General features: G+C 41.5%; 1 protein-coding gene across 4 annotated transcripts; it reads right to left on the reverse strand.

The window, feature by feature from the left end:
- Positions 1-36,655: 36,655 nt before the first annotated feature.
- Positions 36,656-116,191, reverse strand: gabrg2 (gamma-aminobutyric acid type A receptor subunit gamma2). 4 transcript variants are annotated; one of them, XM_024013010.3, is made up of 10 exons: positions 115,412-116,191; positions 108,549-108,691; positions 107,604-107,671; positions 95,578-95,798; positions 94,886-94,968; positions 93,009-93,146; positions 53,283-53,435; positions 47,285-47,490; positions 46,000-46,023; positions 36,656-43,348 (listed from the first exon to the last, which is right to left on the reverse strand). In XM_024013010.3, exons 1-10 carry the CDS (start codon positions 115,525-115,527, stop codon positions 43,067-43,069), a joined length of 1,434 nt encoding a protein of 477 aa, XP_023868778.1. In that variant the 5' UTR covers positions 115,528-116,191; the 3' UTR covers positions 36,656-43,066. The 4 variants fall into 4 exon arrangements, with proteins under 4 accessions (XP_023868778.1, XP_023868779.1, XP_023868781.1 ...); XM_024013011.3 differs by having other exon boundaries at positions 36,656-43,345; positions 115,412-116,190; XM_024013013.3 differs by lacking the exon at positions 46,000-46,023 and having other exon boundaries at positions 36,656-43,345; positions 115,412-116,190.
- Positions 116,192-121,896: the final 5,705 nt, after the last annotated feature.

Consider the following 121,896-nt stretch of genomic DNA (forward strand, 5'->3'; position numbering starts at 1 on the left):
TTCAACAAGCATTTTTCTACGGCTGGCCACCTGGCTACCCCTACCCCGGTCAACAGCACTGCACCCCCCACAGCAACTCGCCCAAGCCTTCCCCATTTCTCCTTCTCCCAAATCCAGTCAGCTGATGTTCTGAAAGAGCGGCAAAATCTGGACCCCTACAAATCAGCCGGGCTAGACAATCTGGACCCTTTCTTTCTAAAATGATCTGCCCGAAATTGTTGCAACCCCTATTACTAGCCTGTTCAACCTCTCTTTCGTGTCGTCTGAGATTCCCAAAGATTGGAAYGTAGCTGCAGTCATCCCCCTCTTCAAAGTGGGGGACACTCTTGACCCAAACTGCTATAGACCTATATCTATCCTACCCTGCCTTTCTAAGGTCTTCGAAAGCCAAGTCAACAAACAGATTACCCACCATTTCGAATCCCACCATACCTTCTCCGCTATGCAATCTGGTTTCAGAGCTGGTCATGGGTGCACCTCAGACACGCTCAAGGTCCTAAACGATATCTTAACCGCCATCGATAAGAAACAATACTGTGCAGCCGTATTCATTGACCTGGCCAAGGCTTTTGACTCTGTCAATCACCACATCCTCATCGGCAGACTCGATAGCCTCGGTTTCTCAAATGATTGCCTGGCCTGGTTCACCAACTACTTCTCTGATAGAGTTCAGTGTGTCAAATCGGAGGGCCTGTTGTCCGGTTCTCTGGCAGTCTCTATGGGGGTACCACAGGGTTCAATTCTTGGACCGACTCTCTTCTCTGTATACATCAATGATGTGTCTCTTGCTGCTGGTGAGTCTCTGAACCACCTCTACGCAGACGACACCATTCTGTATACTTCTGGCCCTTCTTTGGACACTGTGTTAACAACCCTCCAGACGGGTTTCAATGCCATACAACTCTCCTTCCGTGGCCTCCAATTGCTCTTAAATACAAGTAAAACTAAATGCATGCTCTTCAACCGATCGCTGCCTGCACTTGCCCGCCCGTCCAACATCACTACTCTGGACGGTTCTGACTTAGAATATGTGGACAACTACAAATACCTAGGTGTCTGGTTAGACTGTAAACTCTCCTTCCAGACTCACATTAAGCATCTCCAATCCAAAGTTAAATCTAGAATTGGCTTCCTATTTCGCAACAAAGCCTCCTTCACTCATGCTGCCAAACATACCCTTGTAAAACTGACTATCCTACCGATCCTCGACTTCGGCGATGTCATTTACAAAATAGCCTCCAATACCCTACTCAATAAATTGGATGCAGTCTATTGACAGTGCCATCCGTTTTGTCACCAAAGCCCCATATACTACCCACCACTGTGACCTGTACGCTCTCGTTGGCTGGCCCTCGTTTCATACTCGTCGCCAAACCCACTGGCTCCAGGTCATCTACAAGACCCTGCTAGGTAAAGTCCCCCTTATCTCAGCTCGCTGGTCACCATAGCAGCACCCACCCGTAGCACGTACTCCAGCAGGTAAATCTCTCTGGTCACCCCCAAAACCAATTCTTCCTTTGGCCGCCTCTCCTTCCAGTTCTTTGCTGCCAATGACTGGAATGAACTACAAAACTCTTTGAAACTGGAAACACTTATCTCCCTCACTAGCTTTAAGCACCAGCTGTCAGAGCAGCTCACAGATTACTGCACCTGTACATAGCCCATGTATAATTTAGCCCAAACAACTACCTCTCCCCCTACTGTATTTATTTATTCATTTATTTATTTTGCTCCTTTGCACCCCATTATTTCTATCTTTACTTTGCACATTCTTCCACTGCAAATCTACCATTCCAGTGTTTTACTTGCTATATTGTATTTACTTTGCCACCATGGCCTTTTTTTTGCCTTTACCTCCCTTATCTCACCTCATTTGCTCACATTGTATATACTTTTTTTTTTCTACTGTATTATTGGCTGTATGTTTGTTTTACTCCATGTGTAACTCTGTGTTGTTGTATGTGTCGAACTGCTTTGCTTTATCTTGGCCAGGTCGCAATTGTAAATGAGAACTTGTTCTCAACTTGCCTACCTGGTTAAATAAAGGTGAAATAAAAAAAATAAACATGGCCACTTGTAGCTCACCAAGCAACAAAAGACTTGTTGTTGTGTTGTCTGAGAGTAGCCTACAGTATAGCCTACTGGGATTCTACATACAGACATTTCATTGTGACATCATAGAATGCACAGCAGCTGTGGTGCAGAAGGAGACAGAAATGTAATGTGAAAGCAACATCTGTGCTGAAAGGTCAGGGTTGTGAACGGTTCACTGCTTAATTTTTGCCTCGGACTTCAATGCACCTCATTTCACTCTGAAAAAGTGCAATAAACTGAATCATGATGATATAATAAACTGAACCATGCTTGCGATATAGTTGACTGCAACAACTGGACATCTTTAATTTCATTATATGGTTAACATTTCCATCTACTGCATAGATAAACTCAAGGTAGAGACATGTCTATATTTATTCATATGTCATCCTATGTATCCATGTATCCATCCAGTTATATACTGTATCTTAAATGTATTTCATGGTCCTAATGAGGAACTTATGAGTTGCAATATAGGATCAGCATCTTTACATTTGTGTCAATAGCCTATCTAATGGAATCTCATCACTCAATGATGAATGCATTAAAGGTCCAATGCAGACATTTTTATCTCAATATCAAATAATTACTTGGTAACAAATATATATATAAAGCACAGGAACATCACTTTTTAGACAGGAACTGTTGACATGTAGAGTGAAGTGAGAATAAATAGCATCAGTCTCTCTGACCTTTACCAGATGTTAAGAGTCCCTGCTCTGATATGACACTCTGACACTCACTCATGCTATGCACGAGTGATTGACCATGACATTTATGGCTGCATGTAAATTATTATGACAGCTTATGATAACCCTCACTCTATGACAATAACTTCAAGCCAAATGGGACCCAGGAGAGGAGAGAGGATACCCATGTGAGAATCCTTGACCTCCTTACTATTCACTCATCCCAAACACACACACACACACACACACACACACACACACACACACACACATAGTCCAGACACAGCACACCCGGGAGCACACTACATTTTTTGCATCTTCCAGGAATTAGCCGTCCTGCAATCTGACTTGACAAAGACAGAAGAGGAGGAAGACATCTGGAGAGCAGGGCTTATATAACAGTCAGATTCAGGGAGGGAGGGATGGATGGATGGAGGACAGGCAGGCCATTCACCCCCTGCCTGCTGTATGAGACGCTGCCTGTCTGCCCAGTCACTTCCATTCCTCTGCACAGAAAAGAGGGTTCCTCAAGGGTTCTTTGGGAAGGGTGAACCATAATGACCCACAGAACCCTTTGAGCTCTTTAATGGTTCTTTGCAGTTCACAAAAGGGTTATTTGCAACTTTAAGCGATAATTAAAATGTATAGGTAGCAGTATATTTTGGGGAGTGGTTTGTACACAGCTCTTTTTGTGCAACCGTGAGGGAGTCTGTCATTCCTGTCATCTAATCCTTTGTGTTATGCCATTACATGTTATAAATGACCACACCAATAATGGTGTCTTGTGAAAGACTAAAGTATGGTCTTCTGAGAACTGTTGTCTAAGTCAGTGGTTCTCAATTATTTCTTTAGGGAACCCAGCTGTTCCAGAGATCGCTCACCTGGAATTTTAACCATATAATATAACCAAAAAAACCTGTATGGTTCTTAAGAAGGATCTACAAAGAACTGCCCTTAAGGAAAAACCACATGATTTCACATGTAAAACTGTCACGTTTTGCACATGATCATTTTATTTCATGTGAAATTCCACATGTGACATCATATGAAATTTCACACGATGATATTTCACATAACCTTTCACATGTGGATTCAAATTTTCACTTGTGAATATTTTTCACAAGACTTCACAGCTGGTGCCCTGCAAACAAAAATGAGTTGTTCAGATACACACACAAACAGTGCCTATAGTGTTTTCAATGTACATATTTGACTGTGTATGTATATTTATAGAGTAATATTCAACTATACTATTCAACATGTCCTCAACCGGGATTTGAACTGACAACCTTGGTTCACAGTATTCCGATATTTCTGCTACACCACCATGTCTGTGTCAATGACTGAATTCACCTGTATGCATACACTTTGGACTTAATTCATGTAAACCTCAGCTTTGTTAAAAATACACTCAAGAAATTCTATCATATTTATCATAGTGATTCAGGGGTAACATTAACATAGAATAATATGCCCACCAACATTAAACAACAATACAGAAAACCCCTCATATTGCTGAAATAAGTAATTTAGATCAATGATGAGAGAATAGTCAGATTAAGTGATAACTAAAATAGAAGTGCAGATGGCAGAGTGCAGAGACATATTATTGGTAATGAATGTGTAGAGGAATGCTGCAGACTTTGCGACGCAGCAGAAAGCTCAGCATACCCCAAATCCAGATGTTGCCATTTCAAATCCCAGGTAGGGTCATGTTATTAAAAAGTCAGTAATAAGCGATCATGTCAAATGTAATCATATTGTCATTTATTAAAGATTTTTTTACACAATTTTAGCTGAACATCATACCACTTACTTTAAAAACCCCCATAGAATTTAATTCCTTTGAAATTCACGTGTCATTTGTAGTTTCACATGTGAACATTGCATTTTTACATGGTAATTGCATTTTCACATGTGAAATACTGCAGCTGTTTGCACATATTGAGCTGAAATTTGTTCATATGTGAAACCATATGTTCACATGTATTACATTTAGAGTTCACATGTTAACACCAACCTTTCACGAGGAGAAAAACATTCACATGTGAAAATTGAATTTGCACTTTTACATGTTAACGTTTTTCACGTGAAAATCGAGCTCTCACATGTGGAATTGCATTTTGACATGTGCATTTTGTCACATTTATTTCACGAGATGAAGTTTTCACATTTGGAGTTTCATGTTATCACATATTTTCACATTCACTTCACATGCAATCACATGTGATCACATCTGAAATTCATATGGTTTATCTGTATGGCCCACACATTTAAGCATACTGTCACGTTCCTGACCTATTTTCTGTTGTTTTGTATGTGTTAGTCGGTCAGGGCGTGAGTGTGGGTGGGCATTTCTATGTTTTGTGTTTCTATGTTTAGGTCTTGTAATCAGCCTTATATGGTTCTCAATCAGAGACAGGTGTTTGACGTTTTCCTCTGATTGAGAACCATATATAGGTTGGCTGTTCACACTGTTTGTTGGTGGGTGATTGTCTCCTGTGTCTTCCGTGTCTGTGTCTTCCGTGTCTGTGTCTTCCGTGTCTGTGTCTTCCGTGTCTGTGTCTTCCGTGTCTGTGTCTGTGCACCACACGGGACTGTTTTCGGTTTGTTCGTTTTTTGTAGTCTGTTCCTGTCCGTGAGTTCTGCGTGTAGTTATGTAAGTTCCATGTTCAGGTTTCGTCTACGTCGTTTTCTTATTTTGTAATTTTCCAAGTGTTTTCGTGTTRGTGTTCGTCTTTCAATAAATTACATTATGTCATCATACCTCGCTGCGTATTGGTCCTCCGATCCTTCTCTCCTCTCCTCGTCTGAGGAGGAGGAAGATCTAGAACGCCGTTACACATACGCAAGATTGAAAAGGTTCTTTATGAAACCATTGTCCATAAAGGTACTGTAAAGAACCATAAAAAGGGTTCTATATAGCCCGAAAAAGGGTTGTAACCATTATGCTATGCAGCGGAACCCTTTTTTTGTGCTGTATAGGACCTATTTTTTTATATATAGGTAGCCTAACAGTGAAGAGTGTTGGGCCAGTAACTGAAAGGTCGCTGGTTTGAATCACCAAGCCAAGGCACTTAAACCTAATCGCTCAGGAAAAGAGCCAGGAAAGTGTTCTTTATAGCACCACACAGGTTCCAATTTGAGCTGTATGAGCATGGTTCTTATGGAATCTTTAAAAAAAAGTTCTATTCAGCACCAAAAAGAGATCCGCTATGGTTGAAAGCCAAATAACCCTTATTTGGCACTATATAGAACCATTCGTTTTTAGTGTGGGACAGACTGGGACAGACTGATCCTGCATGGTGAACCCAAGCTGGGTTTCTTAACTCCACGATATGTACAGCACATTGGAGTTGGGTTGCGACGACTGTGGGCAGAGTGTACCTCTGACAACAATGAGTCGCTGTCAGACGACACAAGGAAACAGTTGGTGATTGTATTTGACAAAAGTTGTATTAAAAAGTATGTATTTCAGCAAACAAAGAAAGGCACGCAGCTACAGAAGACAAACATACAGTAGGTACAAGGCAAGGGTTTAAAACATTTACAAGTATGGACTGACAGGGACTCCATGTGGTAGGAGGTTCAGTCCGCCCACAGTCATCTCCGCTCAACTCCATTGACGTGATGTACATGGTGGAGCTGAGAAAAGTTTGGCTAGGTGAACCCATGCACACTGACAATAACAGCTGTATTTGCCACCCTATTTATCTTCTCATGTCAAATTCTAGGAAACGCATGAAACGATGTACTGTCCAAAATGTGGCTTTGCAAAATGACTTGGGTTCATAACAAAATGTAGACCCTGGTAATGACGACAAGTTTAAAAGAAAAACAAACACTCACAAGCTACACACATGCTGCAAAATATGTATGCTTGACCCACATATACAAAAACTCTAAACCACCTTTACTCCACACACAGAGACGAGTACAAAGCTCTCCTTCACCCTCCATTTGGCAAATCTGACCATAATTCTATCCTCCTGATTCCTGCTTACAAGCTAAAATGAAAGCAGGAAGCACCAGTGACTCGGTCAATAAAAAAGTGGGCAGATGAAGCAGATGCTAAACTACAGGACAGTTTTGCTAGCAAAAACTGGAATATGTTCAGGGATTCTTCCGATGGCATTGATGAGTACACCACATCAGTCACTGGCTTCATCAATAAGTGCATCGACGACGTCGTCCCCACAGTGACTGTACGTACAAACCCCAACCAGAAGCCATGGATTACAGCCAACATCCTCACTGAGCTAAAGGATAGAGCTGCTACTTTCAAGGAGCGGGACTCTAACCCGGAAGCTTATAAGAAATCCCACTATGCCCTCCAACGAACCATCAAACCATCAAAGTGTCAATACAGGACTAAGATCGAATCGTACTACACCGGCTCCGACGCTCATCGGATGTGGCAGGGCTTGCAAACTATTACAGACTACAAAGGGAAGCACAGCCGAGAGCGGCCCGGTTACATTAGCCTACCAGATAAGCTAAATTACTTCTATGCTTGCATCAGCTGTTCCAAACGAGTATGTGATCACGCTCTCCACAGACGATGTGGGTAAGACCTTTAACAGGTCAACATTCACACGGCCACAGGGCCAGATGGTTTACTAGGACGTGTACTTCGAGCATGCGCTGACCAACTGTCAAGTTTCTTCACTGATATGTTCAACCTCTCCCTGTCTGTGTCTGTAATACCAACATGTTTCAAGCAGACGACCATAGTCCATGTGCCCAAGAACAATTAGGTAACCTGCCTAAATGACTACCGACCCGTAGCACTCAGGTCTGTAGCAATGAAGTGCTTTGAAAGGCTGGTCATTACTCACATCAACACCATTATCCCAGAAACCTTAAACCCACTCCAATTTGCATACCACCCCAACAGATCCACAGATGATGCAATCTCTACTGCACTCCACACTGCCCTTTCCCACCTGGGCAAAAGGAACACCCATGTGAGAATGCTATTCATTGACTACAGCTCAGCATTCAACACCATAGTGCCCTCAAAGCTCATCACTAAGCTAAGGACCATGGGACGAAACACCTACCTCTGCAACTAGATCCTGGACTTTCACAATGGGCCACCCCCAGGTGGTAATGGTAGGTAACACCACATCCGCCACGCTGATCCTCAACACTGGGGCCCCTCAGGGGTGCGTGCTCAGTCCCCTCCTGTACTTCCTGTTCACTCATGACTGCACGGCCAGGCACGACTCCAACACCATCATTTAGTTTGCCGATGACACAACAGTGGTAGGCCTGATCACCGACAACGATGAGACAGCCTATAGGGAGGAGGTCAGAGACCTGGCCGTGTGGTGGCAGAACAACAACCTCTCCCTCAACGTGATCAAGACAAAGGAGATGATTGTGGACAACAGGAAAAGGAGGACCGAGCACACCCCCATTCTCATCTACTGGGCTGTAGTGGAGCAGGTTGAGAGCTGTCCACATCACCAACAAACTGGCATGGTCCAAGCACACCAAGAAAGTCGTGAAGAGGGCATGACAAAACCTATTCCTCCTCAGGAGACTGAACAGATTTGGCAATGGTCTTCAGATCGTCAAAAGTTTTTACAGCTGCACCATCGAGAGCATCCTGACCGGTTGCATCACTGCCTGGTATGGCAACTGCTCGGCCTCCGACCGCAAGCCACTACAGAGTGTAGTGCGTACGACCCAGTACATCCCCGGGGCCAAGCTTGCTGCCATCCAGGACCTCTATACCAGGCGGTGTCAGAGGAAGGCCCTAAAAATTGTCAAAGACACTCCAGCCACCCTAGTCATGGACTGTTCTCTCTGCTACCGTGGTACCGGAGCGCCAAGTCTAGGTCCAAGAGGATTCTAAACAGCGTCTACCACCAAGCCATAAGACTCCTGAACATCCAATCAAATGGCTACCCAGACTGTTTGCACTGCCCCCCCCCCCCCCCCTTTTACGCTGCTGCTACTCTCTGTTATTATCTATGCATAGTCACTTAAATAACTCTACCTACATGTACATATTACCTTAATTACCTCGACTAACCGGTGCCCCCGCACATTGACTCTGTACGGGTACCCCCTGTATATAGCCTTGCTATTGTTATTTTACTGGTGCTCTTTAATTATTTGTTACTTTTATTTATTTTTTTAGGTATTTTTCTTACAACTGCATTGTTGGTTAAGGGCATGTAAGTAAGCATTTCACTGTAAGGTCTACACCTTTTGTATTTGGCACACGTGACAAATATAATTCGATTTTATTTGATATTGATGCATACGCAAGTCAAGTAAAAATAACCATAACATGCGCGTGATGCACACATACGCGCGCACACACACACACACACACATACATACATACTCATGCACACAAACACAACACACAATCGACACACAGACACACAAATACAAACACACCTCTCTGGGAGACTATCTGGACCCTATAGAAGTGACTCAGCTGTCAGCTGGGTGACTCAGGGGTCCTGGGGGCGGCAGACGGGCAGTGGAGGAGACATAAAAGCACCCGACCATGGACCCTAGCCTCGGGGGAGAGTTCCAGTCCAGCACAAGCAGACAGAGATGGCGTTGGAGCGACAGAGCCCATGGCCCTCGGCTTAACGTGGTACAAGGAAGCAGCAAGGGCAACATCCACAGTGGCCAATTCTGTGGACGTGCATTTTCAAAGCAGTGGTTTATCCTTAAGGGGACAGTGGGTGGGGATATAGTGTATGTCTCTGGGGGCTTTCCTCTGTCTGTGCAGTTATGGGCTTGAGATAACCAAAGCCAAGACCCCGCGTTGTCCAGAGGCAGCATGATCCTGTGATGAACTGGGTGTGAGCATGCTGTCTGTGGACCAGAAAGCCCACCATCATCAGGCCTGGACCTGTCAGTTCTGTTGACAGATAGTGAGGGGCAGCTGGCGTGGATGGCTTTGTTTGAGGTGGGGGAGTGAATGATAGGAGAGGGAGCCCCTCTAGGCTTTAGAGTCATGGGTCACCTGCACTTAAGATGGCAGTGGTGGAAAAACCACCATATTAACAGTTCTGATGAAACTCAGAGCTCAGACGTAATGTGAACCTGGAGTCCGGACATCATGAGATCGATCCATTTCTGGATTCCTTTTTTTTGCTCATAATCAAATCACAGACACAGATTATCTAAGGATCTCCAATCGAGGAGTATGTCTCTGCTATATGTGAGGTTGTGAGTCATACCCTTTTATGTACGTATGTATGCCTAACAGCCAAAAACTAATGCAAGACACTTGCTGTCACACTGTCAGATATGATTGGGATCACACAGCTTTGATCCTTTTTTCATAATGAATAAAATGAACATCACATTTCATGAAGGTTTTGACACTTCAAGTGAGAAATTATTTGAAGTTTTGGGATGATGACATGGTTTAAAACTTTCATGCATTTCACAACCTTTCAAAAGTAACAAGGCCTTCAAACTACTAGCTGATAACACTCTTCAAAAGAAGGGTTCCAAAGGGTTCTTCAGCTGTCCCCATAGGAGAACCCTTTTTGGTTCCAGGTAGAACCCTTTTTAGTTGCAGGTAGAACTCTTTTGGGTTCCATGTGTAAAGGGAACCAAAAAGTGTTGTTCAAATAATTTTACTATGGGGAAAGAGCTGAAGAATACTTTTAGGTTCTAGATAGCACCTTTTTTTCTAAGAGTGTACAGTGAGAGATGAAAGGGAATAGTAGACGAAAGGGAATGTGAAATACAGTACCTTCGGAAAGTATTCAAACTCCTTGACTTTTGCCACATTTTGTTACGTTAAAGCGTTATTTTAAATGTATTAAATCTTTTTTTTTATCAGCAATAATACACACAATACCCCATAATGACAAAGTGAAAACAGGTTTTTAGACATTTTTTGCAAATGTATTATAAATAAAAAACAGAAATACTGTATTAACATAACTATTCAGAACCGTTGCTATGAGACTCGAAATTGAGTTCAGGTGCATCCTCTTTCCATTGGTCATCCTAGAGATGATTCCAGAACTTCTTTGGAGTCCATCTGTGGTAAATTCAATTAATTGGACATGATTTGGAAAGGCACACAAATGCCTGTTCCTGGGGTGCTTCAATGCTTCAGGATTTTTTTGGTACCCTTCCCCAGATCTGTGCCTCAACACAATCCTGTCTTGGAGCTCTATGGAATTCCTTCATACTCAGGGCTTGGTTTTTGCTCTGACATACACTGTCAACTGTGGGACCTAATATAGGACACAGTGGCCTCCATCATTCTTAAATAGAAGAAGTTTGGAACCACCAAGACTCTACCTAGAGCTGGCCGCCTTGCCAAACTGAGCAATCGGGCGAGAAGGGCCTTGGTCAGGGAGGTGACCAAGAACCTGATGGTCCCTCAGACAGAGTTCCTCTGTGGAGATTAGTGAACCTTCCATAAGAACAACCATCTCTGCAGCACTCTACCAATCAGGCCTATATAGTAGAGTAGCCAGATGGAAGCCACCTCTCAGTAAAAGGCACATGACAGCCTACTTAGAGTTTTCCAAAAGGCACCTAAAGATTGAACTCTTTGGCCTGAATGCCAAGCATCACGTCTGGAGGAAGCCTGTCACCAGCCATACAGTGAGGCATGATGGTAGCAGAATCATGCTGTGGGGATGCTTTTCAGCGGCAAGGACTGGGAGACTAGTCAGGATCGAGGAAAAGATGAACGGAGCAAAATACAAAGAGATCCTTGATGAAAACCTGCTCCAGAGCGCTCCAGAACCTTCGAACAGGACAACGACCCTACTAGGGATTTTCTTTATTTTTGCATTTTTCAACATTGTAGAATAATAGTGAAGACATCAAAACTATGAATGGTAGTAACCAAAAAGTGTTAAACAAATCAAAATATATTTTACATTCGAGATTCTTCAAAGCAGCTACCCTTTGCCTTGATCACAGCTTAGAACACTTGTACTTCTCTCAACCAGCTTCATGAGGTAGTCACCTGGAATGCATTTAAATTAACAAGTGTGCTTGTTAAAAGTTGATTTGTGGAATTTCTTTCCTTCTTAATGCGTTTGAGACAATAAGTTGTGTTGTGGCAAGGTAGGGTTGGTATACAGAAGATAGCCCTATTTGGTAAAATGCCAAGTCTATATTATGGCAAGAACAGCTCAAATAAGCAAAGAGAAACAACAGTCCATCATTAATTTAAGACATGAAGGTCAGTCAATACGGAAAATGTCAAGAACTTTGAAAGTTTCTACAAGAGCAGTCGCAAAATCCATCAAGCGCTATGATGAAACTGGCTCTCATGAGGACCGCCACAGGAAATGAAGACCCAGAGTTACCTCTGCTGCAGAGGATAAGTTCATTAGAGTTACCAGCCTCAGAAATTGCAACCACGGGCGGCGAGGAGACTGAACCCTCGCCAGGCAAGGTGGGCCATGTTTTTCACCCGATTCAGATTTACGATATCGTATAGACCAGGGTCCCAGAANGATTTACGATATCGTATAGACCAGGGTCCCAGAACGCTAAGGCAGARGCACTGTCCCGTCTTTATGATACAGAGGAGCGGTCCATCGATCCCAYKCCCATACMTCCGGCCTCTTGTCTGGTGGCACCGYTMGTATGGGAGYTGGACGCGGACATCGAGCGGGCATCTCGGTCAMAGCCTACTCCWCCTCAGTGTCCAGCTGGACGGAAGTACGTCCCGCTTGGTGTTCGCGACAGGTTGATTCGGTGGGCTCACACGTTACCCTCCTCTGGTCATCCGGGTATCGATAGGACGGTGCGATGCCTTAGGGGGAAGTACTGGTGGGCCACTTTAGCTAAGGACGTGAGGGTTTATGTCACTTCCTGTTCGGTGTGCACTCAGTGCAAGGCTCCTAGGCACCTGCCAAGGGGGAAGTTACAACCCCTCCCCGTTCCACAGCGGCCTTGGTCACACCTGTCGGTGGAATTCCTGACCAATCTTCCTCCGTCTCAGGGATCGTGGTGGATCGGTTTTCAAAGTCCTGTCGTCTCCTCCCTTTGCCCGGTCTCCCTACGGCCCTAGAGACTGCAGAGGCCCTGTTTACACACGTCTGTGTTATAGGTTACAGCTCCCCCTTATTACCGTATTAACCCCTCATTTCATGTGTCTCTCCTCAGGCCAGTGATAGCTGGTCCGCTTCAAGAAGCTGAGGCCCCTCCTGGACATCGAGGGGGCTCCAGCATACGCAGTGCGAGGCATCGGGTGAGGGGCCTGCAGTACCTCATGGATTGGGAGGGGTACGGTCCGGAGGAGAGATGCTGGGTGCCAGTGGAGGACGTCTTGGATCTATCTCTGCTGAGTGAGTTTCACCGCCTCCATCCGGCTCGCCCTGCGCCTCGTCCTCCGGGTCGTCCTCGAGGCCGGCGTCTGCGCGGAGGGGGGTACTGTCACAACTTCCACCGAAGGTGGCTCCTCTCCCTTTTCGGCCGGTGCTCGGCAGTCGTTGTCGCCGGCCTACTAGCTGCCACCGATCCATTTTTCCTTTTCGTTTGTGCCTGTCTGTTTTTGTTATCACCTGTGTCTGATTAGTTAAATTCGGTGGGTTTATTCACCTCCGCTGCCTGCTAGTCTTTGTGCGGAATTATTTTTGCTGTGTTAGCTCTGTTAGGGGTGCGTGTTTGCGCCACAGGGTTTTTTCCCACTCACAGTCGTTGTACCGTTGGTACTGTATTAGGAGTAGAGTTTTTCCTCCGTGTGTTTTGTGATTTTCCCCGCCTGTTGTTGGTGTGTTGGCACTTATAATAAATGACTGTGCCAACTGGAATTCCTTGCTCTCCTGCTCCTGACTCCTGCACCTACCTCTTCTTAGGAGGCACCTAACACCCAGAGTCTGCAACGCCACTAAGCAAGGGGCACCACCAAGCAAGCAACACCATAATGACCAAGGAGCTCTCCAAACAGGTCAGGGTTGGGTTATAAAAAAAGTATCAGAAACTTTGAACATCCCACGGAGCACCATTAAATCCATTATACTTTTTTTTTTAAGAATATGGCACCACAACAAACTTGCCAAAAGAGGGCCGCCCACCAAAACCACGGATCAGGCAAGGCGGGCATTAATCAGAGAGGCAACAAAGTGACCAAAAATAACCCTTAAGGAGCTGCAAAGCTCCACTGCGGAGATTGGAGTATCTGTCCATAGGACCACTTTAAGCCGTACTCTCCACAGAGCTGGGCAATACGGAAGAGTGACCAGAAAAAAGCCATTGCTTAAAGAAAAAAATAAGCAAACACTTTTGGTGTTTGCCAAAAAGCATGTGGGAGACTCCCCAAACATATGGAATAAGGTTCTCTGGTCAGATGAGACTAAAATTGAGCTTTTTGGCCATCAAGGAAAACGCTATGTCTGGTGTAATATCTGAAAATATAGCTAGCTAGACTATCCTACCCGTAAACATTATGGATGGATGCGTCTCCTGTCACGGATGCCATGGTTGCCCTTAGTTTGAAGATGTAATCCGGAGACAGGTGTTTCTCCATCTCCTTAGCTATCATATTCGAATTCCACTGATTTCAAAACTCAGTCCTCTGAAAGTGGAGAGGAATACTTATGCAGTTTTACTACGTGATAAAACATTTTTTCAACGCCTTATACAGGATTACCTACACATACTGAGCAGCTCAAATAGACAGAAGCGTGCTATATGGCAGACCAATTCAAACTCATCTCTCGGCATTTCCAGCCTACTCATTATCTCAGCCAATCATGGCTAGCGGGAAAGTCGCTAACTTTTTCTGTGGGTAAACCAACTTGGCTCGTAACTTAACAATTGTATTCGTATTTGCAGATGGCATACACGTTTGTTTTTAAGGCACATGAAAGTTCATATGTTCTAGACGGCATTTCTGCCAAAAAAACACATTGATTTAAAAAAGGTTTACGTTCAAATGGCCTCGTGTGAAGTAGTGACCCACGACATACGACTACTTTCCTGAAACGGTTCACAAATTAGCAAACATTTATAAAAAATGTATTTTTTTTGGTAATTATGGTGTATTGTTTGTAGATTGATGAGGGGAAAAAACTATTTTATAGATTTTAGAATAAGGCTGTAACAAAATGTGGAAACAGTAAAGGGGTCTGAATACTTCCGAAGGCTTTGTGTGTATTGGAAAGATCTAAGAAAATACAGTAATGAAATATCTATATCTTCATCAAGATGGAAAATGTTATATACAGTACATTATTTTGTTTGTTACACATCAGAATAGTTATTGTGGTGAAATATGAAAATATATTTATTTTGGAGGACATAGTCTAGAAGAACCTTTACCCTTTACTCTGGCTATTGAATGCCAGAATGCCATAAACCTAACAACATGCTGAGAACACAGCCCCAGTTAGGCCTATAAGCCTTTTGTTGGTATGCTAATAAATTGCAATAACTAGAACCTCTGTGACCTCAGGAGAAGCGTTACAGCCCCGTCGCGGACCTCGATGTCTTGCTCCCAGACAAACTAAACAAATTCTTTGCTCGCTTAGAGGACAATACAGTGCCACCGACACGGCCCGCTACCAAAACCTGCGGACTCTCCTTCACCGCAGCCAATGTGAGTAAAACGTTTAAACGTGTTAACCCTCGCAGGGCTGCCGGCCCAGACGGCATCCCTAGCCGCGTCCTCAGAGCATGCGCAGATCAGCTGGCTGGTGTGTTTACGGACATATTTAATCAATCCCTATCCCAGTCTGCTGTTCCCACATGCTTCAAGAGGGCCACCATTGTTCCTGTTCCCAAGAAAGCTAAGGTAACTGAGCTAAATGACAATCGCCCCGTAGCACTCACTTCTGTCATCATGAAGTGCTTTGAGAGACTAGTCAAGGATCATATCACCTCCACCCTACCTGACACCTTAGACCCACTCCAATTTGCTTACCGCACCAATAGGTCCACAGACGACACAAGCGCAATCACACTGCACACTGCCCTAACCCATCTGGACAAGAGAAATACCTATGTTAGAATGATGTTCATCGACTACAACTCGACATTTAACACCATAGTACCCACCAAACTCGTCATTAATCTCGAGACCCTGGGTCTCGACCCCGCTCTGTGCAACTGGGTCCTGGACTTTCTGACGGGCCGCCCCCAGGTGGCGAGGGTAGAAAACATCATCTCCACCCCGCTGATCCTCAACACTGGGGCCCCACAAGGGTGTGTTCTCAGCCCTCTCCTGTACTCCCTGTTCACCCATGACTGCGCATCCCCCTATCCACATCGACGGGACAGTAGTGGAGAAGGCGGAAAGTGTTAAGTTCCTCGGCGTACACATCACGGACAAACTGAAATGGTCCACCCACACAGACAGCGTGAGGAAGAAGGCGCAACAGCCCCTCTTCAACCTCAGGAGGCTGAAGAAATTTGGCGTGTCACCAAAAACACTCACAAACTTTTACAGATGCACAATCGAGAGCATCCTGTCGGGCTGTATCACCGCCTGGTACGGCAACTGCTCCGGCCATAACCGCAAGGCTCTCCAGAGGGTAGTGAGGTCTGCACAACGCATCACCAGGGGGCAAACTACCTGCCCTCCAGGACACCTACAGTACCCGATGTCACAGGAAGGCCAAAAAGATCATCAAGGACAACAACCACCCGAGACACTGCCTGTTCACCCCGCTATCATCCAGAACGCGAGGTCAGTACAGGTGCATCAAAGCTGGGACCGAGAGACTAAAAAACAGCTTTTATCTCAAGGCCATCAGAACGTTAAACAGCCATCACTAACATTGAGTGGCTGCTCCCAACATACTGACTCAAATCTCTAGCCACTTTAATAATTCATAATTGGATGTAATAAATGTATCACTAGTCACTTTAAACAATGCCACTTTATATAATGTTTACATACCCTACATTACTCATCTCATATGTATATAATGTACTCTTTACCATCTACTGCATCTTGCCTATGCCGTTCGGCCATCGCTCCTCCATATATTTATATGTACATATTCTTATTCATTCCTTTACACTTGTGTGTATAAGGTAGTTGTGAAATTGTTAGATTTTGTTAGATTTAGATTTGTTACTTGTTAGATATTACTGCATGGTCGGAACTAGAAGCACAAGCATTTCGCTACACTCGCATTAACATCTGCTAACCATGTGTATGTGAGCAATACAATTTGATTTGACAAAATACGTGTATGAATGCATTAGCGGATCTCCTCAGCCTGTGTGATATGGCTGCTTAGAGGATCCAGACTGCATAGATTAGAACCTACAGTAGGTTAAAACTTCTTGTCAATAGGGGGGCGCTGTTTTCACTTTGGAAAAAAACGTGCCCAAATTAAACTGCCTCGTACTCTATTCTAGATCATACAATATGCATATTAGTATTACTATTGGATAGAAAACACTCTCAAGTTTCTAAAACTGTTTGTATTATATCTGTGAGTAAAACAGAAGTCATTTTGCTGCAAACTTCCTAATAGGAAGTGAAAAATCTGAAAACGATGCTCTGTTCCAGGGCCTGCCTATTCAATTGCCTTATATTTATCGATATGCATGCACTTCATCCGCCTTCCACTAGATGTCAACAGGCAGTGGAAGGTGGAATGGGGTGTCTAGCTTGATCTGAGGCCGAACAAGAGCTTTTGGAGTGACAGGTCTGGAAATTTCTTTGTCTTCTCTGGCGCGCGAAGTACGTCGACATTGTCTTCTGATAAGCGTTCAGTATACATGGCGGATATCTCCGGCTCTGATTTTATTTGATACATGTGATAATAACATCATAAAGTAGTTTTTTTCAACCGAGTTTTATCAGTTTATTCAACGTTTATTGGGACTTTTGGAATTTTCCGTTCTTTGCGTCAAGAGAAGATGGGCATGTTCGCGCCACATGGCTAGCTAAGGTTGCTAATTCGACACGAGAAAAGGACATTCTAAAACCAAACAACGATTTATTCTGGACCAAGGACTCCTTGTACAAGATTCTGATGGAAGCTCAGCAAAAGTAAGAACAATTTATGATGTTATTTCGTATTTCTGTGGAAAATGTTATTTCTATTCTCCGCCGTTTTGGCGGGCGCTGTCTCGCAATAACGCAAGCTGTTTGTTATGGTAAAGTTATTTTTAAAAATCTAACACGGCGGTTGCATTAAGAACCAGTGTATCTTTCATTTGCTGTACAATATGTATTTTTTAGTAAAGTTTATGATGAGTTCTTTGGTCAGATTAGGTGAGTGTCCAAAATAGCTCCTGACATTCTGGGGAAATGTTGCTACATTTTCACAATGTATAACCACGGTTTGCAGCTCTAAATATGCACATTTTCGAACAAAACATAAGTGTATTGTATAACCTGATGTTATAAGACTGTCATCTGATGAAGTGTTCAAGTTAGTGGATTAATTTTATATATTTTGCTGGTTTTTGCGAATGCTATCTATGCGGTGAATAAATGTGTTTGTGTGTTTGGCTATTGTGGTAACCTAATATAATGCTATATTGTGTTTTTGCTGTAAAACACATAAAAAATCGGAAATATTGGCTGGATTCCCAAGATGTTTATCTTTCATTTGCTGTAACACCATGTATTTTTCATAAATGTTTTATGATGAGTATTTAGGTATTTCACGTTGCTTCTTGTAATTATTCTGGCTGCTTTGGTGATATTTTGATGGTAGCTGCAATGTAAAACTATGATTTATACCTCAAATATGCACATTTTCGAACAAAACATAAATTTATTGTATAACATGTTATAAGACTGTCATCTGATGAAGTTGTTTCTTGGTTAGTGACTAATTATATCTCTATTTGGTCGGTTTTGTGATAGCTACCTATGCGGTAAAAACATGGTGAAATATGAGGTTGAGTCTTTGGCTATTGTGGTTAGCTAATAGAAATACATATTGTGTTTTCGCTGTAAAACATTTTAAAAATCGGAAATGATGGCTGGATTCACAAGATGTTTATCTTTCATTTGCTGTATTGGACTTGTGATTTTCAATGAAAATTATATTATATGATATCCCTGTCCCGTTAGGCTAGGCTATGCTAGTCAGCTTTTTTGATGAGGATGCTCCCGGATCCGGGATGGGTATTATTAACAATGCCGGCCTCTCTGATGTCGCTGTGGTGCCAGTAACTAGGGGTTGAATTAAAATCCGTATAGCTGAAGTGTCGCGGAAGATCCACGCTAAAATGTAAAGGTAATTTCCGATTGAGCTGACGTATGCAGCATTTACCATGAATGCAGTCTCCACTACTGCGGGAACATTGCCTTTAATTATCAATCACGCAATAAAGTGGATCTTCAGCACTACGGATTGAATAGAGCCCTATGTTTACTCTCCACTCCCGGGTGCATGGGCAGTAAACACAGGCCTTTGCCGTTTCACTGTGCTGCAGATTTGATTTCCCCTTTGACGTGGAGCCCGGGCGGGTGCTACAGAGGTGTAAAGCGCTCTGTCACTCCTGGCCTCACGCCCCATCAATCCTGCCAAAGCTCATTGCCATAGTTCATCTGGAACCCAAACTGTGAAACGGTTGGTAATGGTGTCTACCTGCCTTATCAAACTTTGATTATCTTTAATAGTCACCCAACGCTGAGCATGAAATGATGTGCAGCCCAGACCAGGTTTGGAGAGTCTTATTTCATTAGTTATAAATAACAATAAGACAGACACAACTGAAAGTGCTTGCTCTCACAGGAAAGAAGACACAAACAGTGCAGTGATCCTCCCATCTGGGTCATATTCACTAGCAACCAACTATATATTTTTTTATCGAAACAAGGAGGAACTATGAACTTGTCCAATAAGAAACTCTAGTTTTCATTGGAAGACGTTTTGGTAGTGTGCAGTAATTAACATTACCCTGACTGTATGTAATGTACTGTAATAACATTACCCCTTTAGCATTGACTGATCCAGAGCTTGTGTTCTGTAACTTCTATCTTCTCCAGGTTCAGTCATAGTGAGGAAGCCACCGCTGGCAGTCTGGCAGATTATGGATTAAAACATTTGCATACCTGGGGCCAGCCCGGCAGGGGGAGCATACTAATAAGCAGCCATAGAGAATGATAGAGACCTCTAGTGTCCTAAAGCCTGTGTTAGCATAGGCAGCGCCATTGAGAGCTTCCACCATTTTTTATGTAGTCACCTGGATGGGACTTCCAACTTCGTTGGCTGATCCCTCCTGGTAACCCTGTTCTAGTCATGTCCAACCAGTTTATCAGGAGGGATCAGCCAATCGTGAAGAAGAAAATGGACTACTTCAAAATGGAGATAACACGGGCAGCGGCATTAAGGCTGTCACGGACGTTATAATGGCACAGATACAAAGATGAGTCTTCTATCTATCTCTATGTAAGCAGCATATCAGAAAAATGGGTGGAACTTCAGGTTCCGGATGATATTATTTATTCCCAGGGATGTAGCTTTCACAAAGTGTCAAAGTGCCAAAGTAAAACCAACGCTCATACCAAAGAACTGTAAAAGTGTGCTGTACCAGAATAGACATGTCATATGTATTTGCCATATGGTTTCATTCATTTATTTTCAACATGTGAACTGAATCTGATGATGTCTGTTCAACACCTTTCATGGCTTGGGGATATAGGTTGCAATGAAGTCAAACACACATCTCACTATTTAAACACTTTTTTCCCCATGTCACATCAAATTCACAGACTGTTATTTTTTTGCATAGTAAAAATAGCAGGTAGACTCCCTTTACAGGTAGATGCTTCTTGCTTAAAGAATAAGATATCCATGCACTGTATGGACAATATTGCATACATCTTTCTATGGGAGTGTTGATGGCATCTGGTCTGTAGTTTTGATCTGGACATGATGAGACGTGGATGTTAGTTATTTGGACGTAGTAGTGTACTTGTCAGTCAGCTGCCACCATAGCAGCCCGATATAAATATACACAAGACCAACCCACCATGAAATCGTATCGAAAGTTTATCACAGCTATTTGCCTTTGAATTATATAATAATTCAAATGTGCATGTTTGGCATCCAAACAGCAAGCCCAATGAGGTAGAAAGTCTGCCTCTCTGCAACTCCCAAGTGTCTCTCCGTGATGAGTGGCAGCTGATGCTTGCTAGGCAGTGTTGTCAGTCCCCTCCATGGTCTCTTTCCATCCTGTTCTTTTTGAGGACACATTTTTCATAAAATATTAAATTGGATAAATTATAAACTTCCCCGAAAGCAAGGTGGAATAACATACGTTTGAGATGCTTACATACAAACAGATGTATATGCCGTTGACAGCTACCCAATTGGGGCGGCAGGTAGCCTAGTGGTTAGAGCGTTGGACTAGTAACTGAAAGATTGCAAGATTGAATCCCCGAGCTGACGTGGTACAAAACAAAATCTGTCATTCTGCCCCTCAACAAGACAGTTAACCCACCATTGAAAGACCATCATTGTAAGTGAAAGACCATCATTGTTCTTAACTGACTTGCCTAGTTAAATAAAGGTTAAAAAAATAGGCCATGAAGTCCATATCACATTTTTCACTCCAAAGTGTAATGGGATCTTATTTTTATTCTGTTGCTCAATGTGACAAACTTTGGATTGGCCAAGTCATTCAGCAGAGGAAAGCAGCATGGACTGTTTCCTGACAATCACCCTGAGCGTAAACATTCAAGTTCAAAACAAAACACCAGCTGATGTCATCAATATTAACTGCATCAGAGATGTTTTTACAAGTTCAGCCAATGTAGTATGGCACCCCTGGAGCTAATTAGGGTTAATGCCTTGCTCAAGGGCACATCGAAAGATTTTTCACCTTGTCAGGTAATCAAACCAGCAAAGTTTCGGTTACTGGCCCAACGCTCAAACCACTAGGCTAACTGCTGCCCTAATCGCAACACATACTGTACAGTATGGTACCAATCATAATCAAATGAACAAATAACAACGAGCAAACACTTTGGAAACTGCAATGAAAGTGGAAAGTTACATAGCTCACGGATCTCAGAGTTAGTTTTGTTCAGTTAAGGTTCATTTAACTTTAAGCCCTTGAGTGCTTTAGGAGACTGGGAAAATTCTGTTCACAGGTGAGAAAGCATCATGCCTGGCTCTCATGGTATATGAGCAGAAGACTCTACCATCTGGATTTGGGTCAGGGGGGTCTATAAATAGAAAAGCACTAACGCTCTCTGCTGTCACATCATATATGCTATGATACGTAGTATCTAAGGTGCTCAAGTGTCTTCACCTACTGTGCACCTACTGTGCACTATGTCTTCTGGGTGAAACGATCTATTATCATGTGTTTATCATAATGTACGATCTCTGCCTATGGCATGGTGGCTAGAGTGGCTGGTGCGTCCTATCTCCTACCATTAAACTGATGTTGTTTTCTTGAACATAATCACCAGAGGTTCAATTAGTATGTAAAAATGAATAACTTTAATAAGCTAAATAACTGGAGAGCGCCACAGGTTTCCTCTTTGAACTTCCCAATGTGTTTGCTTTCAAAAATAGACATTTAGAAGGAAATTAAGGGCATACAGAAAGTATCTTGTGGACTTTGATCTTATACCTAAATGGGTTCTCAGGCAGTTACAAAGTTTCATAATATTTAATTTATTTTTATTTAACCTTTACTTAACAAGGCAAGTCAGTTAACTTCTTATGGCTGCAGGGGCAGTATTGAGTAGCTTGGATGAAAGGTGCCCAGAGTAAACGGCCTGCTCCTCAGTCCCAGTTACTAATATATGCATATTATTATTAGTATTGGATAGAACCACACTCTGAGGTTTCTAAAACTGTTTGAATTATTTCTGTGAGTATAACAGAACTCATATGGCAGGCAAAAACCTGAGAAAAAAATACAAACAGGAAGTGGAAATTCTGAGGCTGGTCGAGTTTCAACCAAGATCCCATTGAAATCACAGCGAGATATGAATGAGTATTCACTTCCTACGGCTTCCACTAGATGTCAACAATCTGTTGAACTTTGTCTGATGACTCTACTGTGAAGGGGGCCGAAGGAGACAGGAATGACACCACTGCCATGAGGTGAACATTCTTTGACCACGCGCGCTCACATGAGAGGCAGCTCCGTTCCACCGCTCATCTGAAGTAAATGTAATTCTTTGTTTGGAACGTTATTCAAGATTTATTTTAACAACATTCTAAGATTGATTCAATACATCGTTTGACATGTTTCTACTGACTGTTACGGAACTTTTGGACATTTCGTCAGGTTTTAATGAACGCGCTTCGTGACTTTGGAATTGTTTACCCTAACGCGCTAACCAAAGTAGCTAATTGGACATAAATAACAGACATTATCGAACAAATCAAGCATTTATTGTGGACCTGGATTCCTGGGAGTGCATTCTGATGAAGATCATCAAAGGTAAGGGAATATTTATCATGTAATTTCTGGTTTCTTTTGAATCCAACATGGCGGCTAATTTGACTATTGTTCTGAGCTCCGTCTCAGATTATTGCATGGTTTGCTTTTTCCGTAAAGTTATTTTGAAATTTGACACAGCGGTTGCATTAAGGAGAGTAATCTATAATTCCATGTGTATAACTTGTATTATCATCTACATTTATGATGAGTATTTCTGTTGAAACGATGGCTATGCACTATCACTGGATGTTTTTGGAACTAGTGAATGTAACGCGCCAATGTAAACTCAGATTTTTTTTATATAAATATGAACTTTATCAAACAAAACATACATGTATTGTGTAACATGAAGTCCTATGAGTGTCATCTGATGAAGATCATCAAAGGTTAGTGATTAATTTTATCTCTATTTGTGCTTTTTGTGACTGCTATCTTTCACTGGAAAAATGGCTGTGCTTATTGTGGTTTGGTGTGACCTAACATAATCGTTTGTAGTGCTTTCGCTGAAAAGCATATTTGAAATCGGACACTTTGGTGATTAACAACAAGATTACCTTTAACCCTTTCACACGTACCATCACACGGGTGTGATCGGTCTACAGTGGTCCCTGAAGCGTACGATCACACCTGTGTGATTAGAACACTCATTAGAACGCTCGTTAGAACGGCCAGTTTCGAATGACGCAACAATCAGCGTTTGAGCTGGCCACAACTTTTTTCAGAAACTATTTACACAAACACAGTCCTTACAAAGTTATGTCCAGAATGTGAGCAGTTAATTTTGGATTCAATGTTCAGATATTCACAGAAAATATATAGCATAACACAATCATCCTAACCGGAAAAATGTAGGCTACATTTGTCCTAGCGCTGAGGAAAGATTGACCCACACAAAGCAGTCATAATTTCTAACTCTCGGCTGACATAAACTACAATATGAATTAGCTAATAGCAATTACTATGTATAAATTAATCACATCAGGTGAGCACACCATTGATCGAAATAATAGTAAAGCAACTTTTAGAAATCGAAAGTAATCCGACGATTAGTTTCAGCGCGCAGCCATGCATTTTTTTTCCTCACAGAAAACCGAAGATAATAAGAGAAGACGAGATGAGTTTGTCTGTTTATAGTATGCATGTTGAAGGGGTGTCGCTCTACCGCGTTCACATCCACCATTCATTTCCGGAAGTCCTCAAAAAACGAGTGAACTCTTACTCACCTCATTTGTTATAACATCTTTGGTCAAAGAGACGATTACGGGGAACCCAGAATGCATTGAACGTCACAAACATGACTACACAGCTGGAATTAGCTTAGCTCATCATAATCAGTACAACCTTCAAAAAAGTATTTTACACACATAATATGTGCCCAGTTACAATCTGCTGCAAGAATCGGAATGCATGATTTTCACCTAGATTTGAAAACATGTGAATAAAACCGTAAATACACAAATAATTGCCACACAAAACATTTTCTGATAGTGATTTATGATACAAGTGGCGCGTGCGGCAGTCAACCACGTACCCTCTCACTCTAAACCATTCAGGTTGTTGTTTATGTATGTAGCTAGTTTGAGATGAGCTGAAGCATTAGCAATGTCTTTCAAAAGGAGACAACAAACAAATGTGGAAATTCTGGAGATTTTTAAAATTCTGACAATGAGTCTGAAAGTCAGGAATTCAGATTTCTGAACAGTGACAATGAGAGCTGCCCCCCAACCTTGTAAGCCCATTGAGAACCCTGAATCTGAATTTCCCTTGTCCACTGACAAAGTCCCAGTCCCTTTTGAAGATGCTGGGGGTGATGGAGCATACCAACAGTGATGAAGTACAGGAGTTCTTGGTAGCTGGAAGGCCACCAGTCATTTCACCCTCCTGCCCTGCTGTTTCACCCCTCCTGGCCCTGCTGTTTACCCCTCCTGGCCTGGTGTTTGTTTGATGAGTCCCAGTCTGGAGTGCAACGCGCCCTTGCCATTTCCCAACTGAGCAGAGTGCTTCAAGTTGTTCTGACAGAGGAGCTGGTGGGAGACATAGTAGAGACCAACGCTATGCCTTGGAGCTACAGGATAAGATGAGCCAGGAGTGGGGGACAACCACAATTAGTGAAATGTAACATTCCTGGTGACAGTAAAGACTGCTTTCTAGTTCTGCTGCTATAGACTGAATTTCATCAAACGCTACTACCATCCTAAATGACCCGAATTAACAAAATAAGAAATGTTAACAGCTGCAGTAAAGTGATGACAAACGAGACGTCCATGTCCTCCCACTGTCCATACAGCAACCATGTCGGCCACAGGAAGGTGGACCACCTGACGGAGAAGAAAACAAACCAGACAGAGAAACAATGAAACCAGACTGCGTCTGACTATTTACTTCAAATATTGGCAGTGGATGATAAACAGCTTTGTGGAATGCACTCAGAAAACGACCAAGGGTATAGATATTTTTCTATTTTTCCAGGGTAGCGTCAAAATACAACATGCCAATACTTCTGACGCATTTAGCATTGTTTACAGAAACTAATAGAATAATGTAAACTAGCTACATAAGCACGATTGAATATAAACACCATAAAAGGTGAGAACGTTACCTCGCGTGTCCGCGTATAAGGAATAATATACAATATATTATGCTCCATTCACACAGTGAGCTATAGTAGAAACGGGTATAACACGACACAATAACGTAATTAGGCACTACTTGATAGAAACGCAGTCTTGATTTGAAGATGGGTGTCTGGAGTGACGCCTCTAGCACTGAGACGCGTGTGCCACTTGGGAGTCATAAGCCAGGTAGCTTCAAAATACAAAACACTGCTAATACTTCCCTGACGCAATTAGCATTGTTTTCCAGAGCTAATAGGAGAATGTAGCTAGCTACCTAAGCATGAGTATAACACCATAAATGTTATGAAATGAGGAACGTTACATCGCGTGGCCGCGGTTATAAGGAATATACACAAAAACATGATGCTACAGTAGAAACGACATAACACGACATGCAGAAACTATTATAACGTAATAAGCACTTGATAGAAACGCACACATTTCCAAAGGTATTATTGGTAACGAAAACAACTTTGATTTCGATGCAGGCGACAGGTGGAATAATATGAACACGTGTATGCAGGACGGCAGATGAGTAAATTCCTGCCACAAACAATTGAGAAGTGTTTGGGAATTTGGTCCCGCGTCAGGAAATGTCAAAAAAATTAATTGGTCCGCAAAAGTAAAAATGACTACTTTTATGTGAATGAATGAGGCGGAACACACCTCATTTCAAACTGTTATTAGAAAATAAAAAACTTGTTAGAAATAATTTAAAATTGACAAATAAAAACAGGCTGCGTGCTTTTGTTTGAGGGCAGCGCGGATGAAATGTACTGTTACATAACAAACACATTCTGGAATGGAGAGAACGTTCTAATATCACGTGCATAAAAAAACTCACGCTGGGGCGACCGTTAGAGATATTTGGAACTCACGCATGAAAGGGTTAAAATGGTATAAGACACATGTATATCTGAGGAATTTTAATTATGAGATTTCTGTTGTTTTGAATTTGGCGCCCAGCACTTTCACTGGCTGTTGTCATATCATCCCATTACCGGGATTGCAGCCATAAGAAGTTTTTAAGAATAAATTATTATTTACAATGACAGCCTACCCCGGCTAATGCTGGGCCAAATGTGCGCCGCCCTATGGGACTGCCATTTTAGAATAAGGCTGTAACTTAACATAATGTGGAAAAAGTCAAAGGGTCTGAATACTTCCCGAATGCACCGTAGGGCAGAGTGGTGTAAGTTGATTCAGCATCACTCCGTCAAGGGAAATATAGTATTATTTCAAACAAAGATACCTACATATTGTGGCAGACGGCAGGGAAAGGTGAGGGGAGTGGTGATTGAAGGAAGATATCTTGCTGCCCGCTGGCGTCACCCCCGAGCCTTATATGGACTTCCTGCCCCATCGAGGCAAGCCGGTTGTTCGTTAAGCCATTGAGTGCTTGGGGATAAAAGAGGAAGCATGCTGCACAAAGAGGGAGAGGACCGAGAGGGAAACAAGTGTTATGGAGAGTGTGAGAAGCGAGAGAATTATCTGTACATTTACCAGTTGTGAGCTTGTTGCTGGATTCCCACCGTGTGCAAATATCCCTAATAAATTATTAATTTGCATTCTAGTTGTGTTCCTTGTGCGTGTTTGGTTATTTGGCTTGGTGATGCGGGAACCCCACACCCTTGTGCCTGCTACAATATATTTCACGATGTTGTGTATCCCTGGAAATAATCAGAATTCATGTAAACAGCAAAATTGTGAAAACATGGCTTTCCCCGGGGTAAATTGAGCCTCGGGACTGAGTAAGTAAAGCAGCCTACACATTTCTGTACTGAATTAAATGTTACCACTACATTTTTAAAAGCAAACACATTTCAACACAATCACATTCACTTTTTTTGTCTTTTAATAATTTTAAGCATCTTTTAACACAAGTTTTACACCTAACAAAACATTGTACTTTTTAAAACAATTTTAACATAGGCCAGGCCCTGTTGCTTCACAGATTTTAAGTAGCAGACACATCTCAACATCAACTGTTCAGAAAAGACTGCGTGAATCAGGCCTTCATGGTCGAAAAGCTGCAAAGAAAGCACTACTAAAGGACAACAATAATAAGAAGAGAGTTGCTTGGGCCAAGTAACACGAGAAATGAACATTAGACCGATGGAAATCTGTCCTTTGGTCTGATGAGACCAAATTAGAGATTTTTAGTTCCAACCTCCGTGTCTTTGTGAGACGCAGAGTAGGTGAACGGATGATCTCCACATGTGTGGTTACCACCATGAAGCATGGAGGAGGAGGTGTGATGGTGGGGGGGTGCTTTGCTGGTGACACTGTCAGTGATTTATTTAGAACTCAAGGCACACTTAACCAGCATGGCTACCACAGCACCCTGCAGCGATATGCCATCCCATTCAGTAGTGGGACTATCATTTGTTTTTCAACAGGACAATGACCCAAAACACCTCCAGGCTGTGTAAGGGCTATTTGACCAAGAAGGAAAGTGATGGAGTGCTGCATCAGATGACCTGGCCTCCACAATCACCCGACCTCAACCCAACTGAGATGGTATGGAATGAGTTGGACCGCAAAGTGAAGGAAAAGTAGCCAACAAGTGCTCAGCATATGTGGGAACTACTTCAAGACTGTTGGAAAAGCATTCCTCATGAAGCTGGTTGAGAGAATGCCAAGAGTGTGCAAAGCTGTCATAAACGGTTGCTACTCGTTACTACGTAATTCCATATGTGTTATTTCACAGTTTTGATGTCTTCACTATTATTCTACAATGTAGATAAAAAAGAAAAAACCCTTGAATGAGTAGGTGTGTTCAAACTTTTGCCTGGTACTATATATATAAGTATTTTTTCCAACAATTGTTTACAGACAGATTATTTCACTTATAATTCACTGTATCACAATTCCAGTGGGTCAGAAGTTTACATACACTAAGTTGACTGTGCCTTGGGCACAGTCAATTCCAGAAAATGATGTCATGGCTTTAGAAGCTTCTGATAGGCTAATTGACATCATTTGAGTCAATTGGAGGTGTACCTGTGGATGTATTTCAAGGCCTACCATCAAACTATTTGGTTAAGGTGTATGTAAACTTCCGACTTCAACTGTATTTATATACTCTACCATTCAAAAGTTTGGGGTGACTTAAAAATATCCTTGTTTTTGAAAGAAAAGCAATTTTTTGTCCATTAAAATAACATCAAATTGATCAGAAATACAGTGTAGACATTCTTAATTTTGGTAAATTACTATTGTAGCAGGAAACAGCAGATTTTTTTCATGGAATATATCCATAGGAGTACAGAGGCCCATTATCAGTGTTCCAATGGCACGTTATGTTTGTTAGCTAATCCAAGTTTATCATTTTAAAAGGATAATTGATCATTAGAAAACCCTTTTGCAATTATGTTAGCACAGCTGAAAACTGTTGTTCTGATTAAAGAAGAAATAAATCTGGCCTTCTTTAACCTAGTTGAGTATCTGCAGCATCAACATTTGTGGGTTCGATTACAGGCTCAAAATGGCCAGAAACAAAAAACTTTCTTCTGAAACTTGTCAGAATATTCTTGTTCTGAGAAATGAAGGCTATTCCATGCGAGAAATTGCCAAGAAACTAAAGATCTCGTACAAGGCTGTGTACTACTCCCTTCACAGAAAAGCGCAAACTGGCTCTAACCAGAATAGAAAGATGAGTGGGAGGCCCCGGGGCACAACTGAGCAAGAGGACAAATACATTAGAGTGTCTAGTTTGAGAAACAGACGCCTCGCAAGTCTTCAACTGACAGCTTCATGAAATAGTACCCGCAAAACACCAGTCTCAATGTCAACAGTGAAGAGGCAACTCCAGATGCTGGCCTTCTAGGCAGAGTTCCTCTGTCCAGTGTCTGTGTTATTTTGGCCGTCCAGTCTGAGATATGGCTTTTTCTTTGCAATTCTGCCTAGGCCAGCATCCCGGAGTCGCCTCTTCAATTTTGACGTTGAGACTGGTGTTTTGCGGGTGCTATTTAATGAAGCTCAGTGCAAGAGGCGTCACTACAGTCCCTGGTTCGATTCCAGGCTGAATCACATTCAGCTGTGATTGGGAGTGCCATAGTGTGGCGCACAATTGTCCCAGGGTAGGCTGTCATTGTGAATAAGAATGTGTTCTTAACTGACGTTGTAGATGTTTTATGACTGCCGGCGCGCATGGTAATTCCAATAGTTTATTAATCTGCGCCTTGCAGTTAATATTCTTTGAGGATGAATAAAAAAATGTTCTTGCTGTGTTACAAACTGTCATATTATTGCAATGTTAATGTGTTGGCTACTCTTGTGCACCATGCACAATAGCTTGTTGATAGTATGGTGTTGGCTATTGAAATTAGTGCATTTTCTCTTCTTGAACGCTGTTGTGTTATGATTTGTTTAGCAATTATTTCTAATGATTGTGTGCTTTGGTGGGAGTTTCAGGTGATAAGTGAGTCCACTTTGCTTGATTTAGTTAGGTGGCACCAGCCCGATTCTGCATGGAGAGCTCACAGCTCTGTTTTTTTTTAGCGGTGTGGTCACGATTTATGCTCTTATCTATTCAGTTGTGGGGGTTTGGAGTCAGACACATGCTCTGCTGTACAATAGACAGTTTAGTTTGAGTTGAGTCTGTCCCCCTCACTCTCTCCATTTTCTCTTCTCTCTTGTGGTGATCTGGAGCAGTGCTCACAATAGTCTCCTACTTCTATTTTCTATTAGTTCTATTACTTCCGTTTTCTAATAACTTTGCAAAAAGGGAATGGGAACAATATTAAATAAGGAGCATGGCATTCTCTCACCCTCGGCTTGCATGCCTGCTCCGGCCCATGTCAAACACGTCTTTCAGACTTGGTTAATTGTTTTATGGCAAATATTTCAATTTAGCAGGCAGGAGTGAGTACACAATCGTTTGATTGTGTTGTTGTATTGGGTGTATCTACCAACGGCCTGTATAAATCCGTAATGATCCGTTGTTTTGTTATTTTTGTTTTACTCTGCCTGCAAACACGCTGGATGATAATGTGCAGTATTTAGTTTTTTTATGTATTATTTCTTACATTGTTAGCCTATAAGCATTTCGCTACACTCACAATAACATCTGCTAGCCATGTGTATGTGACCAATACAATTTGATTTGATGATTCAGAATCCATTGAAGAGCTTGAACGATTCATCGACGAGAGATACTTACGAGCTCAAAGAAACATGTCGCCGGTTTCGGAGAATTCAAGCACCACTAAAGACAACAAATCCAATCAACAAAACAAACCAAAGCCAAGTTGGCCAAGCGGTATCAATGATGGCATCAAACCATCCCCAAGCACGAAAGCACGTGGGGAGAGTTTTACGGGTATGGATGCTGACTTGTTGAAATCCATCAATGAAAAAACTTGCCAAACTTGATATCTAACACTGTTCAAGATTTTATGTCAACTCAACTGAAACTGCTCACAGATGTCATGCGTAATGTCACTTTCTCCAGAGTCCATAGAATGGGTAAGGCATTTGGGCTATTATTGCATGTTTTGAACATTTTAAGCAAAAGGAAGTGGTGAATTTTTTGAACGAATGATCACTTCCCCACGGAGATCAATGAAAGGAGAAAAAAACTGTATCCCATCATGAAAGAAAAGCATTGCCCTGAACCAACGAGTCTCCTTGGTGATGGATAAAATGTACACCAACGGGCAACTGTATCGGGACTCTAGAGCAACTCCCTGGCTATTTTAATCCAACTGTATCGGGACTCTAGAGTCCTCATCCCGCTTATTTTAATCCAACTGTATCGGACTTTCTAGAGTACCTCCCTGGCTATTTTAATCCAACTGTATCGGGACTCTAGAGTACTCCCTGGCTATTTTAATCCAACTGTATCGGACTCTAGAGTAAACTCCCTGGCTATTTTAATCCAACTGTATCGGGACTCTAGAGTAACTCCCTGGCTAATTTAATCCAACTGTATCGGGACTCTAGAGTAAAATCCCTGGCTATTTTAATCCAACTGTTATCGGGACTCTAGAGTAACTCCCTGGCTATTTTTAATCCCAACTGTATCGGGACTCTAGAGTAACTCCCTGGCTATTTTAATCCAACTGTATCGGGACTCTAGAGTAACTCCCTGGCTATTTTAACTCAATCTGTACACTACGGGACTCTAGAGAACTCCTGGCTATTTTAATCCAACTGTATCGGGACTCAGAGTAACTCCCTGGCTATTTTAATCCAACCTGTATCGGGACTCTAGAGTAACCCCTGGCTATTTTAATCCAACTGTATCGGGACTCTAGAGTAACTCCCTGGCTTATTTTAATCCAACTGTATCGGGACTCTAGAGTCAACTCCCTGGCTATTTTAATCCAACTGTATCGGGACTAGAGTAAACCCCTGGCTATTTTAATCCAACTGTATCGGGGCACCCTAATGAGTAAATCCCTGGCTATTTTAATCCAACTGTATCGGGACTCTAGAGTAACTCCCTGGCTATTTTAATCCAACTGTATCGGGACTCTAGAGTAACACCCTGGCTATTTTAATCCAATGTTCAAATCTGAGTTTGTTTGTTGCAGTGTATCATGACAACTTCAACTATAATGAATACATCATCTATTTATCTTCACTTGACAAGAAAAGGGCTGCATATAGCTCAGGTTAATGTATGTAGCCTTCCTAAAAAAATACATGAGGTTTTTAACTTGGTCAAAATAAATCATATTCATATTTTAGCTTTAACCGGAACGCATTTGGATGCATCTGTAAATGATGGGCAAATTAACATTCATTGATATAGTCTACTGAGAAGGGACAGGAATAGGAATGGTGGGGGTGTAGCACTGTGCATTCAGAATCATATACCTTTTAAGAGGAGGGATGACCTTAATGTATGTCAAATAGATGCACTATGGGCTCAAGTACATCTAACTCACCAGGCACCCATATTGGTAGGATGTGTGTATAGACCTCCTAGCTCTAGTCTAAGATGTCCTATCTGGATGACTTATGCACTGGATTTGACCAGGCCACAGATAGTAACAGAGATATATTTATTGAGGGTGATTTTTATATAAATTGGAAGGATCCTAATAACTAAAATAGAACTACTTTAATGAGAGATGACGAGAGCTGTGGTTTGAAACAAATGGTTAATGATGCTACTAGATCATCAACTAAGTTAGGTCACCGTTCATGTGCATTGATCTGTAATATACCATTGCTATGCTTAAAAGCCAGATCAATGCCAGTAGGCTGGACAGACACATCATATTCAAATCAAATGTTATTTGTCACATGCGCCAAATACTACAGGTGTACACATTAGAGTGAAATGCTTAATTACAAGCCCTTAACCCACAATGCAGTTTTGAGAAAATACAAAAAAAGTAAGAGATAAGAATAACAAATAATTAAAGAGCAGCAGTAAATAACAATAGCGGGCTATATACAGGGGGTACCGGTACAGAGTCAATGTGCGGGGGCACCGGTGTCGAGGTAATTGAGGTAATATGTACGTGTAGCTAGAGTTATTAAAGTGACTGTGCATAGATAATAACAGAGGGTAGCAGCAGTGTAGAAGGGGGGCAATGCAAATAGTCTGGGTAGCCATTTGATTAGCTGTTGAGGAGTTGTATGGCTTGGGGGTAGAAGCTGTTTAGAAGCCTCTTGGACCTAGACTTGGTGCTCCGGTACCGCGGTAGCAGAGAGAACAGTCCATGACTAGGGTGGCTGGAGTGTCTTTGACAATTTTTGGGGCCTTCCTCTGACACCGCCTGGTATAGAGGTCCTGGATGGCAGGAAGCTTGGCCCCGGGGATGTACTGGGTCGTACGCACTACCCTCTGTAGTGCCTTGCGGTCGGAGGCCGAGCAGTTGCCATACCAGGCAGTGATGCAACCGGTCACGATGCTCTCAATGATGCATCTGTAAAAACTTTTGAGGATCTGAAGACCATTGCCAAATTTTTTCAGTCTCCTGAGGAGGAATAGGTTTGTCATGCCCTCTTCACGACTGTCTTGGTGTGCTTGGACCATGTTAATATTGTGACCATAACCATGAACACCAAGGTTCCAAAGAAAAAACCAAGGATTGTGGTCAAGAGACATTTTAAAACATTTAATCATGAGCTATTTCAAAATGATTTGGCTGCTGTACCCTGGGAGCTGATTTATCTAGAGAATGATTTAAATCATGCTACCGAATGTTTTATTGATTTGCTCACTGAGGTAATGGACCATCATGCCCCAGCAAGAAAGAGTACAGTTGGTGCTCGTCCATCTCCATGGATTGATGATCTACTGGGTAAGGCATTTTCTCAAAGAAATTTGGCAAAAGTCTTAGCAGCCAAATCTATACTAGAGATTGATGAACAGAAAAATAGAACACTACGTAATTATGCAGTTCAAATAAATCGTAAAAAAACAACATTATTTTATAAAAATGCTTTTATTGATTGTAAAAATTATTCTAAAAAGATATGGAATATAGTTAAGGGCTTACTTGGTACATATATCTCACCATGCCCATTTAGTGTGAAGGTTGACAGGAGAAAAATAACAAAACCAGCTGATATTGGCAATAATTTTGCAGATTTTTTCTTACAAAGAAAATGTATTTACTGAGCGATAATGTAAACACCCAATCTTCCAAACAAGCTACTGTCCAATGGATTGATGATCATATCATGAGCAAAAAAATATGCTCTTTTAGTCTACAAATGGTGTTAGTAGAGGAGGTGTTAAACCTATTGCATTCCTTAACCAATGGTACTGTAAATCTACAGATGTATGATTTTATGTCAAATTTTTTACTCCGCTATGATGCTTCCAAGATTGCAGCTCCACTGAAATACATATTTAATTGGTCACTGGAAAAGGAGACATTTCCAAATGTATGGAAGCATGCTAAACTGTGTCCAATCCCGAAAGACAGCAAAGAACCCATTATTCCTGCCAATAGTTGACCAATTAGTCTACTCCCTTCACTCAGCAAGATATTGGAGGGTATTGTGAGTTAACGAATATGTGCGTACATGGAAAAGAATGATCTGATCACAGCATACTTATCACAAAAACCATTCCACCACACTGCATTGGTTGACATGACTGACCAGTGGCTCAATGCTATCGATAATGACCAGTGGCTCAATGCTATCGATAATATCGGTTCATCATGGGTGTACTATTGTTTTTGATTTTAGTGAAGCATTCGATTTAGTGGATCATGAAATCATTTTGACAAAAGTATTGAATTGTGGGTTTAGAAAGCAGCATTGAATTGGGTACAGTCATATCTAACTGACAGCAAACAGTCCACCTATATCAATGGGTCGTTTTCTTTCCCTCGTGCTAGAAAGTGTGGAATACCGCAGGGCAGCTGCTCTACAAGTAGATCTGGGAAATATCAGGGAGTGGGATTGCCGGAACAAACTTGTTTTGAACACAAAGACAACCAAGGTTATGTTGGTCTGTTCCACTAGAAAAAGGCCAACACAACATGGGATACAATTATTAAGTATGGGGGAGGACAAATTGAGGAAGTGGCAGAAAGTAAACTACTAGGGGTGCAGCTAGACAACTACTCATCTAAGAACAATACTTTTTTTAAATGCATGCATGACCAGAAGGATAGCTAAATATTTACCAGGAAAGATTCTTAAGCAAACAGCCCCAAGCATTAATTGGGAGTCAGGTGAACTACTGTTCTGTGGTCTGGGTAAATGCATCAGCAAGTGAAATTAGGAGGCTGCAGATTGCACAGAACAAAGCAGCAAGGATTGTTTTCAGGTGGAGATGTCATGCACAATGCTCTTGGTTGGTCATCAATCAACAAGACAATTGAAAAAAAACACGTTTACTCAAAACAACTTATGTATCGGAGGCTTTTTCCTGGACATAGATTAAGCAACATTTTTGACTAAAACATGCTCAATGGAGCTATCAACCATGTTGAATTAATCTATACGTCTAAATGCAGTGTTATTGACTCTACAGGTCCATATAGTATTTTATAGGTAGCCTGTAGGATCAGAGACATTTCTTTTTTGGACAAACTTCTTTAAAGTTCAGCAAGTCTTATATTCCGCATGACTAGAATCCCTCTTTTGCTATGTCCCTGGAATTATTTTGCTCTCCAACCACCTAGCCTACGTAGGTTAGTTAACCTCTATCTTGGCTTGCCACGCTCATGGAAAGCTACAATCCCGGTGAAAAGCGAGTCCTATAGAATTGAGTTGAGAACAACATTCCAGGGATATGCACACCTCAATCAACGACATACCTCAAATCATACTGTAGGAGTGAAATGTAACTCCAGAAGCATAATACATCCTGGATATTGCCTCACCTCGCCATGGACCAGATGAATGTTTGGCACCAAGATGATAATAATGTTAATTAAAAAATGAGTGGCTGTGCTGCATTATTAATGGTGGACCCTTGTAGTTCCAGTTTTTCTTCACAAGAGCTTGTACCTCTGCAGATGAAAGGCTACCTTTGATAGTGCGTTGTGTAATAACCAGGGGGATTCGCTGCCATCTCTGGCCCAGCAGCTGTGACTCAACCCAGGGGATGAGGTGCCAAAGCAGAGGTCTCACAGCGCAAGCCAGCCTAGCACGCTGCTGCCCTGAAACACATCAAACACTGGGCTCCTGCTAATGCTCCCATCACATCACGACTTGAGGTGTCAACCACACCTCAAGTCGCAAACCAAAAAATGATTCACATGCCTCCAAATATGCATCTTGTTTTGTTCAGGAACAGCACCAAACACTTTATCGTAGTTCAATAAGGATTTTAACCTGTTCTCACAAGTATTCTATGGTCTATACAGCGTGAGAAATCAGCAGCAAATGTTAGTTTGTCATGTCAGATGTATGGTCACATTTGTTTTGTTATAGCATGCCATTCCATAGAATAACACAAGGCATTAATGTGACAAACAAGACACATTGATAATGCAATCATTTTTATTGTAAAATTCCACAACTGTGTGCAATTCCCTTATGAAAAGGATTTTTTCAGTACATTTAGTATATTATGCAGACCCTAACAATAATTAATCAGTGTCCCTTTTGTACAATACTCAATAAATATACAGAGATGGCAAACAACTAAGATATCAATGGAATTTATAATAGATGTATTTTGTTTTTGGAACCCAGGTACCCAGTACTGCAAATATGGTGTGGTATACTGTATACAGTAACAGTTGACAGTTTGGACACACGTATCATTCCAGTTTAAAAAAAAATCTTTACTATTTTCTACATTGTAGAATAATAGTGAAGGCATCAAAACTATGAAACAACACATATGGAATCATGTAGTAACAAAATAAGTGTTAAACTATTTTTATTTTAGATTTTTCAAAGTAGCCACTCTTTGCCTTGATGACAGCTTTGCACACTCTTGGCATTCTCTCAACCAGCTTCACCTGGAATGCTTTTCCAACAGTCTTGAAGGAGTTCCCACATATGCTGAGCACTTGTTGGCTGCTTTTCCTTCACTCCGTGGTCTGTCTCATCCCAAACCATCTCAATTGAGTTAAGGTCAGGTGATTGTGGAGGCCAGGTCATCTGATGCAGCACTCCATCACTCTCCTTCTTTGTCAAATAGCCCTTAAGCAGCCTGGAGGTGTGTTTTGGGTCATTGTCCTGTTGAAAAACAAATGATAGTCCCACTAAGCGCAAACCAGATGGGATAGCGTATCTCTGCAGAATGCTGTGGTAGCCATGCTGGTTAAGTGTGCCTTGAATTCTAAATAAATCACTGACATTGTCACCAGCAAAGCACCCCCACACCATCAAATCTCCTCCTCCTCATGTTGGGAACCACACATGCAGAGATCATCTGTTCACCTTCTCTGCATCTCACAGAGACATGGTGGTTGGAATCAAAAATCTAAACTTTGGACTCATTAGACCAAAGGACAGATTTCTACCAATCTAATGTCCATTGCTCGTGTTTCTTGGCCTAAGCAAGTCTCTTCTTATAATTGGTGTCCTTTAAGTAGTGGTTTCTTTGCAGCAATTCGACCATGAAGGCCTGATTCACGCTGTCTCCTCTGAACAGTTGAGATGTCTCTTTTACTTGAACGCTGTGAAGCATTTATTTGGACTGCAATTTCTGAGGCTGGTAACTCTAATGAAATCCTCTGCAGCAGAGGTAACTCTGGGTCTTCCTTTCCTGTGGCGGTCCACATGAGAGCCAGATTCATCATAGTGCTTAATGTTTTTTGCGACTGCTCTTGAAGAAACATTCAAAGTTCATGAAATGTTCCGGAATGACTGACCTTCATGTTTTAAAGTAATGATGGACTATAATTTTTCTTTGCTCATTTGAATTGTTCTTGCTATAATATGGACTTGGTATTTTACCAAATAGGGCTATCTTCTGTATATCACCCCTACCTTGTCACAATACAACTGAATGGCTCAAACAAATTAAGAAGGAAAGAAATTCCACAAATGAACTTTTAACAAGGTACACCTGTTAATTGAAATGCATTCCAGGTTACCTCATGAAGCGGGTTGAGAGAATGCCAAGAGTGTGCAAAGCTGTCATCAAGGCAGAGGGTGGCTACCTTGAATATTGTCAAATATAAAATATATTTTGATTTCTTTAACACTTTTTTGGTTGATACATGATTCAATATGTGTTATTTCATAGTTTTGATGTCTTCACTATTATTCTACAATGTAGAAAATAGTACAAAAAAAACAAAAAAAACTGGAATGAGTAGCTGTGTCCAAACTTTTGACTGGTATATTTTTTTTTTCTCCAGTCTGACAAAGTATATAACTATAGAAATTATTTACATGTGCTCTTCACATAGGTCATATTTGTAGTTTCCCCAAAATAAAATATCTCTGTCTGCTTTTATCCTTGAATGCTCTGTCTTCCTCTAACCTAAATTAGGTCATGAGATGGTCGAATAGATGGATGCCAAATTAAAATAAGATGAGTAATACCACATTACCTAAAATGTTAAATATATTCATATTTGTGATTGACCTATATATCGTGTGCACACTATCTTTTATGATTATCTCCTTCCAAGTACGAGGAGAATTCCCAAAACCTTTAACTATGTGTAATACTGTATGTACCATACCGTATGTGTGTAAACTAACATAAGAAAATAAAGAAATCACAAAAATACAATATAATGTTTTTTTGTGTATAGTAAAGCAACATTTAAATAGTTGATATAAATAATCAAATTTTGTATGCCAGCACCGTTCAATATGACTGGTTGGTCATTGGGTATTCATAAACCACATACATACACTTGATACCTCAGTAACTACTTTCTCACAGTTAAAAACATCTCTACTTTCTGAATGTGCTCGTTCAGCCTTTCTTACAAACAAACAAAAAAAGATGCTAACTCATTCTCTTTTTCAAAGGTTATACTTGAATTAATTAAAGTGTGTCTCTGAGACAGAGGCATTAAGATAAAGCTAATGCACGGTTTGGTCCTTGTGCTTTGATATTTGTTCATAAGCCATAGACCATGAGATAATGTTATGAGATAATGTTCCGTATGGCTCAGTTAGTAGAGCATTGCACTTGCAACACCAGGGTTCAATTCCCACAGGGGACCAGTACAGAAAGTGTACGCACTCACTACTGCAAGTTGATCTGGATAACAGCGTCTGTGAAATTGAATAATGACAAATGAAGGTATACAAATAATGTCTCATGCTGTATGTGTTAATAGTAAATTATATCGGTTAAATATTATTTCTCTAAGAACACAAAACGCGTTTCTCCCATTCACACATATTTCTCAAAAATCCAGTGCAAAACAACAGTTTGTTTTGATTAAGAGATCATTGAATACCATGGGTTTCTGAATGGATGTATCACATTTGTGTCAAAGTTTGGCACTTAAAGTTGTTCTTCCACACCCTTACATTCCTCTACATTTCAACTGAAGTAAACTATCAAGTGGCCAACAAAAATCCATTCCTTTCTGTTCAAGTGAGAGAAAAAACACACACCCTTAAGACAAAACCTTGTACTGAGTGATAGCTTCGCAACAGGTACAAAATAGAGGACCACTAGTGAATGCACAAGGGGAAGAGCTTCAAATTCCACTCACTTTCCACTTCATTCAACTGGGTAGTACAGTTCATGACAATGGGTAGTACAGTTGTTGCTAAGAAACTTTACAATTGAATGCAGAAACTCTGACGGTCACTTTAGACTAGAGTAGCACATCTGTTCAGTACCTCAGGGAGTAGCTAACATCACAGTTGAATGTCTGAAAAGATATTGTCAATTGAGGCTGGTTAATAAGAAACTTCGCCACCTACCTTTTTAGTCATACCATTCAGTGAACTGACTACAACTGGTTTTTAGAGCCTATGTAGACCACAACATAGAACATACAACAACAACAAGATAAATTCATTATAGAACGAAATTGTGTCTCTTTGATATTGCTTACAAAGGACATTCTCCATCTCTGTTTCGTTGAGGGCTTTCTAAATAGGGAAACGCAACAATTTCCTTGAAAAATACCCTACAACACTCAAACTCTACTCTGGACCTCAAAGCCAGTTCCACTCCTTTCTTAAAATTGTTCCCCTCTAATCATGGACTTATTTAGACCTGGGACACCAAGTGGGTGCTCTTAATTATCAAGTAGAACAGAAAACCAGCAGGCTCCGGACCTCGTTGAATACACCTGCCCTACAATATCCCACACAGTCCAGCATAATACAATGATAATAATGATATCAATGAAAGGGGATAAATGAAGAAAATACAACATATCATTGCCCCTTTCAAAACTTGAAGGGTTTGATAAGTGTTTGTTTCCTTTTGTGATCTACTATGTACATAATATCATGTGATTTACAATATGTACAGTAAAATGACTTATTCATTTAGATCAGGGTTTCCCAAACTTGGCCCTGGGTCCTCCCAGGGGTGCGCGTTTTGATGTTTGCCCTAGCACTACACAGCCGATTCATATAATCAAAGCTTGATGATGAGATATTTCAAATCAGCTGTGTAGTGCTAGGGCAGAAAACAAAACGTGCCCCCATGGGAGGCCCCAGGACCGTGTTTGGGAAGCCCTGATTTAGATTAAAGCACTGCTTTAACATCCTCTGGCTGCCTTTAGCTAAGGTACTCTTTTGGAACAGGTTGGCCATGATTTGGGTATACAAATACCCCATAAGTTGCATTGTAAGCGTTCCATTAGCATATGATGTGAAGCACAAATCGTTTGAGTACTTATGTTGACATTCACAATGTGCTACACTATCAATGAGTAATGCTGTATTGACACGTTAATGATGCAATGATCCATTGTAAACACAGAAAAAACAAAAACAACCAAAAAATAAATTCCTGAACTTCTCCCAGATCTTTCAATAAATTTTCAGCGTCAGATCATTGTAATTTCCACAGTGTTTCTCTTCAAAGAGAGTAAGGCTTATGCATCTGGTCTGGTCACAAGCAGATGCTTTCTTCTCCATGGAGCTGTCATGTTCATCGATATTCCTCAAGTTAAATGGTTTGTTTTCGCCTTAAGTCGCTCTAAACCACCCATTGAGACAGATGGAATGGATCCTGTTTTAATGCAGTGACTAAGTAATGCAGTTCAGTCTTATGACAAATGGGAGTGTGTTTTCTGTCACTGAGAGTTTTGGCATGTTGATGGGTGTATGCATTCAGAACTACAGCCGCTTCCAGACACTCCATGTGCCAGCTGAATGAAGTAAAACACTGCTTGCTGTGTTTGCATGATATTCACTTCCACCAAGTGGTTGTGGGGGAGAGAAAGGGCGCAGAATATGTTTTGATGGAAGAAAATATGTTTTGATGTAAGAAAACCATACATTTGTTTTTGATGCCTATTTCTTATCTACACACTTCCCAAAGGAGCCAGCACAGCCATACGTGTGTGTCAATTGAAGATAGCCACCAATAGCAAAGTGTTTGAAAGGGAAGAGTTTCTCAGAGCAGTCTACAAGTTAATAACAGTTGATATAACAACGTTTTTCCTGTAAGGTCTGGATTGATCCTCTTGTAATACATATTGGTAGAGATGAACGTTCATTTATAAGACAAAATCTGACTTTATTGTCTCATTTTCTACTTTTCCTAAAAAGTAAGACGAAATCCAGATGGATAATCAGCCGTTGTTCTTTTTTTTGTATCCATAGCCAACAATAGACGACCTTAAAGGGGCAATCCACAGTTTAAACAATAACAAACGGACACCCCACCTCTTGTCTTGGTAAAAAATGTATAGACAGAGTTATTGACGCAAAGACTGACCATCCATGAAATCTAAATTATGGAGGCTATACAGTGTTTGTTTACATTTACAATGTTTACAAACATTGGAGTAAAACAAGCTTATATGCTGGGTTGTGATGGGGTAGGACAGTTGAAGTAAGCTCATGAGGCCTTTATAAGTTCTATTCTTCAATTATCAATGAGAATATCATTAATTTATATGTCAGAAAATGGATGTAGCAACTGTGGATTGCCCCTTTAAAACATGTGTTGATTTTGGGCCTGAAAGGTGCATGCAATAAATGTAAACCACTACCTAATAATAAAATATATACAGTGTCTGTACAGTTGACCATTGACCATAAACAGTATTTTCTAGCGCTCTGACCGCACATTAAAAAATGTATGTTTAACTGTGTAAAAGTAATGTTTTACAGTTAGATGAAAAGAAACCTAGCTATCAAATTATCATTGAAAATCATACTTACTGTTCAACCTATATATCTATTAAAGTGCTTTAGATTTAGCTTATTTTGTATTTTGGATGGATGGAATACAGCAATAAATGAATACATATTTTAAAAGATGGGAAAGTAAGCTGATGTCAAATCTTCCGTTTGTCTTCTACAGCGCATGCGTGACTCGTTAATGCAAGAAAACGGGAACATGCCTTAATACTTTTTCAGTTTGAATGACGTTTGTTTACTGTGAAAATGTTTACTGTGATCTAATATACTGACTAAGGGCAGACACAAAAAAAACATTGAAGCGGCCCTGATTGTGATTACCTTCTACATAAACCAATTATCTGATCAAGGGGAATCTGGAAAATGTAGTCATGCAGAATCACTACGGTGAACTTAGGTTCTTGCCTTACCCAAAGCGCAGTCGTAGTTTCACTATCGGACTCCAGATCCCTGCATGCCTAATGGTTTTGCTACAACTTTTGCTTCAACCATATAAAGAAATTATGAGAAATATGAATGAACAAACATATAAAATCAAACAGAAACAAAAGGAAAACATTTCAGTGGGTCCCCTTCTGAAAAATGGTCTAGTTGGAGCAGAACGTATATTCTAAGTCTGGCTACACGCTGGATCTAGAGATAGAGATAGGAGATCCAGTAAACCAGGTTAAAGAGACCGAAAGCGGTGGGGAAACCGATGCGAGCGTACGAGTCTATCTTGGCGACACGGATYTGCAACCGCCCATGCCGCCAGGCCCCGGAGCGGCAGTCCTCGAAACAGCAGAAGAAGCTGGTGCAGTCCTTGCCGTCRAGGCACTCGTAGCCATACTCCTCATCCCGCTCCTGCATGTGGGTGGCGTTGTTCATCTGGATGGCGGTGGCTGAGCGAGGGCGTATGTCCACCGTAGGTGTCTGCTTTTAACAGAGAGAGCACAGTTAGCGACTAGAGTCTAAGAGGCAGCACAGGGGACCTAATTTAGTCTCTCTTTATGTTAGTATACAAAATGTAATTTGCACCTTCACTTGCCAATGGGATATTTTTAAGCATGTCAGCAAATACATGTTTACATATCAGTGGCACCTGCATTTAATTAGAGTGGCTTAAAGATGACAATGGACTATTCCCTTTGGAACGCGCAATGCAAATTACACCTTAGGGTAAAGCCTGTGAGTACAAAGTTTAGCTTCTGTCAGAAACATTGTGTAGTTTTGCTTTATTTAGCAGAAAGATGATGCTAGTGCTGGGCAACCCATTATAAGCTCTGCTGTTGCACATCGTGGGAAAACACGAGGAGTATCGTGGTTATCATTAGTCCCAAAGCTAAACCATAGTCCCCTTACGCATTATGATTCACTCAAATTACATCAGTCCTGCATTATTTGAAGTGAATATTATGAAGGCTTCATAAAGCAATCAAATAGGCTTCATAAGCACTACATAAATGGGTCACAAATCATCTCGAACCGTATTTCATGCAAATGTGAACAAATAACTGTACGCTTACGTCACACACTTATGCCACATTATGAATCGTTATAGAGCATGATATTTGTTAATAGATTATATGTGAAGCATCTATGTAGTGCTTATGAAGTCTATATGAAGGCTTTATGACGACTTCATGAGGTGCACTTCAAATAAAACGGGACCAATTCTTGTTCTGTACGTGGATTCCCTTGTATGGATTTCAGAGGGAGGAAATCGGAATTTATTGTAAATCGCTTATGATGCAAGCTGTATGATAAGAAAGACTCCTGAGCAGGAACTCACTGTTCCTCCATTTCCTGTCCCTAAATGGGTTAAATCAACTTCCATTTAAGCCTGCTCACCACTTCAGGGCACAGCGTTTTATTTCTGATGATTCCTAAAATAGGTCAGTGACATCAGCGAGTCCTTTGCTCCATCAGTCAAAAGAGGCACAATTAGCATTCAAGCAGGGCATTTTCATGGGCTTTTATCGCAAAACAACACGCCACCTTTAAAAAAAAAAGAACTCTCATGATCAACTTTAAGAATGACGTTTCTCTGACCCCAGCGTAATATTTTCTGTATGAGTCACTTAGAAATATAATGACGTAGTTACATATTGTATTGTCCCGCTTAAAATAAACTGAATGGAATCGCTACTAACTGAACAGAGACCAAAGCCCCTAGCCTCTTTCAAAAGCCGTTATGCTCTTCATGAGTCTTCACTGTAGCTATATTTACAATGTGATGCCGTGCCAGGACTATGTTGAGGTAATCATACTGCTTTCCGAATGTTTGGTCTTCATAAAATGAATCATATGTGTGTCAAGTACCACTTCTCAAATGCCATAAGCATTGGGGTAAATTGTTTAAGGCATGTGTCATCATAAAAGCTCAAAACACTGATTTGACTTTAACTCGCTCCCTGCAGCTCAAATTTGCCCAGCACTAGAACACAAGGGTTATTGTCGTCCCTTTGAAAACGCTACATAACCATTGTGTAAAGCATGAATGGCTGGTTCCACAATATTGCCTGATTGATTGACAGCCGCCAGGGGATTTGCAGCAGGGAGCAGCATCAGGTCATGTGACTCGGTTCTCAAAGGGGGGTTGCACGGGAGAAGGAAGAGTGTGGTAGGAGCTAGCTCAAGCAGTGTAACAAACACAGATACTGCAGCGTGGCCGGGGTTTGCAAAACAAAACAGTGGCATTGCAGCTTTAACCGGATGAAAGTAGACAACCTCTAGGGAGGAATGACTGACGGAAACACAGGCTTCTGCTCTGGATCCGTACCACTTTAATCTAAGCTTAGTGTCAGCTGTAGTACATTTTTTGTTGTTGATTATTTGTCAATTTAAAATAGCTATAGAAAATGCCCTTCCTATAAATGGCTGGTTCAAATGTTTACTTACAGTATTCTCTGACTAATGGTATTTAAATTCAGTCAAATGACCCCCATTAAGAAATGTTCTTTCACACCATAGATTAAGGGTGATTCGGGTTTTGAAAGCACACCATCTTCTTTACTCGAGTGTTAAATATAGCTCTTCAGTAGCACCCTGTGCACTGTGAGTGTATGAAGATGACTGGGGCTGAATCCACTCTGCTGCGTGTGTAGCCATTAAGATGACCACTACTAATGAGGCCTAGCACAGTGTAGGGGTTGTCTACTTCAGTCTGTTAAGGTTCTGCTGACTCTATAGGAACCGTCAGGTTAAAAGCCCCACAAACACACGGGTAGGTTAACTGATAGCGGAGAAAAATATGCCACCGGTTTACAGTCAAAATTGCACAGTGTGAGGCAGAAAGAAATGGGGGAAAAAGCCAGAATGAAACCATTGCGTGCCATCTTGTAACTAGCGACATGTGTGGGCTGGTTGAAATAGCGGAATGTTGTCACTACACAAGTACGTCTGGCTGCCTCTGCACTTTCCTGTGAGCACCTTGTTTGATGGTATTGCGGAAGAGATTCTGAGGTAAAGGTAAAGAAAGGGTATCTAAAACAGACAAGTAGCAGTGCGATGCGCTAGCTGGGGCCAGAAAGAGGCAAAATGCAGCAGACACATGCAGTCAATAGTTGAAGCTAAAGGCAGTGTACCTTTGAGGAAAAGAGCCGGAGGAGCTATTGTCCCAACAGGAAACAAAGAATATGTGGAATTAAAAGAGAACAACACAAAAAAGAACACATGTAATAAACAAAAACATCAAAAGAACATAACAGTAGAAAGAGAACAGTATACTGTAGAGACACACACATACAGTAGGAGGAAGTTGCATGACAGGATACATCGCACTGGAGACCAGGTTGATCCCCAGCCAAATCTACCTTTAGAGATGTGCTATATCCATGATAAAAACAAACTTGACATCAATGGTTTAGGGGTGATATTGATCCTAGTAAGGCTCAAAGCTGACCCGTCACACCAAAACAAGACAATGTCATTTTTTTGCACAGTTAATGGCATTTGTATCCAAAAAACACATTGAATATGGATTTTCAGTGCTTTATACTCTCTTTCTCCATCTAACTTAAAATACCTTAGATTACCTAATCAGTTCCAGTACGCATACATTTAGTAGATCGATTATAAATAACCTGTTGTTGTCCTCATGCATAATGCAAATATCTGAACAAATACCATCATAACATGAAATAGGACATTATTTTTCATAAAATGGTTAGACCCTTACACCCAAAGCCTATGAGAAATTAAAGGATGTTATTTCCTCGATTCTCTGTTTTATTCTTAACTATTCATGAAGATCAAAAGGAGCTCAGTCAAAGGCTTCTGCATCATATCTTGGCAGACCATGTGAAGAACCTCAGTGAGAACAACCTCGGTGAGAACATCCAGATCATTACTCATTCATCCTGCACACATTTATGTCCAGAAGCAAATCTTAGTTACAGAGAAGCTGAAACTGCAGCATCACACAGCATGTTAAGTACCTTGCTAGCTAACTCTGGTGCTTTCACTTTAGCTACCATGATGCTGCGGGGATTTGAAGCCCCTAAGAAAACGTCTGGTCATGTGACAAAGGTCTAAATTACAACTGCACAGCTGTGGTGTGGATTAAGGACATGTTCAATCTCTCCCGTGCCTCTCACGCAGACTGCATGGCACTCACAATGATTTTTCCCTTAAGGGAACCTAGTAGTAGTAGACTATACATTACAGTAACACAGTAATACAGTGAGAGTGATTGGTAAAGCCTTCAGAGGCTGGAAATAAGGTTAAAACTCTGTGAAAACACACTAAGCTCAAATGCAAAATTCTTTGAGGAGAAATGTACACATATACTATTAGTTCCCTGACAGAAAATCTGGCAATTTTGTATTCACTACTTGTGTGCCTACATTGTTTTGGATATACAACACTCACCGGGTTTTTATTTTTCTTGTCCTTTTTTGTGCTTGGCTTCCTGTTGCTCACAAAGTAGTGCAGTGTTCCATACTCTATCAGAGCGGCGAAAACAAAGATGAAGCACACGGACACAAAGAGGTCCATGGCCGTCACGTAGGATACCTTAGGCAGCGACTTCCTGGCTATGGTACTCAGCGTAGTCATGGTCAGCACAGTGGTAATGCCTGTCAATGGACAAGAGGGTCAAGATGAGGGAAACATATACCATTTGTGACCTATTTTAAGAAGCTAGGCGTACAGTTGAAGTTGGAAGTTTACATACACTTAGGTTGGAGTCATTAAAACTAATTTTTCAACCATCCACAAATTTCTTGTTAACAAATTATAGTTTTGGCAAGTCGGTTAGGATATCTACTCTGTGCATGACACAATACATTTTTCCAACAATTGTTTACGGACTGATTATTTCACTTATAATTCAATGTATCACAATTCCAGTGGGAATTAGTGTTTACTTACACTAAGTTGACTGATCTCCCATTCATTTGGGTCTGGGGGCTCATAGGTTAATTTACACAACACTAACCACGTTTCCAACCATTTCATGTGGGTTAACTACCTGACGCTATAAAAAAAAGTCACAGCTGGGCTGAAATAAACTTGGAGTCACGCAATGATAAATTGTGTGGTCCCCCCACTACAACACAGCACAACATTTCCACATGATAATAAACTTCACAGGGTGGTGAATGTGCAAGGGGATGAGGTTGATGCTCCTTTCCAATAAATATTGAGTGAAGGGGTCTGAATACTTTCCCGAATGCACAGCATATTAAGGAACTGGCAGTGCATCTAGGTCTCTCTGTTTTCTACCTTCCTTCCACTCCACTCACCTCTGAGATGTCTTTAATTATAATTACATATATCATATAGAGCTAAAATATCAATACAGTGGCAGTGCAGTACCCCTCTCTCTCTCTCTCTCTCTCTCTCTCCACAACACTTGACTCTACAGTAACAGCAACAGCTGAGCTGTCTGCTACTAAAAGTAGAGACTCAAAGCTAGAAAATGGTATATCATACACTACAGTTGAGGAACAATGGGAAAGTAGTTATGCCTTGAAAGTTGATAAACTTGTTACCCCACTTTTGAGAAAATGGCACTTGAATATTTTGGTACACCTACTGGAGAGCTCATCTTAGTCTTTGAACATTCAGCGTTGTTCACACCCTCTTAAGTCTTAGCCCCGCCCATCTCTTTAAACAGCTTGGAAAATTCCAGAAAATGATATCATGAATTTAGAAGCTTCTGATAGGCTAATTGACATCATTTCAGTCAATTGGAGGTGTACCTGTGGATGTATTTCAAGGCCTACCTTCAAACTCAGTGCCTCTTTGCTTGACATCATGGGAAAATCAAAAGAAATCAGCCAAGAATTCAGAAAAAGAATTGTAGACCTCCAACAAGTCTGGTTCATCCTTGGGAGCAATTTCCAAATGCCTGAAGGTACCACGTTCATCTGTACAAACAATAGTATGCAAGTGTAAACACCATGAGACCACGCAGCTGTCATACCGCTCAGGAAGGAGACGCATTCTGTCTCCTAGAGATGAACATACTTTGGTGCGAAAAGTGCAAATCAATCCCAGAACAACAGCAAGGACCTTGTGAAGATGCTGGAGGAAATGGGTACAAAAGTATCTATATCCACAGTAAAACAAGTCCTATATCGACATAACCTGAAAGGCCGCTCAGCAAGGAAGAAGCCAGTGCACCTAAACCGCCATAAAAAAGCCAGACTACGGTTTGCAACTGCACAAGGGGACGAAGATCGTACTTTTTGGAGAAATGTTCTCTGGTCTGATGAAACAAAAATAGAGCTGTTTAGTCATAATGACCATCGTTATGCTTGGAGGAAAAAGGGGGAGGATTGCAAGCCGAAGAACACCATCCCAACTGTGAAAGCACGGGGTGGCAGCATCATGTTGTGGGGGTGCTTTGCTGCAGGAGGGACTGGCGCACTTCACAAAATAGATGGTATCATGAGGGGGGAAAATTATATGGATATATTGAAGTAATATCTCAAGACATCAGTCAGGAAGTTAAAGCTTGGTCGCAAATGGGTCTTCCAAATGGACAATGACTCCAAGCAAACTTCCAAAGTTGTGGCAAAATGGCTTAAGGACAACAAAGTCAAGGTATTSGAGTGYCCATCACAAAGCCCTGACCTCAATCCTATAGAAAATGTGTGGGCAGAACTGAAAAAGTGTGTGCGAGCAAGGAGGCCTACAAACCTGACTCAGTTACACCAGCTCTGTCAGGAGGAATGGGCCAAAATTCACCCAATTTATTGTGGCAAGCTTGTGGAAGGCTACGCAAAATGTTTGACCCAAGTTAAACAATTTAAAGGCAATGCTACCAAATATTAATTTAGTGTATGTAACCTTCTGACCCACTGGGAATGTGATGAAAGAAATAAAAGCTGAAAAAAATTATTTTCTCTACTATTATTCTGACATTTTACATTCTTAAAATAAATTGGTGATCCTAACTGACCTAAAACAGGGAATTTCTACTAGGATTAAACGTCAGGAATTGTGAAAAACTGAGTTTAAATGTATTTGGCTAAGGTGTATGTAAACTTCCGACTTCAACTGTATGTCACACGTCACAATTTCACAGGAGAATAAATAAAAATAAAAATATTATATATATTTTTTTTAAGTATGCGTTTTTTGGCAGAAATCAAATTGTTTTGGTCACATACACATGTTTTGCAGATGTTATTGCGAGTGTAGCGAAATGCTTGTGCTTCTAGTTCCGACAGTGTAGCAATATCTAACATGTAATCTAACAATTCCACCACAACTACTTAATACACACAAATCTAAGTAAAGGAATGGAATAAGAATATATACATATAAATATATAAATAGCAATGACCGAGTGGCATAGACAAGATGCAATAGATGGTATAAAATACAGAGATGAGTAAGGCAAGATATCTAAACAGTATTAAAGTGGCATTATTGAAGTGACTAGTGATCCATTATTAAAGTGGTCAATGATTTCAAGTATGTATGTAGGCAGCAGCCTCTATGTGTTAGTGATGGCTGTTTAACAGTCTGAATGCCTTGAGATAGAGAAATGCCTTCTTGAACATGTGAACTCCCATGTGCCTTAATAACAAACTTGTTTGCCATCTGTAAATACAAATACAATTGTTAAATTACAAGCCTATTTGGTTTAGCCACGGAAAAAGTCAGGAACCTTCCCGCTAGCCATTATTGGCTGAGATAATGGGGGGCTTGACATGCCGAGAGATAGGTTTGGATTAGTCTGCCATGCAGCTCGCGTCTGTCTAACATGAACTGCTCCGTATGTGTAGATAATCCTTGCTGCCGCGGATTTTTTTAAATATATAATGTTAGCCATGGTGAAGTGTTGCTACTACTCTCAACAAAAGTACTGTCCTTAATTTAGCAGGCAATATCAACAAAGATGGGCAAAACGAAAACATTTGTGATAGACTACTTTCTGCACACGGTCAGTGTAAACTGGAGTGACTTGACACAAAGGGGCAAACAAGCTGTAGCTAGCTCCAAATTAAAAGGAATAGACACAGGACGTCTTACTTAAAGTGGTTCCAGTCTGCCATAAAGTGTCCGTCATCCATGTATATGGGTAAGAATCTAGCTACATTTTCAGATATTATAAGTTCATAATTTTGTCAGGAAGTTGTTTTTTTGCAAGTTAAATTGCACTGTTCGCTAGCTAAAAAACATTAGCTCGCTGTCTCGCAAGTGTATAATCTGAGTAGTAATATTATTAGTATCTCAGAAAACCATTTACATTGCTAGTTATAGCCTAATGTTAGCTAACTAACATTGAACCTAGTTGATTAGCTTTAGCTACCTGCAGATTCATCCTACAGCATTTCATGCATGGTGGCTAGCTATGACATTCAGTTTGTACTGTAGCTATGGGGTTGGGATTATGGTTTATGTTTAGCTAGCTAACTTCATTGTTTAGCTAGCTAGCTGTGACCAACAACCTAATCGAGGTGGTCGGTCACATTTTTAGGGATGTTGGTCACATTTTTAGGGATGTTGCATTCTAGGATTTGGGGATATTGTGCAGTGGAGGCATTAAAAAATGTAGGAGATGTAGAAGACTAACATGAAAAGTTGTGAGAGAGTATGCCTTTATTTATTGCTGATTTATCTACTATTCAATGGTCTCAGAGATGTGAGAAAAAAAGATACAAAAACTCTAAATAATCTTTCTGTACAAAAATGTATTCTCATAGGAGATTATTAGAATGGAGGAATCTCAGACTGGTTGAACACAATAAAATATGTATGATATACAGTGGGGATGGTTGAACAATTTTAGCATGCTGCAAATGAATAGAGCTTGCTGTTTTATCCTTATGGGTTTTAAATGCATTACATACTTTATTCCAGCAGGTTCTACCAAAGTGCTTTATCTGTACATATAACATATAATCCATATAATACTTATACCCCAAATAAAAGGAACCCAATGAAACAATATAATTTAGTATAGTGATCAGAAATAAATATTCCGGAACGGGTTAGAGTACTGGATTACGCAAAACTAAAGGATTATGAAATGCAGTGTCTGTTTAATTGCAACCAATTGACACAGTATGACGTATAGTCTCCCATAAGGGATGGCATAGTGACTAGCTGTTTTGGTTCGCTTGATCCTCAACATATCCATGCTTTCGAATTCAGCCAATATGTTCATACCATGCCTTACCACCAGCCATCTGGTGCATGTAAGAGACATGATGATGTTGAGGGAGATACTTCATCAGGGGAAACCCTTTAACGAAGCACACCGATAGAGTACAGATATGTGTTGATCGTGTACATCTTCCAATATCCCGGCCTCAAACACACACTCCAGCTCTTCAACAAGTCACTCTAATATATCATGAGGGCTTTAGGCTAATCTGGTTGTTATTTATCTATTTTGTATTCAAAACGAGAGACATCATCATGCCTCAAGATTAATGTTGTAATATCCATAGGGGTGCCTGGAGTGATTGTGATATTTGGTTGGATGGCACTGAAGGATTAAGAATTATGTCACAGCCATTAATCCTTCCAGCTAGCTAACCAACATTTACCTCCCTGTTATCTTTGGGAAGGAAATTAAGCTATTTGACTCCATTTACATTTTGGCAGGCAACTCAATTTGTCATGATATTAGTCAAATGTTATGAAGATTATATAAAAAAAGAATATATATATATATAAGATATATACACTGGCAGTATATTTAATAATAAATTAGCCTCTCACAGTAATAGGGTATAACATTGTTTCTAAAAGTCAAAAAGCTCTTTGATAAGAAGTGGATGTCTGTGACCTGGATTGATTTACATTCAGCAATACTTCCAAAGATCCTGGTGTGAGTGCTTGCGGTCAGGGTCGAGAGGCTTGGAGGTGTATAAGACACTGACTAAGGAATATGTAAGTAAAAGACGACGTTCTCTGAAGATGTCCACCCTTTCGGAGGCAAGGGCACGTTCAACAGCTCACACATTCTCCTCAAACATCCCCCCTTTTGCTTTAAGCAAAGTTCGGCCCCTGCATTTTTACGCAGAGGCTGCATCTCCCCTGAGCTTTGCATGAAACATATGCGTCAGGCTGGGCTCATAGATTCAAGATGGACTAGTTACTGAAGCAGCTGCCCTCTCTGGGCGCTAAAGGTCGGTCTGGACTACAACAAGTCCTATTTTATGAGAGACAGAGATTAATCAGGGACCACACTGCTAATGAACTCCACTGATAAAGCTGCAAAAACGTATGTTTGTGTTAGGGCTAGGTTGGCTGATTATGAAAATGAATGTTTGGCGTGAATCTGATGAGATTAAATACAGGGCAGAGGCATAATTATCACTCTCTTTTATTCTGTTTATTTTTCTTGAATTCGATTGAAATCAATGAATTATGGATGAGATTTGTATTGCTCTGTTGTTACCTAAGGATGTTCTAGCAGGTACAGCATCCTTGTTGATCCAAAAGGAGACCCAGGAGAGGACAACGATGAGGGTGCAGGGGATGTAGGTCTGAATGGTGAAGTAACCCATCCTCCTGCTCAGGTCGAAGAAGACTGTCAGAACAACGTAGTCTCCTAAAGACGAGAGACAAGAGAGAAAGCAGAACATTGAATCACCATATGGAAATTACACTGAACTAAAATATAAACGCAGCAAGTAAAGTGTTGGTCCCATGTTTCAAGAACTGAAATAAAACGTCCCAGACATTTTCCATATAGACAAAAAGCTTATTCCTCTCAAATGGTGTGCACAAATGTGTTTACATCCCTATTGGTGAGCATTTGTCCTTTGCCAATGTGTATGGGGGGTGTATGTGCTGCTGAGGAGTATTTATGTCTGTAATAAAGCCTGGCTCCCCATTGGGTGGGCCTGGCTGCCAAGTGGTTGCCTTCCCAGGCCCACCCATGGCTGCACCTCTACCCAGTCATGTGAAATTCATAGATTAGGGCCTAATGAATTCATTTCAATTGACTGATTTCCCTATATGAACTGTAGCTCAGTGAAATCTTTGAAATTGTTCCATTTGCATTTATTATTTTGGTCAGTATACATAATATGCAGGAATGCAATGCAGTCAATACAACTTGAATCACCATAGAGAAATACATAAATGCCATACAGTCAACACATAAACAGTAGACAGGAGTAGGTAAATATGTAGGATTTTAGCATTGTGTATACTGGAAATCCGATTTGCACAAAACATCCATCCTGAAGACTACATCTCCCCTTATCACAGGGTATCCCTGCCTCCTACACCTTCCGGGATCTGCTCTATTCTGTCTGCTATATGGAGTTACAAAGTTCGTAAGAGTGCCAGCAGCTCGCCCTGCATGTGTAGGTTTACAGAGAGCTCACCGTATGTTGTACACTAATTGATTAACACCACGATGTAAGCCGTGTCAGAAACACTCCTGTCCCCTACTATAGTTTTGTGCTTGTAAGCCTGTGAGGCATCGAGCATACTCTCCGAGACCCTTTTCTGCTCGGCGAGTGGGGCAGCGCTGCTTCTCAGATGGAATGAGAACAGCTGGCTTTATTAATAAAGCACCAAGCAATTTGGCAACCTGGTAATTTATCTCACGAGTAAAAAAAGAAAAAAGAAACACACGTTGTCTGCCATTTCTGCAAAACACCAACATCTGTGTGTGCACACAGCAGGACTTTGTGACCAATCCCAGGTTACACCTTTCCTCACCTCCACCCTGATGGCATCATTAGATAGCCGAGCACTGCGGCAGAGAGGGAGAAAGAGCACCATTACCGCTCATATCGCCATGTTATTTTCTGCTGATGAGGCAGTTGGTAGGAGGAGAGAGAGAGACATGAAGGATGATCTGAGGGGTCTGTGGTCCACTATTTGTTTTTTATTAACATTACATAAGTTAAGGCCTGGAAGTTGCACAGAGAGCCCCTGGCAGCTGAGAAACTGCCAGTTAATACATTTATTGAGCTTGGTCAGCAGTGGCCTAGCCACATTGCATTACCCTCCACTATTTATAATGATGGGCTTCGCCAACAGACTCAAATAGTACCTTAGTGTAAGACACCCCCCGCTGCACAACAGTACAGAACATCTCTGGCAGTGTTTCCTACAGTCATTACAGAGAACAGTGCTCTCCTGATAGAGACTTGAGGTGAGGATATCGACCACCTCCTCAATTAGGGATCAAGGCTAATGTATCAGTATCAATTCAATAATGCCTTCCTGTTGTCCTGAAACACTCAGCGTTCTTGTTTATCACCTTGTTAATTTGTTTAGCTCAGAACCCCATTATCTCTCACCACGGCAAACATGATTATTCCTTCAATGGACAACACAAGAGTTGGAGCTAGCAAACGAATGAGAGGTAAAATGGAGATACAATAGCTAGATATACAGTTGAAGTCGGAAGTTTACATACACTTAGGTTGGAGTCATTAAAACCTGTTTTTCAAACACTCCACAAATATCTTGTTAACAAACTGTAGTTTCGGCAAGTCGGTTAGGACATCTACTTTGTGCATGACACAAGTAATTTATCCAACGATTGTTTATGGACTGATTATTTCACTTCTAATTCACTGTATCACAATTCCAGTGGGTCAGAAGTGTACATACACTAAGTTGACTGTGCCTTTAAACAGCTTGGAAAATTCCAGAAAAGTATGTCATGGCATTAGAAGCTTCTGATAGGCTAATTGCCATCATTTGAGTCAATTGGAGGAGTACCTGTGGATGTATTTCAATACCTACCTTCAAACTCAGTGCCTCTTTGCTTGACATCATGGGAAAATCAAAAGAAATCAGCCAAGACATCAGAAGAAAAAAAATGTAGACCTTCACAAGTCTGTTTCATCCTTGGGAACAATTTCCAAACGCCTGAAGGTATCACGTTCATCTGTACAAACAATAGTACGAAAGTATAAACACCATGGGACCACGCAGCCGTCATACCGCTCAGGAAGGAGACGCGTTCTGTCTCCTAGAGATGAAGGTACTTTGGTGCGAAAGTGCAAATCAATTCCAGAACAACAGCAAAGGACCATGTGAAGATGCTGGAGGAAACAGGTACAAAAGTATCTATATCCACAGTAAAACGAGTCCTATTTCGACATAACCTGAAAGGCCGCTCAGCAAGGAAAAAGCCACTGCACCAAAACCGCCATAAAAAAAGCCAGACTATGGTTTGCAACTGCACATGGGGACAAAGATTGTACATTTTGGAGAAATGTCCTCTGGTCTGGTGAAACAAAAATATAACTGTTTGGCCATAATGACCATCGTTATGTTTGGAGGAAATGGCGAAGCTTGCAAGCCGAAGAACACCATCCCAACCGTGAAGCACAGGGGTGGCAGCATCATGTTGTGGGGGTGCTTTGCTGCAGCAGGGACTAGTGCATAAAATAGATGGCATCATGAGGTAGGAAAATTATGTGGATATATTGAAGCAACATCTCAAGACATCAGTCAGGAAGTTAAAGCTTGGTTGCAAATCGCTCTTCCAAATGGACATTAACCCCAAGAAAACTTCCAAAGTTGTGGCAAAATGGCTTAAGGACAACAAAGTCAAGAAAATAGAGTGGCTGTCACAAAGCCCTGACCTCAATCCTATAGAAAATTTGTGGGCAGAACTGAAAAAGCGTGTGCAAGCAAGTAGGCCTACAAGCCTGACTCAGTTACACCAGCTCTGTCAGGAGGAATGGGACAAAATTCACCCAACTTATTGTCGGAAGCTTGTGGAAGGCTACCCAAAACGTTTGACCCAAGTTAGACAATTTAAAGGCAATGCTACTAAATATTAATTGAGTGTATGTAAACTTCTGACCCACTGGGAATGTGATGAAAGAAATTAAAGCTGAAATAAATAATTCTCTCTACTATTATTCTGAAATTTCACATTCTTAAAATAAAGTGGTGATCCTAACTGACCTAAGACAGGGATTTTTTACTAGGATTAAATGTCAGGAATTGTGAAAAACTGAGTTTAAATGTATTTGGCTAAGGTGTATGTAAACTTCTGACTTCAACTGTATCTGGTTAATCCCATTTACGCATTACATGAGTGCAGTAGACAGTGTGATGAACAAAGTACATAGGGTGTAGCTTTGATACACACACCACTGATCAACACAACCCAATCATGTTTCGATGGGGCTACGCACGGCACGGCAGCAGTGACACATCACACATTATCATGGCCCACGGCTCACCATTCCTGGCTCTCCTCTTTTCCTTTTTCTGTGTTTCATTAAAAGCCCTAAAAATAGCCCTCCCAAATTATTTAGTGAAATGTAATATTGGGTCCTTGGCATGTGCTGCATAGGTCTCCCTCTATCTCTCCCTCCACCGAATCTACAAAGCTTCCGTGAGGGAAGTAGCCGGCTCATCCCAATGCATTTCTCAGTGCACTCCAGGACATCAAAGGGCCCTGTCTGCTTCTCCCTAATGACAGCCTAGCGTGTGCACACAAATGTCCGCACGCACGCACACACACACACACACATACACACACACCTCAAAGCTCCTCTCTTTCTGTCAGAAGATCTGATCTGTCAGCCCACAAGATAATGGAACAAATGGCGTAGGTGTAGAAATGCCTGTCCTCCTTTAATCTTCACACCGTGGGAATGCATGAAGCAACGCTGCCTTCTCACAGGCAGGCAACTCTTCTGGTGGGACTATACCTAATATATTCATCATATTTCTTTTACTTCTCTTTGGCGTGAGAAAATGCAAGGCCCTTATCCAGGAACATGAAAGATTTTTGGAAATCGGCTCAATGGCTTTGGTTGGGTCGTGCCAATGAAGATGAAGCCTCTTCAATATTCAGGTTGAGATACTGTAGATCTTGGATTAATTTAGCCTATGTGGGTTAAAATATTTCTCCCTCGTCTAGTGGTTAGCCTAACTGGTGGGCTATTGGTTGGACATTTTCTGTTTTGTTCTATTCAAATAGACCTCTTGCTCTACTATGAAACAACATTTTTGAAAAAATGATAATGCTGTGAAAAATCCACCATATAGCCTAAACAATGACTCAAAATCGAACTCATTGTTTATATTGAGATATTGCTTTCTGTATTTGTATTAGTATAGCTGCACATTTTCCTGATGCAGGCAATTTAGTAAGAAACCTCACAGATGTAATCGTCTCCTCCTGTAAAGATTTATGGAATGCAATAATAACTTGGCAAGGAAGATCATTCAGAGCACACTGTTAAAACCTCTGGGACTGCTAGATAGAATTAAATACACAACACAGGCCTCGCTCTGCTCATACTCCTACCATCCCAGATCCCACTGCAACAAGATTACTGTGGTAAAAAAGCAGTTCAATTTCCTATTGTAGATGGAAAGAAATATTGTCTTTGGATGGGCGGAGGAAATGCTGAAACATCAGTCCCAGGAATGTTGCTGGCTGCATATTGCCGGGGCGACTGCTTTCAGGAGATGGGATATGGTAATCCCAGGTTGGGTTGCTGACTAGTAGAAAATCTGCTGCCACAGGAGAATCTCTCTCACCTCCTATAAATTGGCATGATGGAGACAGGCAGGCTTGGACCTGCGGCACATGTTGGCCATCCCACGGTCAGAGGCATCTGGTGACAGGATGGCATGAGGTCTTGCTAGGGCCTCAGCCTCACTGTCAAGGGTTGGCTATGAGAGGAGACGGTATGCATAACCACAGAGCACAGTCTATGAGAAAGGATGGTAAGCATGACTGTGGGCTCAGCTACAGTATAAGAGGGGATGTTGAGCAGCACAATACACTGGGGAGTGGGGACACAGCAGTTACAGTGTCTGTCTCGGGTCTTTATTAATGCCTATGTGCGGAGGATTATACAGCATGTCTTAGTCAGGGAATAGTGTGCCCGCTGTTCAAAGAGATTACCACCATGGTCTCAGGTCCAGGATCGGACTACCACATCTGGGGTTTACGTAACCACCCAGATCTGAATTTTAACTCCCAGTCCAGTCAGTCCCCACATCTAATACATTTATTTCCTTATCTTCCTCCGCTTGCTACCCATTTGAACTGGTTAAGGGGGAAGACTTATCCCCTTCACAGAACAATCAGAGCGCTGATGAGCAAACTCTAATCCCGGGTGTGCTAGGAAAAATAAGATAATCTGCAATTCAAAAAGACAAGATCTAATTAGCGAAGGCAAGCCAATGCGGTGGTTGTCGGTAGACCTGCAGCTTCGGCAGTAAGGAGATGCACCCTTATAGCTTAGAGGTATGCAGCACACAGTGCAATTAGGGCAGGCTTTCCAAACCCAAAACAGAAGGCATGGGGTCTGTTCAATCATACTCATGCTGTCATTTTCTAGTTGTCATAGKAATATTTTCTCTACGCACGGATCCATCCTCGCAAAGTAATACGTTTAGAGGGGTTTTTCGAGGAGCTCCTACAAGCTGAGAATATTTCACATTTCATTTGGACATGGGAAAGGTGCAAAATAGCTTACACGACAGCTCAGCTGTAGTAGTGGAATTATATCGCAGAGATTCATGTTGAATGTACCAGGTACCACTATCTTAGAGAAAGGTAATCCTCTCATTGCCTGCAGTCTAAGTGATCTGACATCTAATGTATAGTCTCAGAAATGTGATGAAGAGATTACATACTATATTACAGTACTATGGAGTAGAGGTCGACCGATTATGATTTTTCAATGCCGATACCGATACCGATTATTGGAGGACAAAAAAAGCCGATACCGATTAATCGGCCGATAAAAAAAAATAAAAATAAATGATGTATTTATATATATACTGTATATATATATCATACACACACACACATTTTTGTAATAATGACAATTGCAACAATACTGAATGAATAATGAACACTTTTATTTTAACTTAATATAATACGTAAATAAAATCAAATTAGTCTCAAATAACATGAGAACATATGTTAAAACGAACCACCAMCTTTCATGGGTCTTCAATATTCCCAGTTAAGAAGTTTTAGGTTGTAGTGCAGAAAGCAGAGCTTGTCTGCATGGTCCCCTGTCAGTCTGCTCCTCCGCGAAACACAGACCTTATTTGAAGTAGATCAAGACATTCTCTATGGAAGACATGAACGGTAAAATAACGAAGGAACCCCTTTCAAGTTCAGCCGCAAGTTATTACAGGAATTATAACGCGTCGACTATTTCTCTCTAAACCATATACCTTTGACTAATCCGGAAACTATCACCTCGAAAACAAAACGTTTATTCCATTCCGTATTTTATCTAATGGGTGGCATCCATGAGTCTAAATATTCCTGTTACATTGCACAACCTTCAATGTTATGTCATAGTTACGTAAAATTCTGGCAAATTAGTTCGCAAAGAGCCAGGCGGCCCAAACTGTTGCATATACCCTGACTCTGCGTGCAATGAACGCAAGAGAAATGACAGAATTTCACCTGGTTAATATTGCCTGCTAACCTGGATTTCTTTTAGCTAAATATGCAGGTTTAAAAATATATACTTGTGTATTGATTTTAAGAAAGGCATTGATGTTTATGGTTAAGTTCACATTGGAGCAATGACAGTCATTGACTGATTGTTTTTTATAAGATAAGTTTAATGCTAGCTAGCAATTTACCTTAGCTTACTGCATTCGCGTAACAGGCAGGCTCCTCGTGGAGTGCAATGTAATCAGGTGTTAGAGCATTGGACTAGTTAACTGTAAGGTTGCAAGATTGGATCCCTCGAGCTGACAAGGTTAAAAATCTGTCGTTCTGCCTAGGCCGTCATTGAAAATAAGAATGTGTTCTTAACTTCTTCTTAATAGGGGGCGTCATTTCCACTTTGGGAAAAAATTGTGCCCAAATTAAACGGCCTCGTACTCTGTTCTAGATCATATGATATGCATATTATTATTACTATTGGATAGAAAACACTCTGAAGTTTCTAAAACTGTTTGAATTATATCTGTGAGTAAAACAGAACTCCTTTGGCAGGCAAAGTTCCAAACAGGAAGTGAAAATTCTGAAATGGGTCTCTGTGACAGGCCCTGCCTATTCAATTGCCTTGTATTTATGGATATGTATGCACTTCATACGCCTTCCACTAGATGTCAACAGGCAGTAGAATGTTGAATGAGGTGTCTGGCCTGATGTGGGACCGAATGAGAGCTTTTGGAGTGACAGGTCAGCCATATTGGCAGTATTTTGCTGCGCACCTGGGAGCACCATATCATTTTCTGCAATGCATTAGGTAGACACGAAGAAATGCTCCGTCTGGGACGTTATTGGATACATATGAGAAAAACATCATAAAGATGGATTTTCAACTGAGTTTGACCAGTTTATTCGACTTTTATTATGACTTTTGGAATTTTTCGTTCCATGCGCCAAACGTTCATGGACATGTGCGCTCCACTATGCTAGCCAAAGTTGCTAAATCGACAGAAGAAATGGACATTCTAAAACAAAACAACGATTTATTGTGGAACTAGGACTCCTGGCACTGCATTCTGATGAAAATTCATCAAAGGTAAGAGAATATTTATGATGTTATTTCGTATTTTTGTTGAATATGTGGACTCCAACATGGCGGAGAATGGCTGAGCGCTGTCTCAGATTATTGTATGCTGTGTTTTTTACTAAAGTAATTTTTTTTAATCTAACACAGCGGTTGCATTAAGAACCCGTGTATCTTTAATTATTTGTCCAACATGTATTTTTCAGCAAAGTTTATGATGAGTTTTTCTGTTAGATTACGTGACTCTCCAAAATTTCTCCGGAGATTTTGGTGCTATTTGTGATGATGGCTGCGTTGTAAAACCCAGATTTGTAGCTATAAATATGCACATTTCCGAACAAAACATAAATGTATTGTATAACATGATGTCATAAGACTGTCATCTGATGAAGTTGTTCAAAGGTTAGTGATTAATTTTATCTCTATTTGTGGGTTTTGTGAAAGCTATCTTTACGGTGAAAAAATGGCGTTGTGTTTTGGGCTATTGTGGTGAGCTAACATAAATATATGTTGTGTTTTCGCTGTAAAACACTTAAAAAATCGGAAATATTGGCTGGATTCACAAGATGTTTATCTTTCATTTGCTGTACAACATAATGTTTGTTTTACAACATGTAAAACAAACATGTTTTGTTCTTTCTCTGTAATACTAGCCACCTAGCAATTTTATTTTATGGAAATTCATAGACAGAGATTGAAAGACATTTAGATTGTTCTTTTCAAAACTGAAATTACAATAAATATATACATAATTATTGACTAACATTACTGTAATTATTCGGTTATGATACTATATACCAGTGTGGTAATTCTACTAAACGTCTAATGATTAAAAGTTCTTAAAGAATCAACGTGCAACATTAATAAAAATTACAATTAAAAAGGTAAAGAGATATGCTTAGACAAACTTTGAGGAAAAAGAGACATATTTTTTTACATGGAAAAGGGCATAATGATTATGGTTCTAGATTGCAAGAAAAAGGTTGTTTCAGGTGTTTGAAAAATGCTAAAATCCCCTGCTTCTGGATGGGGGCCTGACACCCCCCCCCTATCCTCACGTACTTCGTGCCCCTCTAAAACAATGGGTGCATGATGCCCCTGCTAGAGGGAAAAGGGGAGCCCTGGACTCCTCTCCTCGGGAACATGATGGCAATTTACTGAGCTCTCATAGACTTTGTTTGCCTGGATAAATTGATTATGATCTCTACGACTCTCCTCTCCTCCTACCTTGACTGCACTGCTTCTTGCAGCTTAAAACTCAATGTACTGATGATACTGGTACCGGGCTGGCTGCTGTGCTGTCTCAACAGTGTAGGGTTAGGAGTGGAGAGAGGACATTTAAGTAGCTAAGATCATACAAATGTATAAATGGTCATAAATACAGCTCTGATAAATGTAACAGCTGCATAATGGAGTAAGATACTCAACAATTTTTTTATTTAAAAAATCCCTGAAATATTGACAGTATTATAGTACATGAACAATTGGATAATGAGAGACAGAAATGTATGGAATCCAGACATTTTGGTGGGACTTCATGTATTCAATTCAATGTCAAATATAAAAAAAAATATTATATGAAATTATATATATGGCGCTTTTATATGTTTTGTTAATATACTGATAGAATAATAATGTTTTAAAATATCAACTATTTTTTATAAACATATGGAAATAATTGAATTATCTAGAATAAACCAATGCACATTTATTTGACAATAGGGGGAAGATAAAACATTTGCATGATTGTTGATACACCACATGACCAAGAGTATGTGGACACCTGCTTGTCAAACATCTCATTCCCCAAAAATGTGCATTAATATGGAGTTGGTCCCACCTTCACTGCTATAACAGCCGCCACTCTTCTGGGAAAGCTTTCCACTAGATGTTGGAACATTTCTGCGGGGGCTTGCTTCCATTCAGCCACAACAGTATTAGAGAGGTCGGGCATTGATGTTGGGCAATTAGGCCTGGCTTGCAGTCGGCGTTCAAATTCATCCCAAAGGTGTTCGATGGGATTGAGGTCAGGGCTCTTTGCAGGCCAGTCGAGTTCTTCCACACCGATCTCGACAAACCATTTKTGTATGGGCCTCGCTTTGTGCACAGGGGCATTATCATGCTGAAACAAGAAATGGACTTCCCCAAAGTTGGAAGCACAGAATAGTCTAGAATTTCATTGTATGCTGTAGCATTCAGATTTCCCATCACTGGAAATAAGMGGCCTAGCCCGAACTATGGAAAACAGCCCCAGACCAATATTCCTCCTCCACCAAACTGTACACGTGGCACTATGAATTGGGGCAGGTAGCGTTCTCCTGGCATCCACCAAACCCAGATTAATCCGTTGGACTGCCAGATGGTGAAGCGTGATTCATCACTCCAGARTTGGCATTGCGCATGTTGATTTTAGGCTTGTGTGCGGCTGCTTGGCCATGGAAACCCATTTCATGAAGCTCCCGAAGAACAGTTATTGTGCTGAAGTTGCTTCTAGAGGCAGTTAGGAACTCGGTAGTGAGTGTTGCAACCGAGGACAGATGATTCTTACGTGCAATGCGCTTCAGCACTCAACTGTACCGTTCTGTGAGCTTYTGTGGCCTACCACTTCGCGGCTGAGCCATTGTTGCGCATAGACGTTTCCACTTCACAATCACAGRACTTACAGTTGACCGGGGCAGCTCTAGAAGGGCAGAAATTTGACGAACAGACTTGTTGGAAAGGTGGCATCCTATGACAGTGCCACGTTGAAAATCACTGAGCTCTTCAGTAAGGCCATTCTACTGCCAATGTTTGTCTATGGAGAGTGCATAGTTGTGTGCTCGATTTGGCTGTCAGCGACGGGTGTGGCTGAAATAGCTGAATCTACTAATTTGAAGGGGTGTTCACATACTTTTGTTTATATACTGTATGTGGATTTTTCATATCGGCTTTCTTTTCTGAGTGGCGACATTACATCTAGTCAAACATCAAAAATGTTCTATCCCACAAAAGGGGAACATTCACTGTAAGCAGACCATTTTCTCTTGTCACGTAGTTGCCAGTGCGCTTAATCCCCATCAATATATCAACTTTGATAAACACATGGGTCAAAACTTTTGGTAACACTTTATTTGAAGATTAGTGTCATAACACCTTATAACACTGTCATAACATGTTATGAAAGTTGACATAACTTTTCATAACCTGTCTTTACATTGTCATAAGACTGTCATGACACATATTTAGACGTGTTCTGACATATATTGCAACATTTTKTGGCTGGTTCTGACACCTACATCTAAACCAACAAAACCTAACAAACTACGCAAACCACACCATTCCAGCATAGCCTACTTGTAAAATAGAATGTTATGTAACATTTTCTGAAATTGGCCATTTTATTACCATGTCACACACATTGATGTCAAACATGTGCTTACCCCAATGCTCTGTTGCTGATGACTGGAATGAATGCAGGGGCAGGACAACATGTGTGTTATGACTGACATATGGGGGATGCACTGTGTATACAGTTTGGTCAAATATTATTGCCAACCTTGAGCAAAAAAGACTATAAATAAAATAGAGCCAGTGGTGGGTTTGGTATTGAAAACCAGAAGCATTTGCAGAAAAGTACCTCAAACCTTTTGCAAAAGTTGGTGGTGGATCTTTGATGTTATGGGGCTATTTTGCTTTCACTTGTTAAGGTCAATGCGATGGCATCATGAACTTTATCAAGTACCAGGACATTTTAGCCCAAAACCTGGTTGCCCCTGCCAGGATGTTGACACGGTCGGAGGCCGAGCAGTTGCCATACCAGGCGGTGATGCAACTGGTCAGGATGCTCTCGATGGTGCAGATGTAGAACTTTTTGAGGGGAACCAATGCCAAATATTTTCAGTCTCCTGAGGGGAAAAAGATGTTGTCATTCCCTCTTCACGACTGTCTTGGTGTGTTTGGACCATGATAGTTTGTTGGTGATGTGGACACCAAGGAACTTGWAACTCTCGACCCGCTCCGCTACCACCCGGTCGATGTTAATGGGGGCCTGTTCGGCCCACCTTTTCCTGTAGTCCACGATCAGCTCCTTTGTCTTGCTCACATTGAAGGAGAGGTTGTTGTCCTGGCACCACACTGCCAGGTCTCTGACCTCCTCCCTATAGGCTGTCTCATCGTTGTCAGTGATCAGGCCTACCACTGTTGTGTCATCAGCAAACTTAATGATGTTGTTGGAGTCGTGCTTGACCACACAGTCGTGGGTGAACAGGGAGTACAGGAGGGGACAGGGAGTACTAAGCACGCACTCCTGCGGGGCCCCAGTGTTGAGGATCAGCGTGGCTGCATACCTTTACCACCTGGGGGTGGCCCGTCAGGAAGTCCAGGATCCAGGTGCAAAGGGAAGTGTTTAGTCCCATGGTCCTTAGCTTAGTGATGAGCTTTGTGGGCACTATGGTGTTGAACCCCGAGTCGCTGGTGTGAAAGGCTAACACCTTACGCATTGAACCAATCCACCCACTTGGTGGAAATTGCAACATGGCTCATATAGCGAGGATCGCTAACCTGCCCCTTTCGAACGGGAAAGCAAGGCCCCTTGCTTTGACTACTGAGCCCCCTTTACATGTCTGGGCCATGCGTTCCGATGCATCATGACTGCCATCCCCTTTCTGACACCAGTGTAGCGAACGACGGGGCAGGGAAGTGATCCCGGGTCACTGGCTTGATGGGCAAACATTCCTATGCATCGCACCAATAGGGTTAACCCACTTGGTGGGAATTGCAACYTGGCCCATATAGTGAGGACCACTACAATATATACAGGTAACTGCCAAAATATAGGAAACACCAACATGAAGTGTCTTAATAGGGCATTGGGCCACCACGAACTGCCAGAGARGACAGAATACGCCTTAGCAATGCACCTTGGCATAGATCAATAAAGGCAAACAGATATTTTGATTAACTACGTAGCTAATTTTACGTAGCTAACCTTAACTTGATTGTACAAAGCCTAGCAGCTAGCGTATGTACTTAGGTACATAGGTAGTACTTAGGTAGCTAACCAACAAGTGAGGGAGGCTATCTAGCTATAATTTTCAAAGTAAGGTTTTTCACATAAGGCTGAAGTTGTGTAAACTGCTGATCTAGACACTTGTGTGTAATCGGAGCACAAACAAATATGTACAAATAAACTCGTGAACGTCATTGGCTGCTATGATAGCCAATTAACTTTAGCTAGTTAAGTAACCTTAGCCAATATAGGATTGGAATTTTTATTTTTTTATTTCACCTTTATTTAACCAGGTAGGCAAGTTGAGAACAAGTTCTCATTTACAATTGCGACCTGGCCAAGATAAAGCAAAGCAGTTCGACACATACAACAACACAGAGTTACACATGGAGTAAATCAAACATACAGTCAATAATACAGTAGAAAAATAAGTCTATATACAATGTGAGCAAATGAGGTGAGATAAGGGCAAAAAAAAAAGTAAATACAATAGAGCAAGTAAAACACTGGAATGGTAGATTTGCAGTGGAAGAATGTGCAAAGTAGAAATAGAAATAATGGGATGCAAAGGAGCAAAATAAAAGAAAGAAATACAGTAAGGGAAGAGGTAGTTGTTTGGGCTAAATTATAGATGGGCTATCTACAGGTGCAGTAATCTGTGAGCTGCTCTGACAGCTGGTGCTTAAAGCTAGTGAGGGAGATAAGTGTTTCCAGTTTCAGAGATTTTTGTAGTTCGTTCCAGTCATTGGCAGCAGAGAACTGGAAGGAGAGGCGGCCAAAGGAGGAATTGGTTTTGGGGGTGACCAGAGAGATTTACCCGCTGGAGCGCGTTAGCTAATGTGTCTGGCCAGTGTATGCACCACAATAGATTATACTTTCTTACACAAAGCATTACGTTTAAAACCACCAGACTTGAGTAGCTGCCATGCTACTCACGTTCATTTGCATTGCACAGACCAAGCTAAGCACGGTAAGATGAGGTAGCCAGATTTCAGACAGGTAAAACACTGCAGTTAGCTACGCTGCAGTTCCTCGAAGAACAACCAAGACCACTCAAACCATAGTCGAGAAAGTAAATTGTTTTGTTAAGAAACAGTAAGCTAGTTATGAACCACATAGTAAACGGCTTAACCCCGAATGCACACGTAAACAGGACCTCAGTTGTGCAGACTTGACTGACAACATCACTATTTCAAACGTGTGGAATAAATTTCAGCTCCGACATAAGCTCTTTCTCCTGCTGTCTTGTCATTCTTATAATACAAATGTGTGCTGACTGGTCAACACAGTGTCAAGTTACTGTTCACTGTGTTCACAGAAAATCTGAAGTCACCATGCACAAGTAAAAAGTAGCCAGGGGCCTGCACACAGTGCACCAGTGTAAAACAACATAGAACACTTTCTTATTTTAGCTAATGATCAAATGTGCAACTACTTACTGCTTTTTAGCTACTTTGCAACTAGCTACTGTAGTAGGTCAAAGCTGTGTGCTGGAAAACCTTGGTAGAGCATGGGTGGAATAGGCATTGTGGTGCTCATGTGAATTTCCTTTCTTTTTCCACTTCAGACCAATGCCTATTCTTACTTAAAACATAGATTTTAGTTTTGAACAAAGTTTACACAGGGAAACAACAGCCATTTGTAAACATTATGTTATTTAACTGAACTCATTAAATATTTTATTTTTATGCTGTAACTTTAACACCTGTTTAATAGTCAAGCTGTTAACATTATGTAAATTTATGTTAGTGTAGATTCAGGGCTGTGCTATAGAAAGGCATGACAGTGTTATGACCATAACTATCCTGTGCATGTCACGCCCTGACCATAGAGAGCCCTTGTTTCTCTATGGTGTAGTAGGTCAGGGCGTCACTAGGGGGTATTCTAGTATATAATTTCTATGTTGTGTTCTAGTTTATATTTTCTATGTTTGGTGTTTTGTATGATTCCCAATTAGAGGCAACTGGTAATCGTTGTCTCTAATTGGGGATCATATTTAAGTAGATATTTCTCCCACTTGAACTAAGTAAATACACTTTATGACACTGTCATGAAGCATTATGACCACCCTGTGTCACTTTACTTGGACTAAGTAAATACACGTTATGACACTGTCAAGAAAAATATTGCCAATTCAGGAAATGTTATATAACAAACATACTGTTTACATGTAGGCTATGGTGTAATGGAATGACTTGCCTTGTAGGGTAGCCCAAAAAATAACACAATATTTGCCACAATAGGTCTAAATGTATTTGTCATGACAGTGTTATGACAATATTAGGAGTGATTATGACAAGTTGTCAGCTGTTGTGACATATTATGACATGGTTTTAGACTGTTATAACATGTCATGATGCTTCAAATAAAGTGTTATCAAACTTTTATATCTACGATTTCTGATGACAGCCCCCATTCTTTTGTGACATCGTTTCACACTTTTCCCAATAGTAAAGTCCAGGAGAAAAGGTGATTTGCACAGGTAATAGTGTGAATATTTTGAACGCAACCGTGAAGTGACAATTAGTTGACAAATAAGCTGAAGAAAAATATTAACGCAAGTGTTGGTCCCATGTTTCATGAGCTGAAACAAAATATTCCAGAAATATTAAATTTTTCTCATATTTTGTGCCTGTTAGTGAGCATTTTTCATTGCCAAGATAATCCATCCACCTGATAAGTGTGGCATATCAAGAAGCTGATTAAACAGCATGATCATTACACAGGTACACCTTGTGCTGGGGACAATAAAAGGACACTCTAAAATGTGCCGTTTTGTCACACAACACAATGCCACAYATGTCTCAAGTTTTGAGGGAGCGTGCAAATGGCATGCTGACTGCAGGAATGTCCATTAGAGCTGTTGCCAGAGAATTGAATGTTCATTTCTCTTCCATAAGCCGCTTCCAACGTTGTTTCAGAGAATTTGTCAGTACGTCCAACCGGCCTCACAACCGCAGACCACGTGTAACCACGCCAGCCCAAGACCTCCACATCTGGCTTCTTCACCTGCGGAATCGTCTGAGACCAGCCACCTGGACAGCTTATGAAACTGAGGAGCATTTCTGTCCTTTTGTAGGGAAAGACTCATTCTGATTGGCTGGGCCTGGCTCCCCATGGCTGCTCCCCTCCCCAGTCATTATGGCCTAATGAATATTATATATTTCAGTAAAATCGTTGAAATTGTTGCATGTTCCGTTTTATATTTTTTTCCATTATTCACTTCTGAATCAGCCAAATTATGGCTTAGAGAGGTGAATTCTCAGGTTTGTATGGCATGAGCCTTGCTACATGAAGTGATATTAAAGTGTGTGCTGGCTGGGCTAGTCTAGCCCCCTGATGGTCACCAGTGCAGCTCTCCCAGCTCTCCCAGCTAAGATAATGATATGTCAGGATGTGGCAGCATAGCAGCCTTGCCTTGCCGACTGCACCAGAAGACACTGGGGAGCGGGCCAACCAGCAGCTCCCTAACAGCCTGGCCTGTTTATACACTATACCCCTCTCGCCTCGCAGCCTCCATCTCGCGCCAGCAACAAACAACTGTCACGCAGCCTCAAAATGTCCCACACTCACAAATGATTTCATTTCTGCTCAATGTATTCCTGTGTCCTAGTTTATTTCTCTGACTCGCGCCGAGGCAGCATGCTGCGGTTACACTTCAGAAAATGAGGGAAAGAATCAGTGGAAAGTCAAAACTGTTTGGAATTTCAAATTTCAATTTGTCTGTTTCTCTCCAGCCCCCCGCTCCCTGTTTCACTCTCTCTCTATTTCACTATTCCCTTTACTCTCTGTTTCGCGACATCCCCCTCTCTGGCGCTACAGAAGCGCCTAATATGCAGGTGTTAGTCAATAGTGAGGAAAACAAGCGGTTATTTTCCCAATGCAAACTCTTCTTTGGCTTATCAGGAGCATCAATGTCCAGGTGTTAATTATAGGCTTATTTGACTGTCACAGGCTGGACGTAGAGGGAGGTATTTTACTCAGCAGAGAGGATTGTGTCTGAATCACAGCCTAAGGCTCCACTCATCTACTCTTCTCATCACTGGCATCACCCAGGAGGAAGACAGAGGTTCAGAGACCTGCTCCTATAGGAGCACAGCTGTTCTGCCTTGGTAAATTGATTATGCAGTACATTCGAAAAGTATTCAGAACTCTTCCCTTTTTCACTTTATTTYGAATGGCAAGCCAGACAAAATAAAACATGCTCATTTATATAATGAATATGAGTTTGGTATTGGTATTTTATTAGGATCCCCATTAGCTGTTGCAAAAGCAGCAGCTACTCTTCCTGGGGTCCACATAAAACATGAAACATGACATAATACAGAACATTAATAGACAAGAACAGCTCAAGGACAGAACTACATCAATTTAAAAAAAAATACATACAGTGCCTTCGGAAAGTATTCAGACCCTTTGACTTTTTCTACATTTTGTTATGTTACAGCCTTATTCTAAAATGGGTTAAATAAAACATTTACTCAGCAATCTACACACCATACACCATGATGACGAAGTGAAAAAAGGCATTTAGAATTMTTTGCAAATTTATTACAAATGTAAAAAATAAATATCTTATTTACATAAGTATTCAGACCTTTAGCTATGAGACTCGAAATTGATCTCAGGTGCATCCTGTTTCCATTGATCATCCTAGAGATTCTACAACTTGATTGGAGTCCACCTGTGGTAAATTCAATTGATTGGACATGATTTGGAAAGGCACACACCTGTCTACATAAGGTCCCACAGTTGACAGTGCATGTCAGAGCAAAACCCAAGCCATGAGGTCGAAGGAATTGTCGGTAGAGCTCTGAGACAGGATTGTGTTGAGGWACAAACCTGGGGATAGGTACCAAAACATTTCTGCAGCATTGAAGGTCCCCAAGAACACAGTGGCCTCCATCATTCTTAAATGAAAGAAGTTTGGAACCACCAAGACTCTTCCTAGAGCTGACCGCACGGCCAAACTGAGCAATCAGGGGAGAAGGGCCTTGGTCAGGGAGGTGATGGCTCTAGAATTCCTCTGTGGATATGGGAGAATTTTCCAGAAGGACAACGATGTCTGCAGCATTCCACCAATCAGGCCTTTATGGTAGAGTGGCCTGACGGAAGCCACTCCTCAGTAAATGGCACGGCAGCCCGCTTGGAGTTTGCCAAATGGCACCTAAAGGACTCTCAGACCATGAGAAACAAGATTCTCTGGTCTGATGAAACCAAAATGTAATTATTTGGCCTGAATGCCAAGCGTCACGTCTGGAGGAAACCTGGCACCACCCCTACGGTGAAGCATGGTGGTTGCAGCATGGTGATGGTGTGGTGATGTTTTTCAGCGGCAGGGACTGGGAGACTAGTCAGGATCGAGGGAAAGAATAACAGAGCTAAGTACAGAGAGAGATCCTTGATGAAAATCTGCTCCAAAGCGCTCAGGACCTCAGACTGGGGCGAAGGTTCACCTTCCAACGGGACAACGACCCTAAGCACACAGACAAGACAATGCATGACTGGCTTGGGGACAAGTCTCTGAATGTCCTTGTGTGAACCGGATCGAAAATCTCTGGAGAGACCTGACAACCTCTCACTCAACGTCAACAAAACAAAGGAGATGATCATGGATCAGCTGTGCAGCGATGCTCCCCATCCAACCTGACAGTCGTTGAGAAGATCTGCCGAGAAGAATGTTAAAGGTGTGCCAAGTTTGTTGCGTTATACCCAAGAAGACTCGATGCTGTAATCACTGCTAAAGGTGCTTCAACAAAGTAATGAGTAAAGGGTCTGAATACTTATGAAAATGTGATATTTCAGTTTTTTGCAAACATTTAAAAAAACAGTTTTTGCTTTGTCATTATCGGGTATTGTGTGTAGATTGATGAGGGGAAAAAACTATTTAATCAATTTTAGAATAAGGCTGTAACGTAACAAAATGTGGAAAAAGGGAATGGGTCTGAATACTTTCCGATGCACTGTATACAGTGTGTATCCTTCCTAACCCTTTTAACACAAATGTACGTGGGTCCTGGACTTTCTGACGGGCCGCCCCCCAGGTGGTGAAGGTAGGAAACAACATCTCCACTTCACTGACCCTCAACACTGGGGCCCCACAAGGGTGTGTGCTCAGCCCTCTCCTGTACTCCCTGTTCACCCATGACTATGTGGCCATGCACGCCTCCAACTCAATCATCAAGTATGCAGACGACACAACAATAGTGGGCCTGATCACCAACAACGAGACAGCCTATAGGGAGGAGGTGAGGGCACTTGGAGTGTGGTGTCAGGAAAACAACCTCTCACTCAACGTCAACAAAACAAAGGAGATGATCATGGACTTCAGGAAACAGCAGAGGGAGCACCCCCCTATCCACATCGAAGGGACAGCAGTGGAGAAGGTGGAAAGTTCCTGGGCGTACACATCACAGACAAACTGAAATGGTCCACCTACACAGACAGTGTGGTGAAGAAGGCGCAACAGGATGCTGAAGAAATTTGGCTTGTCACCCAAAACCCTGACAAACCTTTACAGATGCACAATCGAGAGCATCCTGTCGGGCTGTATCACATTCTGGTACGGCAACTGCACCGCCCTCAGCAAGCAAGGCTCTCCAGAGGGTGGTGCGGTCTGCACAACGTATCACTGGGGGCAAACTACCTGCCCTCCAGGACACCTACACCACCCGATGTCACAGGAAGTCCAAAAAGATAATCAAGGACAATAACCACCACTATCATCCAGAAGGAGAGGTCAGTGCAGGTGCATCAAAGCTGGGACCGAGAGATTGAAAAACAGCTTCTATCTCAAGGCCATCAGACTGCTAAAACAGCAATCACTAACTGCCTACATTGAGACCCAATCACTGGACACTTTAATAAATGGATCACTAGTTACTATAAACAATGCCACTTTAAATAATGCCACTTTAATAATGTTTACATATCTTACATTACTCATATCACATCTACTGCARCTTGCCTATGCCGCTCGGCCATCGCTCATCCATATACTTATATGTACATATTCTCATTCACCCCTTTAGATTTGTGTGTACTAGGTAGTTGTTGGGGAATTGTTAGATTACTTGTTAGATATTACTGCACTGTCGGAACTAAAAGCACAAGCATTTCGCTACACTCCCATTAACTTCTGCTAACCATGTGACCAATAACATTTGATTTGATTTGATGTGATTTTTGACCAGGCACTTGATAAATGTGCTAAGCACATTACTGCCATCGCTGAGTAACTGTTTATATCTGGAAAGGAGAACCTGAAATAGTGTAGCTGTACTGTAAGTATAGTTTATGCACTTGTGTTTCACGTGGAAATATCTGTTGGCAGGAATTTTTTCTACTTCATTCATTCCACTGCCCTGTGAAAGGGCAACGTTGAGCTTTCACTTCTTCTTGGTCATCTTCTTTAACAGTCTGACACCTTCTCTCCTTAATCTGCTTTTGATTACTTCTATCGAACCTGATGCAAGCCCATTACCACGGTGCCCCTGGGATGATTCCCAAACCTCTCCCTACCACAGTCACTATATTTCCACAAGGTTTGTCTCTTCACCCTAAGAGGGGATTGCCTCAGAAAATATCCCGTGTTGGTATTTGGGTTTTGTTTGTTTCTTTGCTTACCCCCATTGCAGGACTGAAGGGCTAAAGAGGGGAGAGAACAATGACGCATTAACCAGGCGGGCGGGCGGCGTTATGCCCTGTGTGCTGTGCTTGTCCCTCGTCCCTCGTCCCTCACCCCTCGACCCGGCCACTTCCTTTCATCCACAATGCCTCCAGATTTTCATCTGCAAACTGTGGGGCTCCATAATCGGAGGAGGATGATGATGTGTCCCGAGGCTTTTTCGACTCCAGCTAAATCACACAGACTGACGCACACAGACAACAGAGCTGCACGCCACAGCATCTAAAAGGTCACTCTAAGAATAGCACTCGCCCAAAAAAAAACACACACACAAATACATAACAAATTAACCATCAGCTACTCTGTTTAAAACCATACTATGATTCATCTTAGACAGATAGAGGGGGGAATGTGGAATATGGAAATTGAAACATGCCGAATGCGATTGATTCTTTTTACGGTTGAGAGTATAGCTCTAACCCGGGCTCTGTTTAAACAACGGTTTTCCAATTCATTTATTCTGTTAATGTGCTAAGAAGGAGACTAATGAATGTGATACACCCATATACTAGCCCTAAATGTCCTATTTGTTACTCATAGACCCCAGTTCCTTTGCCAATACACCTCATCCCTGTTACTTGCCTGCCTCAGCCTTGTTACCCACTTTCCTTAGGCCTGTGTTCCCCAAATCACCAACAGTAACCTATATTCAGCTATTTGCTGCTCATCCTAATCCTGTTATTTGCATATCTTAGTCCTGTGACCTCCGACCTGTATACGCTAATCATTTTATAGAAAACTCATAGCACAGTGGTATAACACACGTCCCAACCCCATTCACTTTTTTCCTACCGCAAACTTGAATGGACATTTAAATGGACAATAGACATCCATCCAGACCCTTTACCTGTATGAGCCTTGTATATCCCTAAACCCCATTACTCATATAAACCAGGTAAATCCATGGGCACACTCATATAGAAGAGGTTTACCCTAGTATTCTTACAGACCAGGTGTACACTTGCATGTCCAACCCAATATTGATTTTAAAAAAATATACAAAAAAAACAGGTCAACTGCGACATGTCATAAAAATAGGAGTACTCCTGTATTTCAGCTCCAAGTTACTTACCTATAAAGTCTGCACCTGTGCTTGAACTCAGTTAGTCAACTTAGCCAGGCCTTAATGTGCTGAAGCCTGAATACTCATAAACTGTATACCAGGTCTATCCCTACACCTCAGCTCCAGTACTCCTACACAAACCAGGTCTAAATCTGCATATCTCAGCCCAAAAAACCCATACGAACCAGGTTTACACCTGTGGCTATTCAGCAAGATTTAACATTGTGCAAAAGACACTAAACAAACCTATTGACATTAAATATGTGTTTAGCTATTACCCAAGTTCAGTTTATGGGTCTATACATGGCCAATTCCCCCTCAAATAACAAAATATGGCATTTTACAGTCAAAACCACTGATTTAAACAAATGTAAAGGCTAATGGATAATTGTAAAATCATCTGTAACATCATCTTGATCAAGTATATCCGTAAGCCAATATCAAAAAAATAAATAATCTGCTATGATTAAATATACTGTATATCCATAACCCAACTTCAAAAAAATAAATAATCTGCTATGATTAAATATACTGTATATAATAAGTTAGAGCCAGTGTATTTTTCCATTGGTAACAATTATATTTTAATATCCCACAAGCATCATGGATTCAATGTATTGAACATGAAGGCCCGCATGTAAACTAGACCCTTTAAACATTACATTTACAAAGCAAATATTTTTAAATGTCAAATATGTATTTGTTTTTTTTAGCTGTTAAACAGTGACTTGTGGTGCCAAATTAGTCTGTAAAAGTGCAGCTTTTTGATTGTGGTAACCTTAATAATGCATAGAATAGGACTTATTTGTTGATACGTACAACTTTAACTTCTCTAGAGCCTGTAAAACACAACAAAACATTTCCTCGCACTATTGTGACCAATGGGACTAAATGGGTCAACGCAAATGCTCAGAAATGAATGTTTGTGTTTGGCTAGGGACAAATCAAATGGAAGAAAACAACAACGTCTGGCAAGAAATCCATCCACCTGATAAGTGTGCCCATATCAAGAAGCTTGATTAAACAGCATATCATTACACAGGTTTACACCTTGTCTGGGGACAATAAAAGGACAACTCTAAAATGTGGCCGTTTTGTCACACAACACCCAAAATGCCACCAAATGTCTCAAGTTTTGAGGGAGCGTGCAAATGGCATGCTCGACTGGCAGGAATGTCCATTAGAACTGTTGCCAGAGAATGTGAATTTCATTTCTCGTTCCATAAGCCGCTTTCAACGTTGTTTCAAGAGAATTTGTCAGTTACGTCCAACCGGCCTCCACAAACCGCAACCACTGTAACCACGCCAGCCCAAACCTCCAGCATCTGGCTTCTTGCACCGCGGAATCGTCTGAGACCAGCCACCCATGGACAGCTTATGAAAACTGAGGAGCCATTCTGTCCGTTTGTAGGAAAGACTCATCTGATTGGCATGCCGGCCTGGCTCCCCATGGCCTGCTCCCTCCCCAGTCATTTGGGCTAATGAATATTATATATTTCAGTAAAATCGTTAAAATTATTGCATGTTCCGTTTATATTTTTTTCCATTATTCACTTCTGAATCAGCCAATTATGCTTAGAGAGCGTGAATTTCCAGGTCTTTATGGCATTGAGCCTTGCTAACATGAGTTGATATTAAAGTGGTGTGCTGGCTGGCTAGTCTAGCCCCTAGATGTCACCAGTGCCCAGCTCTCCCCAGCTCTCCCAGTAAGATAATGATATGTCAGGAGTGGCAGCATAGCAGAACCTTGCCTTGCCCGACTGCACCAGGAAGACACTGGGGACGGCAACCAGCAGCTCCCCTAACACCTGGCCTGTTTATACCATATACCCCTCTCGCCTCGCACACCTCCATCTCGCCCAGCCAACAAACAACTGTCACGCAGCCTCAAAATTGCTCCCACATCACAAATGATTTCATTTCTGCTCAATGTATTCCTGTCTTTCCTAGTTTATTTCTCTGGCTCGCGCCGAGGCAGCATGCTCGGTTACACTCAGAGAAAATGAGGCAAAAATCAGTGGAAAGTCATCCAAACGTTGGGAATTTCAAATTTCAATGTTGTCTGTTTCTCTCCCAGCCCCCCCGGCTCCTGTTTCACCTCTCCTATTTCACATTCCCTTTACTTCTCTGTTTCGCACATCCCCCTCTCTGCCGCTACAGAACCGCCTAATATGCCAGTGTTAGTCAATAGTGAGGAAAACAAGCGGTTATTTTCCCAATGCAACTCTTCTTTGGCTTATCAGGAGCATCAATGTCAGGCTGTTAAGTGTATAGGCTTATTAGACTGCACAGGCTGACGTAGAGGGAGGTATTTACTCAGCAGAGAGGATTGTGTCTGAATCACAGCCTAAGGCTCCACTCATCTACTTCTTCTCATCACTGGCATCACCCAGGAGGAAGACAGAGGTTCAGAGACCTGCTCCTATAGGAGCCACAGGCCTTTTCTGCCTTGGTAAAATTGATTATGCAGTACATTCGAAAAGTATTCAGAACTCTTCCCTTTTTCAACTTTATTTAGAATGGCAAGCCAGACAAAATAAAACAATGCTCATTTATATAATGAATATGAGTGGTTATTGGTATTTTATTAGGAATCCCCATTAGCTGTTGCCAAAAGCAGCAGCTACTCTTCCTGGGCGTCCACATAAAACTAACATGACATAATACAGAACATTAATAGACAAGAACAGCTCAAGGACAGAACTTACATCAATTTAAAAAAAAATACATAACAGTGCCTTCGCGAAAGTATCTCAGACCCTTTGACTATTTTTCTACATTTTTGTATGTTACAGACACTTAATAATCAATAAAAATGCGGTATAAAAAACATTTACTCAGCAATCTAACCCACCATACACCATGATGACGAAGTGAAAAAAGGCATTTAGAATTTTTTTGCAAATTTATTACCAAAGGTAAAAAAAAATATCTTATTTTACATAATATTCAACCTATTAGCTATTGAGACTCGAAATTGATCTCAGGTGCATCCTGTTTCCATTGATCATCCTAGAGATTCTACAACCTTGATTGGAGTCCACCTGTTGGTAAATTCAATTGATTGGAACATTGATTTGAAAGGACAACACACCGTCTACATAAGGTCCCACATTGACAGTGCATGTCAGAGCAAAACCCAAGCCATGAGGTCGAAGGAATTGTCGTAGAGCTCTGAACAGGATTGTTGTGAGGTACAAAACCTGGGGTAGGACCAAAAATTTCTGCACAGTTAAGGTCCCCAAGAACACAGTGTGCCTCCCATACATTCTTTAAATGAAAGAAGTTTGGAACCACCAAGACTCTTTCCTAGAGCTGACCCGCACGGCCAAACTGAGGCAATCAGGGAAAGGGCCTTGGTCAGGGAGTGATGGCTCTAGAATTCCTCTGTGGATATGGGAGAATTTCCAGAAAGGAACAACGATGTCTGCAGATTCCACCAATCAGGCCTTTATTGGTTAGAGTGGCCGACGGAAGCCACTCCTAGTAAATGCACGGCCCAGCCCGCCTTGGAGTTTGCCCAAAATGGCACCTAAAAGGACTTCTCAACCATGAGAAACAAGATTTCTGTCCTGATGAACCAAAATGTAAGTTATTGGCCCTGAAATCAAGCCGTCACGTCTGGAGGAAACCTCGGCCACCACCCCTACGGTGAAGCATGGTGGTTGCAGCATTGTTGATGGTGTGTGAGTTTTCAGCGGCAGGACTGGGAGACTAGTCAAGGATCGAAAAGAATAACAGAGCTAATACAGAGAGAGATCCTTGATGAAAATCTGCCTCCAAAGCCGCTCAGACCTCAGACTGGGGCGAAGTTCACCTTTCCAACGGGGAGCAACGACCCTAAGCACCACAGACAAGACAATGCATGACTGTTGGACAAGTCTCTGAATGTCCTTTGTGAACCGATCGAAAATCTCTGGAGAGACCTGACAACCTCTCACTCAACGGTCAACAAAAACAAAGGAGATGATTCATGATCAGCTGTTGCCAGCGATGCTCCCCATCCAACCTGACAGTCGTTGAGAAGATCTGCCGAGAAGAATGTTTAAAGGATTCGTGCCCAAGTTTTGTTGCTGTTATACCCAAAAAGAACTCATGCTGTAATCAGACTGCTAAAGGTGCTTCAACAAAGTAATAGTAAAAGCGGTCTGAATACTTATGAAAATGTGATATTTCAGTTTTTTGCAAAACATTTAAAAAAAACAGTTTCTTGCTTGTCATTATCGGGTATTGGTGTAGATTGATGAGGGAAAAACTATAATCAATTTAGAATAAGGCTGTAACGCTAACAAAATGTTTGAAAAAAGGGAATGGGTTGGAATGAATACTTTCGACTGCACTTATACAGTGTGATCCATCCTAACCCTTTTAACACAAATGTACGTGGGTCCTGACTTTCTGACGGGCCGCCCCAGGTGGTGAAGGTAGGCAAACAACATCTCCACTCACTGACCCTCAACACTGGGCCCCACAAGGACTGTGTGTGTCAGCCCTCTCCTGTACTCCCTGTTCACCCAATGACTATGTGGCCATGCACGCCTCCAACTCAATCAATCAAGTTATGCAGACGACACAACAATAGACCATCCCCAACAGACACCCTATAGGAGGAGGTGAGGGCACTTGAGGTGGTCAGGAAAACAACCCTCACTCAAAACGTCAACAAAACAAAGGAGATGATCATGGACTTCAGAAACAGCAGAGGAGCACCCCCACCACATCAAGGGAACAGCAGTGGAGAAGGCTGGGAAAGTTTCCCTGGCGTACACATCACAGACAAACTGAAATGGCACCTACACAGACAGTGTTGGTGAAGAAGCGCGCAAAGCAGGATGCTAAGAAATTTGGCTTGTCACCCAAAACCCTGACACCCCCCCCCCCCCCCCCCCCCCCCCAACCTTTACAGGAGCCACAATCGAGGAGCATTCTGTCGGCTGCTATTCACATTCTGGTACGGCAAAACTGCACCGCCCTCAGGCAAGCCAAGGCTGCTCCAGGAGGTTGGTGCGCGTCTGCACAACGTATTCACTGGGGCAAACTACCTGCCCTCCAGACACCTACACCACCGAATGTCTACAGAAGTCCAAAAAGATAATTCAAGGACATAACCACCACTATCATCCAGAAGGAAGGTCAGCTGCAGGTGCATCAAAGCTGGGACGAGAATGAAAAACAGCTTCTATCTCAAGGCCATCAGACTGCTAAAACAGCGAATCACTAACTGCCTACATTGAGCCCATCACTGGACACTTAATAAATGCGATTCACTAGTTACTATAAACATCCACTTTAAATAATGCCACTTTAATAATGTTTACAATATCTTACATTACTCATATCACATCTACGCATCTGCCTATGCCGCCTCGGCCCATCGCTCATCCATATACTTATATGTACCATATTTCTCATTCCACCCCTTTTAGATTTGTTGTGTACTTAGGTATTGTTGGGAATTGTTAGATACTGTTAGATATTACCTGCACTGTCGAACTAAAAGCACAAGCATTTCGCTACAGCTGCCATTAACGTTCTGCCTAACCATCTGTGACCAATCACATTTATTTTATTTGATGTGGATTTTTACCAGGCACTTGATAAATGTGCCCTAAGCACATTTATAAACTCGTGAACGTCATTGGCTGCTATGATAGACAATTAACTTTAGCTAGTTAAGTAACCTTAGCCAATATAGGATTGGAATTTTTATTTTTTTTATTTAACCTTTATTTAACCAGGTAGGCAAGTTGAGAACAAGTTCTCATTTACAATTGCGACCTGGCCAAGATAAAGCAAAGCAGTTCGACACATACAACAACACAGAGTTACACATGGAGTAAATCAAACATACAGTCAATAATACAGTAGAAAAATAAGTCTATATACAATGTGAGCAAATGAGGTGAGATAAGGGCAAAAAAAAAAGTAAATACAATAGAGCAAGTAAAACACTGGAATGGTAGATTTGCAGTGGAAGAATGTGCAAAGTAGAAATAGAAATAATGGGATGCAAAGGAGCAAAATAAAAGAAAGAAATACAGTAAGGGAAGAGGTAGTTGTTTGGGCTAAATTATAGATGGGCTATCTACAGGTGCAGTAATCTGTGAGCTGCTCTGACAGCTGGTGCTTAAAGCTAGTGAGGGAGATAAGTGTTTCCAGTTTCAGAGATTTTTGTAGTTCGTTCCAGTCATTGGCAGCAGAGAACTGGAAGGAGAGGCGGCCAAAGGAGGAATTGGTTTTGGGGGTGACCAGAGAGATTTACCCGCTGGAGCGCGTTAGCTAATGTGTCTGGCCAGTGTATGCACCACAATAGATTATACTTTCTTACACAAAGCATTACGTTTAAAACCACCAGACTTGAGTAGCTGCCATGCTACTCACGTTCATTTGCATTGCACAGACCAAGCTAAGCACGGTAAGATGAGGTAGCCAGATTTCAGACAGGTAAAACACTGCAGTTAGCTACGCTGCAGTTCCTCGAAGAACAACCAAGACCACTCAAACCATAGTCGAGAAAGTAAATTGTTTTGTTAAGAAACAGTAAGCTAGTTATGAACCACATAGTAAACGGCTTAACCCCGAATGCACACGTAAACAGGACCTCAGTTGTGCAGACTTGACTGACAACATCACTATTTCAAACGTGTGGAATAAATTTCAGCTCCGACATAAGCTCTTTCTCCTGCTGTCTTGTCATTCTTATAATACAAATGTGTGCTGACTGGTCAACACAGTGTCAAGTTACTGTTCACTGTGTTCACAGAAAATCTGAAGTCACCATGCACAAGTAAAAAGTAGCCAGGGGCCTGCACACAGTGCACCAGTGTAAAACAACATAGAACACTTTCTTATTTTAGCTAATGATCAAATGTGCAACTACTTACTGCTTTTTAGCTACTTTGCAACTAGCTACTGTAGTAGGTCAAAGCTGTGTGCTGGAAAACCTTGGTAGAGCATGGGTGGAATAGGCATTGTGGTGCTCATGTGAATTTCCTTTCTTTTTCCACTTCAGACCAATGCCTATTCTTACTTAAAACATAGATTTTAGTTTTGAACAAAGTTTACACAGGGAAACAACAGCCATTTGTAAACATTATGTTATTTAACTGAACTCATTAAATATTTTATTTTTATGCTGTAACTTTAACACCTGTTTAATAGTCAAGCTGTTAACATTATGTAAATTTATGTTAGTGTAGATTCAGGGCTGTGCTATAGAAAGGCATGACAGTGTTATGACCATAACTATCCTGTGCATGTCACGCCCTGACCATAGAGAGCCCTTGTTTCTCTATGGTGTAGTAGGTCAGGGCGTCACTAGGGGGTATTCTAGTATATAATTTCTATGTTGTGTTCTAGTTTATATTTTCTATGTTTGGTGTTTTGTATGATTCCCAATTAGAGGCAACTGGTAATCGTTGTCTCTAATTGGGGATCATATTTAAGTAGATATTTCTCCCACTTGAACTAAGTAAATACACTTTATGACACTGTCATGAAGCATTATGACCACCCTGTGTCACTTTACTTGGACTAAGTAAATACACGTTATGACACTGTCAAGAAAAATATTGCCAATTCAGGAAATGTTATATAACAAACATACTGTTTACATGTAGGCTATGGTGTAATGGAATGACTTGCCTTGTAGGGTAGCCCAAAAAATAACACAATATTTGCCACAATAGGTCTAAATGTATTTGTCATGACAGTGTTATGACAATATTAGGAGTGATTATGACAAGTTGTCAGCTGTTGTGACATATTATGACATGGTTTTAGACTGTTATAACATGTCATGATGCTTCAAATAAAGTGTTATCAAACTTTTATATCTACGATTTCTGATGACAGCCCCCATTCTTTTGTGACATCGTTTCACACTTTTCCCAATAGTAAAGTCCAGGAGAAAAGGTGATTTGCACAGGTAATAGTGTGAATATTTTGAACGCAACCGTGAAGTGACAATTAGTTGACAAATAAGCTGAAGAAAAATATTAACGCAAGTGTTGGTCCCATGTTTCATGAGCTGAAACAAAATATTCCAGAAATATTAAATTTTTCTCATATTTTGTGCCTGTTAGTGAGCATTTTTCATTGCCAAGATAATCCATCCACCTGATAAGTGTGGCATATCAAGAAGCTGATTAAACAGCATGATCATTACACAGGTACACCTTGTGCTGGGGACAATAAAAGGACACTCTAAAATGTGCCGTTTTGTCACACAACACAATGCCACAYATGTCTCAAGTTTTGAGGGAGCGTGCAAATGGCATGCTGACTGCAGGAATGTCCATTAGAGCTGTTGCCAGAGAATTGAATGTTCATTTCTCTTCCATAAGCCGCTTCCAACGTTGTTTCAGAGAATTTGTCAGTACGTCCAACCGGCCTCACAACCGCAGACCACGTGTAACCACGCCAGCCCAAGACCTCCACATCTGGCTTCTTCACCTGCGGAATCGTCTGAGACCAGCCACCTGGACAGCTTATGAAACTGAGGAGCATTTCTGTCCTTTTGTAGGGAAAGACTCATTCTGATTGGCTGGGCCTGGCTCCCCATGGCTGCTCCCCTCCCCAGTCATTATGGCCTAATGAATATTATATATTTCAGTAAAATCGTTGAAATTGTTGCATGTTCCGTTTTATATTTTTTTCCATTATTCACTTCTGAATCAGCCAAATTATGGCTTAGAGAGGTGAATTCTCAGGTTTGTATGGCATGAGCCTTGCTACATGAAGTGATATTAAAGTGTGTGCTGGCTGGGCTAGTCTAGCCCCCTGATGGTCACCAGTGCAGCTCTCCCAGCTCTCCCAGCTAAGATAATGATATGTCAGGATGTGGCAGCATAGCAGCCTTGCCTTGCCGACTGCACCAGAAGACACTGGGGAGCGGGCCAACCAGCAGCTCCCTAACAGCCTGGCCTGTTTATACACTATACCCCTCTCGCCTCGCAGCCTCCATCTCGCGCCAGCAACAAACAACTGTCACGCAGCCTCAAAATGTCCCACACTCACAAATGATTTCATTTCTGCTCAATGTATTCCTGTGTCCTAGTTTATTTCTCTGACTCGCGCCGAGGCAGCATGCTGCGGTTACACTTCAGAAAATGAGGGAAAGAATCAGTGGAAAGTCAAAACTGTTTGGAATTTCAAATTTCAATTTGTCTGTTTCTCTCCAGCCCCCCGCTCCCTGTTTCACTCTCTCTCTATTTCACTATTCCCTTTACTCTCTGTTTCGCGACATCCCCCTCTCTGGCGCTACAGAAGCGCCTAATATGCAGGTGTTAGTCAATAGTGAGGAAAACAAGCGGTTATTTTCCCAATGCAAACTCTTCTTTGGCTTATCAGGAGCATCAATGTCCAGGTGTTAATTATAGGCTTATTTGACTGTCACAGGCTGGACGTAGAGGGAGGTATTTTACTCAGCAGAGAGGATTGTGTCTGAATCACAGCCTAAGGCTCCACTCATCTACTCTTCTCATCACTGGCATCACCCAGGAGGAAGACAGAGGTTCAGAGACCTGCTCCTATAGGAGCACAGCTGTTCTGCCTTGGTAAATTGATTATGCAGTACATTCGAAAAGTATTCAGAACTCTTCCCTTTTTCACTTTATTTYGAATGGCAAGCCAGACAAAATAAAACATGCTCATTTATATAATGAATATGAGTTTGGTATTGGTATTTTATTAGGATCCCCATTAGCTGTTGCAAAAGCAGCAGCTACTCTTCCTGGGGTCCACATAAAACATGAAACATGACATAATACAGAACATTAATAGACAAGAACAGCTCAAGGACAGAACTACATCAATTTAAAAAAAAATACATACAGTGCCTTCGGAAAGTATTCAGACCCTTTGACTTTTTCTACATTTTGTTATGTTACAGCCTTATTCTAAAATGGGTTAAATAAAACATTTACTCAGCAATCTACACACCATACACCATGATGACGAAGTGAAAAAAGGCATTTAGAATTMTTTGCAAATTTATTACAAATGTAAAAAATAAATATCTTATTTACATAAGTATTCAGACCTTTAGCTATGAGACTCGAAATTGATCTCAGGTGCATCCTGTTTCCATTGATCATCCTAGAGATTCTACAACTTGATTGGAGTCCACCTGTGGTAAATTCAATTGATTGGACATGATTTGGAAAGGCACACACCTGTCTACATAAGGTCCCACAGTTGACAGTGCATGTCAGAGCAAAACCCAAGCCATGAGGTCGAAGGAATTGTCGGTAGAGCTCTGAGACAGGATTGTGTTGAGGWACAAACCTGGGGATAGGTACCAAAACATTTCTGCAGCATTGAAGGTCCCCAAGAACACAGTGGCCTCCATCATTCTTAAATGAAAGAAGTTTGGAACCACCAAGACTCTTCCTAGAGCTGACCGCACGGCCAAACTGAGCAATCAGGGGAGAAGGGCCTTGGTCAGGGAGGTGATGGCTCTAGAATTCCTCTGTGGATATGGGAGAATTTTCCAGAAGGACAACGATGTCTGCAGCATTCCACCAATCAGGCCTTTATGGTAGAGTGGCCTGACGGAAGCCACTCCTCAGTAAATGGCACGGCAGCCCGCTTGGAGTTTGCCAAATGGCACCTAAAGGACTCTCAGACCATGAGAAACAAGATTCTCTGGTCTGATGAAACCAAAATGTAATTATTTGGCCTGAATGCCAAGCGTCACGTCTGGAGGAAACCTGGCACCACCCCTACGGTGAAGCATGGTGGTTGCAGCATGGTGATGGTGTGGTGATGTTTTTCAGCGGCAGGGACTGGGAGACTAGTCAGGATCGAGGGAAAGAATAACAGAGCTAAGTACAGAGAGAGATCCTTGATGAAAATCTGCTCCAAAGCGCTCAGGACCTCAGACTGGGGCGAAGGTTCACCTTCCAACGGGACAACGACCCTAAGCACACAGACAAGACAATGCATGACTGGCTTGGGGACAAGTCTCTGAATGTCCTTGTGTGAACCGGATCGAAAATCTCTGGAGAGACCTGACAACCTCTCACTCAACGTCAACAAAACAAAGGAGATGATCATGGATCAGCTGTGCAGCGATGCTCCCCATCCAACCTGACAGTCGTTGAGAAGATCTGCCGAGAAGAATGTTAAAGGTGTGCCAAGTTTGTTGCGTTATACCCAAGAAGACTCGATGCTGTAATCACTGCTAAAGGTGCTTCAACAAAGTAATGAGTAAAGGGTCTGAATACTTATGAAAATGTGATATTTCAGTTTTTTGCAAACATTTAAAAAAACAGTTTTTGCTTTGTCATTATCGGGTATTGTGTGTAGATTGATGAGGGGAAAAAACTATTTAATCAATTTTAGAATAAGGCTGTAACGTAACAAAATGTGGAAAAAGGGAATGGGTCTGAATACTTTCCGATGCACTGTATACAGTGTGTATCCTTCCTAACCCTTTTAACACAAATGTACGTGGGTCCTGGACTTTCTGACGGGCCGCCCCCCAGGTGGTGAAGGTAGGAAACAACATCTCCACTTCACTGACCCTCAACACTGGGGCCCCACAAGGGTGTGTGCTCAGCCCTCTCCTGTACTCCCTGTTCACCCATGACTATGTGGCCATGCACGCCTCCAACTCAATCATCAAGTATGCAGACGACACAACAATAGTGGGCCTGATCACCAACAACGAGACAGCCTATAGGGAGGAGGTGAGGGCACTTGGAGTGTGGTGTCAGGAAAACAACCTCTCACTCAACGTCAACAAAACAAAGGAGATGATCATGGACTTCAGGAAACAGCAGAGGGAGCACCCCCCTATCCACATCGAAGGGACAGCAGTGGAGAAGGTGGAAAGTTCCTGGGCGTACACATCACAGACAAACTGAAATGGTCCACCTACACAGACAGTGTGGTGAAGAAGGCGCAACAGGATGCTGAAGAAATTTGGCTTGTCACCCAAAACCCTGACAAACCTTTACAGATGCACAATCGAGAGCATCCTGTCGGGCTGTATCACATTCTGGTACGGCAACTGCACCGCCCTCAGCAAGCAAGGCTCTCCAGAGGGTGGTGCGGTCTGCACAACGTATCACTGGGGGCAAACTACCTGCCCTCCAGGACACCTACACCACCCGATGTCACAGGAAGTCCAAAAAGATAATCAAGGACAATAACCACCACTATCATCCAGAAGGAGAGGTCAGTGCAGGTGCATCAAAGCTGGGACCGAGAGATTGAAAAACAGCTTCTATCTCAAGGCCATCAGACTGCTAAAACAGCAATCACTAACTGCCTACATTGAGACCCAATCACTGGACACTTTAATAAATGGATCACTAGTTACTATAAACAATGCCACTTTAAATAATGCCACTTTAATAATGTTTACATATCTTACATTACTCATATCACATCTACTGCARCTTGCCTATGCCGCTCGGCCATCGCTCATCCATATACTTATATGTACATATTCTCATTCACCCCTTTAGATTTGTGTGTACTAGGTAGTTGTTGGGGAATTGTTAGATTACTTGTTAGATATTACTGCACTGTCGGAACTAAAAGCACAAGCATTTCGCTACACTCCCATTAACTTCTGCTAACCATGTGACCAATAACATTTGATTTGATTTGATGTGATTTTTGACCAGGCACTTGATAAATGTGCTAAGCACATTACTGCCATCGCTGAGTAACTGTTTATATCTGGAAAGGAGAACCTGAAATAGTGTAGCTGTACTGTAAGTATAGTTTATGCACTTGTGTTTCACGTGGAAATATCTGTTGGCAGGAATTTTTTCTACTTCATTCATTCCACTGCCCTGTGAAAGGGCAACGTTGAGCTTTCACTTCTTCTTGGTCATCTTCTTTAACAGTCTGACACCTTCTCTCCTTAATCTGCTTTTGATTACTTCTATCGAACCTGATGCAAGCCCATTACCACGGTGCCCCTGGGATGATTCCCAAACCTCTCCCTACCACAGTCACTATATTTCCACAAGGTTTGTCTCTTCACCCTAAGAGGGGATTGCCTCAGAAAATATCCCGTGTTGGTATTTGGGTTTTGTTTGTTTCTTTGCTTACCCCCATTGCAGGACTGAAGGGCTAAAGAGGGGAGAGAACAATGACGCATTAACCAGGCGGGCGGGCGGCGTTATGCCCTGTGTGCTGTGCTTGTCCCTCGTCCCTCGTCCCTCACCCCTCGACCCGGCCACTTCCTTTCATCCACAATGCCTCCAGATTTTCATCTGCAAACTGTGGGGCTCCATAATCGGAGGAGGATGATGATGTGTCCCGAGGCTTTTTCGACTCCAGCTAAATCACACAGACTGACGCACACAGACAACAGAGCTGCACGCCACAGCATCTAAAAGGTCACTCTAAGAATAGCACTCGCCCAAAAAAAAACACACACACAAATACATAACAAATTAACCATCAGCTACTCTGTTTAAAACCATACTATGATTCATCTTAGACAGATAGAGGGGGGAATGTGGAATATGGAAATTGAAACATGCCGAATGCGATTGATTCTTTTTACGGTTGAGAGTATAGCTCTAACCCGGGCTCTGTTTAAACAACGGTTTTCCAATTCATTTATTCTGTTAATGTGCTAAGAAGGAGACTAATGAATGTGATACACCCATATACTAGCCCTAAATGTCCTATTTGTTACTCATAGACCCCAGTTCCTTTGCCAATACACCTCATCCCTGTTACTTGCCTGCCTCAGCCTTGTTACCCACTTTCCTTAGGCCTGTGTTCCCCAAATCACCAACAGTAACCTATATTCAGCTATTTGCTGCTCATCCTAATCCTGTTATTTGCATATCTTAGTCCTGTGACCTCCGACCTGTATACGCTAATCATTTTATAGAAAACTCATAGCACAGTGGTATAACACACGTCCCAACCCCATTCACTTTTTTCCTACCGCAAACTTGAATGGACATTTAAATGGACAATAGACATCCATCCAGACCCTTTACCTGTATGAGCCTTGTATATCCCTAAACCCCATTACTCATATAAACCAGGTAAATCCATGGGCACACTCATATAGAAGAGGTTTACCCTAGTATTCTTACAGACCAGGTGTACACTTGCATGTCCAACCCAATATTGATTTTAAAAAAATATACAAAAAAAACAGGTCAACTGCGACATGTCATAAAAATAGGAGTACTCCTGTATTTCAGCTCCAAGTTACTTACCTATAAAGTCTGCACCTGTGCTTGAACTCAGTTAGTCAACTTAGCCAGGCCTTAATGTGCTGAAGCCTGAATACTCATAAACTGTATACCAGGTCTATCCCTACACCTCAGCTCCAGTACTCCTACACAAACCAGGTCTAAATCTGCATATCTCAGCCCAAAAAACCCATACGAACCAGGTTTACACCTGTGGCTATTCAGCAAGATTTAACATTGTGCAAAAGACACTAAACAAACCTATTGACATTAAATATGTGTTTAGCTATTACCCAAGTTCAGTTTATGGGTCTATACATGGCCAATTCCCCCTCAAATAACAAAATATGGCATTTTACAGTCAAAACCACTGATTTAAACAAATGTAAAGGCTAATGGATAATTGTAAAATCATCTGTAACATCATCTTGATCAAGTATATCCGTAAGCCAATATCAAAAAAATAAATAATCTGCTATGATTAAATATACTGTATATCCATAACCCAACTTCAAAAAAATAAATAATCTGCTATGATTAAATATACTGTATATAATAAGTTAGAGCCAGTGTATTTTTCCATTGGTAACAATTATATTTTAATATCCCACAAGCATCATGGATTCAATGTATTGAACATGAAGGCCCGCATGTAAACTAGACCCTTTAAACATTACATTTACAAAGCAAATATTTTTAAATGTCAAATATGTATTTGTTTTTTTTAGCTGTTAAACAGTGACTTGTGGTGCCAAATTAGTCTGTAAAAGTGCAGCTTTTTGATTGTGGTAACCTTAATAATGCATAGAATAGGACTTATTTGTTGATACGTACAACTTTAACTTCTCTAGAGCCTGTAAAACACAACAAAACATTTCCTCGCACTATTGTGACCAATGGGACTAAATGGGTCAACGCAAATGCTCAGAAATGAATGTTTGTGTTTGGCTAGGGACAAATCAAATGGAAGAAAACAACAACGTCTGACACAACTTCCTCTCAAACAACTTTCTCTTCCTGCCCCCCCTCCACACACACACACACACACACACCTCCCTGTCAATGATCTGCCCTGATCTCTGAAACAGCCTGCCAGACGGGTGTAACAGGCTCCGGACCCCCGGCTTAACCCGGTGACTAAAGGGTTGAGTTTGCATTAAGGTTACCCAAGTATGGAGGCAGACACTGCAATGACTTACAGACAAAATCCTCTAGTGTGTTGTCTGTTTCTCACTCTCGGACTGCTTGCCCGTGTAAAGCTAGTTCCTTAGTTGTCAGCAGCCAATGGGCAACGGCAGGGGGCTAGATCAGGACACTGTCTGAGGAGGACGTAGGGATCCGCAGGTAGACTGGTGGCCCTCGAGGGGCCTTGATGTGATGTGACATAGTGAAGGTCTAAGTTTGTTGACATTGCCAGAGGATGAACACCAAATCAAAGCAGACACAGCGTCCTTATAAAGCAAACCTTAGTAAGAAACAAACATCTTGTTTCTCTGTGTTCTTGTGCTCCCCCTAACTGACCTATTTTACAACCGGTACAGAACTCAATAAATCACGCTAATCAAGTGACTAATGTCTTTATGTGCTTATGGCCAAAATTGAAATAAAACTCCAGCTATGTGCTCTGAATGTACAATATACCTAATGCCCTACCAGTTGTCAACATTTCCCATATCAGCACAAATGGAACAGTAGCTAAAATACAGAGTGCAAGGGCATGATCCCTCTGCTACCTCTGAATACATTTTCACCAGATGGTGTGTTCCAGAATCTTAAACAGAGGCAAACTCCACAATGGACTGCACCATTACAACAGGGGCATTCACTTTCCCTTGTTCTGTAACAGAACACGTATTTTGTTTATCTAACCAATATGTCAAAAGAATAGAAAAATACTTTCCACTTAGTCCTCCCCCACACAGCATCTATTACTTGAAAGTAAAATCAGTCTGATTATAGTATACKATTTCCAATCAATGTAATTCCCTCTCAGTTGTATAGACAGTGAGTGACTTTCCAAGACATTGTATCGTACCTCTGTTTTGTTCACTGACTTCAGAGAAAGTATTATCCCAGGGATCTGAGGCTAGCATGTGAATATAAAAGGCAACAGCTGTCAGTGCAGCTGTGCATGGTAGATATAGAGCGCGGCTTTGTCATTTATTATTTGTTTTTAAATCTACGAAAATGAGGTGTGCCAGGTTTCGTCACACTGCATGCATACACTGACAGGTCTGAATGACTGTGGCTGCCCATTCAGTTTATCTTCTCCATACACAGCTTTACACTTTCAACAGGTCAGGTTACATTTCACTCTCTACACATGCAATAGTTCACATGATATACAGGCTACTTAAAAGAGTACCTCAAACATAACTTCCTGATAACGGCTATATGCCCGAAAGGAGTTGGATCTGTTGTCATCAAAGACATTCTGTTCATCTTTCACAATACTAGTTAGGACCACGACATGGAGTTTTTGAAAAACTAATAGGCTATCTGACATCTGTACACTCTTAGAAGAAAAGGGTTCCAAAAGGGTTCTTCGGCTGTCCCCATAGGAGAACCCTTTTTGAGCCAAAAAGGGTTATTCAAAAGGTTATCCTATGGGGACAGCAGAAGAACCCTTTTAGGTTTCTAAGAGTGTAGCCTAACAATCATATGTGCAATGACACCAGTATTACAATCAATGACCAAAAGAGTCAATATAATAAATGCATCGTACGTTATGTCCCCTTCGCAGTAAATGGAAAACTAACCGGAAGTGTCTTAGAACATAGCAAAATGTGTACCTTTCGGTACAACAACAATTGCCTTCGCAAATATACAGAGATGTAATCTGAAGAAAATGTAAGACCTAATTGCTCTACTAAAGCATGTCTGATACAATCACGTCTGTTTCTTTAGGCCAGGGACATAGTCCTAAACAGATGAAATATAGATCCGTTCTGCGTGATCAATATCCATTTACCGGTAAGCGAAACATCTAAATAAATGGAGTATCTTTTAAAGATCTTTCTTAATATGCACTCCCTCCAGAAGCCAAAAAGAGTCTTGCCACGTTTCATGATCATTTTAACAGATTGCGTTTCCTCTGGTTATCACTTCTTCTTCTGTAGCTGCCATTTAGGGGAAATAACTGCTAAAATGGCATTATATCTTTATGACTGTCACTATTTAGGTTTGGCCTTTTAGAGGAAACTTGTCAGCCATTTTGTGTGGGCCAAAGGTAAAGCTCCCTGTCAGGCTGTACACCATAGAATATCACGGTGACTACCCAACCAATCCACGCATTTCTATACAAGCCTCTTAACACACCACCACATATAATAAGCATTCAACAACTAAAAACAGCCTCTGATAAACTTTAGCCGCCGAGGAGCCATTTTCCTCAGGTTCATTCATTTCCTGCTTTGTTTCTAGTGGAATGCGCCAACAGATAATGTGTGCATGCAAAATGTCCTGTGTGGCTCAGTAGGTAGAGCGTGGCACTTGCAAAGCCAACGTTGTGGGTTTGATTCCCATGGGGGACCAATACAAACAGAATACGAAAATGTATGCTCTGGATAAGATCCTCTCCTAAAATAATGCATATGTTTTCCTCTGTTACTAGGCACACAGCATTTTAATTCACCAGGGTGCACATATCATGCACGCTGCATGCGCCAGAAAGGGGGGCTCCTTGAGTAAACCACAGCACATTCAATACAGGGAAGCTCAGAGAGAGAGAGAGAGAGAGACAGAGAAAAAGAACGAGACCATTACCTGACACGGTCCTGACGATCTCGGAGGTGTTCCTCAGGCCAACAAAGGAGAACTGGTAGAGCCTCCAGGAGCGGATGTCTCCCACCTCCACGGAGCTCCTCTTCCACTTGTACACTATCTCCTCTCTGGGGTAGCCATCTGAACAGGGGGGTGGGGGTTGACCGTTAGCTCTGGACATTGCTACCTGGTGGTCTATGACTGAATTCATCCCATATTAAAATGTGTTGCACAGGTGATGTGTTACACTATGTACTTCTGTAGCACTCCAATGGTTATTCGGGTTAAGGCCACTGTAATGTAAAGTGGACAATGAACATTCAGTAACATCGTACGGTGCAATCCTAAATAGTGACTGGACACTAATAACGACTGACCTTGAGTCAAGTCTTTGTTGATTTCTGTCCAGAGAAGAAAACAACAATGCATAGGCCTACATCATGCTAAATGGGGTGATTTAATGCATCTCAACTTTCCCAAGTGCAAGCTGTGGTGGGTTTTTACATTTTTAAACACATAGGATTGAAGGTTGTAGTCTTTATCTGCTGTCCACATTAAGGCCATTCTATCCTTCCAGAGATGGCTATGCTTTCAGGATACATTACAAAATGGTTGCAGTGAACGTAGCACTCTTTCTCAGTGTGTGCTGAAAAAAAGAATATGCTGCATCGTGTGCTGCAACTGAGGGAAGCTAATGCACTTCAAACTGATTTCAGCCACTGGAATCATCCGTGGCTTTCATCAATTTTAAATGTGTTTTTCTCTTCTGTTTTTAGGGCTTCAACTCTCATTTCTCTTTCTTGTTGCCCTGGAGKTATTTAGGAACCTCTCTCTCTCTCCCAAGACAGTCCCATGGTGCATCTGTAGCTCACTTACAGGCTCATTACCACGAACCCCATCCCCATCAGCTCCTCATGAGGAACACTGATTTCTCTGGCTGTGGTCTCTCTCACCAACCCTGCCTGCCTGGCTACTGTATAGCGGTGTAAAGTACTTAAGTAAAAATACTTTAAAGTACTACTTAAGCTGTTTTTTTGAGTATCTGTACTTTACTTTACTATTCATATTTTTGTCATATTTTACTTTTACTTCACTACATTCCTAAAGGAAATGATGTACTTTTTACTCCATACATTTTCCCTGACACCCAAAAGTACATTTTGAATGCTAAGCAGCACAGGGAAATGGTCCAATTCACAGACTTATCAAGAGAACATCCCTGGTCATCCCCACTGCCTCTGATCTGGCGGACTGACTAAAGACAAATGCTTCATTTGTAAATGATGTCCGAGTGTTGGAGTGTGCCCTTGGCAATACATAAATGTAAAAAACAAGAAAATTGTAAAATTGTGTCGTCTGGTTGACTTGATATGAGGAATAAGAAATGATTTATACATTTACTTTTGATACTTAAGTATATTTAAAACCAAATACGTGTACACTTTTACTCAAGCAGTATTTTACTGGGTGACTTTCYCTGTTACTTGAGTCATTTTCTATTAAGGTATCTTTACTTTTACTCAAGTACGACGAAAAATGGAATAATTTTTCCACCACTGCTACTGTACTGGATCTAAACTTCTACGGTTTGGAGGTCAATGTAAAAACGTATTGCTTCTCCCTTCTCAAAATGTACTGCTGTCTCTTTCCTTTTCCCCTAACTCACAATAGTAAAAAGGGGGGGAAAAAACATGGGAGCATTTTGTCCACTGTGCTGATGTCTTCATCAGCATGGCATGGTGCTTGTTCTTGGCTGCCACTGCTGTTGCAGTTGGAAGCGGGCATGTGGACGCCATGCAGAGAGATATATAGAGTGTATGTGAGCAAGAGAGAGAGTGAGCGAGACGGTGGGGTAGTAGAGAGCATATGGCCAGACTTACAGCTTGAAAACTCCAGGGGACAGGAGTGCTCATCCATTGGAAAGTTGTTCAGTTTAAGCTGGCACTCGGCATCAATAGTCAACCTGCAAACAGAAAAAACACACCGTTTACTGTGCTGGTTGGGGTTGTCAACAAAGCGTCTAACATACTTCTGTTTTGTAACAATCCTGTCTGATTTCTACCATTCAGTGGACTTGAAAGTCAGACTCATTAAACCTTCTAAATGACAAAATGGGCAATAATGACATTACTCATCCATTCACGTTTGTCATGTATCATTCTATTCAGCATTAGGACGATACAATTAGCCATTGGTGAGGTTGGAGTTCCCTAACGAATTAATGAACTGTGGTTGCATTCTGGGAGAACATCAATCACAGCTGGGTCCAGCATAGTTCCTCCTCTAATTAGACAGTATGAGAGAGAGAGAGAGAGAGTTATCTAGCTAGATAGTAGATACCGTTCATCCTAGACCACTGCGTTCTCTAGACTAGACCACATCAGTACTGCCAGGCTGAAGCTACTCTCCTTTCTTAACTGGGGGCACCAAATTAGGATAATTAACGTGGTCCAAAGCTCAATCAGTGCCGATAGAGAACTACCGCCTGTCAGATACAGTCAACTGGAAACAGTTTCTGTTCCCTCATTTGTGTCGGGGTCATCCATCGGTGCCTCTTCATTGGACATCTCACCGCAGTGTGTAGAGTATCCGTCCATCGTTCCAGATCCGAAGCATGCGATTGGGCGTGGTGATCCAGTGGGCATCGGCCTTCTTGGAGTTGCGAAAGAAGGTGTCGGGGATCCAGATCTTGCCCACCATGTTGCTGTTGAGACGCAGGACCTTCATGGTACTGTTGAACTTCAATCTCCGGTCATACCACGTCTGGGCAAAAAAGATGTCGATGGTGTACTCCTGCAGAGAAAAAAAAAACACACAGGCTCGATTCAATCAAACCGGCATTGCGGTGTTACGCAGTAGCTATTTCTCCTAAGGCCAAATGAGATTAGAGAATGTTTTTTGCTACTGTAACAACCTGCTACTACTACAAGGTAGACAACCCTCACAGGTAGATGTATCCCATTTCAGAATAAGAGCTATGTGCACAGGCAGTAGCTCATAAACTACAAAAGACACAAAGCCCATCACTATGGCAGTTTTGAGTGAATTCCATCCACAGTCATCCTTTATATACATGTTAAAGTCTGTGTTGAAATTTAACAACGAATAAAAACATTACCATTGAGCACCCTGGGATCATTAACTAGATCCGAGTGCCCTGAGACCCTTAACAGGAACGAGAGACATCCAGAACTGTTAATACAAATCACTCTCCAGGTTCCACCAAAACCGTTTATTCTGAGGGCAGTTTTACAACTACATTGAAGTGTAATGCTGCCAGCCATATGTTGGAAGAGCACTTTCTCTAAGAAAAATGGCTTCCTTTCAGGCCATGAATCCTTTGTCCTGATGAAATAGTGGTGCTGAACTGGACCATCTCAACCTGAAAATGAAATGTTTAACGGGGCAAAGAATGGCTTCCCTGGGGCGGCAGGTAGCTTAGCGATCCAGCAACTGGGGGCTTGCCAGTTCGAATTCTGGGTCTGACAGGAAAAACAATCTGTTGGGAAGTGAGCTGGCAACCGGAGGGTATCAAATCCTAGAAGTCATTGCCTGCTGTTGTGCCCTTGAGTAAGGCACTTAACCCCCCACAATAACAGCTCCCTGGGTGCCCCGTGTGGCAGCCCACCGGACCTCTCCAAAAACCTGTGTGTGTGTGTCTTTCGGAGGAGTTGGGTTAAAAGTGAAAGTCACATTTCGGTTGGATTTTGTGTGCAACTGAAAAATAAAGTGATCTTAACTTTACATTGTAAAGCAATAGTATTATCTAACCTCATAACCTCCCTGAAAAGTGTTTTCTGCAGTGTTCACTGTCTCCCATTCAACAGGGCTGGGATATACAGGTAACTTCCTCTGCTTCTCACAACTCCTTCAGTCCTTCTCTCTCCTCCTCCCCTCATTCTCGTCCTCCTGGCTTGGGCCACCACAAGCTGCCAGGACAGTTTCAATGCGCCTTGGCATAGATTCTACAAGTGTCTGGAAATCTATTGTAGGGATGTGACACCATTATTCAATGCGAAATTCCATAATTTGATGTTTTGTTGATGGTTGTGGAAAATGCTGTCTCAGATGCCACTCTGGAATCTCAATTGGGTTGAGATCTGGTGACCGAGACACACACACACACGCACACACGAAAACACACACACACACACCCTTGAAAACCCCTATGCTCCTTTGAGACCCCTCTTTCGAAGTCACTGAGAACTCTTCTTCTATGGTAGCCAAAATAATGGGCAACTGGGCAGTTTTATACATGATCCTAAGCATGATGGGATGTTAATTGCCTAATTAACTCAGGAACCATACCTGTGTGGAAGCACCTGCTTTCAATATACTTTGAATCCCTCATTTACACAAGTGTTTCCTTTATTCTGGCAGTTACCTCCATGCAGTGCCTTCAGAAAGTAATCATACCCCTTGACTTAATCAACACTTAGTTTTGTTACAGCCTGAATTCAAAATGGATTAAACATATTTCTGTTATCACCCATCTACACACAAAATCCCATAATATCCCATACATTTTGCAAATTTAATATATCTATAGAAATATCTCATGTGCATACAGTACCAGTTAAAAGTTTGGACACACATACTCATTCAAGGGTTTTTCTTTTTTTTACATTGTAGACAAATAGTGAAGACATCAAAACTATGAAATAACACATATGGAATCATGTAGTAAGCAAAAGTGTTAAACAAATCAAAATCTATTTTATAATTGAGATTCCTCAAAGTAGCCACCCTTTGCCTTGATGACAGGTTTGCACACACTTGGCATTCTCTCAAGCAGCTTCATGAGGAATGCTTTACCAACAGTCTTGAAGAAGTTCCCACATATGCTGAGCACCTGTTGGCTAATTTTCCTTCACTCTGCGATCCAACTCATCCCAAACCATCTCAATTGGATTGAGGTCGGGTGATTGTGGAGGCCAGGTCATCTGATGCAGCACTCCATCACTCTCCTTCTTTGTCAAATAGCCCTTACACAGCCTGGAGGTGTGTTTTTTGTCATTGTCCTGTTGAAAAATAAATGATAGTCCCACTAAGCGCAAACCAGATATGATGGCGTATCGCAGCAGAATGCTGTGGTAGCCATTCTGGTTAAGTGTGCCTCGAATTCTAAATAAATCACAGAGAGTGTCACCAGCAAAGCACTCCCCCACCATCACCATGCTTCACGGTGGGAATCACACATGCGGAGATCATCTGTTCACCTACTCTGCGTCTCACAAAGACACGGTAGCTAGAACCAAAAATCTCAAATTTGGACTCATCAGACAAAAGGACAGATTTCCACCGGCCGAATGTCTATTGCTTGTGTTTCTTGGCCTAAGCAAGTCTCTTCTTCTTATTGGTGTCCTTTAGTAGTGGTTTCTTTGCAGATTTTCGACCGTTAAGGCCTGATTCACGCAGTCTCGTCTGAACAGTTGATATTGAGATGTGTCGTTACTTGAACTCTGTGAAGCATTTATTTGAGCTGCAAACTGAGGTGCAGTTAACTCCAATGAACTTATCCTCTGCAGCAGGGTCTGGGTATTCCTTTCCTGTGGTGGTCCTCATGAGAGCCAGCTACATCATAGCACTTGATGGTTTTTGCGAGTGCACTTGAAGAAAATGTAAAAGTTCTTGAAATGTTCTGTATTGACTGACCTTCATGTCTTAAAGTAAAGATGGACTGTCATTTCTCTTTGCTTATTTGAGCTGTTCTTGCRATAATATGGACTTGGTCTTTACCAAATAAGGCTATCTTCTGTATACCACTCCTACCTTGTCACAACACTACTGATTTGCTCAAACGCATTAAGAAGGAAAGAAAGTCCACAAATTAACTTTTGACAAGGCACGCATGTTAATTGAAATGCTTTCTAGGTGACTACCTCATGAAGCTGGTTGAGAGAATGCCAAGTGTGTACAAAGCTGTCATCAAGGCAGAAGGTGGCTTCTTTTAAGAATCTCAAATATAAAATATATTTTGATTTGTTTAACCCTTTTTTGGTAACTGCACGATTCCATATGTGTTATTTCGTAGTTTTGATGTCTTCACTATTATTCTACAATGTAGAACATAGTAAAAATAAAGAAAACCCTGTACTGAGTAGGTGTGTCCAAACTTTTGACTGGTACTGTCACGATCGTCGTTACGGGAAAGAGAGGAGGACCAAGGCGCAGCGTGATAGCAATACATCTTTACTTTTAATAAAGACGAAAACGAAGAACACTATACAAACAAAATCAAAACAATAAACCGACGAACGTGAAGCTATAACAAACATTAAGTATGCTAAACATGCAACATTGACATAGACAATCACCCACAAAACTACTAATGACTATGGCTGCCTAAAATATGGCTCCCAATCAGAGACAACGATAGACATACAAACACCTAGACTGAACACTGCCCCATAACATACAAAAAAACCCTAGACAATACAAACACATACATCCCCCATGTCACACCTGACCTAACTAAAATAATAAAGAAAACAAAGATAACTAAGGCCAGGGTGTAACAGGTACCATAAGTATTCACACCCCTGAGTCAATACTTTTTAGAAGCACCTTTGGCAACAATTACAGCTGTGTTTCTTTCTGGGTAAGTCTCTAAGAGCTTTCCACACCTGGATTGTGGCGAACATTTGCCCGTTATTCACTTTTCAAATTTTCTTCAAGCAGATGTCATATTGGTAATATTGATCATCTGGGCTAGACAAACCATTTTCAGGCGATTTAAGTCAAAACACTGTAACTCAGACCACTCAGCGAAATACTAAGTCTTAATACTTGAGTAAGAAACCTCCAGTGTTGTTGGACCTAGTGTTTTAGATTTATTGTGAAGCTGAAAGCTGAATTCATCTTCCCAGTGTCTGGTGGAAAGTAGACTGTTAACCAGGTTTTCCTCTAGGATTTTTTTTGCCGTGTGCTTAAGTCCATTCATGCATAATTTTTTACCCTGGAGTACACCCCAGCCTTACAATTATAAGCATACCCATAACTTGTCACGCATCGTCAAATGAATGGACGCAGATGCATCTGGTATGTTTCCATCCCTTTTATTAGGAAGAGAAAAAACTCAAAGAAGAACAAAGAACAATAAAGCACACAACGAAACGTGAAGCTGAATATAAATCTCACGAGGCAACTAACTAGACAAGATCCACAAAGCCACAATGGGAGAATGGCTAACCAAATATGATACGCAATACAAGACAAAACGATAACAAGGCTGCCTCTGATTGGGAACCATACCAGGCCAACATAGATATATAATTCCCCTAGATAACCCACCCTTAATCACACCCCAACCTAACCAACATAGAGAATAAACAGCTCTCTATGGTCAGGGCGTGACAATAACATGATGCAGCCACCACTATGCTTGAAAATATGGAGTGGTACTCAGTAATGTATTGTATTGGATGTGCCCCAAACATAACGCGTTTTATTCAGGACTAAAAGTGAATTGCTTTGCCACATTTTTTGTAGTATTACTTTAGTGCCTTGTTGTAAACAGGATGCATGTTTTTGAACATTTTTATTCTGTACAGGCTTCCTTATTTTCACTCTGTAATTTAGGTTAGTATTGTGGAGTTACTACAATGTTGTTGATCCATCCTCAATTTTCTCCTATCACAGCCATTAAACTTTAACTGTTTTAAAGTCACCTTTGGCCTCATGGTCAAGTCCCTCAGAGGTTTCCTTCCTCTCTGGCAACTGGGTAAGGAAGGATGACTATCTTTGTAGTGACTGGGTGTACTGATACACAATCCAAAGTGTAATTTATAACTTCACCATGCTCAAAGGGATATTCAATGTCTGCTCTTTTTTACCCATCTACCAACAGGAGCCCTTCTTTGAGAGGCATTGGAAAACCTCCCTGGTCTTTGTGGTTGAATCTGTGTTTGAAATTCACTGCTCGACTGAGGTACCTAACAGATAATTGTATGTGTGGTGTACAGAGATGAGGTAGTCATTCAAAAATCATGTTGAACACTATTATTGCACACAGAGTCCATGCAACATATTATGTGACTTGTTAAGCACATTTCTACTCCTGAATACTTATTGACTCAAGACATTTGAGCTTTTCATTTTTAGTTAATTTGTAAAAAACTCTAAAATCACAATTCCACTATGACTTTATGGAATATTGTGTGTAGGCCTGTGACAACAAATCTAAATTCTATCCATTTCAAATTCAGGCTGTAACACAGCAAAATGTGGATAAAGTCAAGGGGTGTGAATACTTTCTGAAGGTACTGTATATGAAAGGTATTCAATAGAGCACTGAAGAAAGGGGAGACCAGTGTGTGTGTAGTCGTGTGTGTTTGAGTGAGAGAGAGAGAGCGTGAAGAGCGAGAGGAGAGAGCGAGAGCGAGCGATAGAGCGAGAGAGGAAGCGACTGGTATAGACAAGCGAGAGGAAGACGGACGAGAGAGAGAGAGTAGAGAGAAAAAGAGGGATAAGCGAAATGACCGAAAGACGAAGGTCCGGAGAGAGGGGTAAGAGCAAGGGAGAACAAGGGTGTAGAGAATACCGGAAGAGAAGAAAGAAGAGAGAGAAGATGAGGAAGTGATAAGGGAGTCAAGGAAAAAGAGAAGAAACCGTACAAGTAGGGAGACGAGAGCGGGCGCGAGGGTGGAGTTTAGATTGATCCGAGAGATAAGAGATGTAGGAGGTATCATAGAGAGAGAGCAGAGAGATGAAGTATATCAGAGAGATTCGATTTATGAATTAACGATGCATGATGAGAGAGAGAGATAGCGCAAGTAGAGAGATCCACGAGAGAAATGCCCTTTGTTGTATGGAAGACCGAGACATAGGAGTTTATGTAAGCGGGGATGCAGCCGAGTTTTTCGCAACCTGATGAGCATACTGTGCGTGGCATAAAAATATGTCCTCAGGATAGAATGAGGGAGACAGGATGCTGCGCATATTTAAAGTTAAAGGGACCTCAACTGGTGAATGTTTGAAAGATACGCGTCATTTATCTAAGCAATAGCCACTTGCCTGGAGTCGATACAAACAAGCCAAAAACCACCTTGGTTCCCACACACTTGTTGCACTCTCAATCAGTACAATTTTGTACCAGAGTGATCACTAATAACATACTCAATGTGCATAACGAGTGTGCAACCAATGTCTATACCACTAGACAGAATGGCGAATGTAGGTACAGAGATACGAGTGAATGGGGACGAGTTGATGTCATACCTGCTTGAGGAGTGTCTCCAGGATTGACTGGGAGAGAAGACATGAAGCGAGAGATCTGAGCAACCTGTTATGAAGAGATCAGATAGGTATAGTAGCCAGAGAGATGGAGCAAACGACTTAGGCATCCGACCTAGCTATTTAAAACGTAAGTCCTCACTTGACTACCGTATTAAGCGAACCCGAAATATAGAGTATTTTCAAAACAAAGGAATAAAGTATCCATTTCAGCCCTGAAATAATGCGTTATTACGATATGAATAAATGGCATAATCACTAACCCACCCATACCAACAAGAGTATAGTGTGCTGCGTATCGATCATTGTTATGGTATACTCGAAAGCGATCTCGAATTTGATAAGTGACGCGAATGAGTGTTTTTTGGTCCCCGAAATATTGGAACCATACGCTTTTGGAATAATACGCACGGCCCACTGACCTAACTGTAGCATTTCTCGCCAGGGCGTAGCCATCGAGTCCAGTCTGAAACGAAGGCATAGATAGATTATGGCAGCATTTATGTCAACGGATTGTTGGCTAGGGAGACTGTACTGATCGCCATGTATCAGCCAACAACAGAGCTAAGAATGAGTGTTGGACCGTGAAAACTGGCGAGCAGATCTGAAGGGAGAATTGAGAGATAGTAGATGGGAGAAAGATCGATGCATGATAGAGCGAGAGAAAGAGCCGAGCAGTGATTGAGAACACACATGGCATCTGCTACCTGGCGGTTTCAACTTGTCTCTATCATTCGTACCTCGAAGAAACACAGTGACGACGAGAGTGCACTCGGGATTCAGGCTCGAAGAGTTAAAGTAAAAGCACGACGGTCGATAAGAGATACATAGTAGCGAGATCTGGCGACATCAAGCAGAGTGCTCTCTTCTCCACAACCGAAGTTCTGCGAAGCGAAACTCTGTAATCTACAATATAAGACGGCTTCTTTGTTCACAGAGGTAAGAGCAGAATTATAGTAGCGATATATGGAGACTAGACGATAGAAAACAATAAGCCGTATAACGCGCCAAACAGAACGAAGGAGATGGAGAAGACAAAAAGATGGAAACAGCGAACGACATAGTAGAAGAGAGGAAGAAAAAGAGGGAAAGCGAAAGAGAGAGAGGAAGAAAAAGAGGGAAAGCGAAAGAGAGAAAATAGAGATGGGCAGATAGGGGGTATATTATTTGATTACTATTTGACAGTTTTATTTTTTTCATTATGCTTTATGGAACGGTAGAGCCCTGAGGTTCAAAAGTGATGTGCGGGTAGAAAAAAATCTGGGGAGTTGTGTGTGTGTGTGAGAAGGCATAGAGGCATTACATTTTCTACAAAGCTTAGCCCAACAATAAAGCCCAAATCCACACCAAAGAGTCATAAACGAGATAAAAAAGCAACTCTGTTACCCAGAACACACCTATGCCAATTCAATAGGCTATATAAAAAAAATATATAAATAAACAGACAGCCCAAAGCCAATGACATGGCTCTCATGCCTTTTCATTTGGGCCTTGCCAAGAGGGAGCTCAAATTTGCTCCCTATCCCACCTCTGTCTCTCAACACAGTAGGGGGGTCCATCCCATTCCACCCCAGCCTGATCTATGTCTCAGAGCTAATGGGCTTTCACAGTCTAAAAAAACAAGCATAATCAAACAGTCAGGATATCGAGGCCTACTGTACATGAAGCTTCAGAAACCAATTCAGTCCATTCTGCATTGCTGATCCTGTACATCAGTATAACATTTACGTCACATACTTTGTAGCATTTTTTTTTTTAAGCTACTTTAGCAAAGCAGCATTCTATACACAACAATTGGTGTTGGAAAATATACGTCAATACATAAATACGTGCTCATAAATAATACTCTACATTTGGAATAAAACATAGACTATATATACAAAAGTAAGTGGACCCCTTTTCAAATTCAGATATTTCATCCACACCCATTGCTGACAGGTGTATAAAACCGTGCAGACAGCAATGCAATCTCCATCGACAAACATTGACAGTAGACGATTCTGTGCTTCCAAATTTGTGGCAACCGTTTGGGGAAGGCCCTTTCCTGTCTCAGCATGACAATTCCCCCGTGAACAAAGGAAGGTCCATAGAGAAAGGGTTTGTCGAGATTGGTGTGGAAGAACTTGACTGGCCTGCAAAGAACCTTGACCTCAAACCCATCGAACACCTTTGGGATGAATTGAAACGCCGACTGCGAGCCAGGCCTAATCGCCCAACATCAGTGCCCGARTTCACTAATGCTGTTGTGGCTGAATGGAAGCAAGTCCCTGCAGCAATGTGCCAACATCTATTGGAAAGCCTGCCCAGAAGAGTAGAGGCTGTTATAGCAGCAAATGGGGGACCAAAACCGTATTAATGAGATGTTTGACAAACAGGTGTCCACATACTTTTGGTCATGTGGTGTATTATGCATAACCTATATGTTACCTGTTTGGCTGACATGTTTCTTTCTTGAAAATATTTGTTTTAACTACTGATAGTTATTAGGTCGACTACTGTAGGCTGTCTGTCTCGTAAAGGGAAAACACACCGCTTCTGGTGCTGCTTGCTGGCTCTCAATCAAATGGCAAGGGACTTGCCCAGATTCCGTATGACACTTAGGTTGGAAAAACGGCTGCCTCCAGCTTAAAAAAATATGTCTGTCTCATATCAAACAAGGGATTCCGTGGCTAAGGTAAAACAGTAATTAAATGAATTGATTATTCATGTACATGAACTATACATTGACACATTAAACCCAAAACTAGAGGTATAACCTAGAAGCAGTCTTTGTCACGGGAGATTTTAACCAAGCAAATTTAAAACAAATGTTTCCAAAGTATCAACAACATGTATCCTGCCCCTTGACAGGAAACAATGTGCTGGACCATGTGTACGCAAACATGCGTGATGTGTACAAAGCCATCCCCCCGCCCCCACTTTGGCCAATCAGGTCACGTCTCTCTGTTCCTATTCCCCGCCTACAAGCAGCAACTCAAGAATTAGTCACCAACACGAAGAATAGTGAGACGCTGGACGGAGAAGGCAGACGCAATGCTGCAGGACTGTTTTGAGAATGCTAACTGGAAGATTCATCCATCCAGGACTCATCTATTAACATTGAGGAATATACAGTACATAATCAGTCACAGGCTTCATTAGGGAAGGTGTTGATGATGTTGTACTCGCAATAACCCGGACATACCCCAACCAAAAACCCTGGATGAACAGAGAAATCCGTACCATGCTGAGAGCCCGTACTGCAGCATTCAATGTCAGCAGAATGAACCCTGATGACTCGCTGGCACGCAAAATTATTATGTTATAATTAAGTCTATGATTTGATAGAGCAGTCTGACTGAGTGATGGTAGGCTTCAAGCATTGCGCTGTTTATGACTTCAAGCCTATCAACTCCCGAGATTAGGCTGGTGTAACCGATGTGAAATGGCTAGCTAGTTACGATTGACAGTGGCGCTAATAGCGCTTCAAACGTCACTCGCTCTGAGACTTGGAGTAGTTGTTTCCCCTTGCTCTGCATGGGTAACGCTGCTTCGAGGGTGGCTGTTGTCGATGTGTTCCTGGTTCGAGCCCAGGTAGCGGCGAGGAGAGGGATGGAAGCTATACTGTTACACTGGCAATACTAAAGTGCCTATAAGAACATCCAATAGTCAAAGGTATATGAAATACAAATCGTATAGAGAGAAATAGTCCTATAATTCCTAATAAACTACAACCTAAAACTTCTTACCTGGGAATATATGAAGACTCATGTTTAAAAGGAACCACCAGTTCATATTTCTCATGTTCTGAGCAAGGAACTTAACGTTAGCTTTCTTACATGGCACATATTGCACTTTTACTTTCTTCTCCAACACTTTGTTTTTGCATTATTTTAACCAAATTGAACATGTTTCATTATTTATTTGAGGCTAAATTGATTTTATTGATGTATTATATTAAGTTAAAATAAGTGTTCATTCAGTATTGTTGTAATTGTCATTATTACAAATAAATAAAATACAAATTGGCCGATTAATCGGTATCGCCTTTTTTTGGTCCTCCAATAATCGGTATCGGTGTTGAAAAATCATAATCGGTCGACCTCTAATATATACATGCATGTTACACACACATCACAACTGCTGCCACCAGACTCTTATTTACTATTACTAATACTGTACAATTTAAACCTTTTTCACCCAATCCCCCCTTCCCTGACACGTGTAAATATTGGACTATAAATGGTGTCTTCCTGTATTATACTTATGCTAAAATGTCTATTCTATTCTACTGGGCCATTTACTTTATGTTGATATTCTTATTTTATTATTTATTATTGTTGTTGCATTGTCGAGAAGGAACCTGGAAGAAAGCATTCATATGACCACAAAAAAATTGAAACTATCTTTGTACAGGACATTTCAACTGACGACCCACCCAAGCAGGCCTTGCTCCAAACGGACGATCCTAAGAGCTCTGGCAGAGTGAGTAGTCCTAGTTTATACCATACTGTTCACCATTATGTCCATGCTTTGAGACACCCCTGCATCATCAGTCGACCCATAATCCTCTTCTCTTTAGAAAAGCTAGCATCCTCACCACAATTTCCTCAACAACAGCCATGCGATTTCATGTGAACGTACCTACAGCACTGATTACATCTAAATGTACAGAAATCAATGTGGTCTTCACACATGCACGTGCATGCACACACATGGGCACGCCCGCATGCAGACAAACACACAACGCACACATACACAGCCTCAAGGTGATTAACAGGAGATCAAAACCGTGACTGTCTCTTAACCCTGTGATGACGGTAAAAGAGCCACACTTGTGTTAAGACTTTCTGTGGCTTGGTGCTCGCCGATGATGGAGATGAGAGATTGTTGTGCTGAGTTGCAATGAAATATGATCCTCAGCAGGGATTTCGGTCAGAGTACAGGCTCTTCAAGCCATACCCATCCTGCCCTGTTTTTACAGCCCAGCTTAACGCCTGTACTCCGTCTACAAATAGCTTATTCCATCAAGTTAGTATGGGCCTACTCCATTTAATTCTATATGTTTATCCGACAACCATAGTCAAGGAAATGCAACAAAAGCCATGATATTACCTTGAGCAGGAATCAGGCCATATTATCTCAAGTTTGATGTATGCAACAATCCGTGGCGTGACATGAAAGCAACACAAGCACAACACAATTATGTCATTCATTACATAACGCAATTCATCAACATTACAACTTCAAATGTATCTATGACGCCAAATGTATGGGAAGAAGTGCAATGATGAGACGATAAACAAAAACAATTCACCGGCTACCGAGATAAAATATTACTGTAGCATCAGAGTGTAATTTGAGAGAGGGGACTAGTATACTCACCATATTGATAGCATTTACTGGGCCGATACTGTTGACAAACATGTCTGTGTGGATCACGGTTGGTTTGACTGAAAGAAGAAAAAACAAGTGTAATGATGCACATTCGATGAACGATGGGGTATTTTGTGTTGTTGACGTCTATCTTATGTCAAGGCTATATAGCTTGTGATGCTGTAGCAGTTAGTGTGTATGAGTGTGAAGTTATGGTATGGTGTTAGCTGTCCATGGTGCTGAAAATCTCTCTCTCTCTCTCTCTCTGATATACTGCAGCCACAGCTGTAGGATCTTCATTTGATCACTCTGTTGTCGCTGAGACGTTTCCTGTGCCGCAGGACATGCAGATGAGCTTAATGATCTACACAAATTCACTGAACACCTGCACTAACGCACGGTAACATTATTGCACTTTTCTCGTAGCCTAATTTTGGTCAGCTAGTAGCCAGACCACTGATCATGCAACATTATGGACTGAACATTCAAATCCTGTCGCTGCAGAATCATTTTCCTGCGACGATACGGGTCAAATTAAGATCTTACACCCGTGTATGCATTCTCTGTCTGAACATGGGAGCTGAGCCCAGCTGCCAGTCAAAGTGAAGGGAGAGAAAGCTACTTCACTGACTCTATACTTGGCCCACAGCAGTGCAGTGACGGACAATGCTAAAAGGCCCACGATGCATTACCAGCCCGTCCAGCTTTCACAGCTGACGCCGCCTCTGCATAACAATGCTACATGAGTCATACTGTGGTGGGCCTATGGTCCTGTAGTCTGAATGGGCTCATTGAAATGAGAGGACTGTCGTTGACGATGCTATCAGTGATGATGGTGTCTGTTCATCCCTCGCGGCTTGTGTTGACGATGCTGATGAGAATGGAGATTGGTAACGGAGAGGGCGGCCGTAGCAGCAGCAGCAGCCAATCACTGTGCGTTGGTGTGACACCTACCTCCTATATCTGGTCGCAGTTTGTTATCGTAGCCATCTAGTAGGCTGTTTAGGATGTTGGTGACATCGCTCTCGTACACTTTGGGAGTCAACACCCAAGTTTTGTTTGTCACTTCATCATCGTCGTTTTCAGTCTGGATGGAGCTGAGGAGAGGAAAAAGGGAACAGAGGAAATATGAATAAATGATTCTTCCACCAGCACTATAAGCAGTGAGGTCAAATGAAAAGAGAGAAAATCAGCAACTTCCCTTAACATCAGCACAGCAAAGACCACTACATCACGCTAGGCTAAGCTTGCTATGTGTTTAGGCTCCGTTCTTACAAATGTGCACTTCCCTCTGGTTGAAATTAAAGGACAAGCCAGAAATGGGATAAAAGGGCAGAACTCCTGCTGATTGCCACTGATCTCTATGTGTTGCCCTACATGAAAGTCCTCACAAACTGACACCAGTCCCATAGCGCAGCTGGAACTGAGGATGACGACAATGAATAGTGCCATAGTCCCCAAAAACGCAGTTAGGGGAGAAAAATGGGGAGAGATACTTCCAAAACCCTTCCACAACCCTGAAGAAATGCAAGGTACAGACAGTGTTCCATTTGTGAAATTTTGTAAAAGGATTCTTTGGTTTTCTGCACTCTTTTCAGTGCTCAAGCAGAAGGGTCAGTCTTGTGACGTGGCTCACATCTGTAAAACGTCTCAATGCATTAAGATGTCTCAACAATCCTCATAAATGTTCGCTTCACTCAGCCAAGAGTCAGCTAACTGAATTGCATGCTGAATAAAAGGTGTTTTGCAATGGGTCTGGGAAACTGAGGCCGGAGACATGCATAGGCTAATAATGGTGCATTGGAGTACACCACAGATGAGCTTGATCTAGAAGTGCTAACGGCAACAAACTGCCATGAAGTGTGTGATCAGCCTAACAAACACAGATTGTGGGTTCTGCGAGGTTGTTACTGCCAATGGCACAATACGATGGAATATGAAGGCTTTCGATTGTATCAGAACTCACAGCTCCAGAGCTCACCCCAACTCAGTAACCATGGAATCTGAGGGATATATAATAAAACAACCTTGAGAACAGCCAGCCACCGGAAGCCCTTTGAGCAGAGAGAGGCTTTTGAGCTTGGATGTTTTTTTTCCATGGTGCAAAAACAAAAGACACACATCACATATCTCTCTAATGGCTTTTTCATGCACTTAGGTATGGTGCAGGATATCGTGTTTTGACTACCGGTCTTCCTCAGGCAGCATTAAGTGCTCAATATTCCTATATGGCGGCACCGCCCTCACATTAAAACTTCATAGACGGATTCAGGACCGCTTGGATCTTTTTGGGCTATCTTGGACACTGTAAATGGATCTGTTTCGAATCATAGAACTAGAATGTACATTGAAATAGACTGAACATTTTAGATCTGTGGTTTTAATCCACTACAGAGTTGAGCCAATGGCGTTCAGGTGCTGTTACTAGGTTTTAACAGAACTCTGTACTGTCAATGGAAATCCTCCAGAAGTGGCTGGATGAAAGAGAAATCTGTGCATGTACCTCAGACAGATCTGAAGTATCACTGGTTCATTTGGTAAAGGGAGGCCCGTAAATATGTCCAAGCTAGAGTGTGATGCTGGAGTGCACTGGAGTGCACTAATGTTATTGTAGCTACCTCTATTGAGAAGGGCCTAGCTAACCACAAGAGGACTGTTTCCTACTGTATACTCAAATGTTTAAATTGTCCTTTACTGTGGTTGCATCATGTGAAAACTGTTATCAGATGAAAAGAGAACTCAAATGTCAGCATGTGAAACACGGTCTTCGTGAAACAATTTAGGATGCATTTGAAAATGCAGGTTACATGAGTACTGTTAAATATGCTGTCTGATTAAATGTTTATCAAAACCAATAATTAATCCAATACCAATATACATTTAAGATACCCAAATCAGTGACTAAACCATCATTTCAAATGTTACAAAAAAAGCGGTGATAATTTTGATGTATACTTAAAATGTCTCTTGAGCATTATATTATCATGTGGAAAAATCCCTGCTTCCCTGTTGATAGTATGTCACGTTTCCGTAAGCTATCATTTCCCTGTGTTTGTGATTGTGGCTAATGCTGGCACGGCCCTCCGAACTCTCTTCCCATGCAGCCAACCACACACGAGACACTAGGCAATCACTAGTCACCATTCTTACAATCATTACACCTAATGAAGACTCATTATGCTAGCTAGCACAATCTTAATGAAATACAAAAACACAAACTGCCTTAATGGAGGTCCTCACACCACTTTGCGTGTTATTGCTATAGTGAAGGTACTAGGATATCTATATACGCTGGTGGAACAAGATGAAAATGCCTATGTTTGTTCATTTCATGGAGGGTGAGATTGGAGTTTAGCTGAGATTTTGTAAAATGGCTTCCCTCCCGGTGCCCTGTCCTGAGGACACAGAGCTATTAGTGACAGATCAACTGACCTGTGGTGGCCTGCCCTGATTAGCTCACCTCTTGCAGCAGTGATATTCGTGGACTCAGATGATCCTGACTAAATGGAATCAGACAGATTAGAAACATTTTTTCAACAATAAAAAAAAAATGAAAAAGAGATGTTCTCAATGAGACTAACCTGGACAAATAAAGGTTAAATAAATAAATAAATAAACAATGATGAAAGAAAACCTAGGGCAGATTAGGCCAATTTGAGAGGCACAGGACTCTTGGTTTAATTTGTATCCACAGTTCAGATAAGACAAAAGGACCAGTAGGCCTACACACAGGCTTGTGAGGGAACTAGCTAGCAGAAGATGGCAAATCCAAGTCAAAATCCAATAACACACTGAAGCTCAGTCCCTCCAGGATTTCTCTGGGATTTTTTGCTGATATTTGTCGCGAAAATGCGCTGATGAAGGAACACGTTTGTTGACGAGTCGCTTGATTGAACCATGTTATGCGGTAAATGTGCAGCGATTGGTTGAAATTGCAAGTCTTATTTTTGTACTGCGGTGATGGGTCAGTTTTATGCGATAGTATTGTGACTAACTGATTTTTTAAATGCGGAAATAGTGCGGTGACGGGTCAAATTTGCAAGCCCTCCCATAATATGCAGGGAATTTTGCAACAAACAAAAAAGTGATCGCAGAATCCTGGAAGGCCTGAAAGCTGATTGGTTAAAACAGAACAGTTCAATTGAAAGATGGGACTACGTAGGCCTACTGTAATTCTCTACACATTAAGTGTCATGCAGGTGGGAATTTAAGGAAGTAGGTTATATAAATACTTGTTCATAGTATCATCCTCAGTTTACTCACTACAGTAGGCTTATGCCCTGTGCCCTTTGAAAATAACCTTACTTTTTAGGATTAAGAATAGGCCCAGCGGCCCATATTCAGAGTGTCTTCCAGGATAATTGTAAAACACTACCCGCAGGCTAACACAGCAGTGACCATCCTGAGATACCTCACAGTCAGCGGTATCTTATGCACCAGGAAAATGAAGTGTCTAATGTAAAAGTATATATAAATCCCAGTGGTCCTACTTCAGGATTATTGTAATACTGACTGGAAGGTCCTGGCTACATGTGTTATCAGTTCAACACTGAGACCCAAATCATAGTCGTATCCCAGAATCTAAAATTGTCCTCACATTTCCCCCATGGGTATCGGAGACGACAAACTCTTGAGTCACGGCGTAGAAGTAACCCCTCAGGTTTTACCTATACATTACATTACATTACTTCACATTATATTACCTATATATTACATGACATTACATTCGTTACATATACGTGCTTTCAACCAGGGAGAGAGAAGCTTTATCTCTTCATATTTGGTGAACAATTGTAAAAATGTGCTCTCAAAATAATGCAGACATACCCAAAGCACATAAATAGATGTGCGTGGCCAAACCCACAGGCCTGTCTATCTCCAATTCCTTCCGTCAAAGAAAACAGGAAGAGCCAGACACTTCCTTCATTGAAGTTTTGTCCAGTAGAGACATGAGACACCTGTAGGTCATTGTAACATAGACCTTCTGAGGGATCACACTATAGATGCAGTTTGTCTGACATATAAGTTGTGTAATAGCAACAGATGCTGTGATCAGGGCCAGTTTTTTTTATTTTATTTTATTTAACCGTTATTTTACCAGGTAAGTTGACTGAGAACACGTTCTCATTTGCAGCAACGACCTGGGGAATAGTTACAGGGGAGAGGAGGGGGATGAATGAGCCAATTGTAAACTGGGGATTATTAGGTGACCGTGATGGTTGAGGGCCAGATTGGGAATTTAGCCAGGACACCGGGGTTAACACCCCTACTCTTACAATAAGTGCCATGGGATCTTTAATGACCTCAGAGAGTCAGGACACCCGTTTAACGTCCCATCCGAAAGACTGCACCCTACACAGAGCAGTGTCCCCAATCACTGCCCTGGGGCATTGGGATCTTTGTTTAGACCAGAGGAAAGAGTGCCTCCTACTGGCCCTCCAACACCACTTCCAGCAGCACCTGGTCTCCCATCCAGGGACTGACCAGGACCAACCCTGCTTAGCTTCAGAAGCAAGCCAGCAGTGGTATGCAGGGTGGTATGCTGCTGTTTAACCCAATGGGCAACATGGGCTCCAACCCAGGGCATTGCTTCTGGCATGCAATACAGTGACTTACTTGATTTAAGCCCTTGGTTCCTATAAGCCGTTGACAAATGTCCTCCATATGCCATACTGTGTATTGTTGTCCTCTTAGACAAAAGGCTATTCAACCTGTCCAACATACAACCAACATGGTTGATTATGTCAAGTGAGATGAAAGAGAGTATACAGCGAGAGGACACATTGAGGGGAGCAAATTAACAATAGATATTTTGACAGTAGCGCCATGCTGAGTTTTGCTGTACTGGAGCTCTGACTTGACCATCTAGTTAGTACATGGTGTGGGCACAGTGTGATTGCCTGAAATGGTTGCATAATGTATCAAACACGACACATTTAGGCACACCAATGTGATACAGCTTAATACACCTATTGTTTTCTATGCCTCTGGCCTAGGGCCCACCTTAATCCAGCACTGTCAGGGCATGGCTTAATAATCATATTGTGATAATCCACTCAACACAGATTACCTGACCTGTGATGATCTATTGACCTTTTGAAATCAGAGACATCACAACACAAAATGCCTGGGTGGGGTGGGGTCCAAGGGAGGGCCACTAGGCTACAGGTAGTCTCTCATTGTGACACTACTTCGTGCTGGCAAGGCCTTGGCACTTCCTGGGTTTACAGATACTTCCTGGGGATTACATCGTGTTTCCCCTGGGTGCCGATGCTACCAACAGTGAACTATGGGTGGTCGTGGAGCATGGCCCAGTATACTGTAAACCAAATAGTTGGAGTGGAAGTTTGTTATTGTTATGAGTATCTTATTGTATGAGTATGTTATTGTTATGAGTATCTTATTGTTATGAATATCTTATTGTTACTAACAGTGGTTTCATAGGTCATACTCATACTCAGTATTGAAATTCAAATAGCTGGTAAGGAAATTGTAGTAACAACTATACCCTTCAAATAAATGTGTCAAAATAAAATCCCTATGCCTTTTGTAGGGACAGGCCAAACCTTAAGTTGTACCTCGCCTTGACAGCCTATACAGTGTTGCTCTTTCACAGGTGCCTATGTATGTATCATGTAAGTATTCCTCCTAGAATTTACTAACTAGAATGCACCTTTACGGTGTCTTTCTTTGATAAACATGTCATACATCTAGTTAACATGCTCATGTGATCTGTGATATGATATAACCACAGGTCCCAGATGCATATACAAATCCTACTGTACATTTCTGAACTCTTAACCACAGAATCCTATTCAATTAGGGTTGAATCACGTTAAAGGCTGAAATGTGTGTGAATACAATTGCGCACACAGTGCAGACATTTTAATCTAGGCCAGAGAGCTCCGTGGTCACATTTTCCACGATGGTGATTGAATGAACACTGATCTATCACCCTCCATTTCTCACCCTCAAGAAGCACACAAGACAGAAGCGATGTGAGCCCTTAAACCATCTGCTTCCTTCTCAAGTGTTCACGTTTTCTTGGTGCAATGGCTGCCTTTTCGTGACAAGTCAACTGAGCATTTTCTTTCCACAGATTCAGGAGTTAGCAGTGAATCAGTATAATATTCTCAAACGTTAAGACATCAGGATGGTTGTAGTCACAGTCCGTCACCTTAAAAACATTCTGGGAATGTTGATGCTTTGGATCTTGGAACATAAGGAACATACATCAATAGACTATGCCTTCACCAGCTATTCACATATGCAATTAGGGTATGCATACAGTACATGCAAAAAGTAGCTTACATTTGCAATGGTTCAATATATAGATATGGTATGCTATTTTATACATATTTGTTCATGGCAATGGCTGTAAATATTATTCAGATCTGAATCGCATTGCCCAGTAGCCTACAGAACCGTGATTATATTCCTTCTACAGCGAATACACCCGTGGAAATAATGGACATCCTGCAGATCCTCCCCAAAAACGGCTCTATTGGAATCACGTTAAACATTACAGTGAATGACATGGCGGGGCCAACACTACCTAACCAACCTGTTAACATGTCATTACAATGTGTGAAAACAATGGTTGACATGTAGCCTAACTAAACGAGTTCTGGTTCTGTAACAAGCCCCTATAATAAGCGACAGTGTTTGATCGTGTCTGAGAGAAAGCATAAGACGAAGATTCGAGAAAACATAAGATATTGAAATAACTGGGCTGGGCTTTCATTCTAGTAAGCAAAAAAAACATATTCGCCCGGCCATACATGTATCTGGTGTCTGCATTTTAATAAAAGCCTTACCTTGTAGGAAGATTAACGAATAAAAACACCCAGAGAAATAGCTTCACGGGGAAGGAAGCATTCGCCATCGCTGTCGAGCATTTAGATGCTAAATTTGTAGGAGCCATTATCACCATCTTCTTTTCCTCTTTATTGCAGATGGACGGGTCCCCTTATTTACTGTCTATCCTCACTGTGATACATTACGCAAATAGCATAAGCGGCGCGCGTTAGCATTCGGTTCGGGAAAATGTAGACCTGCTGCAGTGTTGAGGAAAACGGTCACAAAACTGATTGAATCGAAGCAAGCTTGACCGATCATACGAAATAATAGTAAAAACTACATAAATACAACGGTTCCGGAATAGCCTAATATCCCAAATCTTAGAAATATATTGGATCGTCAGTCTGAATGCAGATTAACTCTGGGGTCAAAGAGGAACGGATGCACGTTGCTGCAGCACAGATCAACACATGCGTGGTTTCATCGCGCGGAAGCAGATATGTGGAGAGATGAACATTAGCTTGCTACTATCCTTAAAAAATGCACCCTAAATCGTTTTGGTTGTTATTTTGCTAGACTAGAATTGCCGCATAAAATGTTGAGAGAGAGTTGGTTTGGCAGGTTTGAGCGTGCGACAGACGTGTATTCATTTGGGTGCTACTAAATAGATCCAGCAAACATCTGATATGGCGGTAAGAAGTATGTTGTAGCTAAATCTTTCACATCGTAAACAATGGAAACAATATGTATTTCACTGAGCTGAAAAAGTATTCTAGGCTATAGCCTACGCGACTAGTTGCCACCATGTACAGATCCCCTACGGTTTTGCTTTCAGCACCCCGGACAGCTCCCCCGCAGGTTTCCGCCTGCGATTGCAAACCTATTATCAAGAATTACGTTACGATGGTTGTGATATGAAGATTTTTTTTTAAATTAATCTTCAAAATGGAAGCTAGACTATGACAATTTTTTTTTTGCAAATGGGTAGATTTCCATAGGTAAGAAAATGTATGACACGTTTTAGTTGTTAAGGTGCTTGATACAGGTTACACTCTTTGAAAAAAAGGTGCTATGTAGAACCTAAAAGTGTTCTTCGGCTGTCCATTGTTGGTTCCTAGTAGAACACTTTTGGTTCCAAGTAGAACCCTTTTGGATTCCATGTTCTACATAGAACCCAACATTTTTCTTATTGGAACCAGAAAGGGTTTTACCTGGAACCAGAAAGGGTTTTACCTGGAACCAAAAAGGATTTTCCTATGGGAACAGCTGAATAACCTTTTTGGAACCCTTTTATCTAATAGTGTATTTGGTCTTGGAGGTTTGTAGTTCAGGGCTATTTTAACAACTGTCTAGTTAGCTGTAATGTATGAACACTGTGGTGTTTACTGGTCTCTTTTTAGAGTCTCCAAATGTGTTTAACACAGGGATTAATGTTCTTATTAATGTTCTTATTTGCTGTAATTCATTCTGAGGTCACCTTGGGTAATTTACTATAACATAAAATCAGATAATATCATTTGTCTGACAAAAAAAAATGTGTTTGAGAAGTGTCTGCAAGTTTGTGATGTCATCAAAGGCATCACATGTGCTTAGCAGTCCTTTGAGGTTTGCCACTTTGGCTCTGATCTAAAGCAGCATTGTGCTCCCTGGAAGAATATGTACAGTACACTATATGCATACGATAATTTGTGGAACATTGGCACATCTAAGCAGCATATCCTATGGTACAGTAGCATAGATTTCTAGAATGTATTCCACGGGAAATTTCTTCAATTAAAGTACAAGGTATGTATTTAAATCAACCAAATGCATTGCGTACACCATGAGACAACCCATGACATTTGACCCTGATGTCATGTGCTGTCCTAGGGTTTGTCTTATGTTTTCCATTCACAAATCAAATACTTTTGCCCAGAACTAACATGCTCAGTGTTTCCAAAGAAGAAAATATGCTGAATTGAAAACAAACAAACTGTCAGAAATTCTTTGTCACAAAAAAAGATAATCTTTCTCATCTGAATTCAACAGGAACAGATGTATCCAGTAGTCTACATCTTTTAATGGGATGCTTGCCAAAATCCCTCTGAACACTTAGCCCACACGCATACACGACAACAGACACGCATCGCTGAGGGTCCTATGAGGATAGCGGTGATGAACTGTTTGCATGTATCAATTCCACGTTGCATAGTAAATACTGTTTCATTCAGATACACATCAGGATCCAGGGTCCTTGCATCAACCCCTATGCATATTAGCAATGATAAATCAGTTTAGTTTCACTATCTGGTTCAAATTCATCCCATTGAATGGCTAGCCTTACCAGCTGCCTGTGTCATGCATAGATAGTGAGTTGCCTTGGTTTAATAAACAAAACCATGTACTCGTTTGTAACAATTGAAGCTTGGAGTGATATAATTATCTGTGGGAAATTTGAATGCTGGTTCACCAGGTCTACAATAATATCTTCATCAATAATACCTTTAATGAAAAGAAAGAGAGTATGCTGTCATATATTTTATCGCCACATGAATGGTTTCGAACCTAATTTCTCAGCTGCGCCTGATGCTTAAGTTATCAGATTAAACAAGCAATGTACTGCATGCGACATGTGGAAATGCTAGAGGTTTCAGTCTCATCGCCACCCACATATCTACACTGACGAGGAACTACATTTAGAGTGATGATAACAAAACCTCACATGCCCATGTTTATATAACCCAGCAAACGTGTGCTTTTTGCACTGACCTGGAAAATAATTGGGATTTAATTAATTACAGAATCTAGTCTCAGGCAAGCCTCATGTTCCCCAGCAACGCCGGCTATATAACGCTACTGGATCTGTTTTGCTCCTAAACATTCCATTGTGTTTCTATTCGATGACTTTTAAAAAAGGGATTCTGAATTCTTTACATATCATAACCCCAAATAAATACAATTGAATGGTACCAGTGTAAAATAATTCTTCATTGTTCCCATTGTTTTTGGACAAATACATAGTTACATCTGAAAAAGAGGTCTTTGTAGATTATATGTGGTACAGTGAAAGAGCTCTGCGATGTGCAGAGGGGAGGTCTTGGTTTGATCTACAAGGGCAAAGGAGACAGAGGACAGCATTATTATTCATCTCCTACTGTCGTTGTTACTTTATATTCTCGCAATGACCCCTTTAATCCTTAGCCAACACATGGTACATTGACATCCAATGGATAGTGAAGAAGTCTATACTTAGCTTTGAACCTGTGTAGAATAAAACTTCTGTTGGAGGCTAATTATAATACATTTACAACTAGTGGGTGTAAAGTCCATAAGAATTTAATGTCACCTGGAACAACAGCACGAACCACATAATACAGGTATGAGCCTGTGTATTTTTGATGTTATTTCTTGAGGGGAGGCAGATTACACAGCCTGAGTACACAGCCCAGGTTGAGGGCTTTATCAATCAGTTGTCTGCAGATTAATTCAACTCTTCTTGTTTAGTTCGGTGTTATATAAATGACACAGCTCTCCTGGTCACCCAACATAGACAGACATGATGAACAAAGAGCTTTACAACAGCTTGGAATGATTGCTGGATTTACATACAGATTCTAGGGTTTTCTGTCAAATTTCTGTCAACTAATCTGTGTACCATACTGGTGGAGCACGAATTCCAATAGTTGGTCACATACATTGTTTGCATTTTCATATATCAGAGGGATTAATTAATTATCTACATGGGCCCTTCATGCTGATATGAAGTCAACAAACATGAATGTATAAATAGGAACATTTGTTTAATTTGCATAGTGGGGGAAACATCCTTTGTACAGATCACTGATAGACTTAATTCTTTATCAGCTTCCGTAGAATCAGCCACGGCATAACTCACTTCCACTGTAGTCTTTGTCTACAAAGTATTAGTACAGTCTCAACCACTCCTTCCCATACCCAGCCTCCATGTTCTGAGGTCGTCAGAGCCCTCTCTATTTGTCATCATTAAACGCAAGATAATAAGGCACCAGTATGCTAATTTGAGTCTGGCTGACTGCTCACATGGACCTAGACTCTATAGTCTGTTGTTCATCTGAAAACATCCATAATAACACATACCCCAGGGACTGATGCATCAGCATTACACTCCCAGGCAGGCCACCATGTCATTGGTACTGTCATGGACACTGCTCAGGTCACTGCTAATCCCCAAAGATGGTACAGAGATATTGATTAGGTTGGATGTTGATTAGATGCTTATTTTCCAGCGGTAATTGCTGCTCATTTGAATTCATTCAATATTTGGGGTAAAGTAACCTCTTATGCACTTCTACAGCTACCTTTTATGTAGCACTGCACGTGTGTGTATATGTGTATGAAAATCAATGCATAAAACTGTAACTGTGTCCTCTCAATGAACACGAGTGATTGTAGTTACAGTAGTTTAAACAGGCCAACTGCAGTTGCACAGTACACAATAACCATTTGAGATGGACCAAGATAAGATTTTCCTCATAACACTGTCTGGGCACTCAGTCAAGTCAAGCACAGGTTATTTTGGATTTTAAGAGAGGCAGGTTGCATGGTGAAAGAGTTGGTTCAACGGTCACAGGAGGAGAGTGATTCAGGAAATGCTCCCTCGACACGCATTCATCTGTCCTGTCACGCATACACCTGTGCTGTACTGCCTCCCTGTACTCTCTCCCTAATACTCACCTGGATATGCACCTCAGCAACAACCACTTTACATGTCAGCCTCCTCTTAGCTACACCACCACCCCACACTCTATTGACTAGATTAACTGAAGGAATTGGTCAATTGTTGTGTTAGGTTGTTGTTCCTGTTCAATGTGCATCTTTGAACACCAATCATAGCATTAAGTGCATCACCAATATATAAAATGTTTTTTTTACTTTCTTGTATCATGTATTTTTAAGGGCATTCTTTAAAAAGGGATTCTTATGAATCTTTGATATGCTGCCATTTTGGAGACAGTTTGAATACATGGCGAAGATGCCACACTTAGGTTACACCACTAGCCTTTCAGGCGGATATACTTAGAACATTGTAATGAGGGTAATCGGTTCTGAATCATTTACTCTGTAGTTTGGTGGTCCCAAACTTCTTCCATTTAAGAACGATGGAGGCCACTGTGTTCTTGGGGACCTTCAATAGTGCAGACATTTTAGGTAACATTCCCCAGATCTGTGTCTCGACAAAATCCTGTCTCGGAGCTCTACAATTCCTTCGACCTCATGGCCTGGTTTTTGCTCCGACATGCACTGTCAACTGTGGGACCTTATATAGACAGGTGTTTGCCTTTCCAAATCATGTCCTATCTATTGAATTTACCACAGATGGACTCTAACTAAGTTACAGAAACATCTCAAGGATGATCAATGGAAACAGGATGCACCTGAGCTCAATTTCGAGTCTCATTGGAAAGGGTCTGAATATTTATGTAAATAAGGTATTTTTTGCATAAATGTCTAGAAAACAGTTTTCGCTTTGTCATTATGGGGTATTGTGTGTAGATTGGTGAGGGAAAAAATTAATTCAAACCATTTTAGAATAAGGCTGTAATAACAAAACGTGGGAAAAGTAAAGGGGTCTGAATTCTTTCCGAATGCACTGTATACACAACTAAGTTTGTTCAAGTCAGAGCATTGTTTTAAAAAGTAGGGTAACGCCAGAATGACCATTGGTAAGAGAGGAGCAGACATATTTGTCTCCAGTGAGTGCTTTCTTATGTACATGGACTTATGGGGCCATTAGAGATACTAGACCATGCATTGTCTGTCAGACAGAGTTTACCTCAACATCTTTGAGCAGTCCGGGTTATGAAAACTCATCTCTGAACATATCAACCGCCTTTAAAATTGCAGATCACGACATGTCCAAATTTTTATGCTGGTTTTCAAAAACTATTTATGTACTCACCAATGGAGGCCCTAAAATTTGAGATAAAATCAAGAGGAATATGTACTTGTTTCCTAACCATCAGGTAAAAAGTACATATTCCATTTGATTTTCTGGCTCACAGTTTTAAGTCTCTGCACCTACAGTAGTTGATGACTTTCATTAAACGTTTGGCAGTGACCACACAAACAAACCTGCTCCCAAGACTGTTAACCTATATCATGATACCCAGGAAGTCTATTTACACCATCCTATATCTAGGGCTGATGTATTGCTCTGGTCCAAACCTATCCAAACAAAATAAATTCACTGCATCTCCTCCACCCGAGTGTGCTGATATCACACACATCTGTAGTATAGTGATGCAGATACATTTAACACTTAACCTTTTACTGCAGTGGGCTGAATCAGGGTCACACAGAGTGTCTCTTGATAGTCTTAAACAGATCTACTTTGAAACAAAAGTATACACCTCACAAACATGGTTATGGGCTTAAAAAAAGAAGACACCTGTACCATGTCAGATATACATTTCAGAGGTGAAATCTATTCCATTTTGAGTTTGCATCCTAATATTACATTTTATAGACTGTTCATTAATACCAT

This window comes from Salvelinus sp. IW2-2015, linkage group LG20, assembly GCF_002910315.2.
Source record: "Salvelinus sp. IW2-2015 linkage group LG20, ASM291031v2, whole genome shotgun sequence".
In the NCBI taxonomy this organism is placed as follows: domain Eukaryota; kingdom Metazoa; phylum Chordata; class Actinopteri; order Salmoniformes; family Salmonidae; genus Salvelinus; species Salvelinus sp. IW2-2015.